Below are 144179 nucleotides of genomic sequence, written 5' to 3' on the forward strand. Positions count from 1 at the left end.
GAACACCACTAGCAAAAAATCTTCATGCATCATCATAGAAACAATTCTCCCACGGTTTTTCTTCAATAAAATTCATGATTTTCTTCATGTTCTTCATAGAATTCATCAACCAACAAAGATAACACAAAAGAAACACCACTTTGAATAGAAAAATATCACATAGTATTCATCTTCATTGTCTTCATAGTTCTCTCCCACAATCTTTCATAGAGATACATTGTTTTGCATAGAATTGGCTATCTTTGACTCTCTCTTTCTCTTCCAATCAATAATACATCATCTTCTCACTAAAATGCTTAATAATCACTCATAATACTCTTTCTTTGGTCGTGGATACCCCTTCCAAAATGTGTGTATGATATGAAAGGTCACTAGAGCCACTACATTGACTTCTCACAACTGACTACTGTCACTTCACTCCAGTCTTCTCTTGAGTCTTTAGTAGCTACTTCTTTCACTTTCTTGAGCTCTTTTGAACTTATATTTACCTCTTTCCAAGGCTAGAAAACTTTTCCAAAGTCACACGTACATTCCACAGAACACTTACACAAGATTTACAGAAGAGAACTAAACAGAAACAGAGCAGAGCAGGAACAGAATGGAAACAGAGGCTCTACAGAAGCTCAACAGAGATTTTACAAAAGGTCAATAGAAAGCATTAGAACCTCATAACTCATACTAAAACCAATCCAAACTATCAAAAACTATTCAATGAGCTTTTAAACAATATCAACTTCCATCAATCATTAATCCATGCTTCATACATAGGAAAAACAGAACAAAATAGAAGCTAAACAGAACCTCAATAGAACCTATCAGAACATCATAAAGCCTCATATTTCTACTAAAAATCATCATGAGCTTTCAAAACATAATCAATCTCATCCAAAATACTTTCAAGCACTTCCAAAACAACTAGTCATCACTCAAAATCCATAAAAAATCAACCATTTAGGCCTAAAAAACAATAAAAATCAGCCAAAAAATCTAGTCAGTTCGGCATTCAACATTAGCAAAGAGCTAGGCAGAGGCTGCAACCATGAGATTGGAAGCCCAACAACACGCCTTCATCAATATCATCTTGGATATCACACAATCAGATGGAGGGGCTTGTTGAAACTCTAAAGAGGAAGCTAGAGATCGCTCACATAGCCATAAGGCATGGATTGTGTGTCCAATCACAAGGAGTGGGAATAAGCATGAGTCAACAGGAGCAAAAGAGTATCTACTAAGGATAGGGCTGTCAATCTAAGAGGTGGAGTTGCTAGGCTTTAAGGAGAAACAAGGACCACAAGAGTCAATGGAAGAGAAAAAGCAACAGGTAATGCCACTAGAAGAGGGGCAACATTTTGAACTAAGGCAATAAGATGAGGAATAGGTCCCACAACCACCCTCTCCGAGAGCGTAAGCCTAGTAGGAAGTACAACCTGAGGATGCAATGACTGAAAGAAAAGAGGAGGCCAAGAAAAGAAGGAAGAGGCTACTAGAGCAAGCATGATGATTCACTAGGTGTAGTCATTCATTTTTGTCAACAATTCCTCTGAATGTACACATGAACCTAAAAGATTATATGCAACGTAAAAGCTTTCTTAGTAAATCACTTAAGCCCCTAGCCTCCTCTCACAATCTGGAATCTGAGGATTAGCTCCTCGTGTACATTCAATAAAAAAAGAATAGATATAGAAGAAAATCAAAAAAAGAGAAAAAGCAAAAAAAAAAAAAGGAAAGAACAAGGAAACACGAAAAAGAAAAGAGAATGAAAGGAGGAAAAAGAAAGACAAGCAAGAAGGGAAAAGATCTTACTTGATGAGTGCCACAATCACTACACCTAGGGTCCTCAAGTTAGGCATGACTAGTGACCTTGGTCAACTAGATCCGTTCCTAACCCCCTAGCCCTTTTTCCGCCACTTCACAATTAGGGCACATCAAGGGCATGATATACCTAGGGAGGTCACACTCCTAGGCATGTCTCCCTAAGCTACACTCACCACACATTCCCCATACACGAACTGGGTCCTCAAGGGTGGGACAACACCTCGGGCTTGTGCCTAAGGCTCAACCCAACTCCCAGTTCCATTGGCACAAACACCATGCACAACACAATGAGAAAGGCACACCTCCAAGTAGTGCACCTCCTTTTCTTTTCAGGTACATCCAGTAACCTATGACCAACCACGGTAGCATTGGAGGCCTCAGTCACCCACTCAAAATACCTTAGGTGTCCACAACCTCAACCATTTTGGCATGCTCCTCTGCCATGTCCAATCCCCACAAAAGGCCCATTATCAACCCACAAAGTAAACCTTCAATCACCTTAGCCCTTACCCACAAATGCCATGGGACTGACACTCGACTAGGAAGGGGGTAATGTTACAGCCCATATAGCCAAAAAAGGAAGACAAAGGAAGCCCAAGTCGGAAATGGAAGACGGCCCTAGGTGAGAAAGGTGAAAAAGAAGGCAATCTGAGAAAAATTGTAGGAAGTGCACAACAATGAGTGCACCAAATATTCTAGCAAAGAAAGCGCAAGGACCAATATAATTCATTTTGCAAAAGAGCGTCAGGCTCCCTCTTGTGCGAATTGTAAATGTAGAAGGGCACGGGAAAATGAGTTGTGAGAAGAAGAAAGACATGAGGAAAGAATACATTGGCTAAAACAGTCAGTCATGTAAAAGGGGGATGGGTGCCTAAAGGGATGAGGGCATGTATAAAAGTCAAAAATTGAATAGAGGAGCTCATTCTTCTTCTTTTCTCATTGCTTGTGCTTGTGCTTGTGTTTGAGAGAGGAAGTGCAAGAGTCAGAGGGTGAGGGACCCTGGTGGAGAAACTCTCCATCTTCTCCTCTCTTCTTCTCTTCTCTTCTCTTGCGTGTGTGCAGCTATGGAGGATGGAGCTTGGAGGTAGAGGATTGAGCTTGCTTGAACTCACATCTCGGATCATGGAGCTATTGGAGTGCTTGAGGGAGGAGGCTACTCAATCAGGCATCAAGGTAAGCTCACTACACTTGTAGGATTGAGAGTGCATACTCAATCGGGCATCAAGGTGAGCTCACTACACTCATACAATTATATGAGAGGTAGCCATAACATTTGCCTTGAAACACTTGAAGCAATAAGTAGTCCGTGGGACTTGGCAGGTAAGCGAGTGCTCTCACATATAGTAAGAGAAAGACGGGGCTAATACACTACCATCCACAAGCAAGAAGCATTAGAGTATTGAATGCAAGTGTCTACTCTCAAGGAAATGTCTCAAAGTTGATTTTTAGTATGGCTATCCATAAAACTATAGTAAATCAACATGTAACTATAGGCAATTGTAAGAAAACATGCAAAATAATCAGCTCCCATTATCAAGAAAATTAGGGTAGCGATCAAGATGTACAATGCAACTAGAATGTAAAGTCAAAGTATAAGCCATCAAGTACCAAAGGCTGTTAAAATATTCAAGGTGTTAGGTACAATGTCTAAGTCCTCACAAGTGAATGCCATTTGGAAAGGCATTGAGATGCATGCAATCTTACATGTCATTGCCCTATGAGATACTATGCGGAAGGGGATAGTAGACACAAGAACATGATTTAGTGTACTTAGCCATGTAGTCCTACAAGCTTGGGGAAAGCCATCGGTAGAAACGACAAAGTTGAATGCCACTCTAGCAAATGGAATGAAGGTTAGACCTTTCGAAGTCCTAAAGGATTGGCCTTTAAAGATAGCAGAAATCCAATTCTCCATGAACTTCGTAGTCATAAAGGGAGTGGATTATGATATTCTACTAAGGCAGACCTTGGATGAGGAATGCTCGAGTGATAGAGGATTAGGGTAATGGCATGATATTCTTAGGCAATAGATCAAAAGAAATTCAAGTAGAAATGGACACTTGGAAAACCTCACCAATGGACTAGATGCCATCTCTGCCATGTTAAAGGGTGACTCAAAGACAAGAAGCGATTATGGGCCTTTAACTAAGTACATTTCTTATCCCGAGGATGAACATGACTAGATGCATGTATTGGCAACCATTGATCTACCATTTTCGGATGATGAGGATGAATACAGGAAAGCCGTAGCGTTAATTACTAGCAAACCCAACAAAGCCACAATTTCTAACCTACCCACAATGCCCCTATGCATGATGGCCAGGAGTTCCATCAGCCGACCAACACCAATCACCTATCATGTCCCAACTAACAAATTGCAACTCCATAGAATCCTCGAGTACCTATCGAGTGAGCTAGCTAGCAACCCAGTTGCAAACCTAAAGCGCCTCAAGGATCTCATGGAAAGTAAGGAGTGGCAATGGAATAAGGTGCATGACTTAAACATGTTATACAATTGGACTCTCATTACAAGTGAGAAAAAATTGAGGACAAGAACCCTAAAAACAAATAGTCTAAGTATGAGGATTCTGATGATGAGTATGAAGATTGTTATTCCATCAGTGAAAGCTAAGAGGAAGTGAAAACCGTAGAATATAACATGGATGAAAGAGCAATTGAGAAAATCAGAGCAAACTCAAAACCCGAAAGGTCAACACTTTTATAGTGAATGAAGGAGTTGCCAATGTAGATTGAGATAGAATTTGGCTAGAATACCTAGAGGTAGTAGATTATGAGCAAGCAAGATTAGTTCATCCTAGCACCACATTATTATTTGGAGTGGAGCCAGCCTCAAAGCTACGACCACTAGTGGAGACAACTTCTTCCAGTGAGGATTGTGAGTACAACTCCAAGTTAGAGGTAAACTTTGATAGTGACCTCAAAATGCCTCCATCACTTGGCATCAAATGCATCTAGTAAGGGGAACCTCCCAATCCACCTAAGGTGCATGAGGCTAAAGGAAGAGAGAAGGAAATAGTCGGTCTACAAAAGCGGACTAACAGAAGAAATCCCAAGATTTGCCCAAGCGATTCACGAAATTTGAGAAGGGCGCTCAAATAGTGGTGCTAGTAGGAGCCAAGTGGAAAGGGCAGGCAAGTGAACCCATCGAAGGACCAACCAAAGTTAAGGAAGTCAACTTGGCAAGGAAAGGGGACAAGCCTGCCTCGACCCATGTACATAGCAGACGACCTAACTAAGGAAGAAGAGATTAATCTCATAAATCTCTTAAAGTAATTCTTCAACATGTTTGCATGATCTTTAGACAAGGTGAGAGGAATAGATCCGAGTGTTGTGACTCATAATATTCCCATGACCCCTAATGCAGTATGAGTTAAGCAGCAATGACCATATGCAATGAATCCTAAGCATGCACATGCAATGGAGGAAGAGATTGATAAGCTACTAAATGTAGGATTCATTTACAAGATAGAGCACATGTGATGGATATCACCCATAGTGATAGTCATGAAAAAGAATGGAAAGATTCGAATGTACATAAACTATAAAAAGGTCAATGCAGCTACAAAGAGAGACAACTACCCATTACCATACATTGAGCACATGTTAGAGAGAGTGGCAAGAAAGGAAGCCTACAATTTCTTGAATGGCTTCTCAAGCTATAATTAAGTGCAAGTCCATGCGGATGACAGACACAAGATAGCATTAACCATTGAATGGGGGTGTGTTTAGCTACATAGTCATGTCATTTGGACTGACCAAATGCCCCTCCTACCTTTCAGTATCTCATGTGCGCCATCTTTAAGGACATGCTCAACAATATTTGGAGGTGTGCACCACACTTATTGGAAAGAGCACTTAGAAAAGCTACGAATAGTCTTTGAATGATGTAGGCAATACCGTCTCTCACTGAACCCCTTAAAGTGTTAGTTTTGGATGAATCACAATTGTATTTTAGGACACGTTGTGTCGAGGGAGATAGCCATAGAATCATTTGCTATGTTTTTGTCAAGTAGGCCTAGGTCCAAGCATTCATAACTTCTAGCAAACAATGTGAAAGTTGAGTCCAATCATTAGATGCACATTACTAAGTCATCTCTTGTTTCCAGGGCCATGTTGGAAGCCACTTTAAGAATGGATCGTCATTGCTGCGATGACTTAAGACCTACTGGTGGCTTTTTTTTCATTGGACTGGACAAGTTGGCACATGGTATTTCTACTTTGGGATTCTCATTGGGTTAAGAAGCATGGTTTGAGAAGTTGATTGGATTTGGATTTTGGTTGACACTTTGTTGTCGGATTTTACAGTGGTGATCACATCAGAGTTATTAGGTGGAGCTCATTTGATGATTAGTTTCTCATTGATGCTTGGTTGAGCTTTTGGTTGATAGACCATTGGAGCACTCATAGATTGAGCACCCTTCCTCTTAGGTTTTCTCCTACCCTATTTTGATTTAAGTTTTTGGGCCTTATTTTTTCGAGCACGAGATTTAGGATCATACATGCCACTTATGAGTTTAGGCAACCACACCAAAGTGTGAGGTATTAAAACTATGAGTTTCGAATGATTGACTTTTGTGAGACTATGGTCTATGCTTGGGGACCCACTTGATTGTTTGGTTCGTAGCTTTGGTTGTGGTTTCTAGATGTTGGTGGGACCTCACAATGGGTGTACGTTGTGGTGCACTTACCCCCTCCTTAGGGTTGACACTAGGGTTAACTACTGGTGGCACTCCATGTTTTTGGATGGCTATGGTGCCCTTGTTGAAAGTCATTACTATTCTAATATTGCCTATGGTAAGCTGGATGCACTGTGAGTCCTAGTTAACATTACAGTGAACTTGTTTTTTGAACACGTGACCCAATAGTGATTCCTTGCCAATACTTTGTTTGTTAGATAGCACATAAAAGATAATACGTAGGCTCTCAGTCTCTCGATAGAAACTATTAGTTTGCACTTTTTCGAGAGTGGATAGGAATGCCCCCCAAATGGGCTGAGTTTTGCATTGGTAGGTTGTAATTGGGATCGATATCCAGTGATCATCAATTAGCGCATCAAAGGTGTATGCCTTTTGAGTGGTCACTATTATATGCAGGGAGGCTAGTGCTATTGCTTCCTCATCCTCATCCTCTATTTCAATGATGGTTGCAACTTGCACATTCATTGGTAGTTCTATCTTGGAGGTTCATAGAGTGGATGTGACGGAGGGTGATACTTTTTTATACGACTTTTTATTGAAAAAGCCTATATCCTCTCCCTCTAATGTTTTGAGTTCTACATTGCCTATTCTACTAATTTTGCAAACCTTGAAAGGTCCCAATCCCCTAAAGTTCATCTTTTTCTTGTGTTCCTTAATAGAGTATAGCTAGACTAGGTCTCCTTGCTCGAAGTCTCGTTATTGTCATGATGTGCTTGTTAAACCAACTCTTGCATCATGCCTTCTCACAAATTAGGGCATGGGTTGCAATGAGCGAGTCTTAGATAGGCGTTTTAGCTCTACCAAATGATTTGTCCATGCTTCTTTGCCCTCCCATCTCTCCTAGACTGCTATTCTTAAGCTTAGAACAAAGAATACCACAGGTAGAATTACTTCAATTTCGTAGGTCAATTGGAACAGGGTCTATCTTATGGCCATTTTGTAGGCCATCCTATATGCCCATAAAAAACCATGAGCTTGTTGTCCCAGTCATTGCGTGAAGCAGATGCGTGAAGCAGAGACTAACTTTGTTAGGACGTTTACAAATATCTTATTTGTGGATTTAGCTTGATCGTTAGCTTGAGGATAATAAGCTGAGGATTTTCTGTGGATTATCAAGAAGGTGGATAACAAGTGAACAATCACTTCATTGATGAAGTGTGTACCGTGGTAAATAACCAACTTTATGGGATAGCCGAATCATGAGATTACTTGCTCCCAAAGGAACTTAGTCATAGTCCTAACGTCATTTTTGCGAGTTGCTTGAGGTTTTTCCCACTTGGTGAGATATTCTTTGGCAACAATGATATACTTAGCTTGTAAGTACTATGCTGCAAGGATGATTGGACCAATGAGGTTAGTTTTCCATTTCTCAAAGGATTAGTGTGCGATTACTAGGGTCAACTCCATTTTGTCCTTACGAATAGGGACTTTGGTCTGTTGGCACTCATCACAGTGCTTCACAAACTTAGCTCGATTACAGAATAGCGTAGGCCACCACAGTTAAGACTAGAGCACCTTGCGAGTTGTGGTGTCTCCATCGAAATGTCCACCGGCAATCTCACCATGTGCTTCCATGAGCACATAATGCATTTCATGTTCACAGAAATATCTCCTTAAAAGTCCATCCTGTCCTAACCGATATAATTGATTGGAAATCAACTACTAGGGTCACATCTTCAAAATTAGTCTCTTTAACCTAGCTTTTTTAATGGGTCATTTAGGCAATCCATTCTCTAGCATGTGGACTATATCATCTGCCCAATCCAAAAGTCTCGTTACTAGACATTCTAAAAAGATGTGCATCAGGTAGGTCATTAATGATGCCATGTCCAGTCACTTCACCTATGGGTATACGAGACATACGATCTACCGTATAGTTGTTCGCCTTTTCATACTACCATAGAGAAGTCAAATTCCAAAAGCAGAAGCAACCATTGAGAAATGTGTCCTATTGTGTAGGGTTTATTCACAAGATAAAGCAATGCTCAATGATCCACAACAAAAGTAAAGGGTGTCGCTAGAAGATAGCACCTAAACTTCTTTACAGCAAACACCATGGCTAACCCTTCCATCTTTATTGTGGAATAGTTCATTTCTATATCAATGAGTTGCTTACTAGCAAAGCTCACTGGATAATTAAGGTTATGATCACTACATTGGCATAACAGTGTCCCCACGACAAACTTTGATACATCAATGTGCACATGGAAGGTAATGGACCAATCTGGGGCAAAGGAGTTGAAGTTAGAGCATGTTTAATCCTTTCATTGGTTTATTGACATTCTTCAGTCCACTCAAATACTATCAACAACTCGTATAAAGGTCTAACAATCAATGCATAGTTCACCACAAACCACCGGTAGTACCCTGTGTGGACTAAGAAGCATTGAAATACCTTGAAGTTGGTCAGATGGGGAAGGTCTACAATTACCATGGCTTTTGCCGTTGTGAACTTTATAGGTATATATTAATATAGCCTAATCCACTAAAGAAGGTGCAATTTTCTATTTACCAATTCAAACTTTTACATGATGACTTTTATGTCAAGAAAATGAGAATTTGTTAGAATGGCTAAAGAGTCATATAATAAGAAATAGTATTCCTAATCACTCATACTTATGAAATCTAAGTGTTACTTTCTCACTATGAAAATGTGGAGCTTCATGCTTAGGTTCATTTGGATTCTAATGTTATCATAGAGGCCTTTATTATTATTATAAAAGGATTTGTGAGACTCACGTGTAGACAAGCTCAACACTATTTAAATGCAATTCCATGCTAATATATTTATTCTATAAATGCACAAACCACTTTATATTTGGGTTGTTTGCATGGTAGATAGTGATCTTTACTAAATCTTACCATCAATACATATGTGGTAGATGCATAAGTGCATATAAAAGGACTACTTAACTAAAAAGACAACTTACAACCTAAGGATGGTTGAGTTTCTACGATATTCAACACGAAATATGAGTTTACCATATATTTTCTATTTAATAAAATACACAAAATGGCATAACAAGCTATTTTTGATGAAAGGGGAAATTATATAAGCATCGCCTAGACTAGAATGGTTCGAATTTCAATGCTTTTATGTACTTACAAATTGTAATATAAACCACGCATTCTCACTAGATATTAGGGTTTGCATCTCTCGTATTTACCAAGTAATTTAAACAAGAATTTTGGCAAGATTGATAATATAGTTGTTCAATGGTAGAGAGCATTTTTGCTAGCTCACTTAAATTTGAAAGTACCATAAATTTGCTTGATTTTTGAGAACTTCAAAAAAGTAAAATCTAAATAACGATGCATTTGTAATATCAATTTCAGAATAAACTAACTCAAAAGCTATTTTAAAAACATGTGTACATTTAAAAGAGCTTCTGAGGGAATCTTGAAATAGATTCCAAAGGTTTCTCCTAAGATGCAGTATTACCTAAAAGGTTTGTAGCTATGCTATTCAAGCGTTCCATCTTTTGAAGGTTATTTGAAAAGAACTTATGAACGCTAGTGCTACCTCAATTAATAGTAACATCCATTCATATGATGAATGTGGGGTATCTTCAATACACATAATCATTGATGCACCCATGCGAAGTGATAAAGGCTGTGCATGAAAAAGAAGGTTTTTATTTGACCGCTACAAAATATTTAGTTTGAAATTTATTTGAAAGACATGCTCTCCCGTTGCAAGACTTTCATTTCAAATTTAAATTATTACAATTCATTATTTTATTATGTGGATACTTATTTCTCAGGAGTTAACATGAGCCCTTAGAAGGTGTGTTCTTTTCCCACTAAGAAACAAAGATATTTTATAATACATATTTGATTTTGTAAGTATAATTATTTATCCCTTACAAAGCATGAACCAATCACGAAAATGCAAACTAAGTGAGATGTAGCCTCATGGACTTTGCAATGATGCCAACCATGCAAAGTGTGGTTAATGAGCCTAGCCCGCAATGAAGGTCAAGCCAACTAGTAATATATTATTGAAAACTTCACAAAGCCCATGTGGTGGCCATTCAAGCTCCTTGGGTGTGCCACCTATAGCTCATTAGCACTTTCTACCATTGCAAGACAAGGAGTATCTCCCTATGAAACAAGACCAATACCCCCACATGCTCTTGCTCTCCCTATGAAACAATACCAATATCCTCTCCCCCCCAACACACACACACACTCTCTCTCTCTCTATGGCTCGCAATATCTATTACATCCCCCATACCTCTTCATGCTCTCCCCTCTCTTTTCTACTAAGGGGTGGAGTTTGTCTATCTGTTTGTCTCTATAAAAGAGAGAGGTGGAAGCATAATTCCCTTTTTAAGTTGTTTAAACATGTATCTACTCAATTCCTATATGTGACAAATTTCATTAAATAATCAATAGTGTTCTAAAGCTCAAACCTCCAATAACCTTTGGGCCATCTTTGAACCCTGTTCCCCAAATTTTAGTGGACACCTAGATGCTCTAAATGGCATCGAAAGGGTACATGAAGGTCACACAAGATGTATGTTGCATGTGGGATGAGAAAAGCACAAACACTCCACCCGCGTGATAGACACACTGGGACAAAAGGGCACACAGTGGCGTTGATTATGTCCACGATGCCACGCTATTCATCTACTTTTGAGGGGCAACGTCTGTCAGGCATGGAGCAGGTGGAGCACTTTCAGACGACGACGATGGAGACGGTTGAATCGTTGAAGTAGAAGGCCAAGGAGGCAGGTACCAAGGCCAAGGCGGAAGATGCAGTTCCAAGGGCATAGATAGAGGAGCTTCCTTGGGACTGAGTAGGCCGTTCAAATTGTGTAATTCTTCAGGTGATTATCAAACAATCTGCAAAAATATGTCATCTTTTGTAACTGTACAGAAACTAGTCACACTGATATGCAACAGTCAATAAACCTTTGCAACTATGCAGCAATTCGTAACCTTTCCAAGCTATACTAGATAATCAGTGCACTTGAATGCCGGTGTTTCATGTCATTTCCTTACCGTTCTGAATAGTTTGGAAACTGCTAAGAATTGTGTTGTGCAACAGTAATGACATGGTATGGACGGGCAAACAGGATTATATGTAACTAGTCATATCTTTGCAAGCCTTCTGGAGAGGCGAAACAATGCACTGGGGCACGTCCAAGACACCTGCACTTTGTTTTAAACCCATCATTTTTATCGTCTGCATTGCGTATTTCATCCATTTTGGATGCTAATCGTAGTCACAGCTGTTCTAAACAAGATCCAACAGCTGTGGATGTGCCGATGTGTCCAGCAGCATACATAGCTCTAAAAATTGGTACTAGGGCTACCACGTAAAGAAGCATACTATCATTCTCAATACATATTTTGGAGCTCAGTTAACCGCTCTTGTTAAGTCTACTTCTGACACATCTTTAATGAAATTGGTCACTCACCATGGTGGTAGTGGTAAAAGGCCTATAACCTAGAGAAGGGGGTTTGAAGCTTCACACGTGTGACTACTTGAAGGTACTAAAGAAAACTTTTTCCGCCTTAAATGATTGACATCCTATAGAGCATTCATGGAAACATGGCGGATGTTCATTAAAAAATCCCTCCCCTTTGTTCTTAGAAGGGGTCTTGATTTGAATTAAAATTTTTGGAGATTCTCTCACATCACCTTTCCATGTGTCAACACAAGGGTAGCCCATCAGAATACCTTTAAATTTTTGCTTATTTGTTTGCCCTCCCCTGACAAAGTAATTACGTGCACTTCTCCATTAAGTTTTGATAATGGTTTTAAAGTCAATTTGGGCCTTAGCTTTTGGTTAGAATCACCAATCTGCTACTCAAATATTGACATAGATTTCAATTTTTTAAATAACAATGTATTCTATTGACAAGCTAGTAGTTGTTTCTCTTCAAATGTATTGTCACCCCACATTTGCTACTTTAAAGTTTAATTATACTTGGGAGTCTTTGGATTTTAGCTGAATGGATATCATTGGAGTAATACAATCTTCTCGTGTTACATGTACCAGTCTTGAGCTCCCTCTTTGTCAACGGTGTTCATATCAAGAGCTTTTAGGGTAAGTTTCCATACTATATTATTGATGACATTGTTGATTGCAAGGCTAAATTAGAGTATTACCACTTGTTTTCCTCACAACACACATAAAGTACTCCATGGCATTTACTGCTTCACTTCTCTGAGACTTAATTGAGTGAATACAAGCTACTAATCATGTAACCATACTAGCTTGAAGCAGCACCTTTCAAAATGGCTGTGTCAATCCAAAGATTACTACTTAGTGAAGGATAACAAACTGTGTGTTAGGATGTAGGTAGTCATTATTGTTGAGTATGGTACATTTTTTTGTATGTAGATGAAATTACGTGAAGTATCACCAAGAACAGATTTGCATTCCAAAAGAATGTGGCAATACAACACAAGAATGAAAGCCAGCTCCGGTTTTTTGCAGGACACGATTGCTTTTCCTTTATCCAGCAGGTGACCCAGCTCACAATCACAAGGCCACTAATCAACATATGAATATGAGCATATAATCTTTCATCCAATGCAGTCTAGAGTTGGTTATTCACCCTAGCCTTTCACAATAGAAAACCAATGTCAGGCTTCAAATCTCAAGTCCAGAACACCAGACATGCAGAATTTCTTGGCTGTGTCATCCAATGCAGTCTAAGGCTTGGTTACCCTATTCATGCATGTGCAGTTTTTTCACAAGAGAATACATGTCAGGCCTCCAGTCTCAAATCCAGGATCTCAAACATAAAGAATTTCTCTTCTTGGCTTCATGAACCCATAAACTACCTGCTCCTTCCTGCACAGGTTTGGTAGACTGTGCGCACAAACATGGAGTTACTTTATTGATGCATTATTCACTGATCCTTCAGAGATGCTCATATGTATCACCGCTGAAGCCATGCTCTGAAAACCGATCTCGCTGGATGAGAGCAAGCATAGTTTTAAATAAATATATATTTTGGCCTTGATTCTCAATGCAGAAGGCACAGACTGTGTTGGAAACCATATAGAAGATGCAGTGCACACCTCAAGGAACTCTTTATTATTTTTCCAATGTTTCAATACATACAACAGACATGAGCACAGCCCTGAAAATTTTATGATACAACCTGAAAAGAATACCTAAATCTTACCATCACCATGTATGCTCTATTACAAGATTCGTGCAATAGTCCATACGATCAACATTAGAGCTACAATACCAAGGATAATCAAACAAATAATCTGGTATGAGCAACCACTTGATTCTTGAATATCTGCATCCTGCAGAAAGTAAGCATGCAATGTTAAGAGACTTAAAACACAGCTCCAATTTAAAATATTCACTTAGCATTTCAGAAGACCTGATACTGACATTTAGTTGCACGTCCTCCAATTCTGCACCTTGTCTGCTCTCATTCTGCAAGTGAATGGCAAATGGATATGTTAACTAGCACACATAAATAACAAATGGCAGGAGTTGCAGAAATCTTATCACTCAGAACATACAAGAAGATGAGCACGTAGGTTCACATCTTCGTCTATGGTCAGCACCACATGTCTTGTACTTGATCCCTTGGTTTCAAGTCTCTTAATACCCTCATCTTGTTCTGAATGAATTCATAAGATGTTAAGTTCCAGAAGTATACAGTATTGCTCATATGTTGTTGAGAATAACTACTGCCACCAAGCTACTACCTTGAACTTTGTGCTTCTGTGGATCAACAATTGAAGCTTTTGATGGCTCTGCAATGTTCTTGTCAACATCTTCTCCAGACCGTAGAACCCTGAAGAAGAATTGATTTTAAAAAGGTCAAGTTAAACTGGTATCCAAAAAAGGCGGTACTAAAATATCTCAATCAACAAGCATGAGAATTGGAATATGAACAGAGCCTGAGCATATAACAAGTAAACCCAGCACATTTATTGACATGACTTAGCAAAAGAAACACAACACACGGGGGTAGAGTACTTGATTGAGCTTGCTTTTTCACACACACACACACTCGATTTCCAAATGTCCCAAAAGTCAAGCAGACCTAGTACACATACACAAATGTGTTCTAACAGGATCCACGTACTTTGAAAATAGGATCACTTTATTGCAAAAGTCGGGTCCTCAGACACCACGAGCTACATGGGTCAAGGAACACATGGCTGCAGCTGGCAGTACGCCTCACAGATCTGTAGAAAAATGAAACCTTGTCCACATAAGATAGTACTTGGGAAGAGGAGTTGATAGGCATACAAGGCCTTGGAGAAACCCCCTTGAGAGTTTTCAGGTTACTTTTATGAGTGACCTCATTGGCAAGTTGTCTTACAAATACTCCAATTCTTGAGGGGAACCCTCGACCTTGGCCTATTTTGTCCACCAGTAGGTGCAGGTGGTTCAGCCTTAGTGTTATGAGACTCGACAGAGTCAAACTAGGCTGCTGATGTTGATCATAGGAGATTGATAATATGCTATTGTAGTATTGCCTTTTTCTAGGTACAGGTGCAATTTCTTGGAGCAGCGAGAAGTAGCCTATAGTTCCCCTTTCATCTACAGAGGTTGACATAGTTGCATTTGTACTATGTACGGACTAGTTTGTTCCGTACAATTTGTACCGTACATACGGTACGTATCCGTACCAATTCGTACCAAAAAACATGCTATTTTTGGCCTAAGAAGACTAGGCCATAGAATATCTTCCAACTCCCAAGCCTTATGCTTATTATCATAATTTCAAGCGCCTCTCACTCTCTTTGTCCCAACTTTCAAGATGGATATGCAATTCCAAGCACATCCTCTCTCTCTCTCTCTCTCTCTCTCTCTCTCTCTCTCTCTCACACACACACACACACACACACACACGCACACACACACTCTCTCTCTCTCTCTCTCTCTCTCTCTCTCTCTCACACACACACACACACACTCTCTCTCTCTCTTCTTTTTTTTCGTAAATCTCTCTCTCTCTCTCTCTCTCTCTCTCTCTCTCTCTCTCATACTCGCACAAAATGAAGAGCCTCTTTGTCCATCCACCCTACACTTCGCTTTGTTGTATGATGTATTACATATACACTCCCATTTGTCTTCTAGTAGCGCGTTATGCATGTTGCGCATGAGGTTTTGCTTGTTACCCTCACATACTCATCCTATTAACTCGAGTGACATTGATATTTTAGCTTTAAACATGTGTTCTATTCTCTGTAATCCAAAATAACCAAGTTTTTGTCTTTTCTTCGTACTAATATCCTACTATACATTGTAAAATCCTAAGGCACCAATTCGTACCGTATTTTATCATACCATACCTTTCGTACCTGACAACCCTGGAGGTTGAGTAACAAGTGGCTTATTCTACCACTTCTGAAACCGTTTGGCTTTGCTATGCAACAACGAGAGTTGCATGGCCTTGGCATCGAATCTTGTATTTCATGCTAGGTCAAAGCACATAGAGATTTAGTATCACTATATTTGGGGGAAGATCTTGGACAGGAGCATTGGAGTGGAGTATTGCAAGACAGAGGACAAGCTAGCAGATTTGTTCGCAAAGGCACTTTTGCTAGCTGTTCTTCGTCAACATTCCAGATCCCTTTACCTTATGCCACATCTAGGATCTGACGGGGGGTGTTCGAGATTCAGTCCCTTCCAGGATGGGCACAAGCATGTACAGGGCAGATTATGGCAGTTTATGCACTTGCACCATGCACATGAGCAGGTCGGGAAGCAATTGTGCAGTCGCCAGCAGTTTGGGCATATTTCCAAGTAGGCAAGACAGGTCAGACAGCAGGCAAGTGCCATGTGCCATGTGGCAGCTTGTGCAGGTATATCAGCAGTCAGCTTATTATTTTAGTTTTAAAAAGCAGTCGGCCAATTTTGACTGGCTGACCTGATCACCTTATTTTATTATTTTCTGTCTATTTATGGCAGGCCTGCTTTTGGTCACAATCATCTTTTGTGCATGCAGATTGAGAGAGATCACCAGCTGGTTATACTTACACAGGCCTTATATCTACCTTCAGTAGTGAGCATTCATTATTTTTGGGGCTAGCCTTAGTGTCATGAGAATAAGAAGTCAACTTAATAGGTTAATTAAAATGAACTCTAATTCCGGTAACCCCAACTCTTGGCAGGGTGCGCATTGCATCGACAATGAAGGATTTGACACCAGGCATGTAGTGGACCTACACTCTCTTGCGCTTTTCTCCACACTCACTCCTTTCTTTCAGTCCAGTCGTTTGCCTTTGCATTCACTGCACTCTAACACATGTTCCTTCTCTCTCTCTCTTCTGTATTCACTCCATGTTCACTTTCCTTTCCATATCATGAGCTCCAAATCATTGACCGGGATGACTTGATAGTCAATTTGGCTGAGTATCAACACCTTCTTGCTGAGTTCTCTACTAGGGGGCCTCCTAAGTCCTCGGACGATCGAGTCACATTGTTTCTAAACAAGTTGCCGAGGAAATGCTTTAATTTTGTGGAGCAGGTGATCTCACAGCCACCATGCTCACATTCTATGAATTCGAGTGTCAACTACTGAATTATGCTCAGCTATTCGAGGAGTTTCATAGTTTGACCTCTACAGAGGGGCTCTCATTGCTGCTTCTCAGAATGGGCAGCAAGGGAAGAGAAAAGAAATCAAAATTCCAATTGAAATTAAAATCAAAACCAAACTAGTGAGACCCAAGGAAACTCCTAGTCATCTCTAAAACCGAGGTGGCAAAATGTACAGAAGAAAAATCAGTATTATCAAGATTATCAGAAGACTGGCCATTTTGAGGAGTGTTTATCCAAGGCACAAGACACAACATCAAAATCTAAGACTCAAATCCCGGCCCCTCACTCAAGAAACCCCCAACAAGGGAGGCAAGGTGGCGGCAACACTCAGCAAGGGCAATGGAGAGGCCAGAACCCACACTGCCATTGGTAAGAATCAACCGTGTTCTCAATGCCAAAAGGATTGTCTAATTGGTCCGCCGAGGCCCACATCGCCTCCACAAAGACATTTGGGGATGCGAGTCTTGTCCATATTAGCAAGTTGCCTGTTGACAAGGTGACTGCAAAGGCCCACTTGTCGTTGCTGAGTACTTTCGCTACTCCTTGGATTGTGGACAATGGAGCTACCTATCATATGATTCCCATCGTGGACATTTTCCTTTCCTAAGCCCTACAATCGAGCAAGTTTGAGTTGGGAATAACTCCTAGGTCACAATTCAAGCTCACAGTCGCATCGGTTTTGCCAATTGACCTTGCCAACTGACCGAGCCCGAATTGCACTATGTTGAATGATGTATATGATGTCCCCTAGCTTGGACTGAACTTGTTACATTTAGCAACTTTGCCAATTGGGTCAAGCAATCATCTTTACGGTGCCCACAATCGAGGTCCTTGACTCTCAGATTGGTTTAGTGATTGCTTGTGGTGAGGCAGAGACTAGTGGCTTGTATCACATGACACAATTCTTTCCAAGCCAACAACCAAGGGCTCTCAGTTCCATCGCTTCCAGGTTTTAGCCACTACACGACGGGAGCCTACGAGCACTGAGCCTCTTTGGTACTTTTGCTTTGAACATCTCGAATACGACTTTCTTTATGAGTTGTCATATCAACAAATGGTTGATGGTCTTCCCTGCGTGGTAACTGTATAAAGCTTGTCAACTCGAGAAAAAACATTGTACCCCATTCCCTTAACAATCTACACATAGAGCTGAGGTGCCTCTTAGATTGATTTATTTTGATCTTTGTGGGTCGATATCCACCACCGTCTTTATTGTCGATGATCATTCTTGTTACATGTGGGTGTACTTTCTTAAGCATAAGTCCAATGCCTTGACATATTTTTTTGCTTGGGTGCTCCTAGTGCATAACTAGATTGGTTGTTGTGTAGGATGCATGAGAAGTGACAGTGGGGGCTAGTTTACATCCCACAAATTTTCTGAGTTTCTACAAGAGCATGGTATTTTACACCAGCTTACCTCTACCAACTCCCCTTCACAGAATGGAGTCGTAGAGCATAGAAACCAGACCACATGAACATGGCATGCTCTATGATGTTCCCAATAGAGCTCCGTGAGCACCTTTGGGTCGAGGTTGTTAACACTTAGGTATACATTCTCAACGAGTGTCCGATTGCGGCCGTTCCTCAAAGGACTCTGTATGAGGCATTCTTTGGCTCTCGGCCTATAGTTTTCCACTTTAGAGTCCTTGGGAGTCGTGCTTACATGCACACCCATGATGACGAAATAGACAAGCTCACTCCTTAAGTTGATCTCTTGATTTTTGTAGAATACTTCTCCAAAGCGAAAGCCTATCGTCTGTTCAATCCTCAGCCAAACAAGGTGATCATTAGGAGAGATGTAGTGTTTGATGAGAGGGAAATTGTGCAGTCTTCTATACCAGATTATGTTCAATCCTCAACCAAACAAGGTGATCATTAGGAGAGATGTAGTGTTTGATGAGAGGGACATTGTGCAGTCTTCTATACCAGATGCCCTTTCCTCACATTGTTCCTTTTGAGATAGTGCCTTCTAAGTCAAGTCCACTATCCGCTCCTGACCCACCCGCAGATTCTTCACCCTTCATGCCCCCTCCGTGAGATCCATCAACTTGCTAGTACCAACAAACCATGCAAGATCCAGGGATCCTTCCACTAGATTCCACCCTGAAGGGCCCTAGAAGATCTACTCAACTTGCACCTTAGGTACACTTTGCATTGTCGTTTAAAACTAATTACATAGCGCATTTTGAGCCGAATAGTGGGCAAGAGGCTCTTCAGCATCCCCAACAACAAGAGGCCATGGAAAAGAAGCTAAAGAGCATTAACCAAAATGAGACTTGGACCTTGCTGGATCATTTGAGCCACAAGAAAGTCATCATGACAAAGTGGATTTTTAGGACTAAGCTAAAAGCTTATGGGACTTTAGACAAGTACAAGGCTCACCTTATGTTACAAGAGTTTTAACAAAAGCAAGGTATTGACTATGAAGAGACCTTTGCTTCAACTGCATGGTTGACATCCTTTCATCTCATAGTTGCGCTAGTTGCTCACCACGGTTTTACTTAATTACCCTTCACACCTTGCTTGCATCCTCCATATACTCCCCATATTCTTTTCATCATCATCAATACCCAAGGTGTTCCAGATAGCTCGTCTATTTTTTGATGGATTGGTTCTAACCATCCCTTTCATTCTCCCCTTGGGGGACACATTACTTGATAGGATGAAAATAATCAATCAAATTCTTGCCCTCCAAAAAAAAAACAAACAAACAAAAAACAAAAAACAAAAATTTTAAATTGGTTCCATCTGCCTTGCATGTCTTGGTAGGCCACTAGGCAGCCAAGGAACACCCTTTATCCGATGCCTCAACCTCTTGGGGGTGCCCCTTTGGCCTCCCTTGGTAAGTTACTATTGTCTTTATAGTCTTGGTATGTCACTGGTAGCCAATGAACACCTTTTGCTTGATACCCTAGCTACTTTGGGATGGGACGCCATGGGGAAAATAAAAACGTGAGCTTGAGCTATCATACCAAAAATGCATTCCTAGAGAGTGTCCGCGTCCCATAAGCCAAACCCTAATGTGGAAGAAACCTATTTTTAGCTTATGTTTATTGCCAAACTAATTTTTGTTCAAGCATTTGGATCTAATCTTTTGTTGTCACCTGCACTACCACATCAGCAGCCAGCCTACATTTTGCAGGCTTCAGTACTCATCTAACTACCACGTCAATATCTAGCCTACGTTTTGCTGATTCTACTTCCATCTATGCTATCTAACACTGATCCAACCTTTGTGGACTGCGTTTGTTGCTGCCAAACTTCTTCAGAGATTGTCTGCCTGCAATTCAAGATCCATTAGAGTATGACACACTCTCTAGGTCATACTCCCTACCCTGGTCCTAGAGGCAGAGGAGTTCACAGGTCAATATTCACTCTGCATAGTGTGTTTGCAGCATTGAGTATCATATATATTCATTCATCCATTCATTATTCAACTTCAATGTCATTATTTCTAAGTTACCCTAACCCTAACTGTGTTCTTTATCAATATGTGCTTTGTCGTACAATCGTGCTTGTTATTTGTAGACAAGTATTTCCCTACACCCCCTTCCAAAAAATGGCAAGGATATCACTTGCATTTCTATATCTAGAAAGGCAAACCAAATACATGTGACAAGCGATCCCAGCAATATTTGTAGCTACTTCTACCCAACATGTGTTGGAAGCTAGAGCTCTCCATAGGATACTATGTTCTATGGCAAGCATCCATACACAACTGCAGATATTCAAGTGACTAGTATAGTGATCATCATGGAAGTCCCAAAGCAAATATATTGTTAACAAAGAGTATCTTAAATGAACATAAAGTGTCACTACGTTACCTCTAGATAATTGAGCTTCTTTCAACGTATTAAGTGCTGCGATTTCTCCAAATGGTACCACACACACTAGCATTTGCAAAACCCATAACAAGGTTTCCAAAACCAGCCTTGCTTCTTTGTATACCAAACAACTCTATAGGGCCTCCCAACTTTCCATGCATTCCACTTTGCAGCCCTGGCTACATGCCCATGTTACAATACATGCTGTATGCATTTCTAAGTAGACTTGGTATAGAGTACCTTGTGTGTTTTGTATTCTTGGAGACTATCCATTGAAAGGCATAAATAGAAATGATTACCCATCAGTCTTACTGGCTTACTGGACTCCTTACAGCGTGAGTGCTTATTATTCTCTTAAGCATAGGAGGAGCTTGCATTCATTAGATTTCTCTCTTGTCTTCTCTCTTGTCTTTTGGCTTTTACTTATAGTTTCTTTTCAAAACAATTGTATGACTCTATAGATGATTATAACTCGTGATCTCATGGGTCATTTTGACCTTTTGCAGACGTCAGTACTTCCTCCCTCTCTCCCTCTCACATTCATGCACACATACTTGCTCCCATGTCCACAGCCATCCACACACAAAAACAAAAAAGATACAATTCTTTTTAATAAGCTCACTTATACTTACCTGTTTGATGGGTGGGATGTGCTAAAGCTTGCTGCCATTTGCTTTGTTTTGAACCGTATGCCAAGTAGCATATCCTGTCGTCGATACAATTCTTCTTCATCCCTAGTGCAAGCATTCAAGAAAAATCAAGGCATATTTCATAACACATATATTATTCGTTGTGAGAAAAAGACAATAAAAATTTGGAATGATGAGTTCTCAAGCAAACAAGACATGATAAAGAGTTCAAAGATTTAAAAAGTAATCACAAACTCACCAACAAACAATTATAGCATTATCAATTAGATTTTCATGAGGCAAAATTTAATTAATACCTAACTCAATTTGATTATGATCTGTATATGGTTACACAAGGTTCTTCCATACTATTCCATGTGCAGCCACTTGGCACCATCTCATGACTACTATGACTTAATAGAAGATCTCATATGCCCAAGTGCCATTCAATCAAAGTTAAAAGCACAACTACAGGTCACTCAAGGGACTTGGAATTGAGCCTTATAGCCTTATCACACTCTAATTTGGATACATTGTTCTAGGTATTGGCTTATCCATTGGTCTCTGCAAGAGTTATTTTCCATTCTAGGGTTTTAAATGCAAAATTAAGAGTCTAACATAGCTGAGTCTATAAATACCAAGCCAAAGAGGGAGCTATGTTAGAGTGTAGCGAGTATGGAGGCGTACAACCGCACTGAAAAGAGAATGAACACAGAGAGAAGAAAGAGAGAGAGAGAAAGAGGCAGTAGAATGCAGAAATCTGTAGTGAATGGACGCTGAATAAAGGGAGCAGATCTGTACAATGGGCTGTCAAATGTATCCACCGGAGCTCTCTCACCTACACAACCAAAACTGCATGATGTGTGAGCCCGGGCAGGCTAGCCTATAAATCGGCTGAATAAAATCAATAACATAATGCAGGTTGGTCAGTGAAGTGCTAGCCAACAGCAATAAATAGTCTAACTACAACAAAAATAATCTGTCCGACATAGATCTGCCCTAAACTAATTGTACACTACCTGTGCATGTCCAAGGGATGATCAAATCTCTAACATCCCCTCTTAGATCCTAGACGCGGCATAAGGCTTAGAGATCTAGGGTGTGTGACGAGATGTTCTAAACACAAAAACACAATATCAATTGTACAACAAAGCACAAATTGATAACACAGAACACAGTTAGGGTAAGGGTAACTCAGAGACAATGAACAGAGATAGTAATGAAATGAATGACTGCTGAATATACAATGCTCATGTAGCAGACACACTATGTACCACAAACTCCTATATCTTGAGAATTAGGATAGGGTTAAAGAGCTGGAGAGTGTGTCCTACTCTGAACGGATCCCGAAACGCAGCAAGACAGCCTTCGAATGTTGAACATCTAAATTAGAGTTTTACATGTGGAACACAATAACTCTATAGAATGGCATTTCTTTTCAAAATAAAAGGTTTGCTTCATTAATTAAGCATGCTTTGGGGGGCTGTTTAAATTAAGTTAATATATTTTTAGCTCTATACCCCTCTGAGGCTAAAAACAAAGCCATGAAAAATAAGCCCTTGACATATATAGTCTTTACCCCAAGGCGTCTCACCCTAAAGCAGCCAACGCATCGGGCAAGGGATGCACGTCGGCTATCCAATGACCTACCAAGACTACAAAGGCGATGGTTATCTTACCAAGGGAGCCCAAGTGATCACCCTAGAGAGGCCAAGGCGTTGGACCAAGGATGCGTGTCAGCTACCTAGGGACCTACTAAGTTCTGCAAAGGTGCATGGAATCAACAATGGACTTTTCTTTTTTTTCTGTGCAAAAAACGGTTGGTTTGATTTTTCCAAAAGATTTAGGAGTGAGAGTTTGAAATCAATTTTCATCCCATTGAGTCATTGTGCCCTCAAGGATGGGAAAATAAAGATGGATAGTCCCACTACCTTCAAAAAAAGTAAAACAATCCCACATACTACTAGGATAAGTGCCTAGGGATACCTAAGTGTGTGTATGTGTGCCAATCATATGCACAATATGTAGAGAGAGATAAGAAAAAAAGGTGATGGTAAGCTTAGCAAGACAAGCAAAGCAAGCATGCAAGCAGAGGGAAAAAATGACTTTGGAGAACTACCATGTGCAATGCCATGAATATGGTGGACCCAGAGTTGACCACTTGTCATGAGAACATGTATTTTTGAAAGCTCACTTAACATGTATATTAATTTTTAATCACATGGTTAAGTAAATGTTGCACATGTGAGGTGCACCTTGGGTTAGAGTAAATTTACGAGTTCGGGACTCCAGGAAATCACGGAATGTCAAAGGCAAGAGTCGCTATAAGTTATGCCACACATGTACTTGGTGGCATTTGGTGCCAGTTGTCGGCCTAGGTCATTCATTTGACTATAAGTGTTAGTTGGTGATACTAGGGAAGTGACGTTTAATGGTACCTAACGCCAATCTGATGGTCAAAGATGACACAGAGACACTCGGAAATGGAAGTTGCCTAGCCAATTTAATTATTGGCCAATTAGATTATTTTTCACGGCATCGAAATAATTATTAGATTAATTTTCAGTATTTAAAGACTAAAAATTAATAATTAACTATGGATAATGTTGGAAAAACCATTTGGGAAGGCTACCATTTGTCAAAAATACCCATGAAGATTGAAAAATGTCTTTAGAGGCTGGAGAGAGGCATTTTTAGTGTATTCAACCTGCAAGAGAGAGGGAGGAGATGTTGCTAGTTTGATTTGCAGCCATTGGAAGACCTTCTGAGGCAGCCAGGGGCAAGAGAAGACCAATCAACAGCAAGTGACAACATCTACAGCTTGTTGAGACAGGACAGTAGCAGTAAATGACTGATTTTCTTTAGTTCTTGCATCTACAAGCTGTTGAGATAGAGCAGCAGTAGTAAATGACTGATTTTCTTCAATTCTTTGAAAAGGAAGTTTGAATTTTCTCTCTTCTCAACATTCTCTCTCATCTCTCAGTCTTTCTACAACCTTGCTCCGAAGATTACAGAATTGAGATCACCAGAGACTGAAAAATTTCAGATTTCTCTGCTATAAACCCTAATCTGCAGCAGCAAAAATTAGGGTTTAGCAGCAGCCTCGGGAAGTGTGTCAGAAATTGGAAGCTCCAAGACTTGGATTCAACAAGACTGAAGCTGTTTTTAGCCTATTCAAGTGGAGAGACCAGAAAATCATTGAATTTGGGGCATTTTTCATCTCCATCAAAGCGAGTGAAGGCCAATTGATTGCCCAAATCAAGGGATGAATCAGATTGAAGACTTGCTCGTCATTTTGGACAGCACGGGGAGTTGGAATACCGAAAGGGATTGGGAAAATCCCATTATACATCAAATTCTTCTTCAATTAAGTTAAATAAATACCAAAGGGGTGTCAATTTTGGGGCCAACAAGGTGTCCAATGTCCAAAATTATATGGTAAAGTGTACATTTCAATTTTGTGAATTTGTTAATTGTTGTAAATAGTGCTTAATCAGGTTATTTACCACCCTATCCGAGGAGGAAGGCTGATTACACTACTCATGAAAGATCAAAAAGGGATAAATATATACAGATGCATGTATACATGAACAGAATGTCAATACATGGGATAATGCAAAGCGGTATGCAAGATTTCATGCTCATGCAGAATGCGATGCAACGGTGCCACACCACTGGACAGTACCCTCACAAGGAAATTGTTTCCCTATCCTAGTACCCTTTTATAATCATGTCATCTTGATAATGTGGATGAAGTCACAAATGTCCTTCAGTACAATACAAAGAATAAATGTCTAAAATGTCTAAAGATAAATTATGAACATTATCACTATCATTGAACAAGAGAAGAAACCATTCCCTCTCAAACTAGAGGGAAAAGTAAGAGGGAAGCACCCTCTTCCTGTCAATTTAAAGAAGTAGAGGAGAGTGGAACCAAGCCAATCCGAGGTAGGATGTACATTAGGATTGGCTAATTGATCGCTTTGATTAAAATGTCTGCAAAATTGTCGCTTGAAGGCATGAACTCTAGGCGAATAGTGTCTACCTCAACCTACTCTCTAGTGAAGTGAAAGTGGACTCCCACATCCCACGTCCAAGATATGATGATTGGGTTGCATGCAAGAGCAATGGCACTCTAGTTGTCGCAATAGACAGCTGTAGGAGAATCACAAGGGAGCTAAAGCGCAACCATCAAACTCCTCTGATAGATGGCCTCAATGGTATCATCAAAGAGAGCACTATATTTAACCTCCGCTGTGGAAGCCGCCACTATCTCTTGCTTATGGCTTAACCAAGAAATAGGAGCTGTGCCCAAGGAAAAGAGGTAGCCACCATGGGAAAAAGAGGTAGCCACCATGGGAACACCGGGTGTCAGGATCTCCCGCCCAGTCAAAATCGGTGTAACCTTACAAGCATAAACTATGTCCATAAGTCAGTTCATAATGAGAAGTACACCGCAAATATCTTAACACATGAAGACAAGCAATCCAATGTGACATCCTAGGTGCTGAAAAATATTGATTAAGAATACTAACTGAGTATGCTAAATCTGACCTAGTATCCCTACAACAGATCGATAGGTGTATGCATCAAAGGGTTGTCCTAGGGTATTCTTCAAAAAATGGACAACAGGATCCAGAGGAGTGGCCACAAGCCGTGTCTGATCCGTGCAATACTATTCCACTAGTTGAAGGGCGTACTTCTGCTGTAAGATACAAATACTTCTCCCAGAACGAACTACCTCCATCCCCAAGAAATAAGATAACAGACCAAGGTCAGTAAAAGCTTGGCCTTAATGTCTACTATGGCAGTAGAATCAGAGCTAGTGATAAGTGAATCATTGACATATAGCAAGATGTAGCTGACCCCCGTGCATGTAGTATACCCATAGTGATTTGGATCATAGGGGATAGAATGGTATCCATGAGTTTGTAAGAACTCGTCCATCCTCTAGAACCAAGACCTTGGAGCTTACTCGAGCCCATAAAGAGCTTTCTGCAAACGAAACACCTTATCCAAATGTCTGCAAAAGAAAACCCGGATGGCTGCTCCACATAGACTTCCTCCTCTAAATAACCATTCAGAAAAATGCTCTTTACATCCATCTGGTATAGTGGCCAATCGTGGTGAGTGGCAACAAGTGTGATTAGCAAACGGAAAGATATCATCCGAGCAGTGGGTGCAAAGGTCTCCTCACAATCAACACCTTGCTTCTAGCGAAAACCTTGCACTACAAGGCTAGCCTTATACTTGTCTAGAGTCCCATCAGCTTTTAGCTTGGTCCTAAAAATCCACTTTGTCCCGATAACCTTCTTGTGACTGAGACAGTCCACGAAAGTCCTTCTAGCCAATAGTATCCAATTCCTTCTCCATGGCCTCATGCCATAGAGGGTCCTAGAGAGCCTCCTACCAACTATCTAGCTTGGAATGTGCAATGTAATCAATCATAAAGACTAAAGCATATGAAGCCTAAGGGGCAAGCCGAGCAGATCTTCTAGGGCCCTTCGGAGAGCAATCCGATGGAAGGATCTCCGAATCCTACATGGTCTATTGGTACCAGCGAGGTAAAGGGTCTCACGAAGGGGACCTGAGAGCGGAAGAATCTACAGGAAAATCACTAGACCCGACTCAAAAGGCATAATGTCAGATGGTGTGGGCTAAGGTAAGGACTCAAAGTCCGGTGCTTAAGACTATACTATGTCCCTCTCATCAAAGACAACATCCCTCCTATATCTTGTCATCACGTGGGTGTGGGTGTATGCACAACTCCCGAAGACTCTAAAGTAGGAAACAACAGGCCTCTCGCCAAAGAATGCCTCGTAGAGAGTCCATTGAGAGACAGCTACGGTCTGAGCAATAGTTGTGAGGATATACACTGTAGTGCTAACAGCCTCAATCCATAGACGATCAAGAAGCTCTATTACGAACAACATATAGCGTGCCATGTTCAAAATTGTCCGATACCTACACTATACAACTCCATTCTGGGAAGGAGGGTTGGTAGAGGTGAGCAGGCGAGAAATTCTATGCTCCTGTAGAAACTCACAAAACTCGTGGGAGATAAACTCGCCACTGCTATTACTTCTCATGGTACCTACAACATCTAATCTGGTTATGAACCAGCAATACCTAAGCACTGAAATAGATAAAAGCATCAAACTTATACTCGAGAAAGTAGACCCACATGTATCGAGAGAAATCATCCACTATCAAAAGGAAGTAAAGCGCGCCATTTAAGGCAGCTGTGGGCGTCGAGCCACAAAGATTAATGTGAATCAATCTCAATGGAGCCTCAGCTCTATGAGTGGACTATTGTGGGAATGGTGTACGGTGTTGCTTACCTAGTTGACATGCTTCACAAACCTCTCTAGATAGCTTTAGGCGGGGAATACCATCAACCATCTAGCGACGCAACAACTCATACAGAGAGTTGTATCCAAGATGTCCTAAGAGGTAATGCTAGAGAAGCTCAGTGCTCAAAGACTCCTGTGCAATTGGTAAAGCCTGGAAGCGATGGAACTTTGAGCTCTCGACTAGTGGCATCGTAAGAAAGTGCATCATGTGATAGAAGCCATTAGGCTATGCCTTACGACGAGCAACCACTAAATTAGTCTTGTCATCAATGGCTTCAATTGCAGCCGATATATAGAAGACTGCTTGTCCCGACTGACAAAGGTGCTGAAGAGACAATAAGTTCACCCGAACCTAGGGGACATGATAAATGTCATGCATCATAGTGCGATCTTGGCCCTCATCAATGGCAAAATTGATGTGGCCACAAGCCTGGATCTTGACCAAGGAGTTGTTCCCTACTCTGACTCTCCCAGCTGCAGGATGTCTAGTGAGAAACATGTCATCTATAGAGGTCATGTGATCCATAGCTCCACTATCCACAATCCAAGTAGGAGCAGAAGTGCTTAGTTGTGACAAGTGGGCCTTTGCGACTATCTTCTCGGAAGACAGCTCACAAATATGAACAAGACTCGTATTTTTTATACATCTAAAGAAACGATGTGCGTCTTTGCAAACCAATCAGATAAGCCCTTTGGTGTTGAGAACATAGCCGATTGTGAAGGGTGATTGGTAGCAACATGAGACTGAGCTTTCCATGGCCCCTGAGATTGGTTACTACTACCCTACTTCCCTTGCTGGGGGCTACCCTGCTAGGGTACAAGGATCTAAGACTTGGATTTTGGCTATATATCTCTTGCATTTGATCGACACTCATCGTCAAAATGGCCAACCTTCTGATAATATTGACAATACCTATTCTTCTTAGGTACATTCTACCACCCTAGTTCAAGAGAGGATTGATCGTTCACTTGGGTCTCACTACATGAGGTCTGAGTGGAATATCGAGGTTTCTTACTCTTCCCTTGTTGCAACAAGGGCCCCCACTACAAGAGATGCCCCATGAAACTAATCGAACAACCTAGCATAACGTAAGAGCTGACACTCAAATTCAAGGAGGTAAGAAGTAGGTAAGGCAGAAATAGGCTGTTGATGTCCAAAGAGTGCCGATTGTTGCGGAGAAACTAGATAAAAGTGTTTCCATAAGGTGCCGAAAATGGAGGTGATGTCATTGGGATACGGTAACCTTGTCTAAGAGTCAGCTAGGGCGCAATAGAATGAACAAGTGGTCTACTAGGTAAAGCCATAGAGGCAACCTGTGGTACCAAATGATCCACACTCATTAGAGAGAGCAAAAAGGGAATCCCTCAAAAAGGCCGAAGAGAGGAAGAAGAAAGAAAAAGAAAAAGCAGATAAATTGGAGGAAGAATCTAGGAAAGCAGAAGAAGAGAGGGAAAGAAGGGTTGCTCAGGAAGAGGAGGAGCTGAGAAGGAAGGAGGAGAAAGACATGGCCGAAGACACACGTCGGTCTATAGAGCAACAAAGCAGGACAGATAACCTAGGAGCTCTGAGCCCGCCCAGGGAGGAGGGGCCAAGCTCAAGCACTCAGGTGCCGGAGATCATACCGCCAGCCGTCACTGAAGGCAAGGGTAAAGCCCCCATTCATCCTATCCCGACCCTCCTGGTGCCTACCACCGAAGCAGCCACCATGACCCCAAGCATCCCCACTAGTGCCGACGTCTCAAACTTTGTGGCCTGGATACAATATTTCATCAATAAAGAATTAGCCCAAGGGAAGAGCATGGAAATCACGGCCACGGGGCAGAAGAGGCTGGCCACAGACGCCAAATCTAGACAAGATCCAAAATGCCAGAAAGTAAAGGCCTCAACCACTCCAATCTACACGAAAAATGCCATGGAGGGGGAAAACTCGAAAGTGTGTGTGTGGGAGGATGATCTCCCATCATAGATACATCACCCAAATAGGAGAAAGGAGGAGTCCTAAAGGTTGTACATAAAGGAGGACCCCCCGGTGTGGTGTGTGGTGGAAACATAGGTACACTTAATGGATGCTCAAAGGAATGTACAGTGGAAGATGAGGGAGAGATAGGTAGGAGCCCAAATGGATTTGTGATGGGTGAAGATGTGGGAAACATCATTGGTTCCTTTTGTCTATTAAATGCAACAAAATGAGATCTACCTACTCCAATACGACCATGAGAAACAAAATTATTTGAAGGAAAAGGAAGAGAAGGGATACTTATAAGTTCTTGCTTATTTTTCTTACCTTGTACGGAGTTTTCAAAGAAATATCTATCTTTCTCATTACTTCCAAACCAAAAGGTGTTATGTACTACCCCTTCTTCAAGAGGATCTCCCGAACCATGAGGAATAGAACAATCAAATACCATAGAATTAGAAACAAGATGTTGTGTATTATCCCTTCTTCAAGAGGATCTCCCGAACCATGAAAAATAGAACAATCAGATACCATAGAATCAGAAACAACATTATGCACACCTGGCACTGGAGAAAAGAAGTAAGATGGAAATGGTATGTAATTTGTGTCAGTTTCCACTTGAGGATGGCCATTCCGAAGTGGAGATTCCGTTGTACCTATATGGTCAATAGTTGTGCACTGAATCTAAAGGAGGAAACTCAAGCTTACCTTCAATCTGCTGTTGAGCCCTATGCATAAGAATGAGATCGTACTCAGTGGCTGAAATCTAGTATGGTCAATGGACTCCATCGTACCCATGCTAGATCTAGCAAGGGCAAGCTAGGAGGCCCACTCCTGCTCGTTTCTTGACATGCTGGGCTATGGAGTCTGTCGCAATGTGTCGGTGCTTGAAGTCATCTAAACCTTCTGTTGCTCTTGCTTCTGCAAATGAGCTCTCCGATCAAGTCCAAGGTTTCTCAAAGAGAACTTGGCTCTGATACCATGTGATGAGATGCTCTAAACACAAAAACGCAATACCAATTGTATGACAAAGCACAAACTGATAACACAACATAGTTAGGGTTAGGCCAACTCAAAGACAATGAATACAGATAATAATGAGATGAATGGCTGCTGAATATATAATGCTCATGTAGCAAACACACTATGCAGAGAGTAAATATTACACCACAAACTCCTGTATCTTGAGAATTAGAGCAAGGGTAATAAGTTGGAGAGTGTATCATACTCCGAATGGATCCTAAAACGCAGCAAGGCAACCTCCGAATGTCGAACACCAGTAAACACAGCCAAGGAAGGTTGGATTTGATGCAGACGGCAATGTAGGAGAGAGAAATACTAAAAACGTAGGTGAGGAGAGAGAGAGAGAGAGAGTAAAAACGCAAGTGAGGAGACCAGCAACACAAATCAACAGCTCCTCTCTCCAACAGAAAGACCACCTAAAAAATGATAATGATTGATGAAGAGGAGGAGCCCTAAAATAAATAGGCATGAAATAGGCCTAAAATGGCATCTAGTCCGCCATTAATGCTGGCCGGCTAGCATGACAATTGCCAATCTAGCATAAAATCCATACAAATGTGCCCGGCCCAGCAAGCATGCATAAACTCACACATGAGCTGACAATCCTACTAACACCCTCTCTTAGATCATGGATGATCTGATACAATGATACAGTGAGAGTGCACAATGAAAGAAGGAACATGAACACAAAGACAAAGAAACAAAGAGAGACTACAAGACAAGAATAAAGAAATCTGCACTTAATAAAGAAAGAATGTTGAATACAAAAAGAGGATTGATCGGTCCCTGCACACAGCTCACAGCGTCAATGAGGGCACCAGATCAAGCTGATGATGATGAAAATACCAGAGACAGAGGAAGATGACAAAGTCGGAGTGTGCACTTGCCAAGGAAGAAGGAAGATGAATGAATGATCTGCGAAGTGAGTGGAGGAGACTATAAATAGCCAAATATCCCCAAATATGGCCAACCTAAAATCTGGGGCCAAAATATGGCCGATCACTATTTAATGTTGGTAAAATGCCAAAAAATCTCAAAAAAATCTCAAAAAGGGTAGACAATGTCCAACAAGTGGAACAAAATTGACGTATATAGAAACTATCCTGGAAATGTACACAAGATCCTAAGGTCCTCATCCGACTCAAACTAAGGCTCACAGGCAAGAGATGACAAGCCATGAAAAACATGATTTCTAACATCTCTTGGATCCTGAATGTGGCAAAAGGCCAAGGAAGAAACAGATCCTATGGTGGCAAGAGGAATGCCAATATCGATGAAGTCCATAGATGAAGACTGCCGATGAAGAAGCTCCTCACAATCCTGGGAAACCCCCTCTAGAACACTAGAGGCCAAGGAATCCACAACCGCATCACCAAGATTATCCCCCTCTAAAAGGAATGGGGGGTGCAAGGGAACCATTGAAGGAGAGGGTGGGAGATGGGAAGAAACCTGTGGAAGAGATGGTGCACAAGCAGGAATGGGGGTAACAATAGACAACTGCCACTGAGGACCCTGCATAAGAGAAGGAAAATGGAACCTATAAAGCCTACTCTCTTGCCAACCGGTCGCTATAACAGCCCCTATAGAAGAATCCTCAATACAAATGGCCTGCTCAGTGAAGACAACTCAAGTACCAAGCCTAGTAAGGCCATAAACTAAGAGGAGTGGAAAGCCCAAGTCCGGAACATAAAGAACCTATGAAAGGGGAGCTCGAAGCGTGATCAAGAAACAAAGACAAAGTGCCAACACCACTAGTAGGTACTGATACAATGTCACCAATAGTGACTAAACCCTCAGAATCGCATAGATCCTACAACAAATCACCTCATGGAGTCATGCTCCCGAACGAAGATGAGGGTACTTCCAACCTTTTTCCTCAGGATGTATCGCGTTTCCCACAATATGGGCATTTAGACTCCTCTAAAATGGAGTCAAAACCAAAAAAACTCTCCTATTTTTTAGCCTTGGACTTTCCTTTCTTCTTCTTCCCCCTCCCAAACCTACAACAAAAGCTTTGGTGGAGGTAGATCCACCGGCAACCTCTTTGGTATGCTCATCATGCTCCAAAACAAGCAAGCTGCTCCCAAAGAATCTTCTCATCATGGGTTCTCGATGTAAAAAGGCTAGTGTAGAAGATATCAAACCACGGAGATGGCAGCTAAGTCAAAAGAATCATAGCCATATCCTCTGAAGAGATCATCCTACCATGGGACGCAAGCTCACCCCTCATATCCTTCAATCTGTTAATATGATCCTTCATGGAAAAAGAATCATCAACAATGAGCATCTGTAATTTCTTCTCGAGAGTAATCTGGTGGGCAAATATCTTCTAATGGTACAAAGACGCAAGATTTGTCCAAGCTTCCACTCCTTTCCGCAACCTGCGCACATGCTCTAGGACAAAATCCTATAAGCTCATAAAGAGGAAAGATGTTATGTTCTAACTTACTTGGTTAGATTCTTGGTGTTTGCTCATCAATGATCTAATCCAACAATGGAATCCTCCATTGGATGGGGAATAGGGTGGATAACAAACTCCCAAACATCGAAGGTATCAAGGATACACTCCACCTTACACGACCAAAGTGAGTAGTTTGAACCATCAAGCCGGTCCTCTTTGGGTAAAGAAGAAAGAACGTGTAGACGAGTCTGTCGTGAGCTAAGCGGAACTGAGAGTGCAGATGAGAAGAGTTGAGAGTAGTAGAGTGTGAGAGAGTGACCACGACACTTGATGTTCAGTACAATGACTTGCGTACCACATTGTAGGTTTTAAATATATATAAAGTGCAAAGTGTAAGAGTGCATTCACACCCGAACATAATAAAAGGCACACTGACCCTTTATTTCCAACAACCTCCCACCTAAAGGCAACGTGCCTGAAGGTAGAGGAAAGAATCAGCTAAGTCTATGTATGTACAAAGCTGAAAGACACATATACTATCCAACCCCCATCATTTGGCGGCAATGAGCAAACTGCTCAGCTTGGAAACCTTTCGTGAGAAGGTCTGCAGGATTATCATCTGTATGTCCCTTGACAAGCTCAATGCTTTTGCTATCAAGTACATCCCTGATGAAGTGATACTTCACTTGTATGTGCTGTCTTTGCATAAAAGACAAGATTCCGTGCTGGCATAATAGCACTTTGACTATCACAGTGGAGGATAGGAACCTTTATAATCCCAAGCTCTCTCACCAGACGTGAAAGCCATAAAGCCTCTTTACATGCCTCTATGGCAGCCACATATTCTGCCTCTGTAGTAGACAATGCAACACACTTTTGCAGCCTAGATATCCAAGAGATTGCTCCTCCTGTGAACATAAGCACATATCCTGAAGTAGATTCCTTGCAGTCAAGATGGCTAGCATAGTCTGCATCCGTGAAACCAACAACAAATGACTTCTGCTTACCAAAGCAAATACACAAATCCTTTGTGCCCTTAGGTATCTCATGATACCCTTCACTGCTTCCCAATGCTTTTTGCCAGGATATGCCATGTATCTGCTAACCACTCCCACCGCAAATGCAATGTCAAGACGTGTAGCAACCATAGCATACATCAAGCTACCAACAACTGAAGCATAGGGTATCTTGGCCATTTCAACCTTCCCATCATCTGATGTAGGGCTATCATCTGCACTAAGTTTCATATATAGAGGCAATGGTACACTGATAGCTTTCCCCCCCTCCATATTGAAACGTTGCAAAACTTTGGTAATATACTCCTGTTGTGATAGATAAAGAAGACCCTTTGATCTGTCTCTGAGTATACACATGCCAAGAATGTGATTTGTCTCACTGAGATCTTTCATATCAAAGCTATTGTGTAGACTTTGCTTCAAGGAGTCCAAGGCATGAATATCCTTGCCTGCAAGTAGCATGTCATCCACATACAATACCAAGAGAATAAGGTTGTCATCTATTGCATGCTTTGTATATAAGCAATGATCAACTTGAGAACGATGAAATCCCTGAGATTGCATGAATGTATCAAATTTGTGATACCATTCGCGTGGTGCCTGCTTCAGCCCATAGAGACTTTTGTTGAGTTTACATACCATGTGCTCTTTTCCCTTTGCAACAAAACTGTCAGGCTGCTGCATATAGATTTCCTCATGCAAATCACCATATAAGAAGGCGGTTTTTACATCCATCTGTATGAGTTCCATGTCCTCGGATACAGCCAAGCCCAAGATGGTTCACAAAGTAGTCATTTTGATGACAAAAGAAAAGATTTCATCAAAATCAATTCCATGTTCTTGCTTGTACCCTTTAGCAACCAAGCATGCCTTGTACTTGGGCAAAGAACCAGAAGTGACTTTCATTTTGTAAACCCATTTGCAAGGTAGCACTTTTTGTTCTTTTGGCAAAAGTACCAAATCCCAAGTGCCATTCTTCATAAGAGATTCCATCTCTGATAGCATTGCTCTTTGCCATTTCTTACTATCTTATCTGTCCATTGCTTCCTAGAAGCATGAGTCTGTCCATTGCTTCCTAGAAGCATGACAGTTCACCACAATCTATTAACATGACATAATCAGCCACATAGTTTACTCAAGGAACAAATCTACTTGGCTGTTTTTGCACTTTGGTCGACCTACGGACCCAATGGTCAATATTTGCTGGCTGTTCAGCCTGTAAATCTGCATTAACAGCTTGCTGTTCTGCACGTACAGCTTGCTGTATAACTGGCTCAGGTTGTTCCAGGCGCACATGTTCTTGCTGAATTTGTGGGACATCATGGGCAAGATCTTGCTGATCATTTACAGCATCATTTCCTGCATTTTCAAGGACATTTTCAGCAGGTATTTGCTACTGTCTAATAGGCATTCTTTGCTGTCATATTGGTACATCCTCTCGGAATACAACCCTTTTGACTTCCTCTATTCTTTCAGGTTGTTTGTGCATGCGATCTTCCCAAAAGATAACATCATTGTTGCATACTACTTTTCTTTTCTCGGGACCCCATAATCTATACCCCATTTCACCTTCATCACCATATCCTAGGAAAATACATTTACAAGACTTTGGCTCAAGTTTGCTACGTTCTTCCTTGCTTATGTACACAAATGCCTCGCAACCAAACACTTTCAAGTGTGCATACGAAGGTGGCTTTCCCGACCATGCTTCTTGGAGAACTCCCCCCCCCCCCCCCCCCCCAAAGACCTATTTGGTGACCAATTAATCAAGTGTACAGCTGTCATAACAGCCTCTACCCAAAAACCATGGGGTAAAGCTACGGACCTTGTCTTGAATGGTCTGATTCATACGCTCTACAACACCATTTTGGGGCAGATTATGAGGAGCAGTAAGCTCTCTCTTAATCCCTTTGCTGTCACAAAAACCTTGAAAGGCTTTGGACACATATTCCCCACCATTGTCAGAGCAAAGGCATTTTAATGTCTTGCTGGTCTGATTTTCAGCAAGTGCTAGGAATTTTTTAAATTTATCCAAGGCCTCATCTTTGCGACGGATTGGATAAACCCAAACTTTGCATGTGGCATCATCAACAAAGATAATAAAATACTTCTTCCCCCCTAAAGATAACCCTGGCATTTGACATACATCTGAATGTACTAACTCTAAGGGTGAAGACTTTAGCAAAATAGATTTTTTGTGTGACGTTTGAGCATGTTTACCAGAGATGCAATGATCACATTGTTCAAAATCAGCATACCTCAAACACTGTAAATAACCCAAACAAGAGAGCACTTTCATTCTAGATTGACTCATGTGTCCCAATCGGCTATGCCACAAAGAAACACTTGGTTGCTTAGTTATGGTGACAACATGGTCACGCACCCTAGATACATGTAAAGGATACAAAGTATCACTTTTGGACCCCTTGGCAACAATGTGGGAGCTCTTCCATATTTTCCATTTGCTATCCCCAAAGGTGGTGTGATAGCCTTCATCATCTAGTTGCCTTGTGTTGATCAAGCTCTTTTTGAACCGAGGTACATGTCTCACACTATACAAAACAAACATGGAACCATGCTGAAATTCCAGTTTCACACTGCCAACACTTGCAATTTCACATGCATAGTTATCCCCCAAGTGGACAACACCACGTACTCCACCATTGTAGTCAGAGAACCACTCATGATGTGGTGTGACATGAAAGGACGGCGGACCTGAATCAAGTATCCAAGTGTGAATGTCATCCTCAGAATCTGCAATCAATGCATGTATATCCAAAGAAGAAGCTAGAAGTACATCACCATCACTGTCATTATCATGAGTGACTACATTAACCTCTTCTATTTTCACATTGCTCTTTTTGGCATGCTGGCTGTCCTTGTTTTCAGCCTTGTTGGCTTCATTGTTTTTGTTTTTACCCTTCTCTTTCTTCAACTGAAAGCAATCCCGTTTGTAGTGCCCCTTTTTGCCACAATGATGGCACTCCACATTCTTGCTACAAGACTTACTGCATGCTCGGTTTTCAGAACTGCTCTTATGCTAAAATCTTTCTCTAGTGTGTAATGCATTTGAAGACTTGTTTGCTGAGTTGTTTTGCCTATTGAGTTCTTCCATCAACAAAGAACTCTCCACATCAAAGTATAACATTTGAGCATTTGAATTACTCAAAGCTGTCCTGAAAGTATCCCAACTTTCAGGTAGGGTGCATAGCAAGAAGGTAGCTTTGAACTCTTCATCAATATGAAAATCCAAAGCAATCAACTGACTGAAAATTGAGTTAAACTCATTCAAGTGTACAAACATGGCTATACTCTCTTTCATGCGAAAGTCCATCAGTTTTTCCAGCCAATAAACTTTGCTAGCTGCACTTTTCTGAGCATACAATTCTTCAAGCCTTTGCCACATTGCATATGCTGAATTTAGCTTCTCAATATTGAAGAGCAAGTTGTCTGACACTGAGAGCTCAATGGTAGAGCAAACAAGCTCGTCCAAGTCATCCCAATCGTCTTGTTCCATGTCTACTGGTTTGATTCCCTTTGTTTTGATGGGCTTTACATGTTTCTTTTGCATCAAGACATTATAGCATTGTTTCTGCCAAATTGCAAAATTATCGGCACCCTCAAGCTTCTTGATGTGCAAAAGATTACTGCTGTCATTGTTTCCAGCCATAATTTGCAGCCCCAAATTTACTAACCAGTCACCAAAGGCAAGCCCAAATATGACACAAGTGACCACAATGCACAAGAGTACCAAGCAGCTATGAAAATCCCAAGATTGCAGAAATTTTCAGATCTGCAAATGAATTTTCAGTAATAAAAACTGTCGTTTGCTGCACTCCTCAAGCAATTTCTGACACAATTAGAGACCAAGCCACCAGTTACATGTGAAATCCCCAAATTTTCACTGCAATTTCTGCCCCAAGGGCATTCCCAAGCACAAATTTGACAATTTGGGTTAAAAGCCCCAAATTTTAAGAAGATAATCTGTTCAAATTGCATCAATTCAAGTACCCAAATGCATAGATCAGGCAATTCTTGCACAAATTCATGAATTTCTGCAAAGGCCCCAAATTTTTCAGGTCCGGTGTGCGCAAATTTTACTGAAATTGAAGAAATTTCACCGAAATGTGAAAAAACCCCAAAATTTCACCGCCAATTGTGCATTGATTTTGTAATTTCTAAGTTATATTTTCCCTTTCTACATTAAAATCCCGAACCTAGAAAAACCCCAAATTTTCAGGAGCAAATGTGCATAGATTTGTATTATGTGCTTGTACGCACGAACGTCCGATAGGGAAAGGAGAGGAAACCTCTTTTTTTTCTTTTAAATTTCAAAGAAAAAAAAACATTGACCGTCAGGTTCGTGACGACCCGCCTGGTCACGGCCCTCGCGTGTGACCTATCGGACGCCTCGCTGAAGCCCGCCCCGTCCAGTCGCGCACTGTGGCCTGCAGCCCATTTCACCAACCGTGCTCCGTTTCTCCTGCGCTGTTTTGTGTCGCCTGCGCCTGGTCGCTTTGCCTATAGCCTCGTTGCCTACGACTGTTTCCTACAGTCTACAACCTGTTTGTCGAACCTGCTCCCTGGTCTATGGCCTGTCGCCCCTGCCGTCTCTTCTACACTATCAGACACTGACAGCTAATGCCTGAAGTTCCTACTCGCTTGTCACGAGCTTTGTGAAACATGCACAACCTATATGCTCTGATACCAATTTGTAAACAACACGTCTATCGTGACCTGAGCTAAGAGTGCAAAAGAGAAGAGTTGAGAGTAGTAGAGTGTAAGAGAGTGAGCACGACACTTGATGTTCTGTACAATGACTTATGTACCACATTTTAGGTTTTGAACATATATAAAGTACAAAGTGTAAGGGTGCGTTCACACCCGAACATAATAAAAGGCACGGTGACCCTTTATTTCCAACAGAACGGGCACCTATATAGAGGGTGCCATTGATGGCATATGGAGGCCAGCAGCATGGGCCTTCTCTGAGACATGGAGAGAACAGGGAGGAGAGGGTCCCTAAACAAAAGGGCTAGGTGACCGCCATTCTTCATGATCCACATGATAATCTCGCCGCTATTCGAAGGAGTGTTGAGAAGGCTCCTCATCAGTATCATCAAAGCCACGAAGTTGGTTGTAAGACATTTTCAAAATGCAGCGAGACCCACAAGAAATTTGTGTTTTGGTGGTAGACAGCCCTGAAACATGAGGAAACGGCTACAAGATCACAAGAGGGAACCAATGTAGAGGGTCCGCTGATGTAGCAAGGCCGCCTGCTGCCAGTCTTGGGTGGTCTCCTCTGTGAGAAATCAGCTCTGTGTCTCTCTTAGGCGACAATACCATGTGAGAGTGCACAATAGAAAAAGGCACACAAATACAGAGATAAAGGAACAGAGAGAGATTGCATGAAAAGAGAAAAGAAATCTGCACTGAACAAGGAAAGAATGTTGAATACGGAAAAAGGACTAATAAATCCCTGCATGCAGCCCACAACATCAATGAGGGCACCAGATCAGGTTGATAATGATAGTAGCACCGAAGACAAAGGAAGATGACGGAGTCAGAGTGTGCATTTGCCAAGGAAGGAGGAAGATGAATGAATGATCTACCAACTGAGTGGGGAAAGCTATAAATAGCCAAATATCCCGACATCTAGCCAACCTGAAATCTGGGACCAAAATATAGCCGATAGTATTTAATGCTCATCCAACCAACATTTAATACTTATAAAATGCCAAAAAATCTCAAAAAAATCCTGAAAATGGTGGACAATATCCGACAGGTGAAACAAACTGACGTTACAAAAACTACCTGAGGAATGCATACAAAATCCCAACTGGAGGAAAAAATACACTAAAAGGCAATAAACTGAGTGCTCTAGAATGAGCTACCCCATCCATCAAAACAAGTGACTAACAGGTCAGAGCTCCTACAATCCTTGTCTGACTCAATTTGAGGCTCACAAGCAAGAGATGACAAGGCATGGCAAGCGTGACTATTAACAAATACAAGGATAATAACTCATCATAGTCCATACAACATAGAACCACCAGAATTGAACCATCAATACCCAACAAGTGGGTGATCAAGCCACCACCAAGGTTCCTCGAAGAGAACCTCATGTCGATATCGATTGTATTAGCTCCCCAAAATAGAGAAGAAATCATAGCATATCTCTTTGTCCGTCATCAATGTCTCAAAGTAGTATACAAAACCATCTTCTCAAAAATGCCTTTGAACACATGTAACCATGGATTCCCTGCCTTTGGCCAGACCGCCAAAGTGTGCAAGCGCAAGACTACGAGCCAATCCCGCTCGATATCAAATAATAGCCCATCATGAACCTCGAGGAGAAGAAGGAGAAGAAGAGGGAGAGGAAGGAGAAAAAGAAGGAGAGGAAGAGGGAAAGAGGAAAGGAGAAGAAGAAGGAGAGGAAGAGGGGGAAAGAGGAAAGGAGAAGAAGAAGGAGAGGAAGAGGGAAAGAGGAAAGGAGAAGAAGAAGGAGAAGAAGAGGGAGAGAGAGGAGAAGAAGAAGAAGAAGGTGAGAAAGAACTTGAAGAGAAATCGGAAGACGACATTGACCAACCCCCTCGAAAATGGTGTCCTCTAACCCTCCCGCTACTCTTATTGCTTATTGTTCATGGTTTTTCTTCCATACTTAAAGTGCATGATTATGAAAAGTCAAGTGCATGAGTTGCATGAAATATTGACTAGCCTAGTACATGAAACGTTGTTGCACGAAATATTGCAAATACAGGATGATTGCATGGGTCAAGTGGACAAATAGAATGGATTCTGCATGGATTAACGCACATGAAATGATAAGGTTTTCATAAATTTTTACATAAAATGATAGACCTTCGCATAGAGCAATGCTTAAATTAACCAATAAAAATCACGATTTGCATCTGCATAAAAATTAAACACACGAAATGTTAGTTTCCGTTCATAGGATGCAATTGTACCGATGGATAGAAACCTAGACTTTCATATACGCAAGTCACATGAGATCCGGTGCATTAGGAATAAGTATTCGTTGCCAGGAATGAAGAAAGTTAAAGGTCGTTTAGGATGTACTAATATATTAAACGCACCATGTGCATGATGGGTAAGTTTGATTGGAGAATTCTGCATAGTACCGCACTAAGAGAGATGGAAGGGACGCATGCATCTAGACTGTATCCTAAAGGCCTAGGTGAAAAGTCTTGCGTTGCCAAGTGTATTAACTTTACTTGGTTAGAGAGAGATGAGTAAAGAACTGGAAGGATAAAAGGCTCTTGGATGGGTTGCGAATAAGGCTTGTCCGTTGCCTGGGTTGACCAGTCAATGCTTTGAGTTAGGACTAAGTTACCACAAGGAAACGCCCAAGGGGAAGAGAGCTTCAAAAGAAGTTAAGAGGTCAAGTATAATTGCCTGCGAATTGTTTTATCGATCTTGTTGTAGACTATCGCAAATGGATACATTCCTAGCTTAATAGAAATTGGCGATCTAACTCTAAATGGATTTTTGACCCAAGTTATACTTGGTTGTTGAAAAGGGTATCTCCAAGTGAATATCGACTGGTTGTGTTGGTAAGAGGAGAGAATCTTACTAAGGATAGATGGATCATAAGCAAGGTGATTGCTTGATGTGGTTTTGGATGCTAATCTAAGTTGTTTGTGATTGATAATTTCATGGCGGGAACTATAAGGATAAATTTCCATGGAAACAAAAGGGATGTTTTCCCTAGTAAATGCTATTGGGCTGGTTGCTTCAGCTGTGGATGATTTTCACTTCCTTAACTTATCTTCAGATTAATGTTTGTCTCTCACCCATACAGGAGAATTAAGTGTCCCTTTCTGCCTCCGCAGAAAAATCCTTCCATCTCCCAGCAATTAAAACCCGAAGGTTTATCCTACCAAGATTCCACCTTGTAACTAGTATCAAGACCTCGAGATCCCATCTCGAGTCACGTAGAACACTTGTATAGGGTCTGGAGGCATTGGGATTTACGGCCAGAGCCCCCCCGGCACCCAAGCGTCCTCCTACGCCAAGTAATTTCCACGGAGAGACCTCTTGCGGCAGGTTCGGTCCACATTTCCGACGCGGATTCGTTAGGGTTTGGTGGTTCGCGGGGGTAGCTAGCGCCATCCTTCCTTAATTAAAATGATCTTGTTATCTTGTCTTCGTGTCTGTGCCCTAAATTGCGTAAAGGAACCTGTGATTAACGGGTTAATCAAGGAAGCTGCTTTTATGTGTCAAACATAATGTGGTAGGTAATTAGATAACTAAAACAATCCCCGAGGGAAGCGTGGTGGATGTGACCGTCGGGTCCGTCCTACGGCAGGGTGGTCTCGGTTACCCAAGAGCTCTCCTCAATGGAATTTATTTGATGCGAACGTCAGTTAGACAAGGACCTTAGAACTTGTAGGTTGAAACCCCGATTCATACCGTTTTAGGAGACCGGAATGGGACTATGCCCTACGGGCAGAGAGGTCAAGCGATGCCTCCCTCTCGTTTCCCATTCTCTTTGAACCAAGTGCGGTATGAGTCTGCTTAGGTCCAGTTGTATCTACGCAAAGTGGAGCGGCTGTCGACCGATGCTAGAAGGCTGTTAGAAAGACTCGACTACTAGGAACCCGGACTTCAAGTCGATCCTAGTGGCAACGGCCGGATAAGTTCTGTTGCGAGGCAGACTCGAGAGACCCTAGTTGGCAAACCCCGTGTCATTCCTTGGGAGTGCCGGGCGGCGTCTTCTAGATTGATCTCTCGATGGGCTGCTAAGACGTGTCCCGCAACTTGAGGAACGGACACATTACAACCAGTAAGTCTTCAATCTATTTTGCACCTTGATTCGGGCGCTCAATTGGCCTTCACCCACTTCATAGACGATGGCAATGCCCGAAATTCAATGGTTGGCTAGTTCTTCACCTGAATTTAGCTGAAATTCACCTTCAACCTTATTGAATCCAAGTCTTGGAGCTTCCAATTTCTTGCACGCTTCTCGAGGCTACTGCTAAACCCTAATTTCTACTGTAAATTAGGGTTTACAGCAGAGAAATTTGATGGGACACTTCGACTATGTATTGATTACCGAGGGTTGAATCAATCAACAGTCAAGAACAAGTATCCTATTCCTAGAATAGATGAGCTTCTTGATCGTCTTCAGGGTGCAAAGATCTTCTCCAAGATTGATCTCACGTCAGGTTACTATCAGATAAGGATCAAGGAAGAAGAAGGAGAGAGCTGTAGAGAGAGAAAATTCGGAGTTTTGTCGTAAAGAATGACTGAAAATCAATCAAATGCAGCTGCTGCTGCCTTGCCACAACAACTTGTAAATGCAAAGAACTGAAGAAAATCTGTCATTTCCTCCTGCTACCCTGTCTCAACAGCTTGTAAATGCTGTCACATGCTGTTGATTGGTCTTCTCCTACCCCTGGCTGATTCAAAAGGTCCTCCAATGGTTGTAAATCAAACCAACAGCATCTCTTGCCTCTCTCTTGCAGGCTAAATACACTACAAATGCCTCTCTCCAACCTCTAAAGACGTTTTTCAATCTTGCATGGAGATTTTTGACAAGTGGCAGCCTTCCCAAATGGTTTTTCCATCATTATCCATAATTAAATATTAATGCCTTGAAAAATAACTTAACTGACCAATAATTAAATTGGCTAGGCAACTTCCATTCCCGAGTGTCTCTACGCCATCTTTGACCATCAAATGGGCGTTAGGTACCATTAAACGCCACTTCTCTAGTGTTACCACAACTGCCATTTTTTGCCAAATGAATGACCCAGGCCAACAACTAGCACCAGATACCACCAAGTACCTGTGCAGCACAACTTATAGCAACTTTTGCCTTTGACATCCTGCGATTTCCTTGGGTCTCGGGCTTCTAAATTTACTCTAACCCCAGTTACAGCTCACATGTGCAACATTTACTTAACCATGTGATTAAAAATTAATCCACGTGTTAAGTGAGGTTTCAAAAATACATGTCCTCATGACAACCCTCCCCCTTCAAATGCTTGCAATCGTCCTCGATTGCACTGCCAAATGCATCAAAAGCAAAGTACTATACTGGAATTTCCATAGGGCATCATAGTCAACACAACATTACGCACTGCTATTCAACCGTTCCATATGCCCAACATCTGCTGAAAATTACCAGCCAACACAACATAACATAACAATCTCAAAAACATTGCCAGATTATCATGTGACATGTCCATTTCTCATGAGCTCAACTCATCTGGCAAAACCAAACCATAGTATAGCAAAAACCAAGTGTAAACCATGGCTAAAACATCAATGGCATCATAAGACATGTTGCTATCCACAAAACCAACTAAATGCCACTGAATATTAATGATCATACGCTGAAAACCAACATTGCATCATAAGACATGTTGCTATCCACAAAACCAGCTAAATGCCACTGAATATTAATGATCATACGCTGAAAACCAACATTCGATAATCAACCCCTGATGACCATTAATTGATGCTACACCAAGCATAACCAACGCCATACCAAGCATAATTGATGGAACACCGAGCATACCGGATGCAAATGTACAGTTTCAGAGATGCAATGAAAACCATACCGATTTCCGTACCAAATATAGTGACTAGTACACTAAATAGTGATCCCCTGGCAAACATATTGTTCAACTACAGTACTCTGAATGTATGCTGAATACATTCAAGATCCACTACTTCTAGAGCTGTCTGTTACTAAGAAGCGGAGGTGCTAGCTCCCTCACAAGTATCAAGTAATACTCTGGACCTCTGCTTTGCTGAACCTGATTGAGCCCGAACTAAAGTCGGCTCTAACTGGAAAGCATCAAGGTAAAGCTGCAACAATTGAGGATGGTCTGTCAAGTCATCCTCCTCCATCCATTTGGCATCCATTGGTGAATAATTCTAAAACTTCACCAAGTACCTTCTAGAACCCTTACCCCTGATCTTCCTCTCTTTGTGTGCCAAAATCTGCTCTGGTACTAGTATTTCATCGAGCTCTTCAATCTCGGGCTGAATTTCAACAGACATATCCTCTAGTACATCACCATGAAAAGGCCTCAACAAACTGACATGGAAGGCATTTTGTATCCGCCAATGTGGAGGTAATTTCAGCCGATATGCAATCTTTCTCTTCCTTTATCTTTTTCAGCCGTGCCTTTTCAAATCGCAACAATACATAATCGCCCTTTGTAAAGTGCAAAGCATGCCTATGACGATCAGCTGCTCTCTTTTGCTTATCCTATGATCTTTAAGCGCATACTTAACCTTCTAATAAGCTACATCCATGCTTTCCACATAGCGATCAAACTCAAAGATCTTATCTTTTGTGTGCAAAATAGGGGATACTTTCTTACCACCCTCTATTCAGCTTCTTGTTTATTAGGACCACTGTGTGTGCTATATGCCCTTCTTGATCACAGATATAGCACTTATTTGCAGCCATCAGCTCCCTACGTCATGTATCACTTTTGCTACTCTTTCTCTGCAATTTGTTTCTCTTTCCAGCCCTATTTTCAGATCTGCCCAGATTTTCAGCTTTATTTTCAGATTTACCCTTTTTCTCAGCCTTTGCCTCTTTGACATGTGACTTGGCATCATTAGCGTGGAATCTTGTATCCTTTCCACGCAGCAATGTGTCGGCTGTAGTAGCAGTTTCTATAAGCTGAGACATGCTGGAAACAGTGTAATGCAAAATTCCTGAATACCCTTTGGCAAACCACAAATATACTTCTCCACCTGCTCATGGAGGGGTATTGTGCAATAATAAGTAACTGGCAACAATGCATCCCAAAACTTCTTATTATACTGATCCAAGTTCTTGCAGTCTTTGGAATTCAACTAATTCCAAGCTATCATAATGTCTACTTCAAAGGTACTTGTCAACCAATTTGAAGCAAAAATTTGCTTGAACTGGACCCAAGTGGTAGGTGACTTCCCTTGAATAAGAAGTGTAGACCACCACTACAATGCATTTCCCTTCAAAAATGTGGTTGCCTTGCGTATCTTAGATGCCTCTATGAAGTTGCCTCCAAAATAGGCTACATCAAACTGCTTAAAAAAAACAAGTGCTTTCAGCCCATCTTCTGTACCACTGAAAGGCTCAAACTTCACACTTTTACCACCTTCATCATAGTCCTTCAGCGGACCTATGGGAGTCAAGTTATCATAAATGGGCTGCTGCAAAAAGGGTTTATTGGCTATATTTGCATAAAAACCAGCACTATCTGAAGCACCTACATGACCAGCACCAAACCCTTGTGCTCCAACAATCCCTGGGGGTGCCGATACATATCTATATGGCCCTCTTTGTACCCCAAGCATCAGGCTTATGCTGCCATACATGGGATTAAGCATTCCACTTGCATTACTACATTGGGTGTTGTGAGCCATGCATTGGCTGCTACATACCATAGGGATTTGTGCCGTACATTCCCGTATGCGGTGCCTGTCCAATCATAGCATGAAAAATAGTACCACCACAAAAGTATCTTTGCTGTCCCATGCTTGCATGTGCATAATTGCCTTATTGCCCATGTTCCCATGAATTAGCACTACCAAGTTGGCCATGCATTTGCACTTGCTGCCCCACAAATACCAACTGTTTCTGCTCATCATTCTGAGGATGGTCTGCCAAGTCATCCTCTTCCATCCATTTGGCATCCATTGGTGAATAATTCTGAAATTTCACCAAGTATCTCCTGGAAACTTTACCTTTGACCTTTCTTTCCTTATGTGTCAAAATCTGCTCAAGTACCAAAATCTCATCTAGCTCCTTAACCTCAGGCTGAATTTCAGCAGACATATCCTCTGGCACATCATCATGAAAAGGCCTCAACAAACTGACATGATCTGCCGATGTGGAGGTAATTTCAATCGATATGCCACATCGTTGATCTTCTCCAACACCCGGAAGGTCCCATAGTATCTAATACTCAACTTTGCATACAATCTTTCTCTTCCTTTCATCTTTTTCAGCCTTCCCTTTTCAAAATGCAGGAATACATAATCACCCTCTGCAAACTGCAAAGCACGTCTGTGGCGATCACCTGCCCTCTTTTGCTTTTCTTGCGATCTCTGAAGTGCATATTTTATCTTTGCATAAGCTACATCCAAGTTTTCCACATAATGATCAACCTCAAAGATCTTATCCTTAGTTTGCAAAATAGGTGGTACCTTCTTGCCACCCTTAACCACCTCAAATGGAGCTTTGCCAGTAGAACTATGCACTGTGTTGTTGTAAGCAAACTTAACCAAGGGCAAATACTGCTCCCACTGTGTCTTGTGGTCTGAAACATAGCACCTCAAAAGATCTAACACTGTGGAATTTGCTTCCTCATACTGACCATCTGTCTGCGGATGGAAGGATGATGAGAATTTCAGTGTGGTACCCATATTCTCAAACAAGCCCTTCCAAAATAAACTGGTGATTTGGGGGTCTCGATCACTAATGATCGACTCTGGCATACCATGATACTTAAAGATGTGCTGCAAAAACAATCGTGCCATATGATCAGCCTTTATTTTCTTCCTCATCGGAATGAAATGGGCTTGTTTGCTAAACCTGCAAATGATAGTCTATATCCCAGTATCCCTTGTAGGTGTCTTAGGAAGCTCAAAAATAAAGTCCATTGCAATGCTCTGCCAAGGCCTATTTGCAATAAGCAAGGGCTGCAATAAACCTAGCATCTTTTGTCTATCAAGTTTTACCTTCTGATATACAATGCATGTCTTAACAAACTATTCTACATCATGTCTCAAAGCTGACCAATAAAAGAAATGCTCCACTGCCTTGACCATGGCATCATGATAACTCTAGGCCTTAACTACTTTGTGACACAATCGTCCATACATCATCAGAAATCCATCTCTTAGCACAAAGTGTTCATGCCTTTGACCATTGCAAAGCTAAATCATAAACATTAGCAAAGTCCAAACCAGCAACATATTGCTCTTTCATGGCATCCAACTCAGTGTGATAAACCATTTGACAGCTAAAATTCGTGGCTTACGTGACAGTACATCAACCACAAGATTCTTTTTACCATCAATATGTACAATCTGAAAATGAAACATAGAGAGAAAATTTGCCCATCTCATATGCTTCTCTGACAACTTTGTCTGCGTCAGAAAGTACCTCAAAGTTTGATGGTCTGTTTGCACTGTAAAATCAGCCCCCAACAAATAATGTTTCCACATAGACAGTGCATGAATTACAGCCAAGAGCTCTTTCTCATAGACCTGCAAATTCTTTTCTGCACCGTAGAGAATTCGGCTCTCATAAGCCACAACTCAGCCGTCCTGCATAAGAACAGTCCCAATGCTGTTACCACATGCATCACATTGAACTATGAATGACTTTCTTAGATCAAGCAACACAAGCACAGGATCTGAAGTCATCTTTTCCTTCAACTTTTCAAATACTGAAATTTCCACTCTTGTCCATCTAAATGGCACATCCTTCTTCTGCAAGGCATGCAACGGAGATGCAATTTCAGCAAACCCGCGTACATACTTCCTATAGTAAGAACATAAACCCAAGAAATTGCGGATCTCATGCACATTCCTCAAAGGTGGCCATGATCGTATTGCTTCAACCTTTGCAGGGTCCATGCGAATATCATCAACCGATACAATATGCCCCAAAAAGTGGATTTCATGCAAGAAGAATTCACTTTTCTTGTCATTGTTAACCAACCTATGGTCAGCAGTTCATTGAACACAATATCTAAGTGTTTTCTATGCTCCACCTCATTCTTTGAATAAACAATCATGTCATCAAAGAAAGTGACCACAAATCCTCTATGTGGTCTAAAGATACGACCATCATCCGATTAAAAGTGGTAGAAGCATTTGTAAGTCCAAAAGGCATAACAAGAAACTCATACAATTCAAAAGATGTCCTAAAAAATGTCTTAGGCACATCTTCGGGTCTAATGCATATCTGATGATACCCACATTTCAAATCTATACGGCTAAATATGATTGCCCCTTGCAATCTATCCATAAGATCATCGATCCGAGGAATCGGAAAGCGATTCTTTATTGTGATCTTGTTTAGAGCACGATAATCAATGCACATACGCCATGAACCATCCTTTTTCTGCACCAAAAGCACTAGAGAACAAAAAGGAGATAAGCTGGGCTGAATCAACCCTTTTTCTAACAGCTCATTTACCTGAGTCATAATCTCCTCCTGTTGGGCTGCACGGACTCTGTAGGGTGGCTTATTAGGTGGGCTACTTCCAGGGATAAGATCTATGCCATGATCTTCTAGCCTTTTAGACGGTAGCTGCCCTGGAAGTGACTGAGAGAAGCAATTAGCATACATTTCTTAGAAATGACATGAGATCCTTCTCTAACTTAGACATGTTCCCAACATTCTTACTATCACCTTTATCCTTAGTAACAACCAAGTACGCTGAAAGATGATTTTTCATTACTTGAGAAATGGCTGTTGCAGATACAATAGGGACAGATTCACCTTTTAACTTTACATCAAGTGTGAGTACCTTTTTCTTATGCTGAATAGTGATCTTTTTTACACGAGAATCAATCACTGCATGCATACGGTGACACCATGGCATACCAAGCAATACATCACAACCCTCAAGTGGAGCAATGAAGAACTCTTCACTGTTCACATATCCTCATATGTGCAACCGAAGCTTTCCAATGAGCAGTGTGACGGGCTCTACATGGCCTTTACATGCTATTCCAACTTCCCCCATGGGTCCCATCTTATCCTCCCTGATGCCAAGACGGGTAGCCATGTTAACAGAGATGAAGTTTGCTCGTGCACCATTATCAAACAAAATCAATGCATGTTGATCCCTAATTTTGCCCCATGCTCTACACAACTTAGTAGCATCATCATTGCACTGATCACTAACATCGGGCACCAATCCCAATGATGTTTTAGGCTTCTTTCCTTTAGAATCTCCCTGATTTTTTGATTTTCCAGCTTGCTGCCTATTGGGACAATCCCTTGCAATGTGGCCCTCCTGTTCACAAGTAAAACATTTATTTGCAACCATCAATTCCCTACGTTGTGCCAATGTTTTCGAGCCCTTTCTTTGTTGTTTTGGCCTCTTTTCAGGCTGATTTTCAGATCTGCCAACCTTAAACAACTTTTTATTCGGCTTCTCCCCACTCTCTAGGAAGCCGAAATCCTTCCCACGCAGCAAAGCATCGGCTGTAGCAACAGCCTCTATAAGCTGAGACATGCTAGACACAGTGGATTTAATCCAAAAATCCCTGATTCCTTTGGGCAGCCCCACAAATATATTTTTCCAATTGCTCATGAAGGGGTACGAGGTGATAAGAAATAATAGGTAGCAATGCATCCTAAAACTTCTTATTATATTGCTCCAAATTCTTACATTCCAAGCTATCATAATGTCCACCTCAAAGGTACTTGTCAACCAATTCGATGTAAACATTTGTTTGAATTGTACCCACGTTGACGGTGCTCTACCTTGCATCAAAAGAGTGGACCACCACTATAATGCATTTCCTTTCAAGAAAGTGGCTGCCTTTCGAATCTTTGAGAACTTCGTGAAGTTTCCCCCTGAATAGGCTGCATCAAACTACTAAATGAAAGTCAAAGCTTTTAGCCTATCTTGTGCACCACACGCTCACACTTGACACTTTTGCCACCTTCATCATAGTCCTTTGGTGGGCCTATGGGAGTCAAGTTATCATAAATGGGTTGCTGCAAAAAGGGTGTATTGGTTGTATTTGCATAAAAACCAGAACTATCTGAAGCACCTACATAACTAGCACTAAATCCTTGTGCTCCAACAGTCCTTGAGGGTGCCGATGCATATCCATATGGCCCGCTTTGCGCCCCAAGCATCATGCTTATACTGCCATACATGGGATTAGGCATTCCACTTGCATTACCCCGATACATTGGGTGTTGTGAGCCATGCATTGGCTGCTACATACCATAGGGACTTGTGCCATACATTCCCCTATGCTCTGTCTGTCCAATCATAGCATGAAAAATGGTACCACTACCAAAGTATCCTTGTTGTCCCATGCTTGCATGTGCATAATTGCCTTGCTGCCCATATTCCCATGGATTTGCACTACTAAGTTGGCCATGCATTTGCACTTGCTGCCCCACGGATACGAACTGTTTGTGCTCATCAGGCATTTTGGGCTCTTCTAAAGAAAGCTTAGGCATTTCCTTCTGTCACGAGGACGTGAAAATTTGATGCTTTGCTTATGTTTAATTGACATTTGATTAAAGGATTAATCAAATGTGCAATTAAAAGATGCACATGTGTTGCACATGTGAGGTGCAAGCTACTTTTTCACAGTTGAAGGCCGAATGACGCTGTGAAAAAGATGGGTGTCAAAGGCAAAAGTTGTAACAAGTTACACTTGTTAGATTCTAGGTGAATTTTGGTGTCAGTTTGCCCCTAGGACCATTAATTGGCCATTAAGTGTTAGTGGTGACACTAGGGACTAGGCATTAATTAATGGATTAATGCTTGTCCAAGGGTTAATTAATGCATGGGATCACTTTGGGTTGCAAATGGCCTAGCCAATTAATTTATGGATGGGCAAGGTCAATTTTCTGGGCATGGATTAAGGGCTGAATTAATTTTCAGAGTTAATTAATTCTGAAAATTAATTAAATGACTGGAAATTGCTGAAAATGAATTAAGAAAGCTACCACTTGGCAAAAATTTCCCATGCAAGTGGGGGAAAGGCTAAATAGGGCTGGAGGGAAAGAGAAATCTCGTTCTTTCATTTTGGAGCTGTTGGGAAGAGGTGTTGGACAGTTGCTGCCAGCTTTTGGAGCCATTTCCCAACCATTGGAAACCATTTTGGTGGAGATTGCATATTCTTGACCTTGGGAACCTGGCAATTGCTGCTGATGCACTTTCTCCTGAAGACCACTGTCTCTGATGCTCCTATTGTTGTTGGTGCATCCGTTTGGGGCTGGAACAGCAGGCAGCAGCAGATTTTGATCAGTTCTTCACGACAAATTGAGAATTTTCTCTCTCTACAGCATTTTCTCATCTCCTTCAGCCTATGCTGTAAACGCCCCGAACAACGTAGTATGCTTAACAATTATGATATTCGCTTGTTTTTGAGATTTAATATAAAAGAGAATGAACACTTAAAGCTGAAAATGAAAATTACTCACAAAATTACAGCCATGAAAATGTAAAAGTAATGGAGACAAGATTGAGGGTTGAAGATAGGCAACCCCCCCCGAAGGAATGTATTTCTGCTCAACCCAAGTCCCTTAGGAAAGAGCTCAGTTACAATCAACCTGAGAGTGAGGAGAAGTAATTCTCACTCTCACAAGATCATGCAAAGATGTACAAACACACATACATTATCTATTATACAATGATAAGAACTGATTTCTTTACAGTATGAGAGAAGAAAGAGGAAAAATCAGCCTTTCTCCATCGTTGAACAGTAGTACATGGATAGGGCTTGCTTCTTGTTGCTAAAATGGAAGAAAGAGCTTGAGAAGGAGGTGCTGTAATGAATTTACAGGCTTGTTGTCCTGTAAAACAACAGTGATAGAAGAGGGAATATGGAGGAATTTGATAATAGAGAAGTGGGGATGATGATGGGGATGGATGGGGCCAGTTTCTGGCTATCTGTGGGTGTTGTACATGAGTTTACAGCAAAGAAAAATGATGCTGAATGAAAAAAAACGATCTCTTATTTATAGGGGAGGGAAGAGCTAGTACAAAAGGGGAAAGTGGAGTAGCACAAGACAAGTGTCCAGCCACATGTCATGAGATGTGACAAGTGGTGGGACACTTGGAAACTTGTGTGACAAGTGTCTTGACACTTGTCTCTTCTCTATGGCCTTCCTTTTTGGGCTGAATACTGTCAAGAATAGAAACAACCAAATTTAGTAAGCACAGTCAGAGTACAGAACTTATTATTTTTAGAATGTCATCCCTATTTTTTAGGACTAGCATTTTTAGGCTAATTCGAGGCTCCTCAAATTTAGGGATCTCCTAAAATTTAGGGACCCCCCCAATATGGGTGTCATATGAAAGCTTTTTCCGTGTACATCGCAAAAACGGTATCAGAATCTTCATGTGACTTTCCTATGCAAAGAAATGTGCATTTCAAGCTTTCAGCCCACACATGCACATTATACAAGCATTTCATGATCATGCCATCTTGTTGATTGTAACTGTCTATTTTGGTGGATCTAGCCCACACTTCAAGGCATCAATCCTTTCTGTGTACGAGTCTAACCCTGATATGCATGAGTTCTAGTCACAAGCGCTCAATCGGGCCATATAGGTGGAAGTGTGAACTATCTTTTCTCTAACCCACCGCGTGGGTCCACCATAACCTGTGACCACTCATCAGTGGCCAGCTCCAATGCACTTTTCTTTATATCTAATTAGTGCAAAGTAAATAAATTTAATAAATCATTATATAGACAAATTAATGAAAAAGGATACAAATTCTGTTTCTATAGAGTTGTGACATATGCTCAGCCGTTCTCAGCAATTCTTAGCCATTCGGAGGAGATCTCAGCCATTTTTGGTGGGCTGATCTGTAATTTCTGCAGTAAACCCTAATTTACAGCAGAAATTAGGCTTTAGCAGCCACCTTGGAATCCGTGCCAAAGATTGAAGGCTCAAGGGACTCAAATCGGCAACTGATAATTGAAGATTATCAAGGGATTTCAAAAGCCAGCCCATCCCAAATCGATTTGGGACAACATTTGGCCAGCCAAGGGTCAAATTGGAGAAGAAGTCTTGGGTGAATCAAGGGCCAAATGACCCAAAAGGCTTGCTGGTCATTTATGACAGCAAGAGCAATTGGTTGGCAGGAGGAGATTGAAGAATCTCAAGTTGTACTCCTTCCAATTGAATGAAAGCTAAAGAAACACCGCAAGGGGCGCCAATTTTGGGGCCAACAGGGTATCTACTGTCCAAGAATGTTATGGTAAAGTGTGTATTTCATTTTATGTGCATTTATTTATTGCTGTAATTAACTCTTAAATCAGGTTATCACCACCCATTCCAAGAAGAAAGGTTGGTTGCACCTTTGGTTCTTGTGGCTGTCCTGAAGTTGTAGAAGGTGTGTTCTTCTCTTTGCCTTTGCTATCCTTCTTTGGGGCATTCAAGAATCGAGCAAACTAGGAACCTTTGCCAATTTAGCAAAAGGATTTACTACCGTACAAATTCAATCATTGAAGCTATCATCAAATTCTCCAGGCCCTTTATTAAATGCGGGAGTCCTTTCAAACGGTGCCCCCCCACTCAACTATATCCAGAACGAGCACAAGAGAGTTATCTTCCATTCTCCCCCCCAGCCACGTCTAGGAAGTTGCTCGCTAGAACCCCAAGTCGTGTCTCTTTCTCGCCAGCCATCCCGTTCAGGTAAGTTATACTATTTTAAAACTCACTCACTACCTAGGCTCCCCTTGACCAAGTTCGGGTGCCCAAGACCCCCAGACGGTCATCTCTCACACTTGTTCCCCAAGTATTACACCATAAATGTAACATTTCCTCCCCCTTAAGAATCGGTTTCGTCCTCGAAAACGATGCTTGGGAGGTCCAACTGTAAATTGGAAAACCTTTTCCCTAAGGTACTTACTCAATCCCATGTTGAGCTTTCTTCTAAACAATCTTTCTATTTTACCAAATATTCTTGATAAATAGTATTCCTCGTTCGTTTGTTACGAACACTTAAAATTCTTTCCGGTTCATGTGGAATAGATTGGTCACCTATTAGCTCCTCAATGTCATCATTTAAGATTAGATTATCCATATCACCCAGCTTCTTTCTTAGCTTGCTTACATGAAAAACTGGATGTGTTTTACTACCAATAGGTAGTTGGAGCTTGTAAGCCTGTTCTCCCACCCTTTTAAGTATTGTGAAAGGACCACAATACCTAGGTGACAGCTTTGGACATCGTCTCGTTTTCATGGTTTTAGTTTGTTCAAGCACCTTAAGATAGACCAATTCCCCTTCTTCAAAGGAGATGTCTCTTCGGTGAGGACTTGCATAAGCTCTAGCTCGATTTTGAGCTTTCTTAATATTTTCTTGAGCAAATTTTAACATACTATTCATATCCTCCAGAAAATCCTTTGCTGCCTGAACCTTTTCCTTGTGTAGTCCTACTGCATGAGGAGCTCTGGGCTGAAACCCATACATTAGCATAAATGGACTATATCCAGTGGAAGAGTGCTTTGCACTATTATATGCAAACTCTGCTATCGGTAAATACTCTTCCCAATTAGTTTGCCTTTTACTTACATATGCTATCAACATAACTTTAAGGATTTGGTTAATCCTTTCAGTTTGCCCATCTGTTTGCAGATGCTCCGCCGTGCTCATGCTCAGTTTAGTATCCAATTTCCTAAATACAGCACGCCAAAATTGACTATCAAAATTTCTATCCCGATGAGAAACTATATTTTCCGGAAAGCCATACAATCGGTATATGCTCTCTATGAACAATCTAGCCAATTCTGGTGTATTAACATCAATTGAAATTGAAATAAACCTATCCACAAAGTCGTCCATACAATCGCCCATATAAAGTCATGCCCTCTCTGTGTTCTGGATAATGTGACAATAAATTCCATGGAGATACTCTCCCATTTTTCTAAAGGCATCTCTAATGGATGGAGAAGTTCTCCCATTTTCAATCTTTCAACTTTATCAACCTGGCGTTTATTACATTTGAGCACCTAGTCAAGGACGTCCTTATTCATTCCAGGCCAATAGAACTGCCTTTTAATAAAACTTTAAGTCTTATTAACTCCTAGATGTCCCACACTAGGGGTATCATGACACTCAAAGAGTATCTCGTGCCTTATTTCTTCATCTTTCGGGACACATACCCTACCCTTGTAGAGTAAATAACCATTATCAATGGTAAAATTCTTCCACTTGAATCCTATTTGAGCAACCCCTGATGCTCCATTTCCTTGTTGAACATCCTCAAATGTTCCTTTCTTAGTGAAGGCTCTTCCATTTGAATCCCCATTTTCTATTGCTTCCCATATGTTGGAATATGCCGAATCAACCTAGCATTTCCCTTTTAAGGATTCAAGCAAATCGGAAGTAAACTGAGTAAAACTCAATTCATTTATAATGGGCATTCTACTAAGTGCATCAGCCACTATATTATACTTTCCTTTTCTATACCTTATTTCATAGTCAAACTATTGGAGGAGTTCGGTCCATTTGGCTTTACGCCCTTGTAGATCCGGTTGGTCATTAAGCCATTTAATGCTCTCATCATCCGACAAAGATCAAAAGTTTGGCACCGTACACATAGTGCCTCCATTTCTTCATTGCATGTACTATTGCATACAACTCCCTCTCATAAACAGAATAATCCCGTTTTGCACGGTTTAATTTCTTGCTTTCCAAAGCAACTGGTCGACCTTCTTGTAATAAGACCGCGCCTACTGTCGTGTACCTGGCATCAGCTTCAACTACGAATGGTTTTCTGGGATCCACAATTAATAGTACTAGAGCTGTAGCAATAGCTACCTTAAGTTTTTTGAAAACTTTCATTTTGGCCTATTCCCCAATTCAAACTCTTCTCTTTCCCTTTAAGTTGGTCCGTCATTGGAACAACTCTCTTGGCATAATCTCGAATGAATCTACGATAAAATCCAGATAAACCTAGGAAGATCTGCAGCTCTTCCAGGTTTCTTGGAGATGGTCGTTCAATAATTGCCCTTACTTTTTCTAGATCCATCTTGATTCCCTCTTTCGAGATAATATGCCCCAAATATTTGACCTCTTGTGCGAAGAATTCACATTTAGTTTTCTTCGCATAAAGGGAATGGGTTCTTAACAATTGGAATACTAATCGTAAGTGTTCCAAATGTTCTTCTCTTGATTTACTAAAGATCAAGATATCATCCAAGAAAACTACTACCAAGTGTCCTAGATAGGGCCGTAACACACTATTCATCAGCTTCATAAAAGTAGGTGCATTAGTGAGGCCAAAAGGCATCACCAAAAAATCATAATGCCCATATCTAGTATGAAATGCCATCTTAGGAACATCCTGGGCCTTCATTCTTAGTTGGTGATAGCCTGATCTTAAGTCAATCTTTGTGAAGAATTTTGCCCCTTGTAATTGATCAAAAAGATCTTCCATTCTGGGCATAGGAAACTTATTTTTCACCTTTATCTTATTAAGTCCTCTATAATCAACACAAAGTCGCATAGAACCATCTTTTTTCTTTACCAATAAAATTGGCGAAGCCCAAGGTGAATTGTTGGGTTGTATGAACCCTTTATCAAGGTAATCCTTAATTTGTCTTTTGACTTCTTCGTGCTGTGTTTCACTTAGCTTATAAGGTGGTTTAGAGACAGGGTGTGTATCCCTATCTATGTCAATTGGGTGATTTACATCACCCCTATCTGGTGGAAGGCCACTTGGTAAATCAGAAGGAAACACATCTTTGAATTCATCTAACAAACCACTTAATTCATTATTTACATTTAACTCACAAACATTAAAAAATTGTTGCTTTATATTACAAAAAGTAAACGTGTCTTGTACATGGAGGGGCCATAACATATATACCTCACAAGCTTCCTTCTTTATCAGCTTCTGAACTTCAAGGAAACACATCAAAGGATTATCAAATACTTCATGTTCACCTTGAATCACAAAACTCTTACCATCCCTTTCAAATTCCAATGTATTATGATGATAACTACACTTTAAGGATGATTCCAATCTCCATAGCGACTCCCTCTCTAAAGCGATATCGGCTCTTTCCATATTCATAATTTGGAAATCAAGCTTATCTTTATATCCTTGGATCTCGATTTCCAAATTGGATACCATTGTATCCCATATTTTATTATCCTGACCTTGCATCATATGAACAACATATTGATGCTCACTCTTTTGTTGGGGAAGTTTCAACTTTTTGACAAGTGCATAATTTATGAAATTGTGGGTGGCAGAGTCGTCAATCATGACTCTAACCCTCTTTCCCCGCTCTCAATCCATGCACTCTAACTAAATCATGTGGCCCAAAGGTAGGCTGCCACATAGAAGTTGACATACAACACCTATGTTGTACATCCTTGAGCAAGACCTCTAAAGATTTATACTTTTCATGCCCCTTTAATTCCAGGGTCTGCACTATATGGATTTGTTTCTTTTTTCCCTTGCCCTTGTCCTTATATTTTCCTTTATCTTCCCTCTTTTTTTTTTAGGGCAACTTCAAGCAGCATGGTTAGGAGATAGGCAGTTGAAACACAGCCTTTCTTTTTTGGCCTTATCAAAGTCATCTCAACTTAACTTTGGCCTTACATATTATTTCTTTTCAAAGGGTTGTTTCTTACCCTTAAGAAATGGCATTTTCCTTTTAGATTTGCCTACAAATTTTGAGGCTTCAAATTCCCTAGTCTTGGGCTCCGTGTCAGTGAGACTAGTGAGTGCATCTAGACTCATATTATCTTCATTGATTAATGCAAATTTAATTGCCTCTTCAAGCGTCTTAGGTGAACTCCTTTTCACTTCCTTTTTACAAGCCTTATCTAGTCCCCTTATGAATCCTCTTGTCTTTTGAAATTCATCTATTCCTTCCAATTTGAGGATTATCTCACGATACTCCTAGAGATATGTCAATAAAGGTATTCCCTTTTGTCTAACAAAATCCCAATCTTCCCAATTTCTTTTCATTTCATTTTCAGGAAGGAATTCTTTCAAAAAGACCAATTCAAATTGAGCCCAAGTTTCAGGTATTTTATTTGTCTTCTTTAAAGCTCTCCACCATTTATATGCCCCTTTGGTCCCAAGGTTAAACTAGCCTCCAGCGCTTCAAGATATGGTGGAGTATTCTTTAATTTGTGCAAATCTTCCCATTTTTGGAGGAAGTTAAAGATAGTATCTTTATTTCTATCTTTTTCCTCCCCATGAAACTGAGGGGGTTTCATATCTTTTAACACTGGGTTATCCCTCAACTTTTTCCTCCCCATGAAACTAAGGGGGTTTCATATCTTTTAACACTGGGTTATCCCTCAGCTTTTGGTGGGGTTCCCTAGGATCTCGCATAGTCACCTCTAGATCTTTCGATGAAGATGGAATATCTGAAGTCTCTACCTTACCTTTATCCATTTCTAGTAATAAGGCTAATTGTGATTTTATTTCAGTGAGTGCTTGAGTTAGCAGCTCCATTTGAATCCCCTATGCTTGCACACGAGCAGTTAAATCATCAAATTGTTCTCGTGTAGCAAAAAATTCTTTCCAATGTTCTTCTTGTATTTCCGTTTCATGGGGATCCACCGTAGGTTGGTCCCCAGAGCTAGAACCTTCGATTACCCCCTCTCTCTCTTTCCCCTCCATCTATACACTAGAATTAGAAAGAAAATATAAGAATTTTGCATACAAAGATGAGGTACTTCCCTGATTACAAAGATAGGATAGATGTCGATGGTCTCTGTAAGGTAGAGATGGCGCAAAGAACGGAGCAGCTGGGAACACGGCCTGTCGGCAGGAGTGCTGGGTAAGGGTGTGATTAATCACCCCCGCCAAGTCGCGTGGGAACAAGGCTGTGACCAGAAGTATTAAAAGCGGGACTTAGTCCCACCGTGATCGCCAGCGCGAACGTTGACGATTAGCGTGGCCTGGCTTGAAACCATCTGTCGTGGTCGCCAACACAAAGAGTAACGATTAACGTGGCCCGACTACAGCTTTCGTTGTGATCGCCATCGCCAACACAGAAAGTGACGATTAACATGACCCGGCTACAGTTATTGTCATGATCACCATCACGGACGTGGTCGAAGCAGCTCTGATACCAGTATTAAATGCGGGAGTCCTTTCAAACGGTGCCCCCCCACTCAGCTATATCCAGAACGAGCACGAGAGAGTTGTCTTCGATTCTCGCTCCAACCACGTCTAGGAAGTTGTTGGCTAGAACCCCAAGTCGTGTCTCTCTCTCGCCAGCCATCCCCTTCAGGTGAGTTATACTATTTTAAAACTCACTCACTTCCTAGGCTCCCCTTGACCCCGTTCGGGTGCCCAAGACCCCCGGACGGTCATCTCTCGCACTTCTTCCCGAAGTATTACACCATAAATGTAACACCCTTGCTGGTCATCGGTCTCCTTATGCATTGAAGTGCCAACATTTGGGTCATTTTCCACAATTTTAGCATGCTGTCCATGCTGAGAACCATGCCCAACATCAGTAATTGCATTTCCCCCTTCACCACGTGATTGACCAAGGAGTGATGCATTCTCTCCACTTGATCCCGTATCACCATGTGAAGACATGCTTGTTGTAATTCACTGCTAAGAACAATTTCAGCAATAATGCAATAGTCCCAAGTTGCAATCAAGTACCACGGGCCCACCAATTCAAAGGATTTGATGGTATCCCGGCGATGGAACCATGTAACCAGCCTTCCTTCTGTGGATGGGTGGTAAATCCCTGATTACAACTAAATTACAGCAGCAAACAATTAATGCAAATCTGAAAATACAAATTTACCTACAAATCTTGGGCAATGCACACCCGATTAGCCCCCAAATTTGCGCCCCTTTCTGTATTTCTTTAGCTTTATTGAAGAATACGTTGATTTACAATGGGATTCTCCCAATCCCTTTCGGTATTTCAACTCCCCTTGCTATCCAAAGTGACCAGCAAGTCTCCAATCTATTTTGCCCCTTCATTCGAGCACTCAATTGGCCTTCACCCACTTCATAGACGATGGAAATGCACCAAATTCAAAGGCTGGATAGTTCTCCACCTGAATTCAGCTGAAATTCACCTTCAACCTTGTTAAATCCAAGTCTTGGAGCTTCCAATTTCTAGCACGCATCCCAAGGCTGCTGCTAAACCCTCATTTCTGCTGTAAATCAGGGTTTACAGCAAAGAAATTTGCAACTTCCCAACCTCCAAGGGTCCAAATGTGAGATCTTCGGAGCAAGGCTATGAAATGGCTGGGAGATAAGAGGGAAAGCTGTAGAGAGAGAAAATTCAGAGTTTTGTCACGAAGAATGACTGAAAATCAATCAAGTGCAGTTGTTGCCCTGCCACAACAACATGTACATGCAAAGAACTGAAGAAAATCAGCCATTTACTGCTGCTGCTCTACCTCAATAGCATGTAGATGTTGTCTCCTACTGTTGATTGGTCTTCCCCTGGCTGCCTCAGAAGGTCCTCCAATGGCTGCAAATCAGACCAATAGCCTCCTCTCCCTCTCTCTTGCAGGCTGAATTTATAGAAATGCCCCTCTCCAGGCTCTAAAGACGTTTTTCAATCTTGCATGGGCATTTTTCACAAGTGACAACCTTCCCAAATGGTTTTTCTAGCATTTTCCATAATTAATTATTAATTTTCAATCTTAAAATACTGAAAATTAATCTAATAATTATTTCGATGCCCTGAAAAATAATCTAACTGGCCAATAATTAAATTGGCTAGGCAACTTCCATTCCCGAGTGTCTCTGCGCCATCTTTGACCATCAAATTGGCGTTAGGTACCATTAAACGCCACTTCTCTAGTGTCACCAACTGACACTTATGGCCAAATGGATGACCTAGGCCAACAATGGCACTAGATACCACCAAGTACCTGTGCGGCATAACTTTTGCCTTTGACATCTCGTGATTTCTTCGGGTCCTGGGCTTGTAAATTTACTTTAACCCTAGCTGCACCTCACATGTGCAACATTTACTTAATCATGTGATTAAAATTAATCCACATATTAAGTAAGGTTTCAAAAATACATGTCCTCATGACAGGTATCCATCAAATCCTTTGAATTGGTGGGCCCGTGGTATTTGATTGCAACTTGGAACTATTGCATTATTGCTGAAATTATTCTCAGCAGTGAATTACAGCAAGCATGTCTTCACATGGTGATACGGGATCAAGTGGAGAGGATGCATCACTCCTTGGTCAATCACATGGTGAAGGGGGAAATGCAATGACTGATGTTGGGTATGGTTCTCAGCATGGACAGCATGCTGAAAATGTGGGAAATGACCCAAATGTTGGCACTTCAATGCATCAAGAGGCTGATGACTAGCAAGGGGCTGAAGATCTTGATGATAGCTTCAAGGATCGAATGCGTACAGCAGCAAATCTTTTAGCTGAATTAGCAAAGGATCCCCAGTTTACTCAATTCTTGAATGCCCCAAAGAAGGACAATAAAGGCAAAGAGAAGAAGACATCTTCTACAACTTCGGGACAACGACAAGAATCGAAGGAAATGCCTAAGCCTTCTTTAGAAGAGCCCAAAATGCATGATGAGCACAAACAGTTGGTATCCATGGAGCAACAAGTACAAATGCATGCCCAACTTGGTAATGCCAATACATGGGAACATGGGCAACAAGGCAATTATGCACATGCAAGCATGGGACAGCAAGGATACTTTGGTGGTGGTACCATTTTTCATGCTATGGTTGGACAAGCACCGCATATGGGAATGTATGGCACAAATCCCTATGGTATGCAGCAGTCAATGCATGGCTCACAACACCCAATGTATGTATCCGGGTAATACAAGTGGAATGCCTAATCCCATGTATGGCAGCATAAGTATGATGCTTGGGGCACAAAGCAGGCCATATAGATATGTATCGACACCCCCAGGGACTGTTGGAGCACAAGGATTTAGTGTCGGTCATGTAGGTGCTTCAGATGGTGTTGGTTTTCATGCAAATACAGCCAATGCACCCTTTTTGCAGCAGCCCATTTATGATAACTTGACTCCCATAGGTCCGTCGAAGGACTATGATGAAGGTGGCAAAAGTGTGAAGTTTGAGCCATTCAGTGGTGCATAAGATAGGCTGAAAGCTCTTGTTTTTATTCAGCAGTATTAGATGGTTATGAGTAAGTATATCGTTTGATCAGATCTATCTTCTGCTGATGAACAACTCTATTATGGGCATCCCCGTGCCACCCCGTCGTGACCCATTTACCAACTGTCATTATCTGGTGAGTTCTACTATTTTAGTATTACTCACTTACTTGCTAGCTCCCCTTAACCCCGTACGGGCGCCCAAAGCCCCCGAACGATCATCCCTCGCGCTTGTCTCCCCATATGTTACATTTATTAATGTAACATTTCCTCCCCCTTAAGAATCGGTTTCGTCCTCGAAAACGATGCTTGGGAGGTCCAACTGTAAATTGGGAAACCTTTTCCCTAAGGTACTTACTCGATCCCATGTTGAGCTTTCTTCTAAACAATCTTTCCATTTTACCAAATATTCTTGATAAATAGTATTCCTCGTTCGTCTGTTACGAACACTTAAAATTCTTTCTGGTTCATGTGGAATAGATTGTTCACCTATTAGCTCCTCAATGTTATCATTTAAGATTAGATTATCCATATCATCCAGTTTCTTTCTTAGCTTGCTTACATGAAAAACTGGATGTGTTTTACTACCAGTAGGTAGTTGGAGCTTGTAAGCCTGTTCTCCCACCCTTTTAAGTATTGTGAAAGGACCACAATACCTAGGTGACAGCTTTGGACATTGTTCCGTTTTCATGATTTTAGTTTGTTCAAGCACCTTAAGATAGACCAATTCCCCTTCTTCAAAGGAGATGTCTCTTCGGTGAGGATCTGCATAAGCTCTAGCTCGATTTTGAGCTTTCTTAATATTTTCTTGAGCAAATTTTAACATACTATTCATATCCTCCAGAAAATCCTTTGCTGCCTAAACCTTTTCCTTATGTAGTCCTACTGCATGAGGAGCTCTGGGCTGAAACCCATACATTAGCATAAATGGACTATATCCAGTGGAAGAGTGCTTTGCACTATTATATGCAAACTCTGCTATCGGTAAATACTCTTCCTAATTAGTTTGCCTTTTACTTACATATGCTCTCAACATATCTTCAAGGATTTGGTTAATCCTTTTAGTTTGCCCATCTGTTTGCAGATGCTCCGCCGTGCTCATGCTAAGTTTAGTATCCAATTTCTTAAATACAGCACGCCAAAATTGACTATCAAATTTTCTATCCCGATCAGAAACTATATTTGTCAGAAGGCCATATAGTCGGTATATGTTCTCTATGAACAATCTAGCCAATTCTGGTGTTTTAACATCAATTGAAGTTGGAATTGTCACAACTCTATAGAATTAGAATTTGTATCCTTTTTCATTAATTTGACTATATAATGATTTAATAAATTTGTTTCCTTTGCACTAATTAGATATAAAGAAAAGTGCATTGGAGCTGGCCACTGATGAGTGGTCACAGGTTATGGTGGACCCACGCGGTGGGTTAGAGAAAAGATAGTTCACACTTCCACCTATATAGCCGATTGGGCGCCTGTGACCAAAACTCACGCATATCAGGGTTAGACTCGCACACAGAAAGGATTGATGCCTTGAAGTGTGGGCTAGATCCACCAGAACAGACAGTTACAATCAACAAGATGGCATGATCATGAAATACTTGTACAATGTGTATGTGTGGGCTGAAAGCTTGAAATGCACATTTCTTTGCATAGGAAAGTCACATGAAGGTTCTGATACCGTTTTTGCGATATACACGGAAAAAGCTTTCATATGACACCCATATTGGGGGGTCCCTAAATGTTAGGAGATCCCTAAATTTTAGGAGCCTCGAATTAGCCTAAAAATGCTAGTCCTAAAAAATAGGGATGACATTCTAAAAATAGTAAATTCTGTACCCTGACTGTGCTTACTAAATTTGGTTGTTTCTATTCTTGACAGTATTCAGCCCAAAAAGAAAGGCCATAGAGAAGAGACAAGTGTCAAGACACTTGTCACACAAGTTTCCAAGTGTCCCACCACTTGTCACATCTCATGACATGTGGCTGGACACTTGTCTTGTGCTACTCCACTTTCCCCTTTTGTACTAGCTCTTCCCTCTCCTATAAATAAGAGCTCGTTTTTCTTCATCCAGCATCATTTTTCTTTGCTGTAAACTCATATACAGCACCCACAGATAGCTAGAAACTGGCCCCATCCATCCCCATCATCATCCCCCACTTCTCCATTATCGAATTTCTCCATATTCCCTCTTCTATCACTACTGTTTTACAGGATAGCAAGCCTGTAAATTCATTACAGCACCTCCTTCTCGAGCTCTTTCTTCCATTTTAGCAACAAGAAGCAAGCCCTATCCATACACTGCTGATCAAGGATGAAGAAAGGCTGATTTCCCCTCTTTCTTCTCTCATACTGTAAAGAAATCAGTTCTTATCATTGCATAATAGATAATGCATGTGTATTTGTACATCTTTGCATGATCTTGTGAGAGTGAGAATTACTTCTCCTCACTCTCAGGTTGATTGTAACTGAGCTCTTCCCTAAGGGACTTGGGCTGAGCAGAAATACATTTCCTTCGGGGGGGGATTGCCAATCTTCAACCCTCAATCTTGTCTCTATTACTTTTACATTTTCATGGCTGTAATCTTATGAGTAATTTTCATTTTCAGCTTTAAGTGTTTATTCTCTTTTATATTAAATCTCGAAAACAAGCGAATATCATAATTGTTAAGCATACTACGTTGTTCGGGGCGTTTATAGTGGTATCAGAGCTTTGGCTCGGTCCTCACCCCGACACTGGTAGTGCTTACAATTATAAGTTTGTTTGTTTTTAGCCCTTGCAGTGAGTGCTTGAGCATATTTTTAGAGTCTCAATGGATCAGTCGAGTGCTATCCTTCGAGCCATTCAAAGTCTTAGAGAGGAGAATCAGCAAATTTGTGAGCAACTTCTCAAACTAGAAAAAGTTGAGAATCCCAAAGAATTTAAGGAAAGAAGCCCATCTGCTTCAAGGAGACAAAGCCATACCAATGAAAGGAGCCGATCAAGAAGTCCAACTACTTCTAAGAGGCAGTCCCATTCTACTTCAAGACAAAGAAAGAGATCGCGTCGAAGCTCATCCTCTTCTTCAAAGGCATCTGGCGCCTACTCTGATGGACCCTCTTCTAGTGACGAAGAGTCACACCCTTCTCGTGGAAGACCTCATCATCGTCAAAGGCGTCGACATTCTTCACCCTCGTCTCCATCTTCATCCCCATCAAGCACTTCATCATCTTCAACCTCAAGATCCGGGCATGGACGAAGGCATAAGAAAAAGAAGAAGACTAAGTCACTATCTCAACTTGAAAAGAAGATCAAGTTCAGTATGTATGATGGTTCCCGAAATCCTAATCTTCTTCTGAAGTTTATTCGTCAATTTCAAATTTTGTATGGTCGTGACAAGTATAAAGAAAAAGAAAAGAATAAGTTTGCAGCTTTACATTTGACCGACTTAGCCTATACTTGGTGGACGGGGTTGGAATATGATCATGCTGCCCCAAAATCATAGTGGTCCTTTGTTCGCATAATACAAAGCCAATTTCTTCCTATTCATTTCAAAAGAGATGTAAAAATGGAATGGGATCGGCTTTGGCAAAGGAAAAATGAGTCACTTAGTGACTATACCAAGAGATGTTGGGAGCTACTTTTGAAGGTCCAATATTTCAATCAGCAATTCGGAAAAGCTTAGGAAGTTTCAAGGAGGTTTGCATTTTAAACTTCATACTGCTCTTAATCATTATCATTGTTTTAGTCTCAGGGAACTCATTGACCATGCTGAGACATGGGAAATGGAGCGCAATGGCAACAAATCATTCCAAAAGAATGATAAAAAGAGAGTAGCCGATGATGAGGAGTATTCAGCCCCAAATGAAGGACAAAAACAGCGGCAAAAGCAGCCATCAAATCAAAAGAAGATGAAGCCCTATGCACCTCCTAATGCTCCTTAATTTCGCTCCAATCTATACCCACAAGCAAAGCAACTTTCCGAAGAAGAAAAGCAGCGCTTCATGAAAGAAGGGAAGTGCTTTAAATATGGACAAACAGGCCACATAGCGAAGCAATGTCCAAACAAAGGACAAAGCAAGGTTTCTGACAACAAGCCTAAGTCGCCAGTGAAAATCAATGCTATCAGTGATGTAGTTGCAAACACAACTCACACTCCAGAGATGCGCAAATTATTAAAAGCTTGGGGACAGTTGCAAGGTAAGCAAGCACTATTCTTGATAGATCTTGGGGCGAATGAAAATGTCATTTCCTTGCAATTAGGTAAAAAGCTTGGATTAAAGAATGAAGAGATGGACACTCCGGCAGAAGTTCGCCAAGCTTTAAATGCCGATGAAGGTGACACAGTGAAGACTGTGACACCCTACATTGGCAAGCTCAAGTTTCAAATTCAAGGCTACAGTGACGAAGATACCTTCCGTATCGGAGACCTTGATGGTTGCGATGTGATTCTTGGCATGCCCTGGAATCATAGAGTAGATTCAACCATCTTCTCTCAGAAAAAGAAGGTAGAACTCACCAACAAAGGCAAGAAGTACGAGATCCAAGCTGGAGTTTCTGGAGACACCATACCTATGATAAGCCATATGCAAGTCTCTAGAGCAATTAAGGATTGTGTTCAATGTTGTTTGCTTTATGTCACTGATGTAAAAGATAATATGAATGCTAAAAACCAAGAGCGACTTCAGCTCTTGGAAAAGTATAAAGATTGTTTTTCGGAAGATCTTTCTTATCAGCTTCCCCCAAAAAGGCCAGAAGACCATCATATTGATATTATTCCGGGCAGTTCTCCTCCTAATATAGCACCATACCGTGTGAGCCGTCCTCAACAAGAAGAAATCAGAAAGCAAGTCGAAGACCTACTCAACCGTGGGCTAATTAGGTCAAGTAGCTCACCATTTTGTTCACCGGTTCTTCTTGTTCAAAAGAAAGATGGCACATTTAGGATGTGCATTGATTATCGAGCCCTCAACAAAATCACTGTGAAGAATCGGTTTCCTATTCCCAAAATTGACGACATTTTGGATCATCTAGGAGACTCAAAGGTTTTCAGCCGCATTGATCTAAAGAGTGGTTATCATCAAATTAGGGTAATACCACAAGATGTACACAAAACTGCTTTCCGCACTTCATACGATCTTTATGAATTCTTGGTGGTTCCTTTCGGATTAACCAATGCACTAGCCACCTTTAATCGAATGATGGAGCGCATCTTTAGAGAGCATCGACAATATGTCGGTACTTTCTTTGATGATATTCTTGTCTTTAGCAAGAATGAAGAGAAGCATCATCAGCATTTAAAGATTGTTCTACAATTACTTCAACAAAATCAACTCTTGGTAAATGGTAAAAAGAGTGAATTTTTCATGCATAAAATAAATTACCTTGGACATGTCATCTCTTCTGAAGGGATTCAGATGGATCCTGAAAAGATCAGGATAATCCAAGAATGGCCTCATCTTCATGATGTACATGAGATGCGATCGTTTCTTGGCTTATGCTCTTATTACCGCCGCTTCATCAAGCATTTTGCACATATGGCTTCTCCACTTCATGACATTACAAAGAAGAAGACCTCTTTCCAATGGAAGGAAAAAGAGAAAGCAAAAGAGGACAGGTGATCACCATAGACGTGCTTTGTAATTTGCAGAGGGTGATTATGTATTGCTGTGTTTTGAAAAGTCAAGGCTGAAAAAGATGAAAGGAAGAGAAAGATTGTATCCAAAGTTGAGTATTAGATACTATGGGCCCTTCCAGGTGTTGGAGAAGATCAATGATGTGGCATATCGATTGAAATTGCCTCCACATCGACGGATACACAATGCCTTTCATGTCAGTTTGTTGAGGCCTTTTCATGGTGATGTGCTAGAGGATATGTCTGCTGAAATTCAGCTTGAGGCTGAGGAGCTAGATGAGATTTTGGTACCTAAGCAGATTTTGGCACGCAAGGAAAGAAATATCAAAGGTAAAGTTTCCAAGAGGTACTTGGTGAAGATTCAGAATTATCCACCAATGGATGCCAAATGGATGGAAGAGGATGACTTGGCAGACCATGCTCAGTTGTTGCAGCTTTACCTAGATACCTTTCAATTAGAGCCAACTTTAGTTCGGGCCCCCTCAAGTTCAGCAGAGCAAGGGTCCAAAGTTTTGCCTCTGATGCTCAAGGGGGAGATAGCACTTCCACTTCTCCAGTTATGGACAACTCTCATATGTAGTGGATCTCGAATGTATTCAGCATACATTCAAGGTATTGTAGTTGAACAGTATGTTTGCCAGGAGATTACTATTCAGTGTACTAGTCACTATGTTTGGTATGCAGATCGGTATGGTTTTCACTATAGCTCTGAAACTATACATTTGCATCCATTATACTCGGGGTGTAATCAGTTATGCTTGGTATAGCATTGGTTAAGCTTGGTGTAGCATCAGTTAATGATCATTAGGGGCTGATTATCGAATGTTGGTTTTCAACGTATGATCATTAATATTCAATGGTATTCAGCTCAGTTTTTGATCAATTTGAGAGCCGTTTATGGTCACTTTTTGGATCAGTTGTGCATCAGTTTTTGCACTGATTGCTGGTCAGTTTTTGCAATGAGTTTGTGACCAATTTGTGGTCACATTTGCAACAATTTGTGATCAATTCTCAGATCAGCAAGTGATCCGATTATGATCAGATTATGCTCAGTTTTCAATGGTTTATAGCTAGTTCCATGGCCAACAGCATATGTTATGATGCCATTGATGTTTTAGCCATGGTTTATGCTTGGTTATGCTATGCTATGGTTTGGTTTTGTCAGATGAGTTGAGCTCATGAGAAATAGACATATCGCATGATAATCTGGCACTGTTTTTTAGATTCTTTGTGAGTCTTATGTTATGTTATGTTGGTCGGTAATTTTCAGCATAAATTGAACATATGGAATGGTCGAACAGTAGTGGGCAATGTTGTGTTGTGACTATGATGCCCTATGGAAATTCCAGTGTAGTACTTTGCTTTTGATGCATTTGGCAATGCAATCAAGGATGATTGCAAGGATTTCAAGGGGGAGGGCTGTCATGAGGACATGTATTTTTGAAACCTCACTTAACGTGTGGATTAATTCTTAATCACATGATTAAGTAAATGTTACACATGTGAGGTGCAACTCGAATTAAAGTAAATTTACGAGCTCGAGACCCGAAGAAATCACGGGATGTCAAAGGCAAAAGTTGCTATAAGTTATGCCGCACATGTACTTGGTGGTATCTGGTGCCAGTTGTTGGCCTAGGTCATCCATTTGGCCATAAGCATCAATTGATAACACCAGAGAAGTAGCGTTTAATGGTACCTAACGTCAATTTGATGATCAAAAATGGTGCAGAGACACTCGGGAATGGAAGTTGCCTAGCCAATTTAATTATTGGCCAATAAGATTATTTTTCAAGACACCGAAATGATTATTAGATTAATTTTCAGTATTTAAAGACTGAAAATTCATATTTAATTATGAAAAATGCTAGAAAAACCATTTGGGAAAGCTGTCACTTGTTAAAAATGCCCATGCAAGACTAAAAAACATCTTTAGAGATTGGAGGGAAGCATTTCTATAAATTCAGCCTGCAAGAGAGAGAGAGGGGAGGCTACTAGGCTGATTTGCAGCCATTGGAGGACCTTCTGAGGCACCCAGGGGCAAACGAAGACCAATCAACAACACGAGACAGCATCTACAGGCTGTTGAGGCAGGTCACCAGCAGTAAATGATTGATTTTCTTCAGTTCTTTGCATCTACATGCTGTTGTGGCAGGGCAGCAACTGCACTTGACTGATTTTCAGTCATTCTTTGCGACAAAACTCTGAATTTTCTCTCTCTACAGCTTTCCCTCTCATCTCCCAACCGTTTCACAGCCTTGCTCCGAAGATCTCAGCATATGAACCTTTGGAGGCTGAGAAATTTCAAATTTCTCTGCTGTAAACCCTAATATGCAACAAAAATTAGGGTTTAGCAACAGCCTCGAGAATCATGCCGGAAATTGGAAGCTCCAAGAGTTGGATTGAACAGGGCTAAAGCTGTTTTTAGCCTATTCAAGTGGAGGAGGCATTTTCCATTTCCATCAAAGCGGGTGAAGGCCAATTGATTGCCCGAATCAATGGGCAAATCGGATTAAAGACTTGCTTGTGATTCATCACAGCAAGGGGAGTTGGAATACCGAAAGGGATTGGGAGAATCCCATTGTAAATCAACTTCTTCTTCAATAAAGCTAAAGAAATACCGAAAGGGGTGCCAATTTTGCGGCCAATCGGATGTACATTGTCCAAGATCAATAGATAAATTTGTATTTTCAGATTTGCACTAATCGTTTGCTGCTGTAATTAAGTTGTAATCAGGGATTTACCACCTTATCCGAGGAGGAAGGCTGGTTTCATCTAGTGCAGATGCTTCCCTCTCAAAGAATAAGTCTTCCTATGGAAATGCTCAGTCCATGTGGTGAATAATTTTATCAGCACAATGTTAAACAGAACTTGTGTGGGAAGGTTTGGTGCTAAAGGACTTTCCACGTCATATTCTGATAATCCCTTCAGTCTCTTTGATGTCAGTTTGGCCCTTGCTATGTTGAAGTTCAACTCTCATCTGCCAATTTTTCCTGGTCACAACTTTGCTAGAAATATTTGGGTAATTTAGCACCAACAAACAATTATAAAGAGATTGACATAGAGAGTGGTGAAAGCAGTGATACAGCACAGAAGGCTATACTATTGCAATCAATAATGTCCATAGTGCCCAAAAAGTGAATCCATGCAAGTTAACCAGTCCAGCTGTTTCTGCTTGCACCATAGAAGGAGTTTTCCTGTCACTAACGACTTCATTTGTGAACCAAAGTTGGTGCGTTTTAATGAGAGGATAATAACCTGCTGTGACTCCATGCCAAATATCCACATCCACAAGGGAACCTGAATCTGAAAAATGTGACCCAAAATTTGTGTGCAGGGTTTCCTTCCCTAACTTGCACAGAAATAGGCATGACATTGGCTAGCACATATAGGGATACAAACCGACAGCAAGAATTTCAATCACGAATCTAGTACACCATAACGTTCCAATCACACACATTAACGCGTTGCAATGCAATTAGAAGAAGAATTTGAATCCTTAGAATGTGACCCAGGAATTGTGAGCAGAGTTTCCTTTCATAGATTACACAACAATAGGCGTGACATTTGCTAGCACACATAGGGACACAAACCGAGTACAAGAATTTCAATCAAGAATTTAGTACGCTGCAACGTTGCAACCACGCACATTAACGCATGTCAAAAATACAATGCAAGTAGAAGAAGAAACTGAATCTCCAAAATGTGAGCAGGGTTTCCTTTCCTAGATTGCACAACAATAGGCATGACATTTGCTAGCACACATAAGGACACAAAACCGAGTACAAGAATTTCAATCAAGAATCTAGTACATTGTAACGTTGCAACCACGCACATTAAGGCCAGTCAAGAATACAATGCAAGTAGAAGAAGAAGAAGCAGCAGCTCAGAGCAAGAAAGGAGCATACACTCTTGGCTTTTCTGGTGGATTTTGCAAGAGAGATTCTAGTCGATCCAAGCACGTGCCAAGGACTGTAATCTTCCGTCGGGTTGCAGCAATCAGCTGCGAAGGGTCACCTCCAGAGCCGAGGATGCTGTCGCGCTCGCGCAGGCGGGTGGCAATGTCCTCGGCCAACAGCATAGCCTCTTCGAACTCCTTCAGCCATGTATCTGCGATAGGGACCTGTGACATGTTGAGGGATCCCAGAGAGAGAGACAGAGAGAAAGAGAAAGAGAGAGAACACCACCCCCCCTCTGTCGCAGAATCTCTGAGAAGCCACAATCCTGATTCCTGTTTGCAGATCTATGGAATATATGTTGGCAGGCCAACAGCACCCAAATCTGGCAGCTGAGATTCCATTTATATATGCCAAAACACCAACAGGCCCTGCCAAAGAAGATGATAATGATGATGAAGGAGAAAGGAGAAAAGTCCACCGTGCGAGAGAGCCTGTGTGTGATTGATTGATGAGGATTCAAACTCGGGTAGATTCTTTTCTAGGCCCTTAAATAGCAGAATCTTCCGGTCTCTGTCCTTGCATTATGCTTTATTCCTTTTTTTTAATCCTTTTGCTTTCGTCGTTCCTTCATTAAATTCTTCCAAGGTTCGAGGCGAACTCTACAGCTCGTCCAAGGTTCCGGGGCAGCTCCTGCCACGTCGACAGATAGTGACAGGCCCCTGCCTCCCTCCCTCACGCATCCCCCTCTGCCATCATATTTTATTTATTTTTGTTAAGAAAAATCAGGCAAGCTTTGTTACGAAAAATCAGCCAAAGGCTGGGCCCAAGTCTGCAGCTGCTTGAACTTTCACAGTTCAAAGGGAAAACCCACAGCGCATGGTCTTGGATTTTTGGTATCAATGCCATCAAGAGCAAGTACACGCTCTTAGTATTTCATGTGATCATGCTTGTCACCTTGAAAACATTGCGGGAGGCCCAGAATGCCATCAAGAGCAAGTACACGCTCTTAGTATTTCACTATGTGCTCCGCGCCTAGACTCGCCAATGCCGGGGCAGGCGCGATTTTTGCGGCCGGGGGTGGGTGCTAGACGCGTGGTACCTACCCCCGCATTCTCTTTTTCTTCTTGTGGGGGAGGTGGGGGGCTGCCACATGGCACTCGTCCCCCACCTCTCCTTAACTAATAGTATAGATGTGATCATGCTTGTCACCTTGAAAACATTGCGGGAGGCCCAAAATGCAAGAGTCTTCGAAGGTGAGATACTAAGATTGCCCGGAAGGAAATAGCCCTCAAACCTCGTGGTTTTTGGAAATGAAATGTTAACTTGGTAATTTTTTGAAGAAATCTAATAGGACCAGGTGTTTGTTGGCCTTTATCAAAGCGGTCCCAGTAACATGCAACTCCAGATATTTATTAATTCAACTATCTATCTTTTCACGTGTATTTATAAAAAGAAAAGAGTTAGGCCAGTTACACATTGAGCAAAAGCCCTTGCTCGGTCTCAAAACAATCCATACATTTGCTTACACACTGAGCGCACAAAAATCCTTCAGACAGGTGTGGTTGGCCCACTAGTAAAGACTTAAGATTGAGCTCTCATAGATCTCAAGTTCAAGGCTTGTTAAACACTTTGCAAAATCTCTTTTAATAAAGTGATTTGGATGCATATTTTACCCTCAGGCGGGGGAGAACCCCCAACTAGATCTGTCTGTCATGCATGAGATGCAAAACAAACCATTTGTTGACGTGTCACCTTAATGCCCCTATAATTTGCACCCCGAACTGTCCATCGGCTCTAACAAATGCACATGAGTTATGAAAGCTCACACAAGTTAGAATCAGGGTAGAATATGTTAATATGGCATAGAACTCGTTCGTTTTACATATGCAAACCTTCATTCCGAGCAATGTTCCAACTGCATGTCACAAACTAATTGACTAGAAGGCAAGACAAAGATAGGAGTTGAAATCCTTAGATTACAACCATTTGCATAAAATTTGGAATTCTTTGATACATACTGTGCCTTTTTCTTTACTCATTCGTGTCCAACGCACATGTCGCGTATGTTGTGTGCATGGGCTATCAACCCCTACCATGGGGGCTATCTTCCACAAGGTCTTTAAGACCCTCAAGACTCAGGATCCACGATCAAAAGTGCACTTTAGGCACACAAAGAATTGCAATCATTACTTTTTGCAAAAGTAAACCCAACCCACTATGTAAACCTAGCTTGTTGAAAATTGGATATTGGGAAATTGTTGCCAAAAAGTACTTGCTACAAAACAAGTTAGAACAAATTTGTATAACATCTACATAGTACATGGTCTCATGGTTGTGATAGTTTACTCTACATTTGTGAGATCATGGATTCAAACCCTTTAAACTTTTCTCTTTGTTATTTTCTTAAGTTTTTTATTTCTCTCTAAAATTTTTACTTTTAGAACCCTTAACTTTTACAAGTTTACTTTTTCATCTTGAAACCCCCTTCCAAGCTTTCAAAAACCCTTTAGAAATTAAACCTCCCTTACAAGCTTGCAAAAAACATTTGTCTTTCTTATTAACAGAATGTTCTCTCTTAAACCTCTCTTATAAGGATAACTTCTTTCTAGAAGCCTAAACTCCTTCCAAAAATTTTAAGAAGAAATAAAAAACCTTAAAGATATATTAATTTGAATTTTTTATGGGGCACAAAGTAATGAGCGCATGTCTATAACACAAATTCTTAAGCCATTAGACCATACACTATGCACATGTAATGAGTGCTACTTTTAGCTTATTTATTCTCATGATTTCATTTTCCTGACAATTGTGCTAATTTTTCGGTTGTTTTAAGTAGTCAACCCATTTTCAGGCAAGCTAGGTTTACTTTTTAGGTCAAGTTAACTTTTGCAAAAAGTAGCAGTTGCAAATTTTCACATGCTTAAAGTGCACTTTCAAACGTTGAACCTAACTCTCTAGGGCCCTAAAGACCTTGTGGGAGATGGCCTTGTGAAACCCTTGCCCTTTTCACACACACACAAAATTTTTAGTGTCGCCTTGGCCCCTACCCTTTAAGGTTTGATTGGACTTATGCTTTCCCAAATCTAGGAGAAATATCACAATGAATGGTGACTTTAAGCATAGCACCTCATGAAGACACCTATTTGGACTATTGATTAATATAGCTTAGGCCATCATTGTTACTTTTCCCCCAAAGAATGCCTCGTGTGCAGTGAAAGGAATATGTAAAGTTCATGTAATTGCATTGAATGAAAAAATTGTCACTTTACCAAGGAAAACATGGAGGCTCCATCGAGAGACATGGCAGAAGGAGCCAATCATGGAAGAGCAAGCCATACACTACCAATGGGCCAGCCATATGGCTCGAGTAGGCTCCATCAAGAGAGGCTAGCCATGCACGGCCCATGTAAGCTCCATCAAAAGATGCTTGGAAGAAGCCAATCATTGGAGAGCAAAGCAAGATCAAGAGGACCTTGCCTACTAACCAATGAGCTACCCAATGGGCTGATCACATGAGGTTTGTGTATGCTAAATAACCACACACTTGTATAATACCAAGTAGAAACCACTCCTATTGTAGTGAATTTCCACTAACTATATAATTTAGTAAACCTACATTGTATACGCTTTTCCTTGGCATTTGCTAATGCAAGCATTAGCTCTTGCTATCTTATGCTCCCCATCTAATTTGTGTGTGTGTGTGTGTGCGCGCGCGCGCGCGTGCGAGACAATGATGTGTACGCTTTTCCTTGGCATTTGCTAATGCAAGCATTAGCTCTTGCTCCCCATCTAATTTTTTTGTGTGTGTGTGTGTGTGTGTGTGTGTGTGTGTGTGTGTGTGTGTGTGTGTGTGTGTGTGCGTGTGCGCGCACGCATGCGAGACAATGATGTGCAATGAGTGTGAGGGTGAGAGTTTCTCCCCTATCTCCTTATTCCCTCGTCTTGTCCTCCCCTTCTCCAATGTGTAAAGCATCACAACACGATCAAGGAGTGTGGAAATATTGATGTGGAGCTTGGCATTACCTGAAGCTCTAAGTGGCAAGTGTACTTTATATAGGGATTCGAGGGAGGTACGATTCGTGTGGTTCCTAGAGCGCTTCAAGGTGTGCTTGTTATGAGAGGCAATCATAGTTCTATCACTTTCTTGTTTCCATCCAATGATTCCCTAGACTAGAGGTCATAGTATTTATGAGTGGTAGATTGGGTGTGAGTGGTGCGCAGATCGGTCGCTGTATGCGCGCGTAGTAAGCGTTAGAAGGTCCCCAAGAACAAAAGAACTCTACTTTTTGCACACAAATCAATGTAGAAAGCTTACATGACATGAACAAGAGACCAATTGGGTGCAATCTCCCCCATGCCTTGTGTGAGCGCTCCACAAAGCATGTATTTCATATATTATTCATCTTCAAGCCCAAATAATAGCCCAAATTACAAAATAGCACGCTTTAGCTTTTGAGTTTGCTTTTGTGCCAATAAAAAAATTAAAGCTAATGGCCGCCCAAGAAGTCAGGCATACCCAAATACAATGTCCAATACAATTATCTAAATCGTGCGCCCACGCGCATACAAAAATAATAAATAAATATCAAGCGCTTTGATAAATAAGCGCGATAAAATATAGGCACCATGCCTAAGGTATGCGCCCATCAACATATTGACGATAACTTTGAATACACGCTATCCTCCAATGCTTTCCACTGCCACCGCTGCTTGCTCTACACATCAACTGAAGCATTCACAATTGTTAGAAAAATAATACAATTAAACCGACAAAAGTGAATACCTAGCAGTCTTCAGCTACATAAATAAATTGGTTAGAAATCAATCCTAACCTTAATTTATTATGAGTGCATACTCTAAACCCATAAGCGTTTATTAATTTAAATATGTATTTTGCGGAATCACCTGCTATGGAATCACCCATGTACACATAAAATTAACAAAACATCTGAAAAGGATAGGCATCCCCATCGACTTCTCGCACAAAGAATCCACTTTCTGTATGAGCCCCGGTAATAAAATCTTACGGAATCCACCATGGCACGGAATCCACCGTGGAATATGCCTCCTGGCATCATACCCCCGGGGTGGGATAGCAATTGTCCTCAATTGCTATTAGCTCAATGTGGAGCTAACAGAGTGGGGAAAGCATTTAAGTCTCTAGCATGCATCCATTGGGCCTCTTCAACAGGATGGTTTTTAAACTTGACCAAATATCTAGAATATCTACGGCCAGTTTTAGTGGTCATGAAGTCAGTATCTATAATAGTTTCAGACTCAAGGATTTCAGTTTCATCATCTAACAAAGGAGGGTTTTCATAGATAGGGTGTACAGGTAATTGGCCTCTAAAGGGTCGTAATAAACTGATATGGAAGGTGTTGTGGATTTTCCAATGTTGTGGTAGTTCTAGTTTAAATGCATTGTCATTGATTTTGTGTATGATCTTGAATGGTCCATAGAATCTAGGTGCTAATTTCACAACTGGGTGTTTATCTACACTTTGTAATCTTCGTTTTTCTATGTGTAACCAAACATAATCATCAATTTTAAAATTCATAGCCTGTCTTTTCTTATTTGCTTGTTTTGTATATGATTGCTGGGCTTTGGCAATCATATCTTTAACTTCATCAAAAATAGTGGCATGAATGTTAGCAATATCATCAGTAGTCTGAATTTTATTTGATAATGATGCAACAGGTGTAGGCAATCTATATCCATAAATAACTTCAAATGGTGCTTTCTTTGTAACTGTATGTGGTGTATTATTATATGCAAACTGAAGTAAATGTAGATGTGTATCCCATGTGTGTGGTTTTGAAATAGTGTAAGCACGCAAAAGATCTAAAATAGTACTGTTAGTAGCTTCTGTTTGACCGTTTGTTTCAGGATGAAAAATCAATCTTTATTCCTAAGTTAGCAAACAAAGTAACCCAAAAATTATTACAAAATCTAGAATCACGATCAGAAATAATAACTTTTGGTAAACCATGATTAGTGAAAATAGCTTTCAAAAACTTTTGAGCGACTTGAGATGCAGTTAAAGTTTTCTTGCATGGAATAAAATATGCTTGTTTGCTAAACCTGTCTACAACAGTCCAAATCATATCATGGTTAGCTTTAGTGTTAGGTAAACCAGTGACAAAATCCATTGAAATCGGTTCCCATGGTCGTGATGGAATAGATAATGGCATTAGTAAACCATATTGTTTACCATGGTGTCTTTTAACTCATTGACAAACTAAAGATCAGCTTGAAAACTAAGATCCTGATGATAAGTATCTTTCATAGGGATAAGGGAATCAAATGATATCACAGAAATATTATGAATTGTCGGTCTTCTACTTAAAGTGTCAACTACAACATTCTCTTTTCCTAGTTGATATTGTATAAGGGGATGAAAACTTTGAATGAAAGCTGCCAATTTAATGTGTCGGTTAGATATTTGTGGTTGACTAAGGAGATGTCTAATGCTTTGTTGGTCAGTTTTGATCATAAATTCAGAACCCATTAAATAATGTTTCCATTGATGTAAGGCTTGTACTACAGCTAGCAATTCTTTATCATAGGTAGAATATTTAAGTTCAGATGGTTTGAGTTTACAGCTAGAGTAGGCTATGGGATGATTATCTTGCATAAGGACCGCTCCTATTCCAAATCCACTAGCGTCAGTAACTACTAAAAAGAATGGTCTATTGAAATCAGGTAGTTGTAATACAGGAGCATGGGCTAAAGCATGTTTCAATAAATCAAATGATTTTTGTTGATTATCAGACCAGTCATACACAATACCCTTCTTTAAAAGTTTAGTTAAAGGTAATGCAAGTAATGAGAAATTTCTTACAAACTTTCTGTAAAAACTAGCAAGACTTAGAAAAGAGCATAACTCATGCACATTTTTGGGTATGGGCCAATTTAAAACTACTTCTATCTTTTTAGGGTCAACCTTAATACCTTCTGATGAAACAATATATCCTAGATATTCAATTTCTGTTTGGAAGAATTCACTCTTTTCTGGATTAGCATACAATTGATTATCTTTTAACAACTTAAAAACTAAAGACAAATGTTCGTAATGCTCATTCTCATTTTTACTGAATACTAATATATCATCAAAGAATACTATGACACAATGTTGATGTTTCAAGAATATGCGATTCATCATACGACTAAATGTAGCTGGTGCATTAGTTAAACCAAAAGGCATAACTAAAAATTCATAGTGTCCAAATTATGTTCTAAATGCAGTTTTGAATAAATCAGATTTATCCAATCTTACTTGATGATAACCGGATTTAAGATCTATCTTACTGAATATGGCAGATCCTTGTAGCTTATCCATAAGATCATCTACCCTAGAAATCGAGTATCTATTCTTAACAGTAATTTTATTTAGGGCACGATAATCAATGCATATGCGATAAGTATTATTATTCTTCTTTACTAATAAGACAAAGGTGCACCAAATGGAGAACTACTAGGTCTAATTAATCCTCTGTCAAGTAATTCCTTTATTTGATTTTGAATTTCTTTCTGTTCAATTTGGTTATGTCTATATGGTGCTTTACATGGTGGTTGTGTTCCAGGAATTAAATCTATTTTGTGATCTTCAGGATGTGAAGGTGGTAGTCTAGGTGGTAAATCATCAGCAAAACAATCTTGAAATTGAGCAAGAAATTGTGTATGCCTAGGATACATCTGTTTTTCTTTAGCTTGAAGTTCATTCACCCATATTAAATAAGATTTGCTACTTTTACGTAATGCACGTTTAGCTTGAGTCTGAGTAAGCAGTGGAAAATTATTGGATGCGTGCATACCATGCAATGTGATTTATTTTCCTTGAAAATAAATTTTAATTGAATGTGTAGAATAATCTATGTCAGGATAATACTGATGACGCCAAGGCATTTCTACGATAATGTCACTAGACTGCAAAGATACAACTAGGAAATTTCTTCGTTCAGTATATTCACCAATTTTAATTTCTAAATTATGCACTTTTTGTGTTCCATTATATCTCGTGCCTAGGAATGCAGCCTTAATGCGATAATTTATAGAAACAGTTTGTAAATTCAATTATTTTACTAACTTTGCAGAAATAAAGTCATGTGTGCTCCCATCATCATGTAAAATAGTCTTTTCTTTACCATGCACAAAACATTTCATTGTTAATAAAGAATGGGGAGTTGGCATACCTGGCAAAGTATCCGAAGTAGTACCAATGTCGTCATCATCTTCCGTAAAGTCAGGCATTTCTTCACATTCTTCATCTTCGATTGCTCCAAGATAATTGATATGGACAGGTGGCTTTTTCGATTGACAATTGGCTGCTAGATGTCCAGGTTGATGGCATTTGTAACAAACTATGGGTTTGGCTTTAGATACATTATTGGTAATGGCGGGAAGTTTAGGAATGTTGGAATTTGGCTGTGAGGATGACTTAGGGTTTGGATTGGTGTTTGATGGCAAAGCAGGTGGTCGTGTCCAAGACTTACGAAATCAAGTTGGAAGAAAACGACTTTGATTGAATCTTCGAAAATTTGAATTGAATTGTTTGGAACCATAGTTACCATTAGTTTGAAATTGTTGTGGTCGCTTGTCTCTTCCGCGAATCTTATCTTCAGTGTCAGGGGCCAAGGAAATTGCATCTTCAAGGGTTGTTGGCTTGAACATATTGACTTCCGCATAGTAATGTCCAAGTAGGCCATACATAAACTTGCGTTTGTGAGTTGCTTCAGGTACATTTTCGAGCATGCATAGTTGTAGTAGGGCATTCCAGAAACATTCAGTGTATTGGGAAATAGGTTCGCGATCTCTTTACTGTAGAAGATCCCATTGCTTGATGGCTTTTTCATGGAGCTGAGGAGGAAGGAAATTCTGCAAAAACTTCTTTTGGAAAGTCTCCCAGGTAGTGGGACAATCAATGCTCTTGCAGACCACAGTCCACCATAAGGATGCTCAATTAACTAAATGGTTAGTGACACATTTAATTTTGTCTTTCTCAGTATATATTTCTTCATGGAAGTAATCATCAAATTGACTGATAAAAGCAAGTATAGTCTTTCCATCTCGTGATCCATTGCAAGTACGAAATTTAAAGTTTCTTTTACTTATCTTTGTTTCTTTGCGAATGCATTGGGCTTCAAGTGTCGCATCGATGGTATGTTGTATAAGATCTTCGGGTTGCGGTCCATCTTGGTCGGTAGTAGATCATTGTAAATTGGCCAATTGAACTTGCAAAGCTTGTCGGGCTCTTCGTTCTTCTTTGAGCTGCATCATAATCAAATCCAACTTTTGCTCCATCGTTGGTTCGCGTAAATCACCTTCAGCCATAAAATTGTCCATGTTTTGTTCAGTCATCCTGTAAAATCCAAAAGACCTCACACTCTCGAAATCTTATTAGCGGGATGAGCGTAGCTCAAAGGCGGGTATACAAGGCTTGTAAATTTTGTTTGGCTTTTATGGTCTTTATCATTTGCGTAAGCGGTATTCGTTATCTTCGTAAAAACTGCGTATGACCTTCTGTTCTTGCTGAAACTGGTTCAGCAAGTCTGCAGGTGTGAACAGAGTCTACCAGAGAGCAATAGACAGATTCTGTGCTTCTGCGTGTAAACTGCCTTTATGGGAGTTGTTGAATAAGTCTTCTATGGACCTTTGTGACTTGCAAAAATTAGAAGACTTTGAGAACCTAGAGGATTTAGGAGCTTAAGGCTTATTGATCAAGCATGGATTTTTTGGACATGAATATGTCCTCGGCCGTTTTGACGCCGCCCAGTAGATGTGGTTGCCGCCGTTCATCAGATTTCGTGGAATAAGCTTTTTAAAGCTTACTATTAAGCTTATTACTAAGCTTACTAAGCTTTAATTCAAAGCTTTAAAGCTTTTTGGACATGGAGCTTACTATTTACAGACGACTTGATGTAGGAGACATCCACGTGGTCCTCCGCCTCCACAGAATGGTCCTTCGCGATCAAAGAGTGCAGATGGGGGTTCTTGACTGCCAGGAACACGTTGGTATCGACCGTTCGCGACGAAACTATCTATAGAGCTCGATTGTTCCAGGAGCTCCGCCTTCGTGCAAGATGATAAGCGATTGGAAGCTCTCGATCTTAGCTTCGCTCTGATACCACTGGTACACAGATTGATCGCCGTATGCGCGCGTAGTGAGCGTCAGAAGGTCCCCAAGAACAAAAGGACTCTACTTTTTGCACACAAATCAATGTAGAAAGCTTGCACGACATGAATAAGAGACCAATTGGGTGCAATCTCCCCCCATGCCTTGTGTGAGCGCTCCACAAAGCATGTATTTCATATATTATTCATCTTCAAGCCCAAATAATAGCCCAAATTACAAAATAGCACGCTTTAGCTTTTGAGTTTGTTTTTGTGCCAATAAAGAATTAAAGCTAATGGCCACCCAAGAAGTCAGGCGTACCCAAATACAATGTCCAATACAATTATCTAAATCGTGCGCAATCAATAGTGGTAAACAAGGCATGAAAGACCATGGAAAGTACACCGTACTCTTCAAACACTACAAGTAGCCACCAGCTACCAAAAGCTAAGGCGTTAATGAGCTCAATTATCCTACATCGTGTTGTCAAGATCACAAATGATGTCTCAAGAAGCCTTCAAGTGTACTTCTCCTCAACACCGGCAATTCTTTCCACCTCATTGAAACCTCGCTTCATCCACACATTGCTATGAGGAACTAGACCAACCGTCTTCTAACTACATAATATCTAAGTATGCACATGCACTCACATAATATTTGCATCACAATCTAGACACAAGTGTAGGACAATACTCTCAACTTGCTTAGAGTTCACCTATCTCCCAAACTAATCAAACTATGTTTTATGCATGATAAGAAGACTAGCACTAACCCCTAGGGAGAGACCATATGAGAGGTTTTCAATTGCAGATTATTGAAGAATCCAACAAAAGTATTCTTAGCTCTTCATCAATACTCAACTCTGAACTCTTATCCTTTATCATCATGCAAGCCCACCAAAGAATCGTCACAAGCAGAATCCCCAGAACACCAACACCTATGCCAGTCATGAGTGCAACTCCTAACAAAGAACAGCCCTATTACCAACTCCAACAACCCTATCACCAGAGCCAATAAGGCCAACAAAGTACCACCAATGACCTTCATCTGCATCACCACCAAAACTCCTCCAAGGCAAACCACAACAGTTCCTTCCACCCATGTCTTCGGTGCATGCCAAAGATTGCTACCTACAATAGAGAGTGCCATGGGACCAACACTCATTTAGGAGGGGAGTAATGTTAATCCTCAGAAGAACAAGGTGGAAAATCTAAAGTAGAAGACAAGGCCACGAAAAAAATGAAACGAAAGACGAAGGCGTGCTAAGAAAAATCTTAAAACACAAGAAGTGCAAAAAATCCCTAAATCAAGGAGAGATGTGCACAATAAAAAGCGCAAGTCAATATTTTTATAAAAGAGCTCAAGCTGCACCATGATTTATTTTGTAAAAGAGCATCGGGCTCTCACCCATGCAAATTGTAAATGGTTAGAGGCACAGGTTGAGGCCATGCCAATAGGGAAGAGAAGGAGAAGGGTTTGATGAATGGGCCAAGCCCATGACCAAAAAGGGGATGACCACCCAAATAGGGAAGAGGAGGAGAAGGGTTGGAGGAATGGGCCAAGAGGAGATGACCGCCCAAAGGGAATTAGGGTTAGGTTTTGTATAAAAAGCAAAACGTGAATGAAGAAGCTCATTCTTGTGTGTGGCCAAAAGTAGCTCTCCTTTTCTTCTTCTTCTTCTTCTTGTTCTTGCTTGCTTGAGGTTGTACTTGAGAGAGGGAGTGAGTGTGTGAGGGTGAGGGACCATGGTGGAGAAACTCTCCATCTTCTCCTCTCTTCTTCTCTTCTCTTGCTCACGGCGATGGAGCTTGGAGCGTGGAGGTTGAGGATTGAGCTCACTTAAATCTTGCACTTGGATTGTGGACCTATTGGAGTGCTTGGGAGAGGAGGCAACTTGATCAGGCATGGCGGTAAGGTCACTACACTCGTAGAGAGAGATAGTGCATTGGCTACGTGAGAGGTAGCCATTAATGCTCGGCTTAAAACGCTTGAAAGAATAAGCAGTTTGTGGATCTTGGCAGTTGTTGCCTCTACACCGGCTAGGCCAACCCTAGATGTAAAACACACGAGTCATAGAAGATTGGGGCAATGGTTTGATCTTCTTGGACAATTGAACGAACGCGATAAGGGTAGAGATGGATACCTGAAAGACCATGCCAGTCGACCTGGATACCATCTCCACCATACTAAAGGGTGACACTCAAATTAGGAAATCTTATGGGCCACTAATAAAGTATATCCCCTTACCCTAAGGATGAGCGTGATTGGATGCACATGCTAGCCACAATCGATCTGCCATTCTCAAATAATGAGGAGGAATATGAGAAAGCCACTAGGCAACCGCGTTGATAAGCCCACGAATAAGCCCTAAATACCTTTTTGCATGATAGCTAGAAGCTCTTGTAGCCGGCCCAACCCCATCACATTCCACATCCTGAATAACAAGCGAGAGCTCCACAAGATCTTAGATTACTTAACAGACAAGCTATGTGGCAACCCAACCACTAATCTGAAACCCCTCAAGGATCTCATGGGGGACAAACCCAAGTGGAAACGGGCCAAGGTACATGATCTAAACATGATGTACGATTAGGCCTTGGTCATGGATGAGAAGAAAGAGAAGTGTAGAAACTTAGGAGATGATGAGTAGTGGGACGAGGATAGTTTGGATGATGAGTACGAGGAGTGTTGCTTCTTCAGTGAAGAGAGCAAAGAAGAGATTGACACGATAGAATATGACACTGATGGACATGAGATTGAGCAAATACAAGTAGATTTCAAGCCACAGAAAGTGAGTACCCTTAGAGTTGAGAGAGGAATCATGCGAACAAACGTGTGATTGCATGTGGTTGGAGCACATGGAAGTGATTGACTACGAATAGGAAAGGCTCACCCAACCAAGTGCCGTACTGCTAGTTAGGAGACAGAATTACCTTCGGAGCTACGACCACCAGGAGAGACTCCCTCTTCCAGCAAGGACAGAGAGTTTGACTTTGAGTTGGAAGTAAGGTAAGATAGCAACTCTAAGTCAGAAGTAAGGGAAGAAACATTATATGACTGATCACATGTCCCGCATATCCATGGGAGAAACCACTGGACAGGGTATAATAGACGACTATCCAGATGTGTATATTTTCAATCTTTCTAGTGAAAATGACTTGTTTAGAGTTGACTTGATGCCGTACTAGGGCTGGATGATATAGTCCAAGTACTAAAGCATGGACTATCCAAAAGACCTATCAAGAAGGCTCAGCTTAGGCACCTTATCCTCAAGATACAACCCTATTAGTCAATAGTCGATTAGCTCTATAGGTTAGGACAATATGGCTTACTATGACAATGTGTGTGCAACCATGAGATGCATGACGTACTTGTGGAGACACACGATAGAATCGTGGGAGGACACTTCTGTGGAGATACGACACCATGCAAGGTGCTGCAATCTCAATTGTAATGGTCCACAATTTTCCGAGATGCAATACGATTTGTGAAGCACTGTGATGAGTGCCAATGGACCAAGGTCCTTGTTCGTAAGGACAAGATGGAGCTCATCCCAATCATTGCAAGATAGCCTTTCAAGAATTTACTTCATTGGGTTGATTAGTCCTGCAGCATAATACTCGTAGGCCAAGTACATCATAGTCACCATAGACTATCTCACAAAGTGGGCAAAAGAATGAGCCACTAGGAAAAACAATGCTAGGACCATGGCCAAGTTCCTTTGGGAGTAGGCAATCTCATGATTTAGCTGCCGCATTGAACTAGTCAGCAATCAAGGCACACACTTTATCAAGGAAGTGATTGCCCACCACCTCCTGTTTATCTTCCTGATCATTCATAGAAAATCTTCACCCTACTATCCTCAAGCTAACGGCCAGGCTGAATCCATAAACAAGATCTTAGTGAATGTCTTAACCAAGATAGTCTTTGCTTCTTGCAGCGACTAGGACAACAAGCTAATGGCAACTTTATGGGCCTATTGAACAGCCTATAATCCAAGAGAGATGGGATGAAAAAGAGGCCTGGACGGAATGTCTAATTGAGCTAGAACACCTATCAAAGACTCCACTTCTTACCTCTACCTTTAGCTTTATACATACTTAGACTTAGCTGATTTTTTTTCTCTACCTTTGGGCAATTAGACTATGTACAATGCCTTTAGCAACAAAATCTTTAGGCTATTGTAGATATATGTCCTCATGTAGATCACCATGTAAGAATGCAGTCTTTACATCCATCTGTATGAGCTCCATATCTTCATCTGTATGAGCTCCATATCTTCAGCTGCAACCAAGGCCAAAATGGTTCTTAGAATAGTCATCTTGACTACAGGAGAGAAGATCTCATCAAAGTCAATTCCATGTTTCTGCTTGTATCCCTTTACAATCAACCGTGCTTTGTACTTTGGCAAAAAACTAGAAGTGATCTTCATCTTGTAAACCCACTTGCATGGTAGAGTTTTCCGCCCTTTAGGCAGCTATACCAAGTCATCCCAAGTACCATTCTTATCAAGTGATTCCATTTTCGAGACAGCATGACCTTGAACCACTTCTTGTTGTCCAGTCTAGTCATTGCTTCTTTGAAGCATGATGGTTTACCACAATCCATCAATATGACATAATCTGCAGTATATTGTGCACCAAGAATAAATCTATTTGGATGCCTTGAAGGTCAGGTTGACCTATGCAGCAAAGGTTCTGTATTTGTTGGTTGCTGGGCCTGCAAATCTGCATTTACAGGTTGCTATCCTGAAATACAGGCTTGTAATTCTGCATGTACAGGTTGTTATCTTGAAATAGGAGCTTGCAATTCTGCATGTACAGGTTGCTATCCTGAAATTCCAACATCTTGTCCTGACAATTTAGGCTATCCTAAACTGCATGTTTTCAGGTTTGAAACTGTGGTGTATCATGAGCAATACCTTGCCGGTCATTTCCAGCACCATTTTCTATATTTTTAAGAGTATTTACAACATGTATACGCTACTATCCACTGGGTACAAATGGCTTTTGAAAAGGTACATCCTCCCTGAAAACAACCCTCTTGACTTCCTTAGTCTTCTCGAGTTGCTTATGCATGCAATCTTCATGGAAGATGATGTCATTGCTGAATACTATCTTTCTTTTCTCGAGATCCCAAAGTCTATACCCCATCTCACCCTTGTTACCGTATTCTAGGAATATGCATTTACAAGCTTTTGGTTCCAATTTGTTGTGTTCTTTCTTCCATATGTGCACAAAAGGCTCGCAGCCAAACACTCGCAAATGAGCATAAGAAGGTGGCTTGCCCAACCACTCTTCACAAGGGAATCTCCCCCGTTCAGTGACTTGTTAATTAGATGAACGACTGTCATAACAGCCTCTGCCCAAAAGCCATGCAGTAATGCAGCATGAGACAACATCGTAGGACCTTATCCTGTATGGTCCGATTCATGTGCTATGCAACTCCATTTTGGGGCGGATTATGAGGGGCAATAAGCTCCCTCTTTATCCCCTTGTTGTCACAAAATGCCTGAAAGGCTTTGGACACATACTCCCCACCGTTATCAGAGTGAAGACACTTAAGTGCCTTATCAGTCTGGGTCTCAACCAATGCTAGGAAGTTTTGAAACTTGTCAAGCACATTGTCCTTGCTACGAATAGAGTAAAACCATACCTTCTGAGTACCATCATCGACAAATGTGACAATATTTCTTTCCTCCAGATAACCCTAGCATTTGACATATGTCGGAATGTACTAACTCTAGAGGGAAAGATTTCAATGAAAGAGACTTTTTATGAGATGTTTGCATATGCTTTCATAAACACAATGATCATAGTGCTCAAAATCAGCATAATGAAGACAAGGAAAGTAACCCAAATGAGAAAATACTTTCATTCCTATTTGACTCATGTGTCCCAACTGGCCATGCCATAAGGAAACACTTGGCTACTCAATCACGACAACAACATGGTCACGCATACTAGATACATGGAGAGGATACAAAGTATCACTCTTTGAGCCTCTGACAATAAGCCTAGATCCTCTGTATATCTTCCATTTCCCATCACCAAAGGTGGTATCAAAACCATCATCATCTAGCTTACTAGCACTAATCAAGTTCTTCTTGAGCTACGGTACATGCCTTACATTCTGAAGAGTGAAGACAGATCAATGTTGAAATCACAGTTGCACATTGCCAATGCATGTAATGTTACATGTATGAAAAGAGGCTCCTGAATCCAAAATTCAAGTGTGCATGTCATCTTTCATATCAGCTATCAAAGCATGTGCACTAAAACATGAAGAGACGAAGAGTCCACTAACACTCTCATGGGGTGGCTAACTACATTCACCTCTTTGAGCTTTACACTACTCTTCTTAGCAGGTTGACTCTCTTTCTTCTCTTCCTTGCTATCATCTGCCTTCTTGCCCTTCCCTTTCTCTTTCTTCCATTTAGCAGTCACGTTTGAAGTGACCCTTCTTGCCACAGTGATGGCATTCAACATCCTTATTACGTGATGTCATTCAACATCCTTATTACATGATTTATTTGCATCCCTTGCTATTAGATTTGCCATTCTGTTGTGATCTACCTCTAGTATGCAAAGCACTGGAAGGCTTACTGGATGCATTGTTCTATCGATTCATTTCTTGCATAAGTAGAGCACTCTCTACATTAACATACAAAAGGATAGCATTAGAATTGTTCATAGCAGTCCTGAAGGTATCCCAACGCTCTGGCAGAGTGCAAAGCAAGAACCTAGCTTTGAACTCATCATCAATATTGAACTTCAAAGTGGCAAGTTGGCTGAAAATGGAGTTAAACTCACTAAAGTGAGTAGATGTAGTACCCCCTTTCATATGCAAAACCATGAGTTTCTTTAGCTAGTAGACTTTGCTTCTAGCACTCTTCTAGGCATATAATTCTTCCAGTTGCTTCCAAATGTCATTAGTAGAATCCAACCCTTCAATGTTAAACAGCAAGGCATCAAAAATCAATAGCTCAATGGTCGAGCATGCAAGCTCATTCAGCTCATCCCAGTCATCTTGCTCTACATCAGCTGGTTTGATCCCCGTTACTTTAATCAGCTTTGCTTGCTTCTTTTGTAATAAGATATTATAGTGTTGCTTTTGCCAAACTGCAAAGTTGTGTGTTCCTTCAAGCTTCTTAATATGCACAAGATGATTGTCACTACTGCTAGCCATGATGATTCACAGCCAAATAATTGTATGATAGTAAATGACAACTAATGCCAAGCAATGGAAGCTCCAAAATCCACTCAGTAGTATGTTAGGAATATCATCAAGTATATAGCAACAAGAACATACATCAGTTCATTGCCCAAAATGCATTGAAAGCATTCAATGATAGTAAACATATCATTTTCTTGACAAAAAATAGAGTGCAGTCCTGAAATTCCTGACAATAAAGGTGGTTGTCTTGCAATTTAGGAGTGAAATCCTAAAATTCCTAACAATGCAGGTGGTTGTCCTGCAATTCAGGAGTGCAGTCCTGACATTTAGAAAAAATCTGTCCTGAAAATTCAAAATTGAAATAACCTCTTAGAATGATTGATATTGAGCTCCAAAGATCATGCAAAGTTGCTCAAAACATCACCATAATGTTCTAGTATAGAAACATATCAAATTTCTTGATGGTGAGGTATGATGTCTTGAATATGCAGGAAACTGTCCTGAATGTACAACAATAGACCTGTAAGTAAAGTTGATCCAAAAATGAGCTTTAATGACTACTCAAATGCATTCTAGAATCAAATCCAAGCACGTAACATCAACCATAAGCATGAATACATGGTATAGAATGCCTGAGCCCAAGTCTAGAAGCAAGACATAATGCATATGCAGTCAAAATGTCATTTAGCCTTGTTATTCCAACAGCCAAATTTTTGTCATGACCAAGCAAAATGATGACTCTAATCACCCCAAAATGATCTCTAATCATGGACATAACATCTCCAAGTCATGTAGCACCAAATGGGCATCAGATAGTCATCACATAAATGAATCATAAACATTATTCACTCAAGAAATAGTTGCTGCCCTATTTCCAGCCACAAATATGTCTGCAAAATGAGCCAAATTCTTGTCAAGATTAGCTTAAAATGGCCTCAAGACAATGCCACATGGTTCCCAAAGCATCAAGCATCAAGATACATCCAAATAGCTATCATAGGAGCATCAATCTCAAGAGAGCAGGTGCTACCCTGTTTATTACATATCTGAATTCTATGTATTTCAGACCTAAAGTTAAATGTATATCAACCCCAAGTGTAATACTACACGCCAATGCTCAATGTTAAGCATTAGATTCAAAGTCTGGTGCACAGCCATGATGCCAAATTATTGTAGGTCCTGAGTATACTGAAAACCAGATCTGCATTCCCATGCTGATGACATCTTTAGCCTGAAGAGATTGGAATGCTGGACCAAGTGTTGGAGATGATGGGGAGGGTCCCCAAGTGGCCAATGATGGCTACCAACAAGCTCAAATGAAGAGGGAAGCTTCAAGCTTCAAACCTTGTTGTCATGCGTGCAAACTCTTCACAGTGAACTCTTTCTTCAAGTTCAAGCTGTACTGAAGAGTGTACCTCAATAATAATTTTAGAGAGGTATATGTACTATTGTACAACCTGGCCCTTATGAGGGGACATGGGCATTGCCCTTATCCCAACACAGAAGATGAAGTTTAGGGGATTAGGGCCTTTTAGAGTTCACACTATCAGCCGAACCAACAATGTGAAGCTCGAGACCCTAGATAGAAAGGGCATAGGCTTCTTCAACAACAGCCGTATAAAGAAGTACTACCCCTCTACACATCGCATGAGCCTCCAATGCTAGAGTCCCTTGCAAACATACGAGTTGCCACAATAACAGAGATTAAGGATGAAGATGTGGAAGTAGTAGCACCTGCTTATCTACGCATAACAGCCCTCACCCAACAGACATATACCTTTGATGCCTTGATCGATGGGGGAGCTGGCTCTAATATCTTAGTCCACGATTGTTGGACTCTAATTGGTCAACCACAACTACAACCCATGAATGCTAAACTTAGCCCATTTGGGGGTCAATCATACACACTTTTGGAAAAGTGCAAGCCCGTGGTCTCTATTGAGTCTGAGAGCATACTCATGGTCTTTTATGTGTTGCCAAAAGCTTTTAAGAAGTAAACACATTGCAATGTCAATTACGAGTCACAATGCATTCACCTTGCCATCGGTAATGTACGCATAGTGACAGCTTTCAACAAGGGCATCACAGCCACACCAAAGCCAACAAAGCCACCGATAGAGAACCTACAACAAGTCTAAGGAGGGGGGTTGTACTACATCACAACCCACCAAGCCTCAATGCCAACAATCGACCAAGAGCGCAACCAAGGCCAATGAGCCCAAATTCAAAGGGGTACCTACACACCAAGGCCCGCCACCTAGAAATAAGCAGACATGATCTTGCAATGCTAAGGACTCATGCTCAAAACCTAGGAGGGAAAAAAGTCACGTATTGACACACGATTAAGCTGCCATGGGTTCCCAAAACCCTATTGCAAGGACAAGGCTATTATGAGGGCAATACCAAGATATGGGTGCCTAAAGACAAGACTGCTATGGGGATTACTCAAGCGTAACCCTCAAACTTACCTAAATAGGACATCACACTAATTATTAAGGAGTTGAAGCCACAAAAGACTCAAGCTATGAAGCCCATAGAGCCTAAACCCACTACATCCACAGAGCCTCAACAAGTCTAGCAAGTGACCAAGCAGCTTGGTGCTCCCAAACCACCTCAACCATGCATATCACTCAAGAATCTAAACCAACCCCTCGAAATCCATAGAAGCTACATACATAAACTACTGAGCTATCTAGCCAAGTCAAACCCCAACCTCTTGCAGTCCATAAACCCTCTTACGAGCGGCAATCTATCCTTACCTTGGCCTCAAACTTTACTAAGAATACGGGGGATGACTTGGTCACTTACATTTGGCGCTTAGATGCTATGTTCACCATGCTTGCTAAAAGCTATGATTGATTAGACTTAGGTCTTTTAGATGAGCCTTTAGTAACTAAAGTGTGTACGCTACCTTGCTCCTGGGAGGAATCTAAATTCATATTCGTTAAGGCCCCCACGGTAGTTGAGGAGTTAATTGATAATGAAATCTCTCGCACACAAGCACACAAAAAATGGCTCATCACATCTCATGCCATGCACAGGAAATTAAAGCATTAAAAGCCCTAATCAACATTAAGTCTACCTTCTTGCATAAATGGTATGCTCTTAGACTCCAGTGGGAATAACATGACTGTCGCATCATGACCAACGCTGAGCAAAGATGTGCAATTAAAATGTTAGAGTATGATTTGACTAACGTAGCTCTTACCTCCCTTAGAGTCTTAGCCATCATTTTGTAGTTGGACTTTAGATGATCACGAACTCGCCCATCCCTACCTAGATTGTGTCCTGACTGAGGAGGAATTACATATTGCTAGCCGAATTGCCTCTGGTGACTTTCTAACGGATGCCTTGTCATAGATAATACACGTTAGCATTCGACCTTTTGACATGGATTTCCATGCCTACTTGGAATACAACCCGCAATTCTACACATGGCTTATGCAGAAGTAACACATTGCCGATTGCACTTAACCCTTCACCCTCTAATCCTAGGAAGGATTCTTCTCATTTCCAAGGGGGGGAGGGTAAGCTGAAAAAACATACTTTAAGGAAAATTGGAAAAACATACTTTAAGAAAAATTTCATGGACTTTTATTGTATTGTACGGATTGCTTGAAGAAAAAATCTCTGTTTGTACCTAGGCATTTCATGTTTCTATAAGCGCACAATCATTCTCTACTTATCTTCCTGTAGGGAATTATCTTAAGAAAACTAATGGTGGTGAGCTGTGGTGTTATGACATGGGCCCACAATGGCAAGTCTCAAGAGAAAAGCAAAAAAATTCATTTCTCAAAAGAGGAACAAGACAAGTACAAGCTGTTAGTAGAGACAAGGGCCTTCAACCAGTTCAGGTTCATGCATGTCTTGAACTTGGAGGATGTAGCCATGGAAGAACAGTAGGCCATGAAACAAATTGTGAAACAATGCAATCTAGAGAAGTATTTGGAGAAAGTCGGGAAAGCAATGGACTACAAAAAGTGCACAAAGTTCCTTCAAACCTTCAAGAGGAACCGTAGCACTATAACTATGTAGCAAGAAGAGGAAACCCACTAGGTGGAGGTCAAGTGTTGAATGCTGAAATGACCTATGTTTTTCCGTTGATATTTATTGTTTTTGTGGGTTGAATGGTTAATTTTATATGATGATTGAATGTTTTGAAAGTGGGTTGGTAATGTTTTGGATAGGATGGAATGGTTTTGATAAGCTCATGATGTTTTTCAGTAGAGATATGAAGTTCTCTGATGTTCTGTTAAGTTCTATTTGGTTCTGATAGCTTTTAATTTGTTCTGTTTTTTCTCTGTATGGAAGGATGGAATAATAATTGATGAAGTATGAGGTTTTTTGAAAGCTCATTGAATGGTTTTTAATGGTTTTGATTGGTTTTAATTGAGCTAGATGCTTTTTGTTGACATTCTGTAACCCTCTGTTGAGCTTCTGTAGATCCTCTGTTCTTGTTTTGTTTTGTTTTGTATGCCTTTATATGTGTTTTGTTAGATGAAGGGTGTAGTATGGGAAAGTTTTCTATCTTGGAAAGAGGTGAATGCAATTTTAAAAGAGCTCAAGGAAGTGGAAGAAGTAGCTGCTGAAGACTCAAGAGAAGACTGGAGTGAAGTGACAATAGTAAGCTGTGAAGAGTCATTGTAGTGGCTTTGGTGACCTTTCATATTAGACATACCTCTTGGGAGGGCCATTCAAGACCAAAGAAGGGTTATTGTGAGTGATTATTGAATATTAAGGAGATGATGTACTATTGAGAGAGAGAGAGAGAGAGAGAGAGAGAGAGAGAGAGAGAGAGAGAGAGAGAGAGAGAGAGAGAGAGAGAGAGAGAGAGAGAGAGAGAGAGAGAGAGAGAGAGAGAGTCAAAGATAGTCAATTCTATGCAATATAATGTATCTACCTATGAGAGATTATGAGAGAAAGCTATGAAGTCTTTGAAGATGAATCATATGAGATATCTTTCCATTTAAAGTGGAGTATACTTTTGCGTTTTTTTGGTCTATCAAAGAAATTTATGAAGAATATGAAGAGTATGATGAATTTTGTTAAAGATAAATCCGTGGGAAAATTGTTTCTATGAAGCTGCATGAAGATTTCTTGTTCGTGGTGTTCTCTTTGTTGAGATCACATTAAATATGAAAAAGATGGTTGTTGATAGTACAATATAGATTTTCTTACAATAGAAACCATGTTTTCCTAGTGTCTCTCTTGGGGCTCCATCAAGCTGAGTCTTGAGTTGGTGGAGAGAGTATTGGGCATGACCAACATGATTGAGAGATGGCCTAGAAGGGATGTGTATAACATGCTAGGGATGGGCAAGATTTTGGCACACACCAATGATGGCATTAGCCTCATTGACATCCCAAATTCGAAAGTCTAGCTGGAAGAAGCAAAGATGGTGCATGCCTTGTTCTCCAATCATAGGTATAATGCACTAACGCGCCGGATCAATGTACCTATGCAAGAAAGCATTGCAGCCAAATCCCTAGACGAAGTGAACTTGAATGGCTTTGTGAAAAAAATGATTGAAACCTTACTAAAAGCACTGGCCACAAGTGGAAGACCAATAGTAGGTGAAGAGTCCCCAGCCTCCAAGATAAGAAAGAAGTCATCCTCCAAGGCCTCAACCATAGGATTTGATGGGGTATTGATAACCATCATCCAAGAGGTAATGAGAGAGGTGCAAAATGCAAAGAATGGGTTGGAGAGACACCCGATAGGTCACTGTTCCATGAGTAGGGACAATCTAGCAAGAGAACGGTGAGTGAGGAAGGAGAACACGAGACACAATCTAGCCAAGGAGGGGCTAGGAAGCAAAAAAAGAGGACTCCCCAAAAGAAGCCTGAAGAAGAGAGAATGAAGAAATAAAAAACTAACTTCCTCAAGGCACAAAAGGAGTCCAAGAAGGCCGAAGAAGAGAGAAAAAGAAAGGTAGATGAATCGACAGCATGAGAAGGTGGTAGAGATATGCAGGGTTATATTCCAGGAGGAGCCACGTGCTCCTGCGCAACTAGTTGGACAGCCTACAGCAGCAATTGGTACACATGGCCAGGGTGTTGGACAAGATGTTGGACATGCAACATAGCCTGTAGTGAGGTGGTCTACTAGAGATAGACATTGCTTGATAGATTTGAGTCCTTGATGCATTATGTATTGGTTACATATGTGAAAGAGCCTCTCACTTATGATGAGGCTATGTGCAAGGATGGCAGTCACTCTTGGGAGAGAGCTATGAAATCTGAGATGGACTCCGTGCATAAGAATATGAATTGGGATTTAGTTGCATTGCCTAAGGGCAAGAAGGATTTGCTGTGCAAATGGGTGTACAAGCTGAAAAGTAACCCTAGAAACCCCAAGCCAACCTATAAGGCAAGACTTGTTGCTAAGGGTTTTAAACAGGAGCATGGCATTGACTTTGATGAAGTCTTTTCTCCTATGGTCAAGATGAACACCCTACGCTTGGTTTTGGCCTAAATCGTGCATCTTGACTTGGATTTATACAAGATGGATGTCAAGACTGGATTCTTGCATGGAGATTTGCATGATGAGATTTACATGGAGCAACCTAAGGGCTTTGCAGAACGTGGCAGGGAGCACCTAGTGTGCAAGTTGAGGAAAAGTCTTTATGGATTGAAGCAAACACCTAGGGAGTGGTTTCATAAGTTTGATGCCTTTATGCAGTCACAGGGCTATAACAGGAGTGCTATGGATTCATGTCTTTACACGAAGAAAGCCTATGATGGCTCATTGCTTATTTTGGTACTTTATGTGGATGATATGCTGATAGTAGGGAAGCTCATGATAAGCTGGATGCTCTTAAATATTAGCTACAAAAGAGCTTTGAGATGAAGGATTTGGGACATGCCTCTCACATTCTTAGTATGCGCATTAAGCACGACAAGCATCAGGACTATTCTATCTCTCATAGAGGGAGTACATTCATAAAGTCCTTGAGTGTTTCCTCATGCAGGACGTGAATCCTATTGGCTGTCCACACTACCTTCTTATCTGAAGGTCTCATAGCACGATTGTCCAGAGACAGTTGTCCACAGATAGATGAGCAAAGGGCCGATTGTCCACAGACATTTGTCCACATAAAGATGAGCAAAGGGCCAAGATGGCCAAGATCCCTTATGCATCAGTCGTGGATAGTTTGATGTATGCCATGATAGCCACTCGTCGTCCAAACATTGCCTTGGTAGTTGGTGTTGTGGCATGCTACATGGCTACACTTGGTAAGAAGGGTATCATGAGATACCTAAAGGACATAGAAAATACGTATATTTGCTATGGCAGCCATGATAGATGAGTTGTGGGATACACAAACTCTGATTATGCAGGACATACAGATAGTAAGAAGTCCACTTCTGGCTATGTATTCAACTATGCTGGAGGTGCTGCCTCTTGGATGTCCAAGGTTCAGAAGTGTACAACTCTATCTACCACTGAGACCGAGTATGTTGCAGCCATCAAGGCCTACAAGGAGGCCATATCGTTAAGCCATTTGGTTCATGACCTTGGGATTGATGCTATCCCTACGCTGCATTCGGATTCTATGAGTGCTATTCAGCTAGTCAAGAATCCGGTCTTCCATGCGAAGACAAAACACATTGAGGTGAGGTATCACTTTATACATGGGGTCATGGAGGATAGGTTTGTTGACCTTGTCAAGATCTCCACTGATGAAAATCATGTAGATCTACTCAGAAAAGCCTCACTACTGAGCACTTTGCCTTCCTCACAAGATTGATGGGTGTTGGATGAGATGACATTTTTCCTCATCTTGTTGTACATGTGTACATTGTACTGTCTTTTCTTTTTTTCCTTTTCATTCACTGGGGAAGATTTGCCTTTAAGTGGGAGGTTGTTGGGGATAAATCTTTTTGCTTTGATTATTCTTGGGTATGAAATATCTTTAAGAGAGGTCAATTTCTGGAAAGAAGTTGAGTGTGAATACAAACTGCAATGTGAATGGGCTTTAAGAAAAATTAGTTTGGAACATCGTAGTGTGAATGGTGAGTGTGGAAAGAATTGGTTTGTGCAGAAGGACATGTAAAAGGGGCTTTATGTTTTAAGGTTTAAAATGTTAGTAACTAAGCGTTAAAAAAAAAAAGCTTACCTTCTCAAAATGAAGTAGCTCGGCCACTTTTTGAACAATGTTGACCCGCCAAGGACAAGAATATGTCAGCATAGATGTCGAACGGATCTACAACATCCTCTCGCAATTTTCACCCAAATTTTAGAGCTTTCTAGCTCTCTCTCTTCTCTTCCTTTTCTCTCCTATGTCTTTAACACAAAGTAAGTAGCCCCTAGCTAATCTTGAAAGCAGGCCATTAGCTTCTATGGAAGTAGACCCCTTAAACTACCCCCTTAAACACAAGGCTTAAGCTGCCCCCTTGTGAAGGCATTGATAGCCAAAAGCAAAAATAATAGGAGAAACTAGCCTTTCAATGATTGCAACCTTCTTATTCTTGACAATGGCAGCCTTTAAATTTTCTTTAAGTATGCTAATGAGCACAATAAATAAGATATACCTCTTCCTCTGAATGGCAACCTCTTTACTTCAATCAAACTCCACACCCTTTGCAAGGCTTCATTCTGAACTTTGGACTTCTTGGACCACAATACCTCCAATGCTTGAGTTCTTAACTTTGTGTAGTAGCTATGGAAGCTTCCACAACCTCACAACCTCTAGGAAAGAGGCTTTGATACCATGTTACAAAACATGGTAGATCACAAAAAAATAGGAGATTAAGGAGGAAAGAAGAAGAACAGAAATGAGATCATAATGAAACGAAGAAGAACTCAATTGATTCAAGGTTGAGCAAGTACATCTTTTTTTAAGTTTTCATATTGGGTACACACTTCTCTCTCTGCTTTACGAGATTTGGTTGCACATGCTCTAGCTCCTATGCCTATAGCACCATGCATTTTAATAAGAAGCACATGGTATAGGATTATTACACTTTCAATTCTGATGGTTGTGGGCATTGTGCATCCACCTAGAACTCATCAAGTTTCATTGTTACATTCATTGGCATAGGCTCTGGTTGACCAATCTTCATCCAAGCTTTGTAGGTTAATATATTAAAAGTCCTCTTCATTGATGAGAGCATCAACAATATGCCCTATTTTTGCAACAAGCTTGATCCTAACATAGATAGGTGGTATTAGTTCTTCATCTCCTCGATCTAAGTCTTCAAACCTAACCTTTTGAATGGGAACCTTTGAGCCCCTAGTTGCACTATTAGTTTTAGTCTGTATGTATGTTAGAATCATGGCTCCTCTACACAATGCTGCTTGTAGAGCATTCAAGTTCAGGGATGTTGCCTCTAGTCATCTTCGTGTTCATGTCATGAGAATCTTGTGTCTCATTCAAACAATGCATAATTTGAACAAGTTGTGCATGTATTCCTACATGGCATATTTGTCGTTGATGACTAGCGAAGCCCTTTAAAGTTTCAAGGTCTCTATTTTTCTTCGTTTGGGTGTGGAGTTCTCATGTTTTATATATTCTTGGAACCTAGTTTGTTTATTCAACCGATTAGGATTCTCTAAGTTCTAGTCAAGTGTATTAGTTTGATTCTATTTCATTTACTTATTGTAGTCAACTTCTCCAAAATTTTCTATTGCCTTGATTTACCTTTTCCTCAATTGTTTTTGGTGATATGTCAAGCCTTCATGTGGCTATGTATGTTTTGGTGTCGTTTCATTGTTTTCTCACTTGTGATTTGTGATTTGATCATTGTTTCTCTTGTCTATTTTTCTAAATTTGACCACAAGTTATTTTCTCATTTTACATTTCCTTTCAGCCTTCCCTATCAAATGGATTCTCTCATGAGATTATTAGTGTATGAGTACTTCTTATCCTAGACATTTTATGATAGCTGATCATGTGTGCAAATAGGTTTTCTCTTTCCTTATTTAATTGATTCAATCACAATCCAAGTGCCTTAAGTGCAATTTTTCTCAACCAGGTTTTCAATTTTCCAATCAGTCGCATGTTGTACACAAATATTTTTTCTACATAATGAGATATGGTCTCGACCTTCTATTTTAGGCACAATGTTCCCTTTGCTTGTGCATGGTCTCCTCAGCTTCTTCCATCACAGTTGGGTGGTCCTAAATATTATGCAATCTCTCTAAAGCTTAGCACAAATAGTCTTGGGAATGAGGTGTGGTCAAGTGCAATGTAAGTGTTGCGAATGTGGCCAAGGTTTTGCGGTTATGCATTGGCATGCATCTACATGCAAGGGCTACAAGCGGGGTTTTCCAAGGCACCATGACTTTAGGCGAGACTCTCTAACAAGATTACAAGGTTTATTTGATGAACCGATTCTTCTTTTACAATTTAATTGCAAGAAGTTTCTTATTGCTGTTGGAGTTCCTTCTACAATTGATGATATGGCTCCAATGATCTTGCCACACTTGAGGGTTCTCAAACAACAAAAGAGTGTCCCCTCAATGCCTTTACTCTCACACTAGATTCCTGTGAAAGTACATTATGCATCTATGAATTACGTCCTCTTGTGTCAAGTTGGAGCTCCAAAAGGAACACCAAGGAAATAGGGTTTCTACTGCAAGAAAATCTATCTTGTAACATCAACAACCATCTCTTTCATCTTTTATATAATCTCAACAAAGAAAACAACACTAGGAACAAGAAATCTTCACATAGCTTCATAGAAACAATTCTTCCATGGCTTATTTCCAACAAAATCCATCATTCTCTTCATATTCTTCATAGAATTCTTTGATAGACATTGAAAACACAAAAGAATACTCCACTTTTAATGGAAAGATATCACATATGATTCATTTTTATAGATTTCTCATCTTTCTCTCATAGATAGATACCTTGTTTTGGCATAGAATTGGCTCACACACACACACACACACACACACACACACACACACACACACACACACACACACACACACACACACACACACACACACACACACACACACACACACACACACACACACACACACACAATCAATCAAACAATCAATCAATCACTAGTACATCATATCCTCACAATAATCATTCTTTGGTCGTGGATACCTCTTCCAAGAGGCATGTTTGATATGAAAGGTCACCAGAGCCATTACAGTAACTCCTCACAACTCACTACTGTCACGTCACTCTAGTCTTCTCTTGAGTCTTTAACAGCTACTTCTTTCACTTCTTTGAGCTCTTTTGAACTTAAATTTACCTCTTTCCAAGGCTAGAAAACTTTTCTAAAGTCACATAGACATTCCACAGAACACTTACAGAGGCATACCAAACAGAACAGAACAGGAACAGAGGCTCTATAGAAGCTCAACAAAAGGTTTACAGAAGGTCAACAGGAAGCATCATAACTTCATAACTCATACTAAAACCATTCCAAACTATCAAAAACCATTCAATGAGCTTTCAAAAATTCTCAACTTCCATCAATCATTAATCCATGCTTTATGTAGAAGACAATTAGAACAAAATAGAAGCTAACCGAACCAATCAGAACCTCAACAGAACCTATCAGAACATTACAGAGCCTCATATCTCTACTATAAATCTTCATGAGCTTCCAAAACATAATCAATCTCATCCAAAGTATTCTCAAACCACTTTCAAAACAATCAATCATCACTCAAAATCCATGAAAAATCAACTATTCAACCTTCAAAAATAACAAAAAAGCTAGTCATTTCAGCATTCAACACAATCTTGTTACGATTTTCATATGCGTGCAATAGATGTGATGCGGAGCTTTTGTATAATGTTGTAAAATGTGACTAGCATTGCTTCCAAGGATGTAGAGGCAAGATCACTAGCTCCTTTTACTGTCTTTGGCCCTAATACTTTGAGTTTGACTAGTGAGAAACTCTAGGGTAACATACTAAAAACAAAGGTAGAATGTTCAAAGCTCTTCAATTATCAATAGATTTCCAATCGTAGGGTAGTATTGAGACATAATATTATTTATTTTTGAGATGAAAAGCTCGACACATGCGGACATTTATGATGAACCACCTACTTAGATGGATCCGCATGTCTATACTTAGAATGTTGGTTGTCATTATGATTCTCACATGGCCCCACTAACTTATCACTTATTATATTTGGTTTATTTCACCTACCTACATCTAGCACAATATAGCACTAGTCAATTAATATAGTCAATTCTGTACTATTTGACTTAGTAGGCCATTTTTCTTTATATTGTATATTATTTATACTTTGTGTTCATTGTATTGTGTGAAGAAGAAGGAAGAAAAACTAGCAAGAAAACATCTTGGCCTCCATATCTCTTCTTGTGTTCGTGAGTAGCTTCCTATTGTGTATATTCAATGTGTTCATTGCAGCAACTCTTAAGTAACTCCCCTCCCGCCATAGGATTTGTGACATGGTATCAGAGCGGCACCACCGAGAGAGGCTAGTTTTGAAGGTTGAAGTGAAGGAGAAGAAGTAAGGGTTCAATCAAGCAAGTAGTTGGTAAGAAGCTCTCCCATTCTCTCTTTCTTTCCCTTGGATAGTGCACATGTGGAGGCACTAGAACCAAGGCTATGTTAGTCGTTCTTTGGTGCATGAGTTATAGATTTCAAATCTATAAGTTTAGAGGTGTTTGCCACGAAGAAAACACAAGGTTTATTTACAAATAGGTTGCATATTGTATGTATTATTAAGTAATTAGTGAAAAACATTGCCTAGTTTATTGATGTACATATCTTGTGAAGGGTTACAAAAGTTTTACTTAATGTTTGATACTTAATTGTATCATAAAGGTTGACAATAGGAAATTCTATTATTAAGAAGGTAGACAAGAATAAATACCTATCATGTAAGTTTCATGTGACAAATTTTTATATTTAAAAAGGCCTCTTTGAAATTGTTTCATGTAAATAAAATAAACTAGAGCTAAGTGATTGTGCGATTGCAAAAGAATTAAAGGTGTTGAAAAAATGAAATGCAAGAGACAAAAAGGTAATGCATTGGCTATTTGCAGTTGTTGATAAGACATATCAACAATGCAAAAAGCTCACATGTAGCTTAGACAACCTTCCAGAATATGTTTTTGATAAACACAAAGATACGCAAGATTCAACTCAAGCAAGAGTTGAATACTTTGAACAAAGGGAAGATGTCTATAAATGAGTATGTTTTGAAGGTGAAACATATTGTAGATACATTGGCAATTATTGATGCAATGTCTAATGGTGATGATTTGGTTTCATCTACTTTGAGTGATCTTAATAATGAGAAGGCCTGGAAATCCTTTTTTACTTCTATATATATACAAGACATTTTTAGATTTTGATAAGTTGTCTCTCTCATGATCACCAAAGAGATCAGCATGTAGGGTGAATTATTTAAAAGTGATAAACAGATCCAAGTTTTTTACTTAAGTTTAGGAAGGGAATGTGGTAGATCCTCTTCAAGAGGTCCTCATGCTACTAGTAATCACAACAAAACATGTTAAATCAATAATTTGATGAGATGTAGATTTTAGGACGCCATGGGTAACTCAAGATAAGGGAAGCTCTAAAGGAAGAGGTGGATTGTAGAACATAGATTATAATCATTTTAGTATTGTTTGTCATTATTGTGAAAAAATAGGTTATATTTCAACCCATTGTTTTGATAATAAGGATAATATTCTTAGTGACAAGTTACAATAAGAAAATTATGCATCATCTTCAATATAGAATGATATAAAAAATGATTTTTTTATTTATCATGTAACATACGATGAATGTTGTTACAAGAAAAAGAACATAAGATGATGTACGGCATGTTGATTTAGGTGCATCTAATCAAATGGTCAACCATGTTGAATGGTTTGGAGAGATGCATGATTTACAAAGTCTAGGTTATTTAGAGACATGTGATGGTTTATGACATCTGATTTCCCATATTAAAAAAGTTCTAGTATCCTTGTATGATGGTTAGACAAAGTGTTTGTTAGATGTTTTATATGTATCATTTGTCACAAAGAATTTGATATCTGTTGGTGAAATAGTAGAGCAAGGGTTGTAGGTTGATTTAATGAAAATAACTATTTTATCAAAGACTTCAACAATAAGTGTAAGTTGATTGTAAAATGAAGTAAATTTGGTTGCATGTTTACTTTGGATGTTGGAATCCATGTTATCAATGTTGCTATGTATGCAAAAGGCAAAGATGTGGTTGCAAACATTAAAATATGGCACAAACGTATTGGACATGTAAATTTGTAAAATGCTAAAATTAATGTAATTAAAAGGGTTTTAGAGTTATAGAATTCCATAAAGTTTGTGAAGCATGTCAGTTTGGAAAGTAGGCAAGGTAACCATTTTTGCATGACAGAGATGTACGCAAGAATATACTTGATGTTATGTATATAGATGTTTGAGGGTCTACCCAAAATGTATCTGTTGGTGGTAGTAAGTATTTTGTTACATTCATTAACAATTGCTCTATAAAACTATATGTATATTTTATGAAGAAAAAGAATAAAGTGCTTGAGCACTTCAAAACTTCCAACGCTAATGTTGAAAGGAAACATACTTGAAAGTTAAGTACTTGAGGTCAGATGGAGGGAAAGAAGACCTCTCTCATGAGTTGAGTGACTTTTTCAAGTCTCATGGGATAAAGTGATAGTTTACATGTACATATATCCCACAAGAAAGTGGGATTATAGAAAATAAAAAGACATTACAAAATTTGCATAGGCATTGATGGAGGAGAAAAATATACTCAAGCATTGTTTGCTTGAGGCTATTCATACTATTGTCTACATTATGAACAAGTCTCTTACAATTTTAGTTCATGGTATGACTTTTGAAGAATATTTCATAGGGAAGAAATCGAATATATTGTTAACCCCAACTCGAGATAGAAGAAAAAGAAGTAAAATATGGATGCAATGGAAGAAGTAGGACGGAGAACAAGCAAGGCGCAAAGACGGCCTCAGAAATCAAGTCAAAGGTAAAAGACACATTTTTAAATACAAGGCGCCCTAAAAACTATTGTAAAAGAGCGCCAGGCTCCCTTCTATGCAAAATGTAAAAGGTAGGCGGGCATAGGCTAAAGAATAGGGCAAGTAGAATGGAAATAGAAAAGAGGACCTTGCCACAATGTTCGGTCATGTAAAAAAGGGATGGGTGCCCAAAGGAATTTTAGGGCATGCATATAAACTCCAAAAAAGTGAATTAGAGCTCATCTTTGGTGTGTGGCAAAAGTGGACTCATCTTCTTCTCTCCTTCTCTTCTCTTTGCTTGCTTGTGTGTGCTTGAGGGAGAGAGTGTGAGTGTGTGAGGGTGAGGGATCTTGGAGGTGAAGCTCTCCACCATCTCCTCTCTTCTTCTTCACTTCTCATCTCTTCTCTCGTCTCGCTTATGGCTATGGAGGATGGGGCTTGGAGGAGGAGGCTTGAGGATGCTTGAGCTTGCATCACGAATCGTGGAGCTATCGGAGTGGTTGAGGGAGGAGGCAACTCATTTGGGCATCAAGGTAAGCTCACTACACCCCGGTAGGATGAAGGCACGTCGGCTAGGTGAGAGATAGCCATAGGTGCTCGCTTGAAATTCTTGAAGAAATAAGCGGTCCGTGGGTCTTGGCAGTTGAGTGTGAGCTCCCTCTACATTTTGGTTTCGTTGCGGAACCAAATGATTTAAGGTTGAGCGCTTGCAAGCCTCAAATCGAGCATTGAAGTAAGGGTTTCATCCCCGAACCAGAGCTTGAGTTAGATAGGAGGTTTTGGGTTTTTAATCTGTGCTACAAGTATTTTTTCCTTTTGATAATTAGTTGAGTAGGAGAAATCATTTCAGTACATTGCTTTTGATTTTTGCATTTAGAATAGGTTAGGATCAAGAAATCGGAGTGGAAAGCTTAAGGTTTGCTATTATAAGAAAGCCCAAACAAGGCATAAACAAGAAAAAAATGAGAAAAATGAGTGCTTAGATATGTTGGAATCGCAAGGGGAGTGATTGGGAAGATTAAGGTTATGCCCAGTAAGGGTTTAAGACCCCGGGGCTAAAAGCTATGACCGCTTGGACTTAGACCTTTTGGAAGAGCCTTTAGTAATGGAGGTGCGTATGCTTCTCACGAGAAGAATTTGAATTTGTATTTGTTAAGGCTGCCGAAGTAACTGAGGAGTTAATCACCACCGAGATTTTTTGTTAGCAAGCACGAAAACGACGGCTCATCACATCATATGACAAGTGCACTGCCTATGCCACCAACCAAGAAATCGAGAGAAGGGCGGACAAAGAGGAGGAGGGAGGATGAAGATATGGCCCTTGCAACGCATAGATCCATTGAGCAACAGTCCAAGCAAGATGAGTTGGAGCCCATGATCCCGCTTAGAGACAAAGGGCCGGCTCGAGTACCCATGTGCCAGAAATCATTCCACCTACAGTACAAGAAGGCAAGGGCAAGGCCCCAATCACCCCCATTTCTACTCTCTTGGTGCCTACCACTACCACCACCATATCCACACCTAGCTCTATGACCCAGGTGGATGCCAGTAACCTAACGGCCTGGGTACAATACTTTGTGAATAAGGAAATGAGCCAAGGAACAGGAGAAGGGACCCTGTGGAAGGAACCAAAAGACCGGTAGTAGTAGATGCTGAGTCTAGACAAGAATCAAAGAAACAGAAGGTGGCAACCTCTACAACCTCTATCCCCGCAACAGAGATGCCACCTGCCAAGTATGATGAATATGTCAAGGAGCTTCTCTCTCAACCAGAGAAAACCAAGGAAGAGAAAAGATAGCAGTGGTAGAGCTAGAATTAGAAAAGGAGGCCATGGCTGCATTTCAATTGGAGAAAACCTGCCAAATAGCCATGGCCAAAAGGGAGATCAATGAGCTCAAAGAATAGCTATACAGGCTAAAGATGAAGCGCAAGCCGATTGGCAGGTAAGATTGGATGAAGAGATGAAGCCCTAGTGTGCTTGTGAAGCCACAATGATGAGACCATATGGCTCTATGAAGACTTGCAAGCGAAGGTGGAGAAGATCAGTAAAGCCACAGAGGAACTAGAGGCACTGAGGGAGGAAAGAGCACGCAGGTACGAAGAAGTGGAGCAATTTAAAAAAGAGGCAACCTCAAAACAAGAAGAGCATCAGGGACTGAAAAGAGAATTGGAAGATCAAGAACAAAGGCTAACAATACTAGCTCAGCTCAAGGAGATGACAAAAAAAAGTAGACAAATGGGCAGCTCATAATGAAAGAAGAGTTAGAACCTTGGTGCACCGTCTCTCACACATTGAAAAAGATAAAGGACTAGTTGTAAGCCAAGCAAAGGCCGCCCAAGTGGGCTTCAAAACCCAGCAACATGCCTTCCTCATTACAATGCTTGATGTCACTCAGATAGAGGAAGGGGAGGCCATTGAAACCATCAAGAAAAAGCTAGGGATTTCACGCACGGCCTTGAGAGTAAGCCTGCAGATGCCATTGCAACCTATGGGAGTCAGCTTGACCCTTGAAGAGCAACGAAGATACCTATTGTTGGCAGGCTTGACACCACAGGAAATAGATGCAATAGGGTTCGTGGAAAGGGTACAATAGGAAACCCAGAAAAGATGAGGCTAGCACGAGCTTCGAGATGGGACCTCATGAAGAATAGATAGCCCCACAGCCTCCTTCCCCACCATGGCCAGAAGACCAACAACAAGCAGACACATCTAAAGAAAGAAGGGCCGCACTTAAGGAAAAGAGAAAACAAATGGTGGGGGAAGCAAGGAGAAGATTGAATGCTAGACATGTACAAGTGCCACTTCGCGCCTATTCCACCGAGCCAGGATAATTTCTCAGTGAGCTTCCACACTAATATGGTAATCTGGGAACAAGAGGAAACTGCCAGAAACCCTTTCAATCTGAACTTTCGATTCCTCGCCAATTTGCACAGGGTTCTACTGATCAAGGTGGTGGAATAAGTGATTAACATTGGAAGTAGGCTCGGGGGCAAATGGCTGTTGAGAGAGAATAGTACCCCACCCTCTAGAGCATAGAGAATGTAGAATTTTGGCAAAACAAGATTTTTGAGGTCCTGAGATTAGTATCGGGCTATGAGTGCCAGCCTACATGGAGAAGGCATACTTGTGATTTAAATATGGATACTTGGATGAATTTCTAAAACACCCTCCCATTCGAATGCAACAACCAACATTCATGCCATACCCCTGAAATATGGGAGTGGATTTTGACCCCAACGTCCACCACAACCGGTACAACTTTCCTATAATCTACAATGTGAATTGTACTAAGCTTGAAGAGGCCCTTGTCTTCACCTCAAAAGATCTATATGACTCCATAGTCCTCTTTGTAGATGCATTCTCCTCATGTCCCGACCCTACCTTTATTACTACATGTAATTATCTTAGACTACTTAGAATACTACTTAGGCAAGATCTCACTCCACAAGAACATGACCTTCCACCCCTCCATTTTGATCTCAATTCCATAAAAAATTGCACCATGGCTCGACTAATGATGCGTGTTGTCCTTTTTCCTTCATTTTGCTTATCCCTTCTAGAAGATATGAATGATAGCCACTTTATGCATTGCAATCATCCATTTCTCTTTACTACCACTTTGCAAGTCCGCTTGAATCTCAAAGGGTACTTGCAGAGTTGGCAATTTTTGAATAAATCTCTTAGGCCCCCTTCTCCACCCCACTCGGATGATGAAGCTTAGCTCTTGTCCTGCCTATGTAATCTAAAAGAAAAAGAAAAAGAAAAGGATTTTTTTTAAAAAAAGAAGAAAACAAAGATGAAAAAAGAAGAAATCACAATGAAAAGTAGTTCACCCCACATAGGCCACAGTCACTGCATCTAGGGGTTCTCAAGTTGGGTGTTTTTGGTGGCTTCGATTAGTCGACTCCGTCCCTAATCCCCTAGCCTCATTTTGATTTTCCCCTTCATACTTAGGGAACATCAAGGGCATGACATACCTAGGGAGGTAACACTTGTCTATGGTTAGACTTGTCACTGTAAGCTACATGCACCACATCTCCCTTATGCACAAATTGGGTCCTTAAGTGTGGAACAACACCCAAGCTTAGACCTAGCTCCCAGTTCCACTAGCATGAGCACAATGCACCACATAGTAAGGTAGATACTCCCTCTAGGTAACACACTTCTTCTCTTTTTAGAAAATACTAGATGCTACAAACCACCAACATTAGAGCCTCCCCCATCCACTCGACATACCCTCAGCCTCTAGCAACACAATCATTACCAAGCCTCTCAACTAACAACAATCCACACAATGCCCCATCATTAACTAGGCAACCACCCATCCAAGAACTAAGCCCTCATCACCAAAGACCCACAAGTGCCATGAAATTGGAACTCATCTAGGAGGGGGGTAAATGGTAACCCTAGCTCGAGATGGAAGAAAAAGAAGTAAAATACAGATGCAATGGAAGAAGCAAGACGGAGAACAAGCAAGGCGCAAAGGCAGCCTCAAAAATCAAGTCAAAGGCAAAAAACACATTTATAAATGTAAGGCTCCCTAAAAACTATTATAAAAGAGCTCAAGGCTCGTTCCTATGCAAAATGTAAAAGGTAGGCAAGCCTAGGCTAAAGAATAGGACAAGTAGAATGGAAATGGAAAAGAGGACCTTGCCATAATGGCCGGTCATGTAAAAAAGGGATGGGTGCCCAAGCGATTTTAAGGCATGTATATAAACTCCAAAAAGTGAATGAGAGCTCATTATTTAGTGTGTAGCAAAAGTGGACTCATCTTCTTCTCTCCTTCTCTTATCTTTGCTTACTTTTGAGTGCAAAAGACTATGCACAAACATATGGCATTGATTATGAGGAGATATTCAATCCAATTCTAAGATGAAAATTGTTAGATGTCTGATTTATTTGGCGGTAGCCAAAGGTTGGAGTTTACAGTAGATGGATGTGAAGAATCCCTTTTTACATGAGGTGTATATGGAGTAGCCAATAGGTTATGAGTATGTAGAGCATCCCACATATGTGTGCAGGTTAAAGAATGTGCTCTATGGGATGAAACAAGCACCTAAAGCGTAGTTTGACAAGATTGGAGAGTATTTTATCAACAACATTGACTTTTATATTTTAAATGTAAATCACTCTATGCAAGGAAGGGTGATGGAGGGTTGGTTGTCATGCTCATCTATGTGCATAACCTGATTATTATAGGTGATAGTGAGAGTGGAGTTGTTAATGTCAATGGCATTTTGAAGCAAAAGTTTGAGATGAAGGATTTGGGTGAACTAAGGTATTTTCTTGGTATTGAGGTGATCAGATGTGCTGATGGTATATGACTATCCCAAAGGTAGTATGGCTTGGATATGCTATTCAAGTATGGTATGATATCATGTAAGTCTCTTTCAATGCCATTGGAGCAAAATATAAAGTTGAGTACTGATGTTGGGGATGAGATAGAAGACCCTTCTATATTTAGGAAGATAGTAGAAAGTCTAATTTGTATGACCATCTGAAGTGGGAGCTCGTGCTGGACCGCTAAGACCCCTGGACCATTCATTGTTTCAAGCAAGCTTTAATGGCTATATCTCACCTAGTCGATGTGCTTCCGATCCTACAAGTGTAGTGAGCTTACCTTGATGCTTGAATGAGTAGCCTCCTCCCTCAAGCACTTTGATAACTCCATGATCTGTGATGCGAGCTCAAGTAAGCTCAACCCTGTACCGTGAAGCTCCATCCACCATAGCCATGGATGTGAGACAAGAGGAGAGAAGGGAAGAGAAGAAGAGAGAAGAAGATGGAGAGCTTCTCCACCACGGTCCCTCATCCTCACATATTCACTCCCTCACACTCTCACACTTTCTCTCTCAAGCACAAGCGCAATCATAAGCAAGAGGAAGAGAAGAGAAGAAGAAGAGAGCTACTTTTGCCACACCCAAGAATGAGCTTCTCATTAACTTTTTGAGTTTATATACAAGCCCTAAATCCCTTGGGCACCCATCTTTGTTTAATGATTGGGTATCTTGCCAATATCCTCTTTCTCTACTCCCTTCTATTTACCTTATCCCTTCACCTATGCTCGTCTAGATTTTACAATTTGCATAGAAGGGAGCATGGTGCTCTTTTACAAAGTTTTAGGGGCATCTTTTAAAAAATGTGTCTTCTGTCTTTTGCATTTTTCTAAGGTTGCCTTTGCACCTTTTGCCTTTTCTCCTTCTTGTTGACTTCATTGGGTCTGCATTTCAAAATTTTCTTGGATTTATTTTTGCTTTTCTTTTTCTTGTCCTACTATGGGGTTAACATTACCCCCTCCTAGTTGAGTGCCAGTCCCATGGCACTTGCGGTTCTTTGTTGATGAGGGCTCGGTGAGTTGAAGGGTGTCCTCTTAGGTCGATGATGGGGCCTGTGGTGGGGATTGGTCATGGGAGAGAAGCTTGTCAAATGATTGAGGTGGTGGAGATCGCGAGCGAGTGAAAGATGGGGCCTTTGAGGTTGGTGTGGTTGGTCACCTTCATCTTTACAAAGGAAAAGAAAAGTGCTCTTCCTAGGAGATGTGTCTACCTTATCATGTGGTGTAATGTGCTTGTATTAATGGAACTAGAAGCTGGGTAAGCCTGGGTGTTGTCCCACACTTGGGAACCAATTTTTGCAGAAGGGAGGTGCGATGGGTGAAGCTAAGGGAGACAGGTCTAACCATATGCGAGTGTGATCTCCCCAGGTATGTCCTGCCCTTGATGTTCCCTAAGCGCGTATGAAGTGGGGAATCAAAAAGGGGCTAGGGGGTTAGGGATGGAACTGATTGACCGAGGCCACTGGGTGGCATACCTAACTTAAGGACCCCTAGGTGCAGTGACTATGGTGCTCATGTAGTGAGTTTCTTACTTTCTCTTGTGATTTTCTTCTTCGCTTTCTTACTCTTTCCTCTTTTTTTTGAAAGGAACGAAGAACTAATCTTCGTCATCATGGTCGTGACAAGAAGTTGGGGGCTTAAGGGACTTGTTAAGGAAGGATTTTCCTTGCATATATCAGTTTAGGTTTATTCTAACTTGGAGAGGAGTTGTAGATAAAAATGGGTGGTTGCATCTAGTGAAGCAGCTATCGTTCATGTCCTCTAAGAGGGCCATGTAAAACGATGGTAAGAGAGCAACTTGCATCATCAACCTAGCCATGGCACAACTATCTATGCCACCATTAATATAAAAAAATAAGGACGGGAGGCAATACTCTTGTGGTATAGGATCCTGTATAAGTAGTACCCTAAGTAATCTAAGATAGTTACAAGTAGTAAAGGTGGGATCTAGAAAAAAAGTGAACTCACTGAGAAAATGGGCGATTGAGTCCTGTAAGTAATTCTCGATGAAGGTCAGGGTGTCCTCCTACTTGATGTGGTATTTACATTGTATAATTTCAGAAATCATATCTGTTATGGATGTCAGGGTTGAATTCCAACCCTACCCTTCTCGGAGATGGCATGTATGTGGGCTTGTTCCTCTCAAAGGGTAGTGTGTTGCAAAATGACATCCATGCATCCATGTTGCTACTCCAGATTCTCCTCCTCCACTTTGGTTGGGACTTATAGCCTTTCATTGTCCTGGGTACCTCCATGCCTTTGTTTTTCTAGTAACCAAGTGCTTCCATTCCCCACTGTGTTGGATTCTTCTCCCTCTCTCTTGGTTCCACCTATTGCCGAGCCTTCCATGCTTATCACCTCCTCTGCCACTTTTGTTGAAAGTACTCTAAATAGGGGGAGGGGAATTGGAAAGTAAAGTCAAAGAGTTGGTGGTTGTTTTCTTTTTGCTCCCACACTGAGCTCTATATTCCAATCCAATGGGAAACAATATTTCCGTGGTGGGATGGGCGCTTTTGTGGGGCTACTACTGGTTGGGCTTTTAATCTTCTCCTTGCATGCTCCAACATATTCATTCTCTTCTTCTTGATTTCTGCTTTTTGCTCAACAGTGGTGTCCACATCTTGTTGCGTTTTTGGTCGTAGTGGAGAGGGAGGTTGCAAGATAAGCTCCTCCTCTGGTTGCCCCATTTCGAATTCTAGCCCTGCTTCTAGAAATGGCCGATCAGCTCTTAATGCTCTTTCTCAAGCCCTTTTCTCCACTTATCTTCTTCTCCTTCCTTCGCATTAAGCTCTGTCTTTAGCTCAATTATCTCCATTTGATAGCCCATCACTTGGCATGTTCTATCGCGTTGGTAGGCCACCAGTGTCTCCTTTCTCAGCCTCCAACTCGACTATCGATATTTTCTTATCCTCCTTTTCTTTCACGATTTGTGAGAGAATCTCTTTGATGTATTTGTTGTAGCCTATGGAAGGTGGCACGACAGTGGGAATGGAAGTGGTGGAGGCCTCTATCATTTGCATTTTTGGGGTATTGTCCTGACTTGGTGTCCATAGCCACCAGTCTGTTGGTTCCATTCACTAGGGTTCTTATACTTACATCCGGGGCTGCTATCTCCTATGCTCTACACACCAGGAACTGGACCCAACTATGCCATGAGATTGCTAGCATTTACCTTGGCCGTAGTGCTTTGGGTGGTTGTGGTAGTCAGGGTAATCGACACAAAAGCGAGGAAGATTAAGTGAAGCAAGCTCTTTCCCTTGCCTTCTACCACCAAGGGTGGCATGACGTCTGGCACTTGGGCACTAGTTCATGGGCCTTCTTCTCTAAAAGGGCTCATGGCAGCTAACTCTTCCTCCCTAGAGCACTACTCTACTAACATATGGACGACCATATCCCATATCAAAGCATGCGACACGCAAGAGGAATCCAAGTCCTTACGGTTGATCTCTTCCTGCAAAAGAGCACTCTCTATATCAAGCAAGTTCAACATAGTAACAGAAGCACATAAGGCAGTGAGGAATACATCCCATGTGACTCACTTAGAGTCGCAAGCAAAAACAATGGAGTAACCTCATCATTGAAGGTAATGCCCTATGAAGTCAAGTTCTTGAGAATACCATGAAACTAGCTCAACTGAGTAGACATCATCATATTTTCCTTCATGCGCAGGTCCATAAGTTGCTTCATCTAATACATCTAACTTATTGGACTTTTCTTGTCATAGGGGTTCTTGATCTTATCCTAAAGCTGCCAATCACTATGTGGTTTCTCAGCCACATTGTAATGCGCATGTCCAGTGAGAGACAAGATGTGGATGGACTTGCATAACTCATCAAGCTTCATTGGCATTCATCATCAATCATAGTTTCAAGATGCTCTCCATGCAACCTTAGTGGTTTTATCTGTGATTTCTACACCAATACCTGCCAAACTTGGCTCTTCCATAGGCATAATTCGTACCATCAAGCTTAGTGATGTTGAAGATAGCACTGTCAGTGGAAGAAGATGCCATACTACAATCCAAAATGGTGCAAACAATTCAAAACCGTTTGATGTTTTCTGCTGTAAACAACAAAAATACCACCAAAACCAAGGCAAAATGACCACAAACTAATAGCTAATGATGGTACCCTCCAAGTACCATCAAAAGTACATAAAATTAGGTTGATTCAGCATGAAAAATATATCACAATCCATGCATGACTACTTGTAATAAATTACAGTCATGTACAATGAGAGCAAACTGTAGACAAAATGAATGCACCAACTCACCCACTGGCTGTCAAAGCATAACCGGCATCAAGCAGGCATAAATTAGCATGCAACAGTCATACGAACATTTAGCAAATACCCAAGCATGTCAAATGAATCCGTTAGTAAGCCAACATACCCCCTGTGTAATAGGGAAAAGTGTACACAACACTCGCAAGACTTTACACAAACAAGTGTATGCTCAGGGAATGCATAGCCCAAATCAACCCAAGTACATCTGTGAGGACCACGGCATATCAACCCTGCAACATCCAAGTGAACATCTAAGTCTCAAGTGTTTGAATGCTCAAGTAGCATAAACCCACCTGCTCTATGTCTGTCAAGCGTATCAAGACACTCCCACTAGCACAAAAGCAGTAAATGTCAAGCAAGAAAGCTCGAACAATGTAATGTCCTGCGGTCTATAGGGACCCCCCTAATTTTTAAATAATAAAATTTTTTTATTATCCTTTTCTCCAGCCGCCGCAGGAAAGGGAGGAAAAGACAGTGGCAAAGGTGATGATAACCGGCGAGAGAAGGATGATGTCAAGGGAATTCAGCATGATGACGTCGAGGGAGAGGGAGCTGCAGAGCCGACATGGCAAAAGGAGGGGAAGCTAGCAAAGACAGCAATGTTGATGAGGCCACGGGCCTACTGCCCTTCTGTTGCACCATGCAAACGACACGTGGTGGGTGGGGGAGACCACCACTACTCCACATTCCCACACCTCCACTACCTCTTTTTCCTCCAATTATACACCCCAAAAATAACCCCCCTCTTATTATATAAACACCCCCCAATCGTAATAGGGGCAAAGAGGATGCCTTAAAGGGCATCAGAAAGCTGCAAGAAAGGAGAGGGAGAGAGAAGGGAAGAGGGAGAAAGGGAGGAGAGAAGAAGAGAAGAAGGAGGAGAAGAAGAAGAAGAAGAGTAGGGAGAGAGAGAGAGAGAGAGGAGAAGAAGAAGAAGAAGAAGAAGAAGAAGAAGACAAGGGAGAAGCATAAGGAGATAAAGAGAGGAGAAGAAGAAGAGTAGGGAGAGAGAGAGACAGGAGAAGAAGAGGAGAAGAAGAAGAGAAGAAGAAGGAGAAGGGAGAGAGAGAGAGAGAAAGAGAAGGATAGAGAAGGTGAGAAAGAGGGAGGAAGAGAGAAAGAGAAAGAGGGTGTACACACGCATTCCTTCTCTCCCGTTGATCATAGACCCATACCCCATTTCCATGAGATTATCCTTCAACCGCCAGCTCATCACGTTCCCCAACCGGCCCTCGCTAATCGAGTACAAGATGTGGAAGTCATGTGCGAAGCACATTTAAAAGAAAAGAGATCAGAGATGGCACCCAAGCGGAAATTGTCACACCCAGATAGCAGTACCTCAACAAGCAATGAAGGATCGGACAAGGCTATCACTGCCAATCCACATGCAATACCGGCCATAAGTAATGTATTTTTAGATTATTGGATGCTTGCTCAATAATTGCATGAGAGACATTAGGGTCGTTTATGCCATTCAAGAATAGGACATCGAAAAGGATAAACTGCATCGTAAGTATTTGAAGGATTGAATTCCCCAAAGGTGTGTATTAATAAATTTTAATTGTATTCGGATGCCATACAATAAACTTAAAAACAGCATGTAAGGCTTCAAGCATTGCCGTCTTCCCGTCCTCACAATAATAATTGTGCTTCCACCACACCGTTGGTATGACATAGCTTGCACATTTGATGGAAGGCATGATAAGTGATTTAGCCTAAGAAAATGAAACCTTAGTCGAAAGAAGGGAGTGAAGTAATTCCTACATAGAATCGCTCCTTGATCCCAAGGGGGAGAGCAAACACACGATGGAAAGGTTATTGCAACTATTTTCTGCAGTGGTTGGAAAAGGATACCTTTGTTTTTTATGATTGATCAAATAACATCCTAAATGCTTTTCCATTAAAGTGATTGTTGGATGTGATTTGGATAATTATTCCAAGTGCTTGTGTTTGATGGTAAAATGCATGCCAAGGGCCAGTAATGACAAGTAGCCATGGGAAAATAAAGGAATGTTTCCCTAGAAAATGATATTAGGTTGATGGCCTTGATTGTGTTTGATGCCTAAGTGGATTAATTAAGGTTTGATACCTAAGTGGATTAATTAAGGAAGGATATTTTGCACAGGTGGGTCATCTCCAAGATCGCACCACGGATTACCTTGAGAGGGCACTACTCGTTTCACAGGCCAAAGGTCGAGTGCTGAAAATGTCAACCACGAAAAGTGTATCTTACTCCTAGGTTGCTCGGGGTCATTGGAGCTTTGGATAACCCTTGCCAAGTCTGAAACGGAGTTGTAGACTACCGTGAGCCCAACGTCTAGAAGCATTGGAAGATCCTATTCTAGATACAAGATGAAATTCTAGATACAGGATGAAAATTATGGTGCCATGTGATTTGGACGAGGTACTTTTGTTGGACAGAAGGGAATATATACATTCTCCTGTATGGGCAGGAGACAAATATTAACTCAAAAATAAGTTAAGGAACTTGTTCGTCAAAAGGATTTCTTACACTATTTTCGTGTCTGTGCTATAAATTACGTGAATGAATCATGTTCCCTAAAAGGCTTAATTAATGAAGCTAATTTTCAATATCACGCATAATTGTGGTAGGACCTAATTAGAAAACTAAAGCTATCAAGGAAAGCAGATGGCAAAACCCTGATGGGTCTTGTCATATGGCAGGGTGGTCCATGAGAACTGGGAGGCTTCTCACAAGGTTTTACCGTCGTTTGACCCTTAGAGAAAAGGTTAGGTTAGAACCCGATTCATGGTGTTTTAGGGGACCTGAGTGGGACTATACCCTATGGGCAGAGAGGTTGAGTGGCGCATTCCTCGCATTTCCCATTCTCTTTAAACCAAGTGCAGTATGGATCTGTTTCGGATTAGGTATCTTTGCATAAATTACAATGTCCAAAATCCGATGCTAGGATGATGTTAGGAGACCTTGACCACTAGGAACCCAGGTCGATCCTAGTGGGTTCGGCCGTGAACGTTCCGTTGCAAGTGCGGACTCCGAAAACCCTAGGCAATAAATGCCGAAACATTCCCTGGGAGTGCCAGGTGGCAACGCTTAAATTCGTTTCTCGATGGACCGCTAAAATGTGCTTGGACAGCCGATAGGCAGGTATGTTACAGTTTTAGAGTGATGTATGATTGTTAATGGAAGTGTTTGAGAGTGTTTTGAATGATATTGATTGTGTTTTGGAAGTTCATGATAATTCTTAGTAGAAATATGAATCTCTGTGATGTTCTGATAAGTTATGTTGAGGTTCTAATTGGTTCTGATACCTTCTGTATAGCTTCTTTTTTGTTCTGATTTTCTTCTGTATGAAGCATGGATTGATGATTGATGGAGGTTGAAATATTTTGAAGGTTTATTGAATAGTTTTTAATAGTTTGGAATGGTTTTAGTATGAGTTATAAGGATTTGATGTTCTTTGATGACCTTCTGTAAACCTTCTATAGAGCCTCTGTATCTGCTCTATCTCTATTCTATATCTGCTCTATCTCTGCTCTGTATATGCTCTGTTCCTGTTCTATTCTATTTTGTAGATCTTCTGTAAGTGTTTTATAGAATGTATGTGTGACTTTGGAAAAGTTTTCTAACTTTTGGAAAGGATGAATCTAAGTTCAAAATAGCTAAAACAAATGGAAGAAGCAGCTGCTGAAGACTGAAGAGACAGTGACAGTAGTGAGCTATGAAGAGACAATATAGTGGCTCTGGTGCCTCTTCACATCAGACACACCTCTTGGGAGGTACATCCACAACCTAAGAATGATTATTGAGCATTATAGTGAGGAGATGATGTACTATTGAGAGAGAGAGAGAGAGAGAGAGAGCCAGAGATAGTAAATTCTATCAAAACAGTGTATCTTTCTATGAGAGATTGAGAGAGAAAATTAAAGACATTGAAGATGAATACTATGTGATTGATTTCCATTCAAAAATGGTGTATTCTTTTATGTTCATTATTCTATTGATGGATTCTATGAAGATGTTGAAGATTATGGTTGATTTTATCAAATTCGTGGGAGATATCTACTATGATGCTGTGTGAAGATTTGTTGTTTTCTTTGTTTTGGTCATCAAAAGAATTAAATAAAAGCTTGTTGATGTTACAATATAGATTTTCTTGCAGTAGAATCTCCTTTTCCTTGGTGTTCCTCTTGGGGCTCCATGTTTTTGGTGTGCAGCCGGGGAAACTTGCCATCAACAAGCATTAGAAGAGGTTGAAAATGAAGGAAATGGCATTGCCAAGAAGAAAAGAATTCAATGGATGTTTGTAAAGTTCCTTCTTCCACTGAAGAGCTGGAGACTCTTATTATTAAAGCCACTTTCCACAAGAAGTTCATCCCACAATGGCGAAAACATATTACCATCATGATGCATGCTGTATGCGGTGGATTGTTCCCTCTTCCTATTGAGGCAACAGAAACTTATATCTTGGTGGTAAATTGTTTGGGAACAAACTGAAGAGCAAAAGCAGAGAGAATGACTATCCAGGGAAGATTTGGTATTCATTGAGAAGTTTCCAGACATCATCAAGTGGGAGATCATGAAGAAGCTTCAGGAGTCATGGTCTGTGGAGGTTCATGAAAAAAAGAAGCAAAAGAGTTGAAATTTGTTCATGAACATACACTGTTGAAACCCTCAGAAGCTGGCATTATTATAATGGCGCAACAATGATCCTAAGAAGAATGAGTTTTGATACTTTCAAAACAAAATATCTCCCCCTTTGTAGTGGTTTGAAAGCCGAATTTGGAGATGTTGAAAAGAAGGAAGTAGAAGAGATGTTGGCCAGAGAATCCCCCAGAGACTGAAGACCTCTCTGATTCTATTCTGTTGAGTACTGAACAACTAGTTGGAGCCAATCCCATGATGAATGACGCAATCAAGAGGCAAGCATTAGAACGATTCCAGAGGTACGTGAGAAGACAGAAGGCAAAAGTCAAAGCTGAGAACGAGCTCACAACAGAAGCCTCCTTTGATGCCCTAAAAGCACTCTTTACAGAAATCCCCATGGCAACTCAAGGTCCCCTTCCTAGATAGATTCATCTTGGAAATATTGATGACAGACCAGCAAATGTAGTCCCATTGCCAGTTTTTAAGGGAGAGTACAATGAAGACCCTGATCTTCATGTAGCAGAATTTATGGTAGCATACGTGGCTAACAATGCCAGAACCCCTGAGCATTGGTTAGCAATATTCCCTGCCACTTTCAAGGGTGCGGCGTTTCAGTGGTATGAGAGATAAGCAGCAGGAACTTTTGGCACATGGGACGACCTGAAGTTGGCCTTCCTCACTAAATTCAAGCATGAAAGTTTTGAAAAGCGGATACGAGAGGAGTTCATGAACCTAAGTTAGTCCTCTGGAGAAAGAGTAGAAGCTTATGTCTCGCGAATGGAATCCATCCTGAAGAGATGGACTAACCATCATTTGGACGAAGGCATTCGGAAAGGAGTGTTCCTTAGAGGCCTACAACCAGAAGTTTGTAAGTTCATGGAATTGAGAAGACCACTCAATCTGCAAGTTGCAGTGAAAGGTGCAAGATTGTATGACGAAGTTGAAGCAAGGCTGTCAATGACTCCATGAAGAGGAGTCTTACCTCCTCCCATGCCAGGAATGGTATACCCACCAAATGCAATTCCAGGGACAGTTCCCTACCCCTATCCCCAGATGCAAATAGTGCTGCCATATAATGCACCTAATCCATTGTGGTCGCCTCAGATGACAGTGCCTCAAATGATGGTTCAACCACAACAACAGTGGTCTCAAATGATGGTTCAACCACAACAACAGTGGCCTCAAACAGTTCCTCTAATGGCGATTCAACAATAGTGGAACCCTACCAATTAGAATCAACAATCCCAAGTCTCAACAGGAGCTCTGAATCAGAATCAGAACAGAGGATCCTCTGGATCAACCCAACCAATGTATGTAGTAATTATAGAAGCTTCACAAATCCCTACTACAAGTACTTCAGGAGGTGAAAATATGAAGGACTACTTATCCAACTCAGTTGCAAGTATCAAGAAAGAGCTTATGGATGTGATTACAGAGCAGCTACAGATGTTGAAGGTGAATACCACCAATATATCCACTCCTATGGGAGCTGGAAGAGATGTGATGCGTTCTAATACATGGTATGAAAAGTGCGATCAAGCAAGACATTTAGCTACTGAATGTACCCAAAAACCAACCATTCCTAGAGCCTTCTGTTCCTGTTGTTTGCGGAAGAACCATATAGAGGATATTTAATCTCTAAAAGAGATGCACGAACAAAGTCAGAAAGATGAAAATGCAAGATTCAACTTGCTAGAATCCAAAATGACAACACAGGATATTGGACCAAAGCCTAGGGAGTTTGGTCCTAATTTCGGTCCAAGGAGGTTTCCCTCTCAAAGTTACAGAGGACGACAGTCTGGCGATGGTCAAAGATCAGAGGTGAAATGTTATAGGTATAGAGAAAAGGGTCATATCTCCCTGAATTGTCCAAACCCTAGATGATCTGTGGATTACAAGCCCTTACGCAATCGATGCAAAGGCAAAGGCCACACTGCAAAGGACCGTCCAAGTCCAGCCCCTATAAAGGCCAATGCCACTGATAGACAACAGAAGGTGCAAGAGCCTACCTTAAATTTGGTAGAGTTGGAAGTTGCCACTGTCACGCATGCCAAGAAGAAGGAACCAGTTGTTCAGAAAGAAAATAATTCTCCTGCTAAGATTATAAAGTTCAACCTGCCAACAGAGAGACATAGCAGTACAGGACAGAACAGTGCAGTACTACAGAGCACTGTAGTGCCACAAAGAGCCACAGAGACAGTCCTAGAAACAGGACCAAAGGTCCAAGAGATAGATGATACAGAAGCACTTCGAGAAACAGAGGAAGTGCGGATGCTGCCATTGTTAGAAGAAAAAGGGAAGATGAAAATGGGTGTAGCCCTATTCCCCAACAAGCTGGAGAAGTCTGTGGATCCTATCAAAGAATATGACTTGGTAAAAGACCTAGACACTTTTAAACCAAACTTAACATTCCGACAGTTTCTAATACTGTCTCCCAATTGCCGAAAGAAATTCAAAAGCATCTTGACAAGAAGACGCGAACTAAGGATTGCTTCCCCAACAACAATAAAGTCCAACAGAGCCCCGGAGCTTGTAAAGGAAGTAGACGTGGCTAACGCCTTCCTAGATCCTAGAACCCCAAAGATTAGTGTATGGATTGAAGGATGCTTTTGTTGGGGGTTGTTGGGGGTAAAGGCGCCTCCGCCGTGCCGCCCCGTGTATTACTACACTGACAGTACCCGCCACTGCACACTGCAGGTGGCGGGCGCCCGTCACGTCACTTTATTCTTTATTCTTTTAGTGACAGTTTGAATAAAGGAAGGCCCGGTCACACATTGTGACTGTTGGAGTTCCCATTTCTTGTCTCTCTCTTTCTTGCTCTTGCTCTCCCGCCATAGCTCGCGTGCAAGCTTTGATCCTTCTCACCTTTCAACTGGTATCAGAGCTTGGCATTCTCTTGCTCGAGCTCGACTCGGTGCTTCCCGACCTTCGCATCGACTCGCTTCACGCATTGGGTCTCCATCCCGGCAGCCATAGCCGGCCTCTTGAGCTCCCGACTCTCCCCGGCTTCCCGAGCTCCATCCTGGCCTTCTTGAGCTTCATCAGGGCCTTGCCCTTGAGGTATTGCTTCAGCATTTGCAGGCATTTGAGTGTATTCTCAGATTGAAACAGGGCAGGAACAAAGGGCAGCCACTCTTCTTGAGCTCCATAGCTCATATCTTCCCTCCCCTTTGCATTGGGCCTTCATGGCTTGGTATGTGCCTACCTTGGGCCATCATTGAGCCCCCCATTACCCCCTTTTCAGCCCATGTGGAGCAACAGCAAGTTCAGCACCAACAGGGCAGATTGCATCATTTTTTCCAGGCTGTGAGCACTCATCTACTTCAGCTCCACACTTGGCCATTGCTTCTTGCTCTCTACCTTGATCAAGAGGGCTATAGACTTCATGTTTGATGTCATTCAAGCTTTGGGTATTGGTCTTGATCTTTCGGGGCTGATTTCTTCAGATTTGGGACTGTCATAAACTGTCATAACAGGCTGAAAACAGGGCAGCACCATTGGCATTAGCATTTGTTGCTTATACTCCATTCCGGTTGTGCTATTTGATGCCCGTATGCGGTCTACATGATGCCTAGTGCCTTGGGAATGTATGCACATGATTATGCCATGATTTTGGCTTGAAATATTGGCTGATTTGGGACTGTTATTTACTGTTATACAGTGCTGGAAACAGGGCAGCCACACTTGGCATTGGCATTTAATGCTTATACTCTACTCCGGTTACCTTGTTTGATGCCCGTATGCGGTCTACTTCCTACCCGGATGTATTGGGAATGTATGCATTTGGTTTGACCATGATTTTGGCTTGAATTTGGGGCTGAAATCTACTGTTTAGAACAGTAAATACATGCTGGAATAACAGTGGGCTGAAGGTACTTTACATGCTTTGGCACTTACCTACCGATACCGGATGTATGCTTTGAGCTTTGGCATGATATCTCTGACATTTGGGGACGACTTGGAGCATATGTATGAGATTATGGGATGCTTTTGAGCTTCGCATTAGCTCCGTCTTCACTGGCATTTGGACCGACTCGGCATGCTCGTGGACCGCCTATGCCTCATGTCTCTGCTTGACAGTTAGGCTTTTGCATTACATGCTTTGGTTCGTGACATATGCTATTTGGTTCGTGTATGCCATACCGACATTTGGAGCTTGGATTTGGATGTATTTGAGCATTCCCGGCTTACTTGATCACTGATCTTGGTTGCTATTTGGATGTCATTGAGTTGACCGAGAGCTTATTTGGGCTTATGTATTGCTTCATGGTTAATACGACCGGTGCTTCATGTATGTCATGCTCTCTCGGATGCGCTTGATGCATTGACAGGGTCACTTATCACTGGTGCTTTCTCTTGGGTTGTTTGAGCTTCTGAGCTCGCTTTGTACGCCTTTTGTGCCAGTGGGAGCATTTTACATGCTTTCTTGACCTTTGACAGTTGCATGCTATTGGAGCACTTACATGTATTTGAAGCAGTTTATGTCTTGAGCAGCTACATACACATTGAGACTTTGGGATCATACTCCGATCTTTATGGATATGCATTGATGTACTCTTGGTTCACAGGATGCTTATGAGCTGAGTCTCATATTTGGATCTTTCTCTTTGAGCAGATACCTATTTGTGTCAGGTTTTGGCAGTTACAGGAACACTTTGCCTAGAGTGTCTGGGGGTGTGCCTTTCACTGGCAGATGTTATTTTGACATGCTTGGTGTTGAGCTCATGTTCTTTTCACTGTCATTGGCCTTGCTTATGTCCGTTTCATGCCGGCTTTGGACCTAGTATTGTTTGCTTGACATTGGATCCTATTTTGGGACAGTTTGCTCTCTAGACTGCATACCTGCAATTTATTACAGCAAGCAGTTATTGGTGGACTGAGGTGTACTTTTCATGCTGAAATATCCTGATTTGGTGTACCGCACCTAGTACTAAGTGGGCAGCAACTTTTGGTACACTTTGCTCACCCTTTGGACCCCGTTTTGGTCATTTTTGGGCAGTTTCTGCAGTAAAACAGCAAGCAGTTTTGGACTGTTTGGGCATTTCCAGCCTGCATAATGGCGTCATCTTCGCATGATAGTGCCATCTTTAACATTACAAAGTTGGATGGTACCAACTACTCTTACTGGAAGAGTCAAATATGGCAGGTTTTGGTGCAGAAATCTCAGATTAAGCCACTTCGGTTGAGTGGGGAGCAGCCTGAAACTATGGACATTGACGACTGGCTTGAACTTGATGAGCTATGCAAGTCCACGATTGTATTGTCTCTCACTGAACAGGTACATTATAATGTATTTGAGGAAGCACAGAGTGCATGGGATCTATGGAATAAGATCAAGAATCTTTATGATAAGAAAAGTCCGGCGAGTCAGATGTACTGGTTGAAGCAGCTTATGGATCTACGCATGAAGGATAATGCGACTATGTCTGCTCACTTGAGCCAGTTCCATGCTATACTGAAGAACCTGACTTCGCAGGATATCACCTTTGGAGAGGAAGTAACTCCTCTTTTCTTGCTTGGAACTCTGAATGAGTCATGGGATGTATTCCGCACTGCTCTTTGTGCCTCTAGTGCTACTCTAAAATTGGCAGATGTTGAGAGTGCTCTTCTTCAGGAAGAGGTGAATCGCAAAAACTTGGATGCCTCTCGTGGTAGTCATGCTTTGACAGTTAGAGGCAGGAATGACAGGTATGACCGTGGTAATGGCCGAGGCCGTGACTCGCAGAAGGGTCGGTCTAAATCTCGTGGTGGCAAGTCGCGTAGTAAGTCGCGTGGACGCAATGGAAATGTCACTTGTCATCATTGTGGGAAAAAGGGCCATATTAGACCACAGTGTCATGAGTTGCGCAATGAGAAGCGCAAGGATAAGGGGAAAGATAAAGTGCAGGAGAAGTCCTCTGATCGCAGCATAGTACCTGCGAAGTCCAACGTCAAGATTGAGGAAATTAATGTCACGCAGACTGAAGAGTCCGATGGTGGTGATGAGTTTATACTTGCAGCTAGTTCTTCTGATGCTTCACACTTGACTGAGACACCTAGTATGTATGCACAGTGCTGGTTATTGGATTCAGGTGCGTCCTTCCATGTGACGCCTTACCATGAGTGGTTTCACTCTTACCGTACTGTATCTGGATCAGTCAAACTTGGAGATGACAGGTCTCTTGATATTGTGGGCTGTGGAGATATTCAGTTGCAGTTTTCCACTGGCAGTTCCTTTTTGCTCAGGGATGTACGTCATGTACCTGCGCTTACGCGTAGTCTTATGTCTGCAGGACAGTTGGATGATGCAGGATTTCATGTCTGTTTTGGGGATTCTACCTGGAAGATTACCAAAGGCAGACTTGTGCTTGCTAGAGGCGCCAAGGCTGGCAGCCTCTATCCTCTTGTTGTATCTGGGTCTTCTGTAGACCATGTTTTGGCAGTGGGCTCTATCCCACATGTATCACTTTGGCATGCCCGTTTGGGGCATATGTCTTTGAAAGGAATGAAAATGTTATCTGGTTTGCAGTATCTTCCGCCTTTGGATTATGCATGTTTTGACTCGTGTGATCATTGTCTTTATGGTAAGCAGAATAGGTCTACGCATAAGAAATCGGGTAGGCCACGCATGAGTGAGCCCTTGGCATTGGTGGATTCCGATGTTTGTGGGCCTATGCCTTGCATGTCTATGGGTGGCGCGAAGTACTTCGTTACCTTCATTGATGATTTTTCTAGGAAAGTGTGGGCTTATCCCATAAAGCAGAAGTCCGATGTCTTGGCAGTTTTTCAGAGATGGCTTGCTCTTGTTGAGAACCAGACTGGGTATAGGCTGAAATGCCTTAGGACAGATAATGGGGGAGAATATGTCTCGCATGCTTTTGAGCAGTTTTGTGATGACAGGGGTATTAAGCGTCAGTTGACCGCCCCTTACAACCCACCCCAGAATGGTTTGGCTGAGCGCATGAACAGGACTATTCAGGAGCGTGTGCGCTCTATGCTTAGCCATGCAGGCCTACCCCCGAGTTTTTGGGCTGAGGCAGTTAGTACGTCAGTGCATGTCATAAACCGATCGCCTTCCAGTGGATTGGATTTCCAGGTTGCAGAGGAAGTTTGGGCTGGTAAGCCACCCTCTTATGCGCATCTCCGTGTCTTTGGATGTGAGGCATTCTGCCATGTGCCCAAGGACAAGAGGAGTAAATTGGATCCAAAGAGCATTAAATGCATATTCCTTGGCTATGGTGAGTCAGGAGAGATGGGCTATCGCCTATGGGATCCGCAGGCGCGGAAAATAGTACGCAGCCATGATGTCGTCTTCCATGAAGACAAGATGCACAGGCAGCCTGAGAAGGTGGTTGAGATCCGCAGAGTGATCTTTCAGGAGGAGCCTAAAGCTCCAGCACAGCCAGTAGTACAGCCTGCAGCAGTTCCTCCACAGGGCCAGGATGTTGGACAGGTAGTTAGACAGGCAGCAGAGCCTGCGGTGAGACGGTCTGCTAGAGATAGACGTCCACCTGACAGATTTCAGCCCTCTATGCATTATGTTTTGGTTACAGATGCAGGAGAGCCTTTCACTTATGATGAGGCTATGCGCAGGGGTGACAGTCACTCCTGGGAGAGGGCTATGCAGTCTGAGATAGACTCCCTGCATAAGAATGAGACTTGGGATTTGGTTGCCTTGCCTAAGGGCAAGAAGGCTTTGCCATGCAAGTGGGTGTACAAGCTGAAAAGTACCCCTGGACACCCCAAGCCGGCATACAAGGCTAGATTGGTAGCAAAGGGTTTTAAGCAGGAACATGGTGTGGACTTTGATGAGGTCTTCTCTCCTGTGGTTAAGATGACCACCCTGCGCTTAGTCTTGGCTTTGGTTGCACAGCTTGACTTAGATCTATGTCAGATGGATGTCAAGACGGCTTTTCTACATGGGGACTTGCATGATGAGATCTATATGGATCAGCCTAAGGGCTTTGCAGAACCTGGCAGGGAGCACCTAGTGTGCAAGTTGAAGAAGAGCTTGTATGGCTTGAAGCAGGCACCTAGGGAATGGTATCATAAGTTTGATGCCTTTATGCAGTCACAGGGCTACAGCAGGAGTGCTATGGATCCGTGTCTTTACACGAAGAAAGCCCGTGATGGCAGTTTGCTTATCTTGGTACTCTATGTTGATGATATGCTGATAGTAGGGAAAGCTCATGATGAGCTAGATACTCTTAAATCTCAGCTAAAGAAGAGCTTTGAGATGAAGGATTTGGGACAGGCCTCACATATACTTGGGATGCGCATTAAGCGCGATAGGCATCAGGGACTTTTGTATCTCTCACAGCGGGAGTACATTCATAAAGTCCTTGAGCGCTTCCGCATGCAGGACGTAAAGCCTATTGGCTGTCCATTACCTTCTTATGTGAAGGTATCACAGGCCGATTGTCCGCAGACAGATGAGCAGAGGGCCGAGATGGCCAAGATCCCTTATGCATCAGCCGTGGGCAGTTTGATGTATGCCATGATAGCCACTCGTCCAGATATTGCACATGCAGTTGGTGTTGTGGCACGCTATATGGCTACACCTGGCAGCAGACATTGGGATGCCGTGAAGGGTATCATGAGGTACCTGAAGGGCACAGCAGATATGTGTATTTGCTATGGCAGCCAGGATACAGGGGTCGTGGGGTACACTGACTCCGATTATGCAGGACATGCAGATAGTAGGAAGTCCACTTCTGGCTATGTATTCACCTATGCTGGAGGGGCTATCTCTTGGATGTCCAGGGTTCAGAAGTGTACGGCTTTGTCTACCACTGAGGCCGAGTATGTTGCAGCCACTGAGGCTTGCAAGGAGGCCATATGGTTAGGCCGTCTAGTTGCTGACCTTGGGATTGATGCTACACCTACACTGCATTCGGATTCTATGAGTGCCATTCAGTTGGCTAAGAATCCGGTCTTCCATGCGAAGACGAAACACATTGAGGTGAGGTATCACTTCATACGTGGTGTCGTGGAGGACAGGTCTGTTGACCTTGTCAAGATCTCCACTGACGAGAATCCTGCAGATTTGCTCACGAAGAGCCTCACTACTGAGCGCTTTGCCTTCCTCAGGAGGTTGATGGGCATTGGATGAGATGTCACCTTTCCTCACCTATGTACATTTGTAATGTCTTTTCTTTTTCTTTTCTCTCTCACTAGGGCAGATTCGCCTTTAAGTGGGAGGTTGTTGGGGGTTGTTGGGGGTAAAGGCGCCTCCGCCGTGCCGCCCCGTGTATTACTACACTGACAGTACCCGCCACTGCACACTGCAGGTGGCGGGCGCCCGTCACGTCACTTTATTCTTTATTCTTTTAGTGACAGTTTGAATAAAGGAAGGCCCGGTCACACATTGTGACTGTTGGAGTTCCCATTTCTTGTCTCTCTCTTTCTTGCTCTTGCTCTCCCGCCATAGCTCGCGTGCAAGCTTTGATCCTTCTCACCTTTCAACTGGTATCAGAGCTTGGCATTCTCTTGCTCGAGCTCGACTCGGTGCTTCCCGACCTTCGCATCGACTCGCTTCACGCATTGGGTCTCCATCCCGGCAGCCATAGCCGGCCTCTTGAGCTCCCGACTCTCCCCGGCTTCCCGAGCTCCATCCTGGCCTTCTTGAGCTTCATCAGGGCCTTGCCCTTGAGGTATTGCTTCAGCATTTGCAGGCATTTGAGTGTATTCTCAGATTGAAACAGGGCAGGAACAAAGGGCAGCCACTCTTCTTGAGCTCCATAGCTCATATCTTCCCTCCCCTTTGCATTGGGCCTTCATGGCTTGGTATGTGCCTACCTTGGGCCATCATTGAGCCCCCCATTACCCCCTTTTCAGCCCATGTGGAGCAACAGCAAGTTCAGCACCAACAGGGCAGATTGCATCATTTTTTCCAGGCTGTGAGCACTCATCTACTTCAGCTCCACACTTGGCCATTGCTTCTTGCTCTCTACCTTGATCAAGAGGGCTATAGACTTCATGTTTGATGTCATTCAAGCTTTGGGTATTGGTCTTGATCTTTCGGGGCTGATTTCTTCAGATTTGGGACTGTCATAAACTGTCATAACAGGCTGAAAACAGGGCAGCACCATTGGCATTAGCATTTGTTGCTTATACTCCATTCCGGTTGTGCTATTTGATGCCCGTATGCGGTCTACATGATGCCTAGTGCCTTGGGAATGTATGCACATGATTATGCCATGATTTTGGCTTGAAATATTGGCTGATTTGGGACTGTTATTTACTGTTATACAGTGCTGGAAACAGGGCAGCCACACTTGGCATTGGCATTTAATGCTTATACTCTACTCCGGTTACCTTGTTTGATGCCCGTATGCGGTCTACTTCCTACCCGGATGTATTGGGAATGTATGCATTTGGTTTGACCATGATTTTGGCTTGAATTTGGGGCTGAAATCTACTGTTTAGAACAGTAAATACATGCTGGAATAACAGTGGGCTGAAGGTACTTTACATGCTTTGGCACTTACCTACCGATACCGGATGTATGCTTTGAGCTTTGGCATGATATCTCTGACATTTGGGGACGACTTGGAGCATATGTATGAGATTATGGGATGCTTTTGAGCTTCGCATTAGCTCCGTCTTCACTGGCATTTGGACCGACTCGGCATGCTCGTGGACCGCCTATGCCTCATGTCTCTGCTTGACAGTTAGGCTTTTGCATTACATGCTTTGGTTCGTGACATATGCTATTTGGTTCGTGTATGCCATACCGACATTTGGAGCTTGGATTTGGATGTATTTGAGCATTCCCGGCTTACTTGATCACTGATCTTGGTTGCTATTTGGATGTCATTGAGTTGACCGAGAGCTTATTTGGGCTTATGTATTGCTTCATGGTTAATACGACCGGTGCTTCATGTATGTCATGCTCTCTCGGATGCGCTTGATGCATTGACAGGGTCACTTATCACTGGTGCTTTCTCTTGGGTTGTTTGAGCTTCTGAGCTCGCTTTGTACGCCTTTTGTGCCAGTGGGAGCATTTTACATGCTTTCTTGACCTTTGACAGTTGCATGCTATTGGAGCACTTACATGTATTTGAAGCAGTTTATGTCTTGAGCAGCTACATACACATTGAGACTTTGGGATCATACTCCGATCTTTATGGATATGCATTGATGTACTCTTGGTTCACAGGATGCTTATGAGCTGAGTCTCATATTTGGATCTTTCTCTTTGAGCAGATACCTATTTGTGTCAGGTTTTGGCAGTTACAGGAACACTTTGCCTAGAGTGTCTGGGGGTGTGCCTTTCACTGGCAGATGTTATTTTGACATGCTTGGTGTTGAGCTCATGTTCTTTTCACTGTCATTGGCCTTGCTTATGTCCGTTTCATGCCGGCTTTGGACCTAGCATTGTTTGCTTGACATTGGATCCTATTTTGGGACAGTTTGCTCTCTAGACTGCATACCTGCAATTTATTACAGCAAGCAGTTATTGGTGGACTGAGGTGTACTTTTCATGCTGAAATATCCTGATTTGGTGTACCGCACCTAGTACTAAGTGGGCAGCAACTTTTGGTACACTTTGCTCACCCTTTGGACCCCGTTTTGGTCATTTTTGGGCAGTTTCTGCAGTAAAACAGCAAGCAGTTTTGGACTGTTTGGGCATTTCCAGCCTGCATAATGGCGTCATCTTCGCATGATAGTGCCATCTTTAACATTACAAAGTTGGATGGTACCAACTACTCTTACTGGAAGAGTCAAATATGGCAGGTTTTGGTGCAGAAATCTCAGATTAAGCCACTTCGGTTGAGTGGGGAGCAGCCTGAAACTATGGACATTGACGATTGGCTTGAACTTGATGAGCTATGCAAGTCCACGATTGTATTGTCTCTCACTGAACAGGTACATTATAATGTATTTGAGGAAGCACAGAGTGCATGGGATCTATGGAATAAGATCAAGAATCTTTATGATAAGAAAAGTCCGGCGAGTCAGATGTACTGGTTGAAGCAGCTTATGGATCTACGCATGAAGGATAATGCGACTATGTCTGCTCACTTGAGCCAGTTCCATGCTATACTGAAGAACCTGACTTCGCAGGATATCACCTTTGGAGAGGAAGTAACTCCTCTTTTCTTGCTTGGAACTCTGAATGAGTCATGGGATGTATTCCGCACTGCTCTTTGTGCCTCTAGTGCTACTCTAAAATTGGCAGATGTTGAGAGTGCTCTTCTTCAGGAAGAGGTGAATCGCAAAAACTTGGATGCCTCTCGTGGTAGTCATGCTTTGACAGTTAGAGGCAGGAATGACAGGTATGACCGTGGTAATGGCCGAGGCCGTGACTCGCAGAAGGGTCGGTCTAAATCTCGTGGTGGCAAGTCGCGTAGTAAGTCGCGTGGACGCAATGGAAATGTCACTTGTCATCATTGTGGGAAAAAGGGCCATATTAGACCACAGTGTCATGAGTTGCGCAATGAGAAGCGCAAGGATAAGGGGAAAGATAAAGTGCAGGAGAAGTCCTCTGATCGCAGCATAGTACCTGCGAAGTCCAACGTCAAGATTGAGGAAATTAATGTCACGCAGACTGAAGAGTCCGATGGTGGTGATGAGTTTATACTTGCAGCTAGTTCTTCTGATGCTTCACACTTGACTGAGACACCTAGTATGTATGCACAGTGCTGGTTATTGGATTCAGGTGCGTCCTTCCATGTGACGCCTTACCATGAGTGGTTTCACTCTTACCGTACTGTATCTGGATCAGTCAAACTTGGAGATGACAGGTCTCTTGATATTGTGGGCTGTGGAGATATTCAGTTGCAGTTTTCCACTGGCAGTTCCTTTTTGCTCAGGGATGTACGTCATGTACCTGCGCTTACGCGTAGTCTTATGTCTGCAGGACAGTTGGATGATGCAGGATTTCATGTCTGTTTTGGGGATTCTACCTGGAAGATTACCAAAGGCAGACTTGTGCTTGCTAGAGGCGCCAAGGCTGGCAGCCTCTATCCTCTTGTTGTATCTGGGTCTTCTGTAGACCATGTTTTGGCAGTGGGCTCTATCCCACATGTATCACTTTGGCATGCCCGTTTGGGGCATATGTCTTTGAAAGGAATGAAAATGTTATCTGGTTTGCAGTATCTTCCGCCTTTGGATTATGCATGTTTTGACTCGTGTGATCATTGTCTTTATGGTAAGCAGAATAGGTCTACGCATAAGAAATCGGGTAGGCCACGCATGAGTGAGCCCTTGGCATTGGTGGATTCCGATGTTTGTGGGCCTATGCCTTGCATGTCTATGGGTGGCGCGAAGTACTTCGTTACCTTCATTGATGATTTTTCTAGGAAAGTGTGGGCTTATCCCATAAAGCAGAAGTCCGATGTCTTGGCAGTTTTTCAGAGATGGCTTGCTCTTGTTGAGAACCAGACTGGGTATAGGCTGAAATGCCTTAGGACAGATAATGGGGGAGAATATGTCTCGCATGCTTTTGAGCAGTTTTGTGATGACAGGGGTATTAAGCGTCAGTTGACCGCCCCTTACAACCCACCCCAGAATGGTTTGGCTGAGCGCATGAACAGGACTATTCAGGAGCGTGTGCGCTCTATGCTTAGCCATGCAGGCCTACCCCCGAGTTTTTGGGCTGAGGCAGTTAGTACGTCAGTGCATGTCATAAACCGATCGCCTTCCAGTGGATTGGATTTCCAGGTTGCAGAGGAAGTTTGGGCTGGTAAGCCACCCTCTTATGCGCATCTCCGTGTCTTTGGATGTGAGGCATTCTGCCATGTGCCCAAGGACAAGAGGAGTAAATTGGATCCAAAGAGCATTAAATGCATATTCCTTGGCTATGGTGAGTCAGGAGAGATGGGCTATCGCCTATGGGATCCGCAGGCGCGGAAAATAGTACGCAGCCATGATGTCGTCTTCCATGAAGACAAGATGCACAGGCAGCCTGAGAAGGTGGTTGAGATCCGCAGAGTGATCTTTCAGGAGGAGCCTAAAGCTCCAGCACAGCCAGTAGTACAGCCTGCAGCAGTTCCTCCACAGGGCCAGGATGTTGGACAGGTAGTTAGACAGGCAGCAGAGCCTGCGGTGAGACGGTCTGCTAGAGATAGACGTCCACCTGACAGATTTCAGCCCTCTATGCATTATGTTTTGGTTACAGATGCAGGAGAGCCTTTCACTTATGATGAGGCTATGCGCAGGGGTGACAGTCACTCCTGGGAGAGGGCTATGCAGTCTGAGATAGACTCCCTGCATAAGAATGAGACTTGGGATTTGGTTGCCTTGCCTAAGGGCAAGAAGGCTTTGCCATGCAAGTGGGTGTACAAGCTGAAAAGTACCCCTGGACACCCCAAGCCGGCATACAAGGCTAGATTGGTAGCAAAGGGTTTTAAGCAGGAACATGGTGTGGACTTTGATGAGGTCTTCTCTCCTGTGGTTAAGATGACCACCCTGCGCTTAGTCTTGGCTTTGGTTGCACAGCTTGACTTAGATCTATGTCAGATGGATGTCAAGACGGCTTTTCTACATGGGGACTTGCATGATGAGATCTATATGGATCAGCCTAAGGGCTTTGCAGAACCTGGCAGGGAGCACCTAGTGTGCAAGTTGAAGAAGAGCTTGTATGGCTTGAAGCAGGCACCTAGGGAATGGTATCATAAGTTTGATGCCTTTATGCAGTCACAGGGCTACAGCAGGAGTGCTATGGATCCGTGTCTTTACACGAAGAAAGCCCGTGATGGCAGTTTGCTTATCTTGGTACTCTATGTTGATGATATGCTGATAGTAGGGAAAGCTCATGATGAGCTAGATACTCTTAAATCTCAGCTAAAGAAGAGCTTTGAGATGAAGGATTTGGGACAGGCCTCACATATACTTGGGATGCGCATTAAGCGCGATAGGCATCAGGGACTTTTGTATCTCTCACAGCGGGAGTACATTCATAAAGTCCTTGAGCGCTTCCGCATGCAGGACGTAAAGCCTATTGGCTGTCCATTACCTTCTTATGTGAAGGTATCACAGGCCGATTGTCCGCAGACAGATGAGCAGAGGGCCGAGATGGCCAAGATCCCTTATGCATCAGCCGTGGGCAGTTTGATGTATGCCATGATAGCCACTCGTCCAGATATTGCACATGCAGTTGGTGTTGTGGCACGCTATATGGCTACACCTGGCAGCAGACATTGGGATGCCGTGAAGGGTATCATGAGGTACCTGAAGGGCACAGCAGATATGTGTATTTGCTATGGCAGCCAGGATACAGGGGTCGTGGGGTACACTGACTCCGATTATGCAGGACATGCAGATAGTAGGAAGTCCACTTCTGGCTATGTATTCACCTATGCTGGAGGGGCTATCTCTTGGATGTCCAGGGTTCAGAAGTGTACGGCTTTGTCTACCACTGAGGCCGAGTATGTTGCAGCCACTGAGGCTTGCAAGGAGGCCATATGGTTAGGCCGTCTAGTTGCTGACCTTGGGATTGATGCTACACCTACACTGCATTCGGATTCTATGAGTGCCATTCAGTTGGCTAAGAATCCGGTCTTCCATGCGAAGACGAAACACATTGAGGTGAGGTATCACTTCATACGTGGTGTCGTGGAGGACAGGTCTGTTGACCTTGTCAAGATCTCCACTGACGAGAATCCTGCAGATTTGCTCACGAAGAGCCTCACTACTGAGCGCTTTGCCTTCCTCAGGAGGTTGATGGGCGTTGGATGAGATGTCACCTTTCCTCACCTATGTACATTTGTACTGTCTTTTCTTTTTCTTTTCTCTCTCACTAGGGCAGATTCGCCTTTAAGTGGGAGGTTGTTGGGGGTTGTTGGGGGTAAAGGCGCCTCCGCCGTGCCGCCCCGTGTATTACTACACTGACAGTACCCGCCACTGCACACTGCAGGTGGCGGGCGCCCGTCACGTCACTTTATTCTTTATTCTTTTAGTGACAGTTTGAATAAAGGAAGGCCCGGTCACACATTGTGACTGTTGGAGTTCCCATTTCTTGTCTCTCTCTTTCTTGCTCTTGCTCTCCCGCCATAGCTCGCGTGCAAGCTTCGATCCTTCTCACCTTTCAGCTTTATTTCAGATGCATTGATTGATGGAGGCACATCACTAAACATAATGATGGATGTTAACCCTCAAACGAACGAAGGTGGAAAATTCGAAAAAGATAAAGCAGAAGACAAAGACAAAGGCCAAGGCAAAGAGAAATGGAAGACAAAGACGCACAAGGAGAAGAGTCCTAAATAAGGGAGAAAGGCACACAAGGAAAAGCGCAAGTCAAAACTTTTGTAAAAGAGCGCAAGCGCATCATGGTTTAATTCAAGGAGCGCCGAGCTCTCACCCGTGCAATTTGTAAATGTAGACAGGCGGTAGAAAGGAAGCTAGGAAGATAGAAGGACAATGAGAAAAAGGGCGGCCGGCTATGTAAAAAATGAAAAAAGGGGATGACCATCCAAAAGGGATTTAGGGTTTTGTATATAAAGTTGAAAAGTGAATGAGAAGCTCATTCTTGTGTGTGGCAAAAAGTGGCTCTCCTCTTCTTCTTCTTCTTCTTCTTGTTCTTGCTTGCTTGAGCTTGTGCTTGAGAGAGGGAGTGTGAGAGTGTGAGGGAGTGAGTGTGTGAGGGTGAGGGACTGAGGAGGAGAAGCTCTCCATCTTCTCCTCTCTTCTTCTCTTCTCTTCTCTTCTCTTGCTCGCGGTGATGGAGCTTGGGGCGTGGAGATTGAGGATGGAGCTTACTTGAAGCTTGCACTTGGATCTGGAGCTATCAGAGTGCGCGGGAGAGGAGGTAACTCGAACGGCATGGAGGTAATCTCACTATACTCATAGGATGGATGGCGCGTTGGCTATGTGAGAGGTAGCCATTAGTGCTCGTCTTGGAACGCTTGAAACTATAAGCGGTCCGTGGGTCTTGGCGGTTGAGCGAAAGCTCCTACATTTTGGTTCCATTGCCAGGACCAACGGATTCAAGCCTTGAGCGCTTGTGTGCTTCGAATCAAGAATTGAAGTAGGGTTTTCCCCAAACCGGTGCTTGAGATAGGTAGGAAGTGAGGGGGTTGAAGATGGTATTCGATCTCCTTGGCAAGTAGGTTTTTTGCTTTTTTGAGATTTATGTTGTGAGATGGAGTAGTGTAGGTATTTACTTTGTGAATTGGATACATTAGAGTAGGAGAAAACAAAGAAAAGCAAAGAAAAATAATCATTAGGATTTACCGTTACAAAACAGGGTAAAACAGGGCAAAAATCATGCAAAAAATGGTAAAAAACTCGATGCCTAAGATCGGCAAGTGAGTGATTCGGGGGCATCAACAGCATACCTGGGAAGGGGAATAAGAGCCAAGAGGCCAAGGGAGAGCTCATTTGTGACCATTTCAGTGAGAGAGAGAGAGAGAGAGAGAGAGCCATCACACGATTCGCTTTGATCTCACCATCGACGAGCCTACTGCTCTATTCAGGTATATGAATCCCTTCCCCTACCTCCCTAGATAGGATCTGGAGGTTTATGCTGGCTATGATTGGTTAAATCGCAAGAATCGAGCAAGATCGTCATCTCGCTATTATCGTCGCGCCGTGTTCGGCCCGTCGGAGTGGCCGCTTCTGGGCCAAGTCCTAGAATTGGCCCTCGGCCCTCTTTCACTCAGCCCACTCGACCCAAAACCCTAATCCGCCCTTGGCCCACAAACCTACTCGGCCCGTCTGAGTCGATCATTCGGACCATCGACCAATTCAGCCCTCGGCCACGCATCATATTCGGCCCTCGACCCAAGTGCCTCGGCTATCCGAGTTGACCATTCGGCCCGTCTGAGTCTACCCTGTCCAAGTCACGAATTCCGAGTGACCCACTTGGACCCTGCAATTCGGACCAGCTGGGCCGAGTGTAAAATTTTATCAAATTCTCAGAAATTTGACCTGACCCAGCTATAGCTCAGCAGTGCAAATTGTGGAAGTCGTTCTGACGCTCAGAACTTAATTCTGGCACACGGAATAGACGAAATCATAGGGAGCAGCCACTTAGCAGCTTGAGGTAGGCAGCAGCGAGACCCAGAGATCTAGACGCAAAGCGCTGAGCAGTTAAAATCTGATTGGCCAAAAACAAACGAGGCAACATATTAGAAAAACCCTGAACCCTAAAATTGACCCCAAAGGCTACGTAGAGCTAAAGACACATCACAGACCCATCACTAGGCTGAAACTTAGAACAAGTAGTTCAAATTTTGGCTAAAAGGTCCTCCAAATTGCGCATGGTGTTTACCATAACGGCCCTGCGGGCTGGGCGGGGGGACTACCCAATTGGACCCCTGCAGAGGGGGCTCTACCCCCTCCGCGCCTCCCCCAAGTAGGTTGGAGAGAAAATGCATGCTGTGACAGGTCCCCCAAATTAGACCCTAGTGTAGTAATGGCTCTACACATGGATTCTCACTGACAAAAGAGCAACCAAAAGCCCATACCCGAACCGAGAGAAACAGAGACCCTAGAACCTCAATGGGCCAATCTAGCCAACAAGGGCAAGGAGGCCACACTGCAAAAATACATATGTGTTGCATTCGGACTACATCTAGTCAAAGCCGAAGGCAACAACATCAGGCTACAATGGCGAGAATGACTAGATATGACAGTCCTGGCAATAGATGCCCCTTGAATAGCACTGCAGTGACGAGCCAAGACATCAGTGGAGAATCCACATCTGGTCGTGCAGTTGGGGACTCAAGGGAATTTGTCAGAAGGCTTAAATTTACAAGGCAAGACCCGAAAGATGAAGACATAGTACCACCTGCTTATCTTAGGGTCAAACTCACCGTGAAAAGAGAGCACACTATCGATGCTCTGATTGATGAAGGAGCAGATTTTAATGTCTTGACCCATGAGGCATGGACCCTACTAGGCCAACCAGAGCTGACACCGACTAACACAACTCTTGGCCCTTATGGGGGACCTCTACAAGCACTCATAGGGAAGTGCAATATCCTTGCAACAATTGAAACTGGAAGCTTGCCTATCCTATTTCATGTTCCTCCAAATATTGCTGAATATGGTAAAGAAACCCTCCTAGGAAGACCCTTCAAAAGGGCGGCCAAATGTGAAGCTGACTATGTAGCACAGAGGATACACCTGACACTATCGGGTGTGAGAATAATCACAACCTTTAGCAAGGGTGACCTCATCGAACCTCGAGGGAAAGGCAAGGAAGGTGCTGACATAACAGTCAAGCCTACTAACGAGAACAAGGACTTGTTGGAAGAGTTGATACAAGCACAGGTCAAACAACAAGAACCAGTGAGAGTGAGGCCATGCTTGAAACAAGAAGGTCAAGAGACAATGCCAAGGACGGGCTTTGGACTTAAAAATATCGTAGACGACCCCAAAAGAAGCCCAAGCCTTATAGACGAAGGCATCGATGGAGGGTCAGCACAATGCCGCGGTGGATATCCAAAGCATTGCTACGTGCTCAAGGGTATTACACAGGTAACCGATGGATTTGGGTACCAAAATCCCTTGCTAAGCCATCTCTATCAAATTGAAGGCAAGATTGCATCAAAAGCAACGAAGCATAGGAGGAAATCTAAGGGAAACTCTAGGTCTCGAGGCAAGAAACCAGACATGAGTGTTCGAAAGAAAGAGCCTTAGCCTAGCATGCGTAATAAGCAGATGTCGTATGTAGCCATTGAGCGTGCACAAAAGCCATCAATGCCCAAAGAGCCTTTGATTTTCCAAGAGGATAACAGGCATCATAGGCACAACATTTCCCATGGCAAGGCTGATCGCTCAACAAAGCAAATGGCACAATCGTCTAATAGGCTCGAGCAAATCATTCAGCCAGTGCCAGATCCACCTAAGAGTCCTAGATCTCCTACATCCTCTTTTTCCAAACGGACACAAGAAGCACAACAACGGTCGTCAATGGCGGCTGCTCACTCCCAATCTCTATCTCCATCAAAGCTTTCGAATATCCAAGAAGGGGGACATGACACTAGCCGTGGCTCTCGGCCCAAGGATATGCCTGTGCAACCCAATGTGACCAAATCTACACAGATGAATGCTCAAAGGGTAATAAAAGACGCGACCACTTCCGATCGCCCTAGGGATCTGACATAGCAATCCACCAAGAGTAGCCAGCCCACTGGACTAGCCGCTACTACTTCCAATCAGGGATCACAGCAGTCACAGCCCTTGGCTGTGATAATGCCCCTTGCGGAACGTGCCCTTAGCAGTTTACCTATGAAGGAGGTGTCATAACCATCTTCCTTGACAACTCTAGCACTTCCAAAGTGCCTAAAGCCTAGGCTGGAGGAGTTAAACACGTGGGAATTGGCTGAAGAGCTAGACTCTCCCAAAAGGGAGACAATTATACCCTCACAACCTAGTGAGGCTATTCAGCAGGCCATGGCTATGTCTCATGAGGACACACTAGAGAAAGGAAATGCTGAGGCCCAATCAAGCATATCAACGGTTGACCCAGTCCAGGGTCTTGAGTCATTGAGGGATGCACCTTCACTGACCAAGAAAAAGAGGAGAAAACAACGAAAACAACAACAATTGCAGGTGATTGTGGACCCCAAGAACATTGAGACGAAGAGCGTTGGAGAGCTGATGAATAAAGCATCGAGTCCATCCACCAATGAACCCATTGATGCCTCTCCTAATAGCAGTGAAAACTCAGACATATCTGTGTGCTCTGAAAAATCAAAGCAGTCGTTACCATCAATGGCTGCTTGCAACACTCAATCCACCGACAATAGAACTCGCATTGACCAATCAAGAGTGGATATAACGCTGTCACAATAGGGTGATAAACCTATACCAGTCACATCCAAAGAGAACCATGACGCAATAACGAAGCCTCAGGAGAAACATGGAAACCCCAAGAGCGTAAGAAATCCTAGCATTGGCCAAACTTGCGCATCTAGACCTGAGCCCTCAGCTACACTAAAGCCTAGGCAAACTCCTAGAACCTTGCATGAGATAGCAACCGAGCAAGCCCTAGTTGAACATAGAAGTGTCACTGAGTGCTTAACTGAGTTGGATGCTAAGCTCAAAGTGTTCGCACGTGTCTATGTCCTGGCAGACATGCGTGCATTCCCTAAAGAGCAACTCGAAGAATACTTGCCATTTCCCTTATCTTGGGAAGAGCAAGAACATCTTGACAAGCACTATAACATGCTCCTATATGAATGCATGCGACTCATCTCTAGCGAGGAAGCCGACGAACTGCGCTTAACTGTCACATTCAATGATATGCTCTGCCAACCAAATCTCTTAGAGATAGAGCAACTAAAGCGACTTTCAGAGGGCCAAAGTCAATTTGAATACTGCGTTGGTGTGAAAATTGTGTTGCAATGGCCGAACTAGGAGCACAGATCATGATAGTCTCACAGGAGCGATTGGTCAAATGGCGGTCTCGAAGAGACCCAACCTATGTGGCATCAACTTCCCTTCGAGTGCTAACTACCATTCGGGGTACAGACTTAGCTGAACCTAGCCAAGAGAACTCTCTGTTTGATAAGGTTCTCACTGAGGAGGAGTTACATGTTGCCAGTAGACTCGGACAAGGTTCCATGCTACTCAATGTTGCAAAATATCTATCGGTATTGAGTAAGCGGCCACAAGTACTGGATGCATGTGCCACGCTCCAGTACAATCCAGAGTTCTACAATTGGTTTTTATCCTCATGAAGTGACATGGATTCATGGATATGTATGTAAATAAACAATGACTTTTGTGACCCTGTATAGACACTATCAACACACACAAGCAATAATAGTCAAGTGCAGGGAGAAGAGTTGGGGTCAATAGGCTAAGCTCGTCAGGTCCTCCTCTCACCACATATTTAGAAGTCGGTGACCATTTCTACCTCCGAGCGGAGGGCATGCACCCCTCATTACCACCATAAGAAGCCCTGACCAACATCTCTGATGGTGTAGACAGGGTGCAGTCCCTTTCTATCCACCTTTTTCCCTTTCCGGTCTATCCTTCCGAGGATGAGCCCTACCCCAATCCATGACCACCAGTCCGCATAACTTAGCATGAGCCAAGATCTGCTAATGGTTGGAAGCTAAATGAACATCATCATGGGGGCCATCCCTCTACAACAAGCATTGCATGCCTCACCCCTCCCGTTCTCATCATATGCAGGCTTGATAAACCACACTATAGTCCCTTACATGGGAATGGTTTTATCATGTACCAAGGCCTAATCCTTGGTTCGCATCTTGCAGGTCCCCCTACGAGGAAGACATGGAGCACCTAGGGCAGCTGGCTTGCAAAGACGCTCTCCGCTGTCGACGGGAACATGCAGCACACGCCCCTCCGCCGGTGCGCTACGTACCTACCCTCAAAAAGTATGTAAAGAAACGAGGTCCCAAGCGACACCGCCCCGGACGTAGGCCGAAGAATCCCCAGGTCAGGGGAGTAGAAGCTCAAAGAAGCACACAAGGTGTGGCAACACCGGTTGTGCAAGCCCCCAACAGGCGCTTGGGCACCAGGTGCTCAAAGGCTGAAAGGGCAGCTCGAGATAAGGAAGAATTCGATGCATTGTTCAAAAGCATCTTGGAAACGGTCGCGGTCAGAGACTATACCATTCAGGTCCCGGCCGACATTTTCCTGCCCAACCTCACAGGAGCCCCTCACCAAGAGAGCCTCAGTCACCTAACCACCCGGACTCACCCCGCCTTGTGCAAATCGAGTAGCCCTTATGATATACAAGCAGCTTAACAAGCCATCCTGCCGTAACATTTTATCTTTTGATGATTAAAGGGGCAGGCTCCCCACTTGTACACACTTCCTTTACCTATCATTAATATATGCCACGTCTTTAACAAGCACTGGAATAAGCATTGCAATCAGCATCATAGCATTTTGAAAAGTTATATCATGACATGATTGCATTTGTTCATTGTACGTAATGCATGTGACTTGCATATACTCTCATGAATTGACAAGTGGATGCAGGATGACATAGGTCTTCGTGCAAACGTGTTCAATGCCCAAGTCACCACAAGACCACCAATCGCACAAAGAACCGCAACAAAGCCATGCTGTTGAACGTGAAAAATCACCCTTACGAGTGCCCACATCGCACCAACCAAAGCATAGTCATGGACTAGGCTCTCTTCTTGGGTCAAGCTCTACAGTGTGCTCACGACGATTGTTACCTCAATTGTACCAACATCGCAACAACGGCTTCTCTAACAATGAGGCTAGGGCACATTCATCACTGTCATATCCATTTCCTGAGCCTTCGAAGCTTGACATTTTCCAACCCATTGAAACGCTGATAGCCTCAACATATTGCAATGGTTGTACTCAGGCAAGTCAAAAAAAAAAAAAGAAAGAAAGAAAGAAAAGAGAAGAGAAGAAAACAAAAGAAAACAAAAGAACGAAAAGATAAGAAGCACCCACGATCACAGCACCGCACCTAGGGGTCCTCAAATTAGGTGCGTCCAGTGACCTTGGTCGACTGGCTCCGTCCCTAGTCCCTAGCCCCCTAGCATCACCCATAATAGTTCAGGGCACCTCAAGGGCAGGACAGACCTAGGGAGCTTGTCTCGCCTATGGTTAGACTTGTCACCCTGACCCATTCACACAACTCCCTCTTGCACTCTGCTTCAATACCATTGCAATCAATTGTGGTAAGCACTGCACAAATGGCCATGAAAAGTACACTGTCCTCATCGCACAGGCCCAATGTCTACCCGCTACCAATAGTGCAGTATCCCTATGTTCTATTATGTTACGCCGTGCAATCACAATGCACAGGATGTCACATATGCCTTCACGTGTACTTATTCCCACCATGGACGACTTCGCTTCATCCACACGTCGTTATGAGAAACCAGCCCGCGGTCTTCTACCCACGTAATATCTACGTATGCATGAGCACTCACATAATATCTGCACCAAAGTATACACACAGTTTGGGTCCTCAAGTGTAGGACAATACTCTGAGCTTGCTTAGAGTTCATCGACCTGTCTCCCAAACTAATTCAACTATGTCTTGTGCACGATAAAGAAGACTAGCACTACCCCTAAGGAGAAACCACCTATGAGAGGTTTTCAATTGCAGGCATTGAAGACTAAATGAAGGTGTCGTTCGCTCTTCATCAATACTCAACTCTGAATTCCTATCCTTATCACCCTGTAAGCCTGCCAAGAATCATCATGTACAGACTCCCCAACAAATCGCCACTTGTACTCCATCAATGCAACCCCCCCCAACGAACAGCCTAACCATCACCTCCCATTGCCCTACCACCTATCACTTAACAACCCAACGTACCCCCACCGACCTTCCTCCCCACCACTACCAACACTCCGCCATGGCAACCACAGACGTCCTTACCACCCATGTCTTTGGTGCATACTAACGCCTGCTACCTACGACGGTGAGTACCATGGGACTGGCACTCGACTAGGAGGGGGGTAATGTTAACCCTCAAAGGAACGAAGGTGGAAAATCCGGAAAAGCTAGAGCAGAAGACAAAGACAAAGGCCAAGGCAAAGAGAAACGGAAGACAAAGACGCACAAGGAGAAGAGTCCTAAATAAGGGAGAAAGGCGCACAAGGAAAAGTGCAAGCCAAAACTTTTGTAAAAGAGCGCAAGCGCATCATGGTTCAATTCAAGGAGCGTCGGGCTCTCACCCGTGCAATTTGTAAATGTAGACAGACGGTGGAAAGGAAGCTAGGAAGATAGAAGGACAATGGGAAAAAGGGCCTAGGCTACGGCCGGCCATGTAAAAAAGGGGAAAAGGAGATGACCGCCCAAAAGGGATTTAGGGTTTTGTATATAAAGTTGAAAAGTGAATGAGAAGCTCATTCTTGTGTGTGGCAAAAAGTGACTCTCCCCTTCTTCTTCTTCTTCTTCTTCTTCTTCTTCTTCTTCTTCTTCTTCTTCTTGCTTGCTTGAGCTTGTGCTTGAGAGAGGGAGTGTGAGAGTGTGAGGGAGTGAGTGTGTGAGGGTGAGGGACCGAGGAGGAGAAGCTCTCCATCTTCTCCTCTCTCCTTCTCTTCTCTTGCTCGCAGTGATGGAGCTTGGGGCATGGAGATTGAGGATGGAGCTTTCTTGAAGCTTGCACTTGGATCGTGGAGCTACCGGAGTGCGCAGGAGAGGAGGTAACTCGAACAGCATGGAGGTAAGCTCACTATATTCATA

At 41.9% G+C, this 144179-nt stretch overlaps 1 protein-coding gene and 1 long non-coding RNA gene across 6 annotated transcripts; one reads left to right on the forward strand and one right to left on the reverse strand.

The window, feature by feature from the left end:
* Positions 1-11220: 11220 nt before the first annotated feature.
* LOC148013816 (syntaxin-52-like) lies at positions 11221-73037 on the reverse strand. Of its 5 annotated transcripts, none has more exons than XM_087668516.1 (7): positions 72616-73037; positions 21531-21632; positions 14227-14315; positions 14038-14138; positions 13904-13948; positions 13752-13812; positions 11221-11381 (listed from the first exon to the last, which is right to left on the reverse strand). In XM_087668516.1, the coding sequence occupies exons 1-7, from the start codon at positions 72837-72839 to the stop codon at positions 11362-11364; spliced, it is 642 nt and encodes a 213-aa protein (XP_087524642.1). In that variant the 5' UTR covers positions 72840-73037; the 3' UTR covers positions 11221-11361. The 5 variants fall into 5 exon arrangements, with proteins under 5 accessions (XP_087524642.1, XP_087524640.1, XP_087524641.1 ...); XM_087668514.1 differs by lacking the exon at positions 11221-11381 and adding an exon at positions 13281-13452; XM_087668515.1 differs by lacking the exon at positions 11221-11381 and adding an exon at positions 13308-13468.
* LOC148013817 (uncharacterized) lies at positions 11229-13115 on the forward strand. The gene is made up of 3 exons (XR_015688939.1): positions 11229-11365; positions 12545-12592; positions 12986-13115. It is a non-coding gene; the product is annotated as an uncharacterized LOC148013817 (long non-coding RNA).
* Positions 73038-144179: the final 71142 nt, after the last annotated feature.

The sequence above is a fragment of the Lygodium microphyllum genome, chromosome 26, assembly GCF_053477565.2.
Source record: "Lygodium microphyllum isolate KBCC chromosome 26, Lygodium_microphyllum_v1.1.10, whole genome shotgun sequence".
Taxonomy (NCBI): domain Eukaryota; kingdom Viridiplantae; phylum Streptophyta; class Polypodiopsida; order Schizaeales; family Lygodiaceae; genus Lygodium; species Lygodium microphyllum.

Bases quoted from the DNA above. Each gene is read 5' to 3' on its own strand.
- LOC148013816 (XM_087668512.1), bottom strand. From the start codon at position 72,839: ATGTCACAGGTCCCTATCGCAGATACATGGCTGAAGGAGTTCGAAGAG. The intron at 21,633-72,615 runs GTATGCTCCTTT...TGCTTGCACTAG, and splicing joins CCACCAGAAAAGCCAAGAGT to GGATGAAGAAGAATTGTATC. The intron at 14,139-14,226 runs GTAGTAGCTTGG...GAATTCATTCAG, and splicing joins ACAGAAGCACAAAGTTCAAG to AACAAGATGAGGGTATTAAG.